The 103,489-nt window shown below is 32.3% G+C and overlaps 9 protein-coding genes, 1 non-coding gene and 2 pseudogenes across 18 annotated transcripts; 2 read left to right on the top strand and 10 right to left on the bottom strand.

Moving 5' to 3' along the window:
* Positions 1-24,380: 24,380 nt before the first annotated feature.
* LOC11429584 (60S ribosomal protein L22-3) lies at positions 24,381-26,550 on the bottom strand. The gene is made up of 3 exons (XM_003626172.4): positions 26,394-26,550; positions 26,025-26,275; positions 24,381-24,806 (listed from the first exon to the last, which is right to left on the bottom strand). Exons 2-3 carry the CDS (start codon positions 26,252-26,254, stop codon positions 24,662-24,664), a joined length of 375 nt encoding a protein of 124 aa, XP_003626220.1. The 5' UTR covers positions 26,255-26,275; positions 26,394-26,550; the 3' UTR covers positions 24,381-24,661.
* A 920-nt stretch (positions 26,551-27,470) lies between these two features.
* On the top strand, positions 27,471-34,181 carry LOC11424462 (serine/arginine-rich splicing factor SR30). Of its 6 annotated transcripts, none has more exons than XR_005643069.1 (14): positions 27,471-27,615; positions 28,455-28,547; positions 28,871-28,936; positions 29,040-29,114; positions 29,201-29,303; positions 29,463-29,509; positions 29,596-29,653; positions 30,051-30,100; positions 30,217-30,273; positions 30,357-30,505; positions 30,592-30,639; positions 32,849-32,914; positions 33,354-33,774; positions 33,857-34,181. XR_005643069.1 is itself a non-coding variant. In XM_003626170.4 (14 exons), the coding sequence occupies exons 2-14, from the start codon at positions 28,461-28,463 to the stop codon at positions 33,902-33,904; spliced, it is 879 nt and encodes a 292-aa protein (XP_003626218.2). In that variant the 5' UTR covers positions 27,471-27,615; positions 28,455-28,460; the 3' UTR covers positions 33,905-34,181. The 6 variants fall into 6 exon arrangements, 1 of the variants encoding a protein (XP_003626218.2); XR_005643068.1 differs by having other exon boundaries at positions 33,020-33,774; XR_005643067.1 differs by having other exon boundaries at positions 32,849-33,387; positions 33,718-33,774; positions 33,857-33,914.
* Positions 34,182-35,899: 1,718 nt separating this feature from the next.
* On the bottom strand, positions 35,900-37,245 carry LOC11434618 (60S acidic ribosomal protein P0-like; annotated as a pseudogene).
* A 629-nt stretch (positions 37,246-37,874) lies between these two features.
* On the bottom strand, positions 37,875-43,783 carry LOC11434170 (E3 ubiquitin-protein ligase RFI2). Of its 2 annotated transcripts, XM_013595027.3 has the most exons (7): positions 43,383-43,783; positions 42,907-43,076; positions 41,626-41,684; positions 39,753-39,778; positions 39,553-39,603; positions 39,228-39,474; positions 37,875-38,644 (listed from the first exon to the last, which is right to left on the bottom strand). In XM_013595027.3, the coding sequence occupies exons 1-7, from the start codon at positions 43,528-43,530 to the stop codon at positions 38,185-38,187; spliced, it is 1,161 nt and encodes a 386-aa protein (XP_013450481.1). In that variant the 5' UTR covers positions 43,531-43,783; the 3' UTR covers positions 37,875-38,184. The 2 variants fall into 2 exon arrangements, with proteins under 2 accessions (XP_013450481.1, XP_003626216.1); XM_003626168.4 differs by having other exon boundaries at positions 39,228-39,603; positions 43,383-43,782.
* Positions 43,784-49,463: 5,680 nt separating this feature from the next.
* Positions 49,464-49,984, top strand: LOC11432809 (uncharacterized; annotated as a pseudogene).
* A 100-nt stretch (positions 49,985-50,084) lies between these two features.
* On the bottom strand, positions 50,085-54,746 carry LOC11433300 (heparan-alpha-glucosaminide N-acetyltransferase). Its single transcript, XM_003626166.4, has 13 exons — positions 54,369-54,746; positions 53,096-53,233; positions 52,876-52,957; positions 52,681-52,757; positions 52,468-52,586; positions 52,271-52,388; positions 52,027-52,143; positions 51,822-51,913; positions 51,336-51,402; positions 51,177-51,258; positions 50,975-51,066; positions 50,742-50,885; positions 50,085-50,408 (listed from the first exon to the last, which is right to left on the bottom strand). The coding sequence occupies exons 1-13, from the start codon at positions 54,495-54,497 to the stop codon at positions 50,262-50,264; spliced, it is 1,404 nt and encodes a 467-aa protein (XP_003626214.2). The 5' UTR covers positions 54,498-54,746; the 3' UTR covers positions 50,085-50,261.
* Positions 54,747-55,175: 429 nt separating this feature from the next.
* On the bottom strand, positions 55,176-60,502 carry LOC11429768 (uncharacterized; the record flags this gene model as incomplete). Its single annotated transcript, XM_024771111.1, has 7 exons — positions 55,176-55,571; positions 55,687-55,780; positions 55,889-56,002; positions 56,091-56,252; positions 56,462-56,474; positions 56,562-56,620; positions 60,482-60,502. Coding segments are annotated over 7 exons (627 nt in total), but the record flags the coding sequence as incomplete, so codon positions are not given.
* Positions 56,739-56,890, bottom strand: LOC112416882 (small nucleolar RNA snoR127). The gene has a single exon (XR_003007395.1). It is a non-coding gene; the product is annotated as a small nucleolar RNA snoR127 (small nucleolar RNA).
* An 8,689-nt stretch (positions 60,503-69,191) lies between the features above and the next one.
* LOC11421362 (F-actin-capping protein subunit alpha) lies at positions 69,192-73,199 on the bottom strand. Its single transcript, XM_003626161.4, has 10 exons — positions 72,999-73,199; positions 72,792-72,907; positions 72,516-72,605; positions 71,722-71,786; positions 70,727-70,888; positions 70,534-70,612; positions 70,370-70,447; positions 70,102-70,176; positions 69,968-70,003; positions 69,192-69,881 (listed from the first exon to the last, which is right to left on the bottom strand). The coding sequence occupies exons 1-10, from the start codon at positions 73,105-73,107 to the stop codon at positions 69,774-69,776; spliced, it is 918 nt and encodes a 305-aa protein (XP_003626209.1). The 5' UTR covers positions 73,108-73,199; the 3' UTR covers positions 69,192-69,773.
* A 3,537-nt stretch (positions 73,200-76,736) lies between these two features.
* LOC11433299 (tafazzin) lies at positions 76,737-81,378 on the bottom strand. Its single transcript, XM_003626160.4, has 7 exons — positions 81,019-81,378; positions 80,700-80,818; positions 80,247-80,312; positions 79,946-80,143; positions 79,177-79,295; positions 77,774-77,879; positions 76,737-77,455 (listed from the first exon to the last, which is right to left on the bottom strand). Exons 1-7 carry the CDS (start codon positions 81,251-81,253, stop codon positions 76,907-76,909), a joined length of 1,392 nt encoding a protein of 463 aa, XP_003626208.1. The 5' UTR covers positions 81,254-81,378; the 3' UTR covers positions 76,737-76,906.
* A 7,041-nt stretch (positions 81,379-88,419) lies between these two features.
* On the bottom strand, positions 88,420-93,114 carry LOC11432974 (uncharacterized). Of its 2 annotated transcripts, XM_039827802.1 has the most exons (8): positions 92,526-93,114; positions 92,359-92,436; positions 92,142-92,284; positions 91,982-92,052; positions 90,645-90,740; positions 89,183-89,275; positions 89,020-89,079; positions 88,420-88,966 (listed from the first exon to the last, which is right to left on the bottom strand). In XM_039827802.1, exons 1-8 carry the CDS (start codon positions 92,955-92,957, stop codon positions 88,944-88,946), a joined length of 996 nt encoding a protein of 331 aa, XP_039683736.1. In that variant the 5' UTR covers positions 92,958-93,114; the 3' UTR covers positions 88,420-88,943. The 2 variants fall into 2 exon arrangements, with proteins under 2 accessions (XP_039683736.1, XP_003626205.2); XM_003626157.4 differs by having other exon boundaries at positions 88,420-89,079; positions 92,526-93,113.
* Positions 93,115-95,175: 2,061 nt separating this feature from the next.
* Positions 95,176-100,573, bottom strand: LOC11434169 (ATP-dependent Clp protease proteolytic subunit-related protein 3, chloroplastic). 2 transcript variants are annotated; one of them, XM_039827755.1, is made up of 10 exons: positions 100,165-100,573; positions 99,851-99,955; positions 99,357-99,479; positions 99,188-99,247; positions 98,605-98,704; positions 98,440-98,513; positions 96,957-97,010; positions 96,777-96,860; positions 96,251-96,378; positions 95,176-95,453 (listed from the first exon to the last, which is right to left on the bottom strand). In XM_039827755.1, the coding sequence occupies exons 1-9, from the start codon at positions 100,435-100,437 to the stop codon at positions 96,280-96,282; spliced, it is 972 nt and encodes a 323-aa protein (XP_039683689.1). In that variant the 5' UTR covers positions 100,438-100,573; the 3' UTR covers positions 95,176-95,453; positions 96,251-96,279. The 2 variants fall into 2 exon arrangements, with proteins under 2 accessions (XP_039683689.1, XP_003626204.1); XM_003626156.4 differs by having other exon boundaries at positions 98,605-98,701; positions 100,165-100,529.
* Between the last annotated feature and the right edge of the window lie 2,916 nt (positions 100,574-103,489).

Here is a 103,489-nt window from a genome sequence, read left to right as displayed (position 1 = left end):
TTATGAACATGGTAAGATACTTGCTTGCAGGAAGAGATGTACTAAAATTTTTTTGGCCTGAAGCTGTTAAATGAGCTATCTAAGTGTTAAATAGAAGTCCTACTATGTCAGTCAAAGATGTCACTCCTAAGGAAGCATGGAGTGATAAGAAAGCCTCAATAAAACACTTGTGCATATCCCAGATGTTCACATAATGAAGTTGGATGATAAGAGTAAAAAAATGTGTTCATATTGGTGCAAGTGAAGAATCTAAAGCTTACAAGCTTTATGATCCTATTGAAGAAAAAATATTTGTCAGCAAAGATGTTGTATTTGAAGAAAACAAAGGATGGAAATGGAATGAGAAATCCACTCCAGAAGCTATAACTATTGAAGGAGAAGATGGTAATAGTGTAAACAATGAAGATATTGGTGAAATAGCTGAAAATAGCAGCAGTGAGGCCTCAAGTAGTGAACATGAAGATGAGGACAATTATGAAACAGATAATAATGATGAAACACCTCCTGTAAGATTAAGAAATAAACTCAGCTATTTGAAGGATTATGTATCTGGCCAGGAATCAGAAGAAGAAGCTGAGCTACATAATTTTGTTATCTTCAGTACCAGCAGTGATCCAATCACATATGAAGAAGCCATCAAACATGAAGAATGGAGAAAGGCTATGGATCAAGAAATTGATGCAATTGAGAAAAACAATACCAGGGAACTCACCAGCTTACCTTCAAAAGCTAAGAAGATTGGTGTAAAATGGATTTACAAGACCAAACTTAATGAAAAGGGAGAAATAGAGAAATATAAAGCCAGGTTGTAGCTAAAGGATATTCTCAGCAATATGGTATTGACTATAATGAAGTCTTTGTACCAGTTGCAAGATGGGATACCATAAGAACCATTCTATCTCTTGCAGCTTGTAAAGAGTGGAATGTATATCAGTTAGATGTGAAGAGTGCTTTCTTGCATGGAGAACTGGTTGAAGATGTTTATGTTGAACAACCTATGGGATATCAAAAGGGAAATAACAATAGTGTCTACAAATTGAAGAAGACATTATATGGATTGAAACAGGCACCAAGAGCATGGTATAGTAAAATAGAAGCTTACTTCTGCAAAGAGAATTTTGAGAAATGCCCTCATTAACATACTTTATTTGTAAAGCATGCTGAAAACAAGATCTTAATTGTTAGTTTGTATGTGGATGATCTGATATATACTGGAAATTGTGAAGTATTAATTGATGACTTCAAGTGTTCTATGAAGAAAAACTTTGTCATGACTGATTTGGGAAAAATGAGATACTTTCTTGGTGTGGAAGTTACTCAAGACACTAGAGGAATCTTCATTCCTCAACAAAAATATGCTAAAGAAATACTTTCAAGGTTTGGTATGGAACAATGTAATATGGTCTGCAACCCTATTCTTCCTGGTAATAGGCTCTCTAAAGATGATAGTGGAAAGAGGGTTGATGCTACTAACTTCAAGCAAATGGTAGGCTGCTTGATGTATCTTCTTGCTACAAGACCTGACATTGCCTATGTTGTGTGCCTCATAGCCAGATACATGGAGAAACCAACATAAATACATTTTGCTCCAGCAAAACGCATTTTGAGATACCTGAAGGGTTCTTTGTAATATGGGATTTTGTATAAAAGAGGTGAATTGAACTGTGAATTAGAGGGATGGTCTGATTCTGACTATGCAGGAGATTTCGATAATAGGAAAAGCACATCATGTTATGTGTATAAACTTGGTTCTGGAGCAATATCTTGGAGTTCTAAAAAGCAAGCTATTGTTACACTCTCAACCACTGAAGCAAAATTTGTTGTAGCCTCTTCATGTGCCTGTCAAGGAATTTGGCTGAGAAAAATTCTACATCATCTCTGTCAAACTCAAAGGAACTGCACCAAAATCTTCTGTGACAACAGTTCATCCATTAAGCTGTCAAAGAATCCTATTTTGCATGGAAGGTGCAAACACATTGATGTTAGATTTCATTTTTTGAGGGATCTTACAAAAGCTGGAACAATTAAGTTGGTGCATTGTACTTCAGAAAACTAGATGGCTGACATCTTTACTAAACCTTTGAAGCTAGAGAGTTTCTGCAAATTGAGGGCTAAGCTTGGAGTTTGTGAAATGAATAAGACATACTTTTAATCTTTGTGATTTGTTTTCTTTGCTGTTTTTCATGTTTTTGTTTTGTTGTTAATATGAGCTTTTCTTGTTATATGCTCAAATTAAGGGAGTGTTTGTTAAGTGTTGTTACTTGCAACACAAGCTTGTATCCTTGCCTATATATAGGCTAAACTCTTACACTATGTTTGGTTGGCAACAATTAGAGGAGAGAGAAGTATTGAAGAGAGAAATAGGAAAGAGATGTCACACTTCTCCTGATTGGGAGGCAGAAGAAATAGGGGAGAGAGACCAATTTGGTGTGGGGCCCATGCTTTATCTCTTCTCCACAAAAATGTGAAGAAAGACAAGAGAAACATTGCTTTCCTTTGTTTTCTCTTTTTTATCCTTACTTTTTTATCAACAAAAATGAGTGGCAAAAATACCATTACAATTTATAATTGTAAACAAAGAAGACAACCCAACTTGATCACAATAACTATGTATTAAAGTTGAGGAAGTGGGTATTATATATATATATTTTTTTTATTAATTATATATTTGGAGGTGGAGAATGGGAATGGATAACTATAGGAGCTGATTTTTTTCTTATCAAAATCTTAAATAAGAGAATAGAAAGCACATGAGCTAAAAAAAAATGGATTTGGGGAAATGAAAGAACAAATAGGGCATCGAATGTGCTGGTAAGGGAAGTGCCGAAAGCTGTGATAAATGATATTATGGGTTAATACTTGAATTTGCTTAGAAATGAAAAATAAAAATAATTATTATTAGGGGTTGAAAGTTGAATTGTTCAGCCTGATGGTGGTGGAGATGCTGCATCATTGAATTAATTTAAAAAAAAAAAAAAGGATATTTTGGTACAATCAAAATAATTAACACTTCTTTTTTCTCTATCTCTTTCATATTTCTCTTATACCAAACAATACCTTAAATCTATTATATTTTCATCATTTTCTCTCTTCTCATACTCTCTCTTAGCAACTTCTCTTTTCACAATCTCTCTTCCAAACTAAATACACCCTTAGTGAAATAATAATGAGAGATTTACCACATTCTAAGAGTTTATATACAAGGAAATATAGCAGCTAAATATGAGATGAGTGTAACAAACTCATCCTTCATGGTAGTCCCTCAACTAATAACCCCCCTTGGAGAATGAAGGACATCAACCATTCCCAGCTTGACAACAACATCTTGTAATAAAATTAAAATTATTTTTTCTTTAGTAAAAAAATATTAAAATTATTTTTCTATATTTGCACCTCCCTGATCGATTTTTTAACAATTGTGTTTCTACATCTATGATAAGTAAATTTTCAGTTGAATTAGAATGATAGTTTCTTTCATATATTTTTAGCTTGTTTTCATCATTCTGATTTTTTAAGAGATTGTGTTTGCATAGATAACGGTATCGAAAATTCAGATAACGGTTGAAAATCTTATTTTGAATGGATATAAGTCTTAGAATTTGTTAACATCTATCTTAAGCTAGTGCAAACTGTCAAATGCCTTCATTTCAATTTATAAAGACCATTTCAATTTGTATTTGAAAGTCTTGACCATTTGAAAGTTTCTATTTTATTATACACTTGTCACTCGTCATCAAAAACTTAAAATACAAATTTCACAAGATAATGAGATATGCAAGTTAGAATTGTTATTAACGGCAAAACATATTGGGCGATATTATATATATATATATATATAGAGTCAGGATCCGTTGACACCAGGTGTCAACGAATTCGTTGACATCAAATCTCATCCATTAAATTGGTTTAATCTAAAGGCTATTAATTATTCACTTAAAAGTGCACCATGACATCAAATTTACTTTCACACCTTGGTACCTCTTTTTTTTCTTTTCATCATCCTTTCTCTCACTATATACCATTACTTTATAGATTGGAAATTTATACGATCAAAAATCTCATTGTTCTCATCCTTTTTCCAATCGATTAGATATCAATTTTATAGATTGAAAATCATTAATTTCAAGATTGGAGATCAATTTTATGAGCAATAACCTCTTGTTCTTCAATATATGGAAAATCTCTATGACTCATGAGCATGGATATGAAGAATTAATTTAATGGTTTCGATGAAATTGAAAAACCATGGAAGAGGATGACAATAAAACATAAGCTTTTCTAGATTTGCACAACATGGCTTCATTGCAATCTCATTCATCCCTCCTACTGATTTGATTGAAAAGTCGATGAAGATGACACAGGCTTCCACTGTTTCTGAAAACACACTCGGCGGCGAAACGTTGCGTACAGGAAAACCTCACGCCAGCTCACTACACCATTAATATGTGCCTTTGGATTAAATATATAGATGGTTGAGATTTGGTGTCAACGAATCCGTTGACACCTGGTGTCAACGGATCCTGACTCATATATATAGGGATAGGATCAAATGACACCATGGTGTCAAATTAAATTTGACACCAAATTATAACCATTAATTCAACTTTAATCCAACGTCTATCATCAATTCATTAAATGCTCACATGCTTGATCAAATGATCTAAATTTTAATTTTAGAAACAATTTTTCTTTCTTCTCTTGATTAATTATTTACCAAAAATTCTCTATGGTATTATTATGATTTATTTACACTATCCCCGTCATCCTTGTTTTTTTAGAAACCTTTTTTATTTTTATTTTTCTTAGATGAACCCAAAGAAATTGATTTATAAAGAGCACCACAGATAATTATTGAAAGACTGCACCAAAAAATTAAAAAGAACATATGCTATTAAGCGAAAGCAAAACACAAATGCTAGAACACCCGATACAAAGATTAGTAAAAAATAGAATCTCCAAAAAAAATTAGTAGGAGAAATCTAATGGCAATCATCTACATATTGAAATCAATCAAATGGCAAAATATAATGAAAACGGTAAGTAATTAATCAAGAAAAGAAGGAATAAATAAATTATTTCTAAAATTAAAATTTGGATTATTTGTTCAAGCATGTGAGCATTTAATGATTTGATGAGAGACATCATATTAAAGTGGATTAATAGTTAGAATTTGGTGTCAACGTGGTGTCATTTGATCCTATCCTATATATATATATATATATTGTCTTAGTTTAAGTGGTAAACACTGAAATTAAACTCACACACAACTGTGAGGTTCCGGATTCGAATCCGAGTCATGACGTCCAACCTTGCAATTTTGATATTTGTCAGTTGAGCTAGAACTTTTAGACGGATGACATTGTATATATTACACCTACTTGTTTGATTTGCACACATATACATTTTTTTTTTAACAACATCCAAAAACTCAATAATTATCTCAGCCAAGTCCTTTTCATTGCCATGTCCATCTTTCTTCAGCTACAGTGTACATAATTCACTAATATAATAAGTTACGTCAAACAGAGGCAACTGATTCAATCAATTTCCCGTTTTCTTTTTATAATTATTTTCTTCGTTAGCATTTCTCCTCTAATGCTCTCAGATATTGACATTAGACACGGACATCTACCAATAGAGAAAGAGCCTACTATCAAAGTTTCTTTAACCTGTCAACTACACAAGAGTTTCAACTTATAATTTCTATGATCTAGTTTGGATTATTTTTGATAAAATTACATTTTTAGTCCCTTAATTTAATTTTAACCTTCAGATAACAGTTTAGTCCTTTATCTTTTTTTCATTTCAATTTGGTTTTTTTTGTCCATTTTTATATACATTTTCAATCTTCAAATCTAATATTCTTATGCAAACATAGATGAGGATCATAGTTTTGAATATTGAAAGACCATAAGAAAATAAAACCATGAATATTAAGCTTAAAAATTCATATGAAAATGGACAAAAAGGACCAAATTGAAATGAAAAAAAGATAAAGGACCAAATTGTTACCTAAAATTAAGTTAAAGGATTAAAAGTGTAATTTTGTCATTATTTTTTGGAAAAGCATAGACGAGGAGTTTGGATTATCTAGAAATATAAAAAAAACTTCTCAATTTTTGTGTGTAGTTTCTACTTATGAACAAGTTTTATAAGTTTTGGACACTTTAAATGGGAAAGTAAGATACATAAGCCATTTTGAGCTCATACAAAGAGCTATTGTTTAAACAAATTATAACTTTTATAAGATTTTTGATAAGTAAATGTTTTAAAGGCTTCATGGCCTCTTTTCTTAAAGACTGAATGGTTGAGACAAAAAAAACTATAAAGCCTAAGGGTTCAAGCTCAACAATTTGAACAGAAAATTCTAGCAAAGTGCAACCTCTAGCCACTTTTTCGTTCCGTTAGATAAATAATAAATAATATAAGTTTTCTTTTTTTTGAAGGAAAATAATAATACAAGTTAGAAATATAACAATGGAACCCGTGCGCTATTTGTGCATGTTTTATAGGATCACTATGAATTGTCAACTACTACAAACTGAACTATTTCTACAACCTTATCGGGTTATTGATCTGTCATTTTATTTTCTATTTTTCGGTCAACTGACTGTAGTTCACAAAAAGGTTCAAAATAAGAGCATGGATTATATGCTATAGAAAAATGAAAATTAAAAATTGGTATATGTTATTGCAAATTGGGAATGTTAATGAATGTCCTAGATGTAACATTTCAGACGATTTTAAGTATTGCCGACTGACACTTACGAGGAAACTTCTCGTAGGTCACCCATCATAAGACTACTCCAAGTCAAGCACGCTTAACTGTGGAGTTCTTATGGAATAAGATACCGAAAAGAAGATGCATCTTGTTGATATAGGTAATACCAAACAATTCTTATAAGCCTTATTTCAACCATGTAGTCCCATACCTACATGGTCTCAGGATCCCTCTCATTCCGATGTGATTCGGCTTGTCTAGAAGCTGTCGGGAGCCGCTCTTTGTGCATCAGCGACCACTCCCCGCACTCGACGCCTTGGGTGTTACACTAAAAATATTAGTTAAGATCGAAATCAAAATTAAGGAAATAGTTTTATATAACAAGCTTTGTAACTTAATAAAAAAAATATAAAAAATTGTGAAAGTGCTACATTCTCAAACAAATCCCTTTGGACGTATAATAATTTCTTAAAGGCAAGAGAGAGAAATACAAATCAAAGTGTATCAGCAAAAGTAGGGTGCGAAAGCCGGGGTAGCACTTGGGTGCTATAGTTTTTTGGTGCCATTGATCCCTTAGGTAACTTTGTGTCTATCTCTCTCTTAACAACTCATTCTCTCTCATCTAAATAATTTATTTTAATCATTCTCTTTCATCTAAAATGAACCTATGTCACCAATGGCACCAAAAAACTATGGCACCCAAGTATTTCCCCGAAAGCCGTTCCTTACTGCTGGGCACAAGCCCAAACTCACCACTCGCTAAAAAGGTAAGGCAGCCTAATACATCCAGGCAGAAGAAAATTACTCTTCTCACTAGCAAAATTGCTCTTCCACGCCTCAAAATAGCCTCTCTAATACCTCAATGATAGTTAACTATCAATGGAGGAATTTTAATCATTTTGAAGTGTGTGAGAACATTTAGAATGATAGCTTATTGTTTTTATAGATTTTCGGTTTTCAATTTTACCTTGCCATCTCTTAATTAAAAAATCAAATATGAATTAAACACATTTTTGTTGTCATTTTATTTATACCTATATTACAATTAGGAAACATAATTTTGATGTATTACTTTTTCTTCAAAACACGTCCTTCATTTAAGCTATCATATCTACCGTTTTATCCTTTTATAATATTATTCAGAATCTTAATTAAAGCTATTGAAATGCGGCGTAAACCCACCTGCTATGCTCAAGTGCTAGTTCTAGATCGATTTAACAGAACAATTTCTCGTCCAACATGTCAGTAGTAAGGGCAATGCCTGCCCATCCCACAAGCCCAACAAAAGATCAAATGTATACAGTTCTCATACAAACATGCAGAGTACTGGATTGCGCGGGATGATTCTTCCATACACGCAAAAATCAAGATCTTATTGTATTTTTATTAAGTGATCTATTGGCCTGTTTCAAAGATACAAAGGCTATGTGAACATTCACATGAATGCTCCCATATACGGGAGGAAATAGACTGGACTGAACGGTTACTTATCTAATTTAAAAAATAAATAAAGTTTGACTTTGATCGATTATCTGTTCAAAGTGTTATTTTAAAAAGTTTAAAAATGGAATTTTATCTTGAAAATGGTGAATCTAACACTTTAAAACTTTTAAAATTGATTTTTATGCATATAATTTATCATTTATTTTCTTTTTTGAATTCTTAACGTTTATGCGTTAAAGCTTTTATAAAATATTTCAAACTATGTCGAAGTCCAATCCTCATAGCCAAAGTTCACCGACGAAGTTGAGGTCCAATAAGACACTCAAAGGCCTCTATAGATGACTTCTGCTAGCAAAGAGCCGTGAGGCACAAAGTAATATGCTCAAAGCCAATGTGAGCCTTCCAAACAATCAAAGAGACACCCGACCTTTGCGCTATGAAGGTACAATCGTCATAAGACATACACATACATACATGCCTCCTTGAAATATTCTTTAAAACACATTGAGACCTCGTCAACCTGAGTGTTAGAATGTCTTTGGATGATTGATGAGTTTTCACTATGTCAAGGCTATTTGTTATGTTGTGAACCCAATCATCCATATTCATATAATATTCCTTTTTAAGTGTCTGATTTTATGTGAGATAATTTGTTTTATATTTATTTTTTAAAAAATGTGACACTATTTAGATGTCATATTTAAAGTTAATCAGTATTAATTATGTTTTTATCAACAATGCCTCTAATAATTTATTTAGGGCAGAAAAAACGATATAATAAAATAATATTGAGTTAATAATATCAAATAAAAAAGATAGATAATTTTAGGTGAAAATAATAGCATCTTTGAAGTTTGGTTGAGTAAGAATAAAATAACATAAAATAAAATATATTTTTTTAGCAACCATCATTCAATTATTCAATAGTCACATTTTTGTGTTAATTTTATTTATTTAAAAATAAAATCAGATTTTAAAAAAGTTTTGACTAAAAATTTACCATAATTTTATCAAAACTAAAATATTTATTGTTTCCATTAGTCGGTAAATAAACTTAGAGAAATATTAAAGAGTGCCTTAAGACATTTGATAAGAGAATAAAAATAAAAATATTGTATTTAAAAATGGTAAAAAGTGATAAATTTAATTTCTTAAAAGTACAAATATTGTTAACATAACCCATAAACTTAAACTAATAACAGTATAACACTCTCAACAAGGTGCATTGCCTCGTTTCTCTATTTCCTCGACTGAAACCAAATCTATCGACCAAAACCTCAAATGCCAATTCGTCAGTGTTTATACTAATTTCGTCACTGTGCCTCTAATGCCGCTATCAATCAGTGCTATTATTTATGTAAGAAGAGTGAAAGGCTGCATCTTTTTAGATTTTATTACCACTACAATGTAAACTACTCCAAAATTTTCCAGAGTTGCCACCAGCCACATTCTTCTTAATTAAGTATGAAGTTTTGAATACATGTAGCTAACGATCGAATAAACGAATTGATTACTGGCTTTAGCCACTCCAAAACGTAACAATTTACTCAGATTATTAAACTGTGTACGCATAAATGAAAAATCAAGGATGTGAATTAAAGTATCAACGTAACATTGCAAGTTGAAATGTCTTACTTTAATTTCCCACTTTGCCCGCAGAGTGAATAAAAGTTTGATATATATTCATGGTGCTGGATTCAACATTCAATGATAAAGCTGTGGAGGAATAAAATCATGCGAACAATGATAAAGCTTCTAATGCTCAAAAGAAATTGAAAGTTGGAGAAAAACCTAAGAAGGTAACAAATCAATGATACTGAAGTTGGAGGTTCACGTATGAGTAGACCTAAATTGGGAATATTTTTTACTATAATCTCACTAAATCTAGAGCTAATCAATATAAGGTCTTGTTTGTTTAATTAATGTAAAGGATCCCAGCTGTAATTTAACTTAATTTTTTTCTCAAAGAGTCTTTTGATCCTACTCTACTGATTCTTACCCTTCAACAATTGAACAAAGAAGACAGGAAACGAACTCGTAGTGCTTTTTCCAGTGTCCATTTTGATGTTGGTGCATGTAGGAAATCTTTTGTTAGCATGATATTTGTGGAATTTTTTTTTTCTACCTTACTTTTTGCTAAAAAATCCAAAACTACCATACTTTTTGAAAAATTGCATAAATACCCTACTTGGTTTTGCGGATACTTTCCATTATTTTTTCGAAAATTTTAAATACAACTACATCTTGACTTGCGTGGTATTTTTTTTTTTTTTTTTAATTTTAAATACCCCACAACTTGAAGTAGAATGATATAATAAGGACAAAATTTTAGCTACATTGATTTCCGTTCTTACATGCATAAAATGAAAAAAATAATTAAAATAACTTATTTTTAATAAACTAATAAAAGTTATATAACAAATAAAATTACCATAAAATCTACAATTATTAAAAATGCCCTCCTATCCCACACCCTCGTCTTCGACGATTTCTTCCACGATTTACTTGAGAGTCGTGTTGGTCTTCGTCATTATTATATGTAGTTGATTGTATCTGACTACCATAATCCAACGACAACGACACATCGTGTTCTCTGGTTGGCCATCCCATATCTAGAAATTGTTCATTGGAGTTCAACGAGCCGGAGAGAAGTGAGATAGTAGGTTTGTTGGGGTTGGTGGGGGGTTGCAGTTTTGGTTGGTGTACATTGGGTATTGTGGGTTGTTGTAGGGGGTAATTGATGTTGGAGGGTCCAGCATGGTTTGGGTCACTATAAGAGAAGTAGTTGATGTTGGACGTTGACATTGTAACCAAAGTTTGACATTGAATTTTGCTGGTAAGTTGACTGATAATAGGGCTGATATGCATTCCTCGGGGAAGTATATGGTGGTGGTTGGATGATATTTTGTTGTGGGGTTTCGAGAAATTCATACATTACATAACCATGAATGTTTTGTGTTGTATGTGGATGGGGTTAAGGATCTTCTAGTTGAGCAAACACTACAAGAAACGTTACCTTTTGCCAGGGGAAAAACCCTTGTCAAAAGGACAGAATCCCTGGGAAAAGGGACGTTTGTGAGGGAATTTCCCAGGGGCAGAAGCAATGGCAAAAGCGCTCGTCGTAAACATTTTGCCAGGGGTTACACCCCTGAGATAAAAACGAGGGGCACAACCCCTGGTATATGGCCTGGCTTTTTCCCTATCATAACCCCTGGTAAAATCCCTTACTTTTTTCTGCAACTGACTGACGCACTGACTGACTGATGGAAGGTCAAATCAGATCCGCAAAAAACCAGGGACTAGTGAGGGGTTAAACCCCTGGCAAAGTGTATATATATATTTTTTTAAAAATGTTTTATTTATAAAACCAAATATTTATTTAATTAATTAAAAAATCGAATTTTTTTAAATTGTTTTTTAGCACAGTTTATTCCTTAAAGCCATCTTGATGAACCTTAAGCTACTGTAACTAAAAAAATACATCAGCTTCATAGATGGTTATTTTCAAGTCAAAATGGATTTGAACAATTTAAAAGCTATAAATAAGGCTTTCCTCATTTCAATCAATATGACTTTTTTTTAACAAGCATTTCAAGCAATATCAGTCGGCCCTTAATTAATACATTGATTTATGTATTATCAATAACAGTGGTAACAATCTCAAATAACAAACTTGGCCCTTTAAAACATCAGCAAAGTCACTTCACTCCATATCAAAAACATTAACAAGAGAAGATCAAAATGAGCAGTTGATTCAATGGTTTATTAATTTTCGGATTTGGAATAGAAGGAGAAATTAAGGATTAATGAAAATTTGGTCTTTTTGCTTTAGATTTACAAAATGAACATGATGATGAAATTAAACAAGGTAGCTAAATCTATATAAAAAAAAACAGATTTTTCATCTTAAACAAAAATATAAGTTTTGGTCTTCAACAACAAAATAGAAAAACTAAAGAACTAAACGAGTAAGCTAAATAATTGATGGCTTAACATGAACAAAGAGAACACAACAATGGAGCTGCAAACTCCGGCGCGGTGGCTATGTATGATTACACGGCGGCGGGGAAATGGGTCACGAAAAAAATTGTCCTTTGGTGAAACTAAAGGGACCAATAGAAAGCTCTTGTTGAGGGGATGAAGAAAACGATCTTATTTTCTTTGATCAGTGAAAATGGGGCTCAGATTCGCACCTAAAATGGTGGTTCGGTTATAAGAAGGAAGAAGGAAGAATGGTAAGCTTTATGAGTTTTGGACTTGTGTTCTTTGGACTTTGGAGAGATAACAAGTGATAAAATAAAATGTTGTAATGTGTGTGGTGGGTATTTGTTTCAATAAAAAAATAAAAATTAAGCAATAAAGGAGTGAAAAAGTAAACAAATGGTATGTACTCTGCCACTCCCATGTGCTCATGTCTCAATTTAAATTTCAATTTTTCCGCTTGCAATTTGCCAGGGTCAAACCCCTGTTTTACGTGAACAGTGTCCCACTTTTCCTGAAGTCATTTTCCCAGGGACGTCCCCTGACTTTGCTCTTGGGAAATTTGCCAGGGGTTTCAAGGCCTTGTCAAAATCCCTGACAAATGAACAGATTTCTTGTAGTGAAAAATGTCTGGATTCCAAAAATCATCATGAATTTCACCAATTACTCGCATTAGGACCGAGATGGACATGTGGAAACTCATAGAAGCTGCGGCGTTTGTAGGTTGTCAGGTCATTCCCGCAAAGATTGCATTAATATTAGACATCAGTAGCAATCTAGTCTTTATTTTATATTTATTGTATTTGGTATGTTTTTTATTTTATAAATATTATGATTATTAAAATTAGGTTTTTTTTTAAGGAAATATATTAAAAATAAGTTATTTTAATTATTTTTTTCATTTTATGCATGCAAGAACGGAAATCAATGTAGCTAAAATTTTGTCCTTATTATACCACTCTACTCCAAGTTGTGGGGTATTTAAATTTTAAAAATAAAAAACAGAAAAATACCACGCAAGTCAAGATGTAGTTGTATTTAAAATTTTCGAAAAAAAAAATAATGGAAAGTATCCCGCAAGACCAAGTGGAGTGGTATAATAAGGACAAAAATTTTGTCACTTTTGAGGGTACCCCACAAGACCAAGTAGAGTGATACCAAAAAATCTGAAAAAGTAGGGCATTTATGCAATTTTTTGAAAAAATAGGATAGTTTTAAAATTTTTGACAAAAAATAGGGTAGATTTTTTTTCTTCTTCCATATTTGTGAACCACAATTGCCTTTTAAGTTTATCATATAGAGTCATGTTGAAATAAACGACCAAAGTTTCTCCTTAAAATTAAAATATGATAAAGGGTCCCTCAATTATTTTCTCCATCCATCGATTCAGTCTCTCCGATAATATAACATATTTATATGTTTTTTTTTTTTGAGGGAATATTATTTAAATGTTTGTTTGTAGTCCCTTATTTATAAAATCACATCAATTTGCCCCTCATTGTTTAACTTTTTTGTTAAATACCTCAATTAAGTCATGCAAATATCTACTATAACTAGGCAAAACAAATCAATTTTGTTTCAATCATGACTTGTGAGTTATTCAATGAAACCGGTTCGAGCTTTACATTGGGGAGAAATTATGGATTAATGTTTGGACAAGCTTGACAATGATGGAAGAGTTATAAAGTTGGTTATATCAAATGTTTATATGGTGAAAATTTTTCTTATGTGGTAAACCAAGATGGAAATTTTACACACGCCACATGAGAATGAACCTTCAATGTAATTTTTTTTTAGATGATCAATATGAATGCTACGCGATAAATATGAGAATGTGGATGAACAAAAAAATAAAATTAAACGTTGAGGGGCTAAATTTTGTTTTTTCTTACAATAGTTTGGGGACTATATTATTGATTTTAATAGTTTAAAGATTATATGCAATGTGATATAGATAATTAATTATGTTCCCGTGAGCTTAACTCAGTTGGTAAGAACAATGTATAATAATATATGCAAAGTCCGGGGTTCAAACCCCGGACAAAAAAACAGTTTAAAGATTATCAATGATCATTAGTTCATAAACCAATTTGAAAGAAATAGTATAATGATAATTTCAAGAGCTTATTATTTATTGGGTCTTACTAACGACTGTCTTTAGGACACTCTTTAAACATTTTAAATTAAACAATTATTCTTTAAAAATGTAAGTTTTTATTTTTACTTTTAATGCACCGATTACACAAATTTTTATAAAGATTTAATACATTTAACGTCTTTAACTAGTGTTCGGAGACACTAACAAACACTAGTTAACATTTCCATTATTTATTTTATATCCATTAAAAAAAAAAAACATATCTATAAAGCCATAATTTTGGTTTTTCTATATAGATTCATCTATATGTATTCATTTAAATCTTTGCATATCATGTCACGTATCTTTATCTTTATCTTTTTCACATTTACTTTCATGTCTTCCTACACTCCCATTATAGTGTGTTGAATGAGTGTTAAAGTAATGATTTTTGAGATACGAGAGGGTCCCTGTTTTTACTCCAAGCAATACGCAATGTGAGTTCATGATTGCTTCTTTAGCTCAAATGAATCTTTAAAGAATACCCACTTCAAGACTCAATCTCTTAAATTCTCTTATACTCTCTCTCTTCTTCACAACCAGTATATAAATGCACCACCTTCTCATTTCTCTCTCACAACTCAACTGAAGCATTGCAACATTGGTTCACTCACTGTTGGGTAGGTCTTGTTGGAGAAGCAGGGCACGTGCAACCGTAGATCTCTCTCAAACTTCAATCTCATTTTGCACGTGCTCCACTTTTCCAACTTGATCTTCCCACCATCTTTTTATCTAATTGGCATAAACTGGTTTTGGTAAGATAAGGTTAATTTTATTGTATATCCTCTCCTTTTATTTCTAATGTATACACTTTGTTGTACTGATAATGGTCCTTTGGTTAAAATTAATTCTAATCAACAAGTACTTCAGGGTGAGGGTTGCATGCAATTTATTCACTTCATTACCTGTTTGATGTGACAGTGTCAACTTCAGAAACAGTGGTTTTTCTCGTTTCATACTTTCATAGCGGTTTTTACTATTTTACAGGATTAGAAGCAGAACTACAGATACAGAAGCTGAGCTCCGCTCTTATGAAGACACAAGCTACTATGCTATGTATAATACATTAGCGAAATGAAATGTAATATTAATTGACATGTACATTGCACACTAATAACACTACAAGTATATTATTATTTGCATTTCTAGATTTGTACTTTGATCTCTGCCCCCACCCTAAGTTACAATGTGGAAAGGATCCTATGTCTATCTCATTCTCAACTATGCACCTGTAACTGTTTTTAATAGTTTTAACAAACTCATTTGATTCATGTGATAATATGGTCACAAGTTATAAGAAATATATGAGGAGATGAGATAATCTCGTGTTAGTGTGTAAGTTACTGCATAATTATTATTAAATATTTTATTTTGAGGATTAGTTAATCATTACATGAAAAATAATAAGGACACCCACTTTCCAACATTATTCATTATTTATTTTTTATTCGATGAAATCAATGCATGATCAATTACTTTAAATAGAAATTATATTCAAAGTGTGAGACTCACCGTGATTTAAACTAATGAAAAAGTGAATGTTAAAGAGTGTTAAAAAATAAGTGTTGCTATCATCACCACTCTTCATTGCATATAAATAAATTCAAAAGGGGTCTAATTTGTGTCTAAACTCTAAACACGAAAGCAAAATTTAAAGTTATGATTTTGAAATGTTTAAATATATTTTAATCTCACTAAAATGAAGAAGTTGTAATTTTCTTCGTGAAATTTATTATTAATTTTTTTTTTGGTAGATAGACGAAATTGTAAAGCCATTATAAACTCACACACATAAGTGGAGGTATCGGAGTTCGAATTTCGGTCATGGCATCCGGCCTAACAATGTCGGCATTTTGCCAGTTGACCTAGGACTTCTGGATTCTTTGTGAAATTTCTTTTACCTTGATCTTTAAAATTTCAAAATAGGGAAATGTTAACAAGTGCCTCCGAGACACTCTTTAAGAACTTTAAAATGTAATTTTTTTTTAATCAATACATTAGAAATTGAAACATTTGAGTTTTTTTAGGAATAATTTCTTCTTTTAACTAGACCATTGAAAATATTGTTGTATGTACGTTAAGGAAAATGCTACATCTCCCGACAAAAACATCCCAATAGTATCACGAATTACGTGTAACCTTCAAATTGCCTATTTTATTCCAATTTGGTTTTCTTTAACAAGTTTGTGCTATTATCCCGTTTCTCTCTCCTGTTTGTTTTCTTCTTCCACATACCACAACTGCTTCACCTTCCCTGGTTCCATGGTGTGTAGTGTATCACTCGTCCAAAACAAATCATGGTCGTTGATTCTCCAACTCACCACCTCAGTCTCTTCGACTTGCTTCCTTTGCTGTCATCGTTTGTTATCGTTCATCGTTCGTCGTCGCCGTTCCTTTGTCCTTGTTCGCCGTTTGTCACCGCCGTTTCATCACAAAACCTCTCATGCTGTAGAGTGAGTTCTATCACAGAACCTCTGATTCACCATCGTGATAGACACTTGGTTCCATCGGTTGCACTATATGTATCTGAATTTGACCCAGTTGGCCATTGACTATAAATCTATAATATCCACAGCCAAATCCTTTGAGGTGTATTTGTTACCTTCATTTTAGATTTAATGGCAGGACATAGAGAAAAGCTGAGTGCATGGATATATTGATTGTGTGTTTTTTTTTCTTCTTTTCTTTTCAAAAATTGTTTGCTTCTTTATTTTTATTTTTTTTAATGTAAAATTGATATTATATTTGTCCCTAAATATTAGACCCTTTTGTCAAAATCATGGAAATTAAGAAAGTCGATAGTAGTATTAAGAAAAATGCTAGAAGGTACGACACATACTTTCATGGGCAACGCACGACTGCATTACTTCTTGCCATTAATAACTTTCTCTCTTCTTAACTTATTAAAAATACTATCAAATTTGCTTACATTAAAAAATTTAAATGATACCCATGACCTGACTTAAAAGCACCGACTCAAAGTGTGGATTGTAAAATTTTTACAAACTAAAAGTTGTAGCAACATTTTAGAGAGAGAAAAAAATGAAAAGTTAAAATATTTATAGGGATTAAAATCATATTTATTTATTGATTTTTATACTAACTTCGTTCCTAATTATACGACCCTTTTGAAAAAAAATATATCCCTTTTTATAAGTTACTTTGGTATTTCCAATTACTTCAATTATTTCTTTACCATCATACCCTTATTTATTTTGCATCTTTTTTTCAATCAACAATAAATATTATATTGAAAACATAAACTAACTCTCTCCCTTAAGAATAAAATTGTAAAAACAATAATAATTATATACAAATTTAATAATAGGAAAATGCTGTTTGGTACGGAAGTTTGTGGCACGAATTTTTACAGATGCGTGTATATACTACCTCCGTCCCTAATTATAAGACCATTTTGAGAATTATTTTTATCCTTTTTTATAAGACTCATTTTCTATTTCCAACTACATTAATTATTTCTTTACATACATGCTCCTATTTATTATACATCTTTTTTCTTCAATCAGCAAAAAATAGAATGTTGAAAACATAAGCCAACCCTCTTTCTTAAAGGATAAAATTGTAAAAACAAGTGTACATTTTTGCAACGCGTGAAAATAAAAAATATACACGCTCCCGTGAAAATTCGTAGCCAAAGTTCCGTACCAAATAGCACTGCTATCTCGGCTCGTGCGTAGAGGCATGCGCATTGGCCAAGCGTTATTCATCCTGAGAATCGAACTTGGTATTCCACGGGTACGTCCTTAAAAGGAGCTCCTTGCCACGGGAGCCCAAACAACTTAGTTACGGTGCTCTTTTTCTAATTGTTAATAGTTTAGAGTTGCTCTTTATTATTCCCTCTACACCTAACTGATTTAGATTCTACATAATAAAGGTGCAACAGAATTATCTAGATTGTCCGATTTCAAACAACGAAGTTAATTGTTTAATAATGATTTGATTAATGTAAAATGTGATGTGATCTATCTTAAATCTATGGCCGTGATCGATTAATGTGTAAATCGTTATTTATTTTTAAATTGGTTAAATATGTTTTTGGTCCCTATAAATATATCAACTTTTCATTTTAGTCCTTCTAAAATTTTCCTTCAACTTTTAGTCCCTCAAACTTTCCATCTTCACTTTTAGTCATTTCTTTAAAGTAAACTCATAGGTAGAATTCATATTTTTGAATAAAATTTTGCAGAAAAATTCATAATATTATAAAAATCACTCCCAAAAAAATTTAGAATTTTTTAACAAAACGTGAATTTAATATGAATTTTTATATTTTTATGGTTAAAAATTCATATTAGATTTATATTTTGTTAAAAAATTCTAATTTTTTTGGAAAGATTTTTACAATATTCTACACATTTCTACACAATTACATTAAAAAAAAAATACTAAAATTAACTTAAAAATAGGGACCAAAAGTAGTGATTGAAAATTTTATAGGGACTAAAAGTTGAAGGAAAATTTTAGAGGGACTAAAACGAAAAGTTAGTATATTTTATAGGGAACAAAAACATATTTAACCCTTTTTAAAATAAGCATTGCTATTTATCTATAGAGTTTTTATCAAGAAAATGTCTCAACCAATTAAATTTGTTATTTGGTGGCGGAAATCAAGGGAGGTAATGATGTGTAATTAAGGAAAGGTGTTAACAAATACACTGTCTTGAAATTTTTTTAATAAATTTTGTCAATGTATCTATCATTTCCCTTTTAAAATAGAGAATTTATATCCAAATCACATTGAGAACATCAATATATGGGGCAAAGAGTATGATAAATTTTTCTTCCTCATTCTAGTCCTATAATAATTCTCATAACCTCTAAAAAAAAAACATAACCCACAAGAATTTCCCCATAGATGAAAATGCAATTGCTAGGGTGAAAAAGCATTGATCTGCGGTGAACTAATGCTTGAAAATCTTTCAAAATTTTGACGTCTTCACCTATAAGTAGAAGTTCACGATCCTAATCAATTTGAAAGGTTTAAAGTCCTAATCAATTTTCAGTTATTCCCCTGATCAGATTATTTGGACACAGCCATTTGAAGTAGTTGACCATGTCAGACGAAAAAGATGATGTAATCAAGTGGTACTTGCCTTTCCAGCAGAGTAAATTCTTTGGCAAAGAGACAGGGTTGGACAAGAAAGGAAGGGATGGCAGTGGAGTAAGAGTTGTGTAAAAATGTGAAAGTAATAGGAGATAGCGTGAGGAGAATGGGAGGTTCTAAGCAGCAAGTAAGCAAAGGAAAACAGCACTTGAAGTGGAAGTTTTTTTGCCTTAGAAAGTGGGGGATTCTCTGCTCTGCTCTGCCTTTCTATGACTGATGTTGGTTCATTTTTAGTTCAACTCTCATTTGCCATGTGTGTTGGAAATTGAAGTGTAAGAGAGGGAGACAAGGAAATAAGGCCAACGTGGAATTTCCTTCAAATGCAAGCAATCGTAAGAAAGAGAGAACCATATCTTTGGAACACGCAATACTTAATTAAGTGACCAACATAACACAAATTTACTTGCAAACTCTTACTGGTCAAACACACATTTTGATAATTGGTCTACTATGGTATGGACCAATAAACTTAAAAGTTCAACGAGGATTCACGCTATTTTTAAAACAAAATGTTTATGATGTTATCAGTCTAACCAAGTGAATTTTTAACGGCTCGTTTTGTTGCAAATAACGGTAATTCTTTATTATATTGAACAATTTTTTTTGACATTGTTATTTTAAACCGCACCAAAAAATTAATCCTAAATTCACCCCAGTGTACCATCAATGTAATTCTTTTTACATGGAAATTTAATAATATGCTACCACATTAACCAATGAATTAAAATTATATGACTTATTATATTTCCGGACGTTTAGTATGAATTTCTTTTAAAAATGAGTTAACATATACTTATACAAAGTTGCAGCTTCATGAATGCACGGGAAGTACCATACAGTACTCGAGAGTCGAGAGACATTGCTTGAGGCAATAGACAAGGAAAAGCCCCCCTAAAGACATGGAATCAGAGATTGGGACCTGGTCATCATCAAGACATATGGTTTACGTATGCGTTTCACCTCACCTTTATTAAGCACAGATAAATTGGAACAAGTTACTTATTTCAAATTTCAACTATATTTTGGTAATTTCTTTTGCAGTTGAATTAATTTAATTTGCATGAAATAAAATTTGTTTAGAAACTGTTAAAAGGTTACTATTTTTTGTTGACAAAGAAAGGTTACTTTTTATGGTGAGTAGACTATGATTTGTTTTAGATATGTTTTCTTAAAAAATTGAGAAGGGGAAAAACTTATTAAAGCGACACTTATAACTATTTTACAAATGTTTAACAAGAAGTTTAAACTTTTTTGAAGTTACAAGTTTAGGTTTTTACTGCTCAACTAGCGGTTCAAGTGTAATTTATACATATATTCACATTTATGTTGTAGGGTAAACTATGAGTTAGAAGTCTCACATTGTTTGAAAAAGTGGAGATTGAACAATATACAAATAAGAAGACTCATATAAACATTGTTTTTGTTTTTGATAGAGATGTTATGACAAATTCTCTTCACGTTGTTGCTCTTGGTTGATATGGATGATCTCTTGGACTCCTCTCATGATACAACAAGGTTATCAGAGTCGTTGGTTACTGGAGGGATCGACTTTTTGTGTGGAAAGTCTTCTCGAGATTGGTGGTGAAGAGAGACTGTTGTGTAGCAAGTGAGTTTGAAGTTCCACATTGCTAGAAAAAGTGAAGGTTGAACAATGTGTAAGTGAGAGGACTTATAAACCAAATGCTTTAAGATTTTTGATAAAGATGTGCTGTAAAATTTTCTGTTATTGCTTTTTGTCTAATATGGATGATTTCCCAGACACTCCTCACGATCCAACAAATGTATCAGTGTCAAACATCTTCATTTTCATCGTCAGATCGACGGAACAAGGTATGAGCAAGAGAAAACGTGCCTACATTGAAGTAGCATATTATGGTCTTTTCTTCATCTTTTTGTTCTTACTCGTAGGCTTGTGTACTTTCTTGATTTAGTTGGTTGTTGACACTTTTTGTTCACCACATTTATTTGGATCATCTGCATTGAGTCGAACATTCATATAGATAAGTTTGACACATGTCTTGAGATTTTGAGTTAAGATGTAGTGTTTAATTTTTTTTTTTTTTTTGTGGTTGTTTATTATCCAATATGAATGATCCTCAGACTTCCCTCATAACCCAACAATGTATCAGAATTTATGACTACCAAATAGATCGACTCATTATGTCGAAAGTCTTCGTGACAATGGGGTCAAACACACGTTCTGCCTATTGTGGCTAACAAAGTTGTAAGTATATGTGGATGAAAACTGAATTTCTGCTTGACGGAAAGCACAATTAGATGAGTAAAAGAACTCACACTTAGGAAGAAGATTTTTATATATCAAGACATGTGTTATTCTTTTTTGAAGAAATAAACTCATAATTAGCAATAGCAGCGGTATATGCTATCACTCTTCCTAACTCACAAGCAACAACGTAGTTTACCTCAAAGTAAACTTTAAAATTGAGTTTGAACATAATTGTTTAAAACTAGAAATACAATTGTTAATAATAAAACCAAAATAAGACGAATTTCATGAAAAATTATTAAAATTATCCATGTGTAGTTTACCATCGAGCTCAAAAATGACATCATCTAAACTCAGCTCTACGACCCACGCCATGGCCTGCAAAAGATCATATGCCTCACCTTCCTTAACCGTTAAAATATGAGAATAATACATTGTCTTAACTCGAATCGAACAAGTATGTTATTATGATCTCGCATGCGCATACCAAAATATTTCGAGAAATGGCTTTCGACCTTGCATCAATAAAAATGGATTTCGAGAAATGAACCTTCCATCCTTACTGAAACTTTCCTCCTAGAATCAGCGCAAACAAAAATACAATACATAAAAAAAGCTTGTTAATTGGAATTTTGCTCCTACAGAAATGAGATTAAATGAAAGGATAACAAAATATTTCGAATAGAAAAAATGGATAAGCAATATCTAATGAAAAAACTTGTTTTGAGAGGGTTTTTTTCTAAACCATCATGTTAAATGAATGTATGAGATTCTTCCTCGTCTTCTCGCCACCAGATGCTGACATGCACATCGTATTAACGAACCTCCATCACACCACTATTGTGTCCCTCTCTTTTGCTTTTGCTGGGCATTTATGTACGTAATGGAATGAAAGTTATGAGTAAAATAATATTTTGTTTCGAATTACCGCCAAGAAAATCTAGTGCTCCTACATTCTTCTTCAGTGCACGGTTGCTAATAGTATTGCCTATTTTGGAGACAAACTTGGAGGGGATGAAACCAGTATAATTAACGTTGGGGACTGGGGTTGCTATTTTGAGTTCTTATTTTTATAAAATAATACAATACACGGTTGCTACCACATACAACGATTAGTTGTATTTTACACATGATCCACTCCAATTTATTAGAAATAAGACGGGGGTATGGAATCAATACAAATAGGATTGAGTAAATAGTTGAACTTGTATCTTTGATTTGAATTAAGGGTATTTGAAGGCAAGCCTTGATGTCACCGTAAATTTAAAAATCATGTGCTTACTGTGTTACCCCATTGAAAAAATGGAGTTGGTGCAGCCATTAAAGAACAAAATATTGAGGAGTAAATCTTATTCCAAATGCGACGGAGATAACTTATGTTCTAAAATTCCCCCCCAAAAAATAAAGATATACGTGTTGAGATTTAAAATAAAAAAACAAATATTTGTTTAATAAAAAAATAATAAAGATAATTTACTTTTCTTTCAATTATAAAGATAATTTAGTTATCTTTCAATTATACATTTCATTAAAATTATTCTAATTACAATTTTATCTTTTTAAAAAAGATATTAATTAAATAAATCTCATTGTAACAAGAACAAGTCAGCTACAATATAAGCTAAATTTTTATTTGAACGTAGATTTATCACAAATGTATAAATAGATCCACTTAAAAAAACATAAAATCTTGCGCTGGTATATGTATATGTTTGAGGCGCCGTTTATGGTAGGAGACTTGAATAGGTCTCTCACAGTAGGAGACATTAAAAAGACTGATTTTTTTTTATAACAAAAATGTCATGTGTTGCGGTTAGATTGACGAAGAACACTGATCTTACCATAATCCCTCCACACTAGATTTTTTTTTCATTTGGTAGATCTAAGAGAGAGAGAGAGACGTGTATTGTAGCAACTCCATTGTTGTTGCTGCACTTTCTGTTGATTGCTATACCTCCAACACAATAAATTCTCCTTCGTCGACCTTCAACAGCAAATCGTCGTTTTTTTTCAACACCAACACGTCCCTCACCAAACTGGAGACAAGAAAGGGACAGGACAAACTGGAGACAAGAAAGGGACAGGACAAAACTCATATTTTTGTCCCTCACCAAACCACAGCACAACTTTTTGTCCGACATACAAGTTGTCTAAAATATCAAAATAGCATATTGTCTCTCAAAAATCGTATAAAATAAAAAATTACTCAATGCCATAAAAAATGTGATGTTCTGCCTTGTGTTGTACTGTTCTATCTTGTACTGTTCTATCCAATACTTGCTGTTTTGCAAACCAAACACACCCAAAAGATTGCCTACTGTAGCCTTTGCCCTATGTTTGATGGAGAAGTTTTCAGAGCAAGGGGGCATAATAAACACCAAGATATAATGACGCATTTGATAAAATACAAGTTAAGCATACACAACTGAGATCCCGGTTGAAGTTTCTCAAGTTCACACATGAAGTTTGCAAATAATGACATCACATACACAGGACCTAAATCCTTTAAAGTGTAATTGCTCAACTATTGCCTTATATAATCCCAAATCTCAGCAAGTTATGCAAAGGAAAAAATTTCTTTCGTAAAAGCAAATGAGATTTCAAGATTCAAAATCTTCATATTCGAAAAGGAGTTGTTACTCTTACTATCATTGAATTTTTTTAAATGTTCATGTTCAAAATGGAGTTATTACGCCTAATATCATTGAATTTTTTAAAATAAAAAATATAAAGAAAAATACAAATGTTTGAAGCTAATGAACTTGAATACTTGATGCTGAATTTTGGTGGAAACAGCTCAATGCAACTGTTTAACAGCTGGAGGAAAAAACATAAGAGTAAATGAAAACTCAAAACTGTATTCTGAATTCATAAATGCCAATGCAACTATTAAATAATCAAAACTGTTAAATTGCAACACAGTCTAAACAACGCATCATTATCTCAAGCAATACTTGGCCAAAACGAAAGCTAGCTCTAGTGATAAAGGGCATACAAAGTTTTCAGGTAAATAAGATGACCATACAATCAATCTTCTTCCTCTCCCTCGTTCTCAGCAATGTTGAAGTACCTGAGCTCATAGATACTTCTATCTTTGTTTGAAGCAATCACTCTGAGCCAGTCTCTTACATTGTGTTTCTTCAAGTACTTCTTTGTCAAATACTTCAAGTATCTACAATCAGTGAAAAGTTAAACAAGTAGACCTTATGTTATTATTTGCGGTAAATCAAATTAAATAAGGCCAAAAACATCAAAATATCAGATTTGTCCAATTCTCTACAATCAATGAGATGTTAAACAAGTAGACCTTATGTTATTACTTGCGGAAATCAAATTAAATAAGCCCAAAAACATCAAAATATCAGATATTATCCAATTCCAACATGACATAAGACTGGTGCCGAGCTGTTACTATTATTAAACTTTACATACAGTGAAGCCAAGTTGTTATCATACTATACATCACATTCAGAAAAAATCAATTGTGCCATAAATTCTAGAGTACTCATTTTACAATAAGCACACACAAAATAACCTTCAACGAATTAGCTTTGCTGATAACCCAATACTATATTATGTAGATATAGGCCCTGTTAGGATAGACAGCTTATTTGCAGCTTATAGTGTAAGCACTTATCATGATAAGCACTACGTATAAGCTAGTAAAGATGAATAATAGAGTTATGGGACTGTTAGGATTGGCTTAATTGAGCTTATCTACTGCCATAAGTTTTGGGAAACTACTTGGGAGAACTTATGAAAACATCTCATAAGCTTTTTTAAACTTAATTTCAGATGTACTCCAGTATAGCTTATTCAGACAGCTAATAGCATAGCAAATACATAAACAATTTAATATTGATTTATCCTTTTTTTTTATTAAAAAATAGCTAAAGCAAGCTTAAACACAAGCTTATTCGTGATAAGGTAAGGGCTTATTCGTGATAAGCAAAGCACTTTAGCTATAAGCTACAAATAAGTTGTTTATCAAAACAGGCCCTATATTGTCGTTGTAGTATAAACACTTAAGTTGTTTTCATAACCTATCTTAGAGAACACTTATAAAGTAAAGTAAGCTAAAAGGTTCTTAAGAACGAGCCATAAGGTCTTTGTAAGTTCTCCCAGAAAGTCTCGCAAAACTTATGCCCTCAAATAAGCCAATCCAAACAGATCAATAAATTGAAACCAAAATGACTATCAACTATCTTAAAATACTCATCCACAAAGTAATCAACGAAAATGACTAGCAATGAACCATGATTACATGTCAATTACTTATCCTTGCTAAATATGACTAATCAACAAAGTAATGGCCAATAACTTATCAAATCAAAGCAACACGAGAGATAAAACCACAGAAGCAAACAATGATTTGTAAATGAATTATTACCGCTTGGAAAAGTTACTGTCAGAGGTAACAGTGATCTTGCTCTTCTCACGGGTAACGGAGACAGAATCACCGAGAGCACCAGCTTTTCCACCGACCTTGATCCTCTCTTGAAGAAACTTCTCAAGAGAAGCAATGTCCATGATCTTGTCTTCCACTGGCTTAGCACAGTCAATGGTGAAGGTTGCACCCTTCTTCTTTCCCTTGGCACCAGCTGCACTACCACGACTCATTTTTTCTTACCTTTTGTGAATCTGAGCATCATCGCATCCAAAACAACAAATAAACAAACGATTAATACAAAATTAATGGAGATTCATCCGAGATTATGAAAATGAATATATAATCTATTCGTACAAGAAAGTGAATTACCGTTCGAAGGTTTGAAGAGAGACCAGCGGCGAGGGTTGCAAGATATGGGAGCAGCTTTAGGTGTTTAGGGTTTTGATATGTGGTTTTATATGCTGGGTTTCGAGATTGGGTCGTATATTGGACTAACCTAGTGATGTATTTGGTGGAATTGTGATTTTCTTTTTGCACTCTTCACGTTTTTCTTACACGCACCCCTTTTTGTAAATTAAAACATGTTTTAAAATACTTTTTTTTTATTCAAAAAAAAAATACTTTTATATAAGTGCGATACATTTGAATATTCAACAATCAAAATTTATGTATTTACATTCCATAATTTAAATTTCGGAAGTCATTTGTATCACATTCTTCTTCATCTTTTGTGATTGTTAACAATATACTTTTTTTTTTTTGACAAATGATCCGTTGTTAGTTATTTTATCAATCAATTAATACAAGTGCAGTCAACTTGTAACAAAAAAAAATTGCAATACTGTTACTCTTTTTTTTAGGGATGCAATAAACTTACTCATGGATTATTAAATAGTTTATCAATATTTTTGCAAATTTTTTCAATAAAGTCTTAGGGGGATATATTGGATTAGGATTCTATGGAATTTTAAAAGACTTTTTAATTATGAAAAAGTCATGTGGTATTCAATCAAGACTTTTTGCAACTTAAAAAAAATCTTGCGGTATTCAATCAAGACTCTTTGTCGTTTTAAAAAAGTCTTGAGGTATTCAATCAAGACTTTTCATCACTTAAAAAAAGTCTTGTGGTATTCAAAATCATTCAAATTTCAAATGATTGTTTAATAAATTGGATTTTGATGGATTTTGTGGTGTAATTTTAACAAGAAAAAGTATTTAATAAAAAGATGAGATTTCTTGAGATTGTTTTTCTTTTAAAAGTTACTATCTCTTTTTTCTCCTCTCTCTCTGGCTCTCTCTCTCCCCCTCCCTATTCTCTCCTTTTAAAATTTTAAATTTTTTTTTTATTAAAATAGTCTTTTAAAATCCTAATCTAATACACCCTCCTAGAAAAAAGATATTAAAATTTTGGAGTACAATTTATAAAAACAAAAAAAGTAGCGCAACTTCGAGAAGTGTCCAAACTCTTCTTTGAGAAACAAGTGTCCAATTTCGAAACTCCTCACAGAATCTGTTATTGCGCTGCGTACTCCATTTCGCTTCTCAAGTTACACTATTCGGCCTTCTCTCCTTTGCTTGCTTCTAATCTCAGGTACAACTTCCTCTTAAGTAGATTTTTTTTTTCTTCAACCAATTCCTTTGTAGACATCATTTTTTGGCTTATGTCCACTAAAATGTGATTTGAATTGATATCGATGTATCATGATGTTAATAATTCACTCAACCAATTCCTGTTGATTTTACGTACAGCTTCATTTCACATTCCTTTTCCTGACATGCACTGCTGTTATTTACGATTAATTTTCTGTATTCAACTATAATTATTGTGTTTGATGCATTTTCTATCAAAAGAAAAATTATGCATGACATTTCGTTTTCTTTATTGATAGCCGCGTAAAATGGAAATATTAAATTGTTTTGCAAAAGTAAATCCTCTTGTTTAATTACCATCAGCTGACTATGTTAAACTAGTTTTGTTATATCGGATGCTATAACACTATAACCTATCAGAATTTGAACAAATATCTATTGTTCCACGATACACTATTTAGTATAAAATATTGTCGATTAGCAGCTGTAGTGTTGCGGAACTTGAACAAATCATTGTTTTCCATGATCCGCGAATGAGGAATGACAACTCTATGTTAAATTGTTTAGTTTAGTTATTAGAGGTAAATTGTCTATAAGTTTCAACTTAATGGTAAAAGTTTGAACTTATAATCCTCAAGGGACAGGGTTCGAATTCACTGAGACAGCTGTAAAATTGTTATTATTGTCAATTTTGACTAATAATAATTTACATCTTCCCCCATATTATTCTTTAAAAGTTACTAGATGTAATTAGTTGTGTATCTTGTGTAGCAAATGAAAAATCATATGATTTTTTATGTACTGCAAATGTTTAACAATATAATTTCAAACGTGCTTCAGGAGAAAATGAGTCGCCGGTCGAGTCGAACAATATATGTCGGCAATCTTCCTGGTGACATTCGTTTGAGAGAAGTAGAGGATCTTTTCTACAAAGTTCGTATGCGTATCTCTGGACTACCGACATCCCAACACATGGGTTATCATCGCGATAATTTTTTTTATGCAACTTTAGATATTTTTTTGGGTTGTAAGATATATTTCTTTTATGGTTTCTTAAACATCTAGCACTATTTTCTTCATGATTATTGAATATTGCATTAGAAGTTTTTGTCTCATTAGAAAAATTGATGGTCATTCTCTCTGGATAATAGTATACAGGTTTTTTTTTTTTTTTTTTGAAGCATCACTGTATATTAATATATCTAAGTTGATGTTGAATTGGTCTGCTAATTGCTTTTCCTGCCATATGATTGCAGTTTGGTCCTATCGTTGACATTGAATTGAAGATTCCTCCAAGACCACCGGGTTATGCTTTTGTGGAGGTGTGTCCAGGTTTCATGATGTAAATCATATAAAGGAGTATGTCTTTCATGTTTTTTAGGTCCCTTATCCCATCTTATAGCTATTGAATGTTATATATTGCAGTTTGAGGATGCTCGTGATGCTGAAGATGCAATTCGTTATCGAGATGGATACAAGTTTGATGGCTTTCGATTAAGAGTTAGTACATTTTCCCGCTCCTATGGGTTATGACTTATGACACTGGACTAGCTAATAATCTTGTGAACTTTTATTTCGGACTGTAGGTTGAACTTGCACATGGTGGGCGGGGATATTCATCATCTGTAGACCGATATAGTAGTTATAGTAGTGGTAGCCGTGGAGTTTCCAAGCATTCTGAGTATCGTGGTATATACTATGTATTACTTTTTAAAACAAGATTCGTAGTTTTAGTTTTTTGTTTTTGTAGTTCAGGCCAGCTATTTTTTTTCTTCTATTTCCCATTTGTAATAAAGTATAATGTTTTTGCTGACCCTTTTTTTTTTTTTTTTTTTTTTTTTTTTGTAGTTTTGGTCACTGGATTACCTCCTTCGGCTTCATGGCAAGACCTGAAAGTATGACTTGTTCATTTTTCTTATAATAGTTGTACATTTGTTTGCATGATAAAGGGTTAACTACTTCCTGTCACTGTCTTGATTAGGATCACATGCGCAGAGCTGGTGATGTATGTTTCTCTCAAGTTTTCCGTGACCGAGGTGGTAAGTAGCACAGTATCTAACTTGAATTAATTTATTTGATTGCAAGATTGGTTGACAGGAATGAGATGTTCCAGTTTGAGCAAAAATATCAAGAACTTGCATCATGGGGACTGGGAAAATACTCAACAGTTTAACGAACACATCAGCTCTATTATGGGCAAAATAATCATAATAACAGTCAATTAATTAGTCCAACCTAAAGCACTTATGATGGAAGCTTTCTTTTCTATAGTTTCAAATAATGGTTTTGATGTCAGTGCACTACTTGGGATTTTAAGTTTGAGATCAAGGATGTCTATGTTTCTGCATCCCTGGAATTTCATATATTTGATTCTTATCTGTTACCTTAATTCTTACAACAAAATTGTTCTCAAACTTCTCTTCAATTTGTATGCAGGCATGACTGGGATAGTGGAGTATACAAATTATGAAGATATGAAATATGCTGTAAGTTTTCTAAACATGTATCTACTAGTAGTTATCAGGTTCATCTGACTTGACCCCCTAACCTAGATTTATGGTGATTGTCATTGTCATAACTGATACACATTTTCTTGTTACAGATTAGAAAACTTGACGACTCAGAATTCCGAAATGCGTTCTCTTGGGCATACATACGAGTGTGTGAAGATTTATTTTGGTTGCATTCTTCTCTATGATTATTTTTTTATTGCCCATTCAAAAACTACTTTGGTTCTTTCAGGTGAGGGAATATGATCGACGGAGATATACTAGGAGTCCCAGTTGTGATACAAGGAGGAGTTATTCTAGAAGCCCAAGCCGCAGTCCATATATGTCACGAAGTCGTAACCGCAGTCAAAGTTATAGCTATAGTAGCAAGAGCAGCAGAAGGTTCACTACATTGCATTTTTTAATTATAATTTGGTACGCCTGTTTTGTAACTTTAAAGAGTTGACTAAATTTTTCATATTTTGCAGCTTGTCTCCAAAAGTGAAACGCACTCGACGGTCTTTATCCCGTTCAAGGTCAGTTTCTACTTTATAGTTGACATGTCTGAATTCTGTAACTCTTCTCTAATGGAAATAAGAATTTTTTAAAAGAGCAAAATATACAACTTGAGCGAGGATAAGACATCCTCCCGTGGCACAAAAGACTACAAACAACCAAAATATACAAACAATAAATTGTTCTTCTGTCTGCATTTAGTAAGAGTATAATCCCCATGAAGCAATCATGGTCAGTTTCAAAATTTTAGCTTTACATCTTGCTTTTTTGTGTTAAATGTTGCTTTTGCTTTGTTGGATCTGTCCGGTGGTAATCTTCGGTATCTTTTTGTCTAACGAAAGAACAACACTTGACCTTTGAGACAGAGAGTTCTCTATTTGGCAAAAATGGAAACTTAGCTTGTTAAGTATACAAGAAAAATATTTTGTTTCATATAATCTGGAAGTTCGGATAATGGAAAGGTTGTTTCATATATTTGACATCTATGATATCAGTTAGTTGGTTTATAGCAATGCATGCTACTTCCTCACTATTCTTTTCTTAATTGGAGCTTAATCCACACATCTGCATTTCTCTTGAGGACTTGGAATTTTTGTAAGCCAATTTTCAACGGTGTTTTCTGTGGCATTACTATTACATTCATATGCTCTTCTCTTTTTCCCTTTTTGTAGTAGTTGATGGAAAGGTTTATTTTCCTAAATTTCCTCATAAATTTCAATAAATTATCTGAAAGTGAACATTTCATTATGTTATCCACACTGTTGATCTCATGAAAGTTCTAGGGGTGGGCAAAAATAACCAAAACCCAATTTAAACCGGTTAACCGAACCGAACCATATCAAAATTAACTGAACCATTTAACCAATTCCCGAACCGAACCATTATTTTGATAACAATTCACTATCCGAACCGAACCAAACCGAACCATTAAGCATATCTATTTAAAAACAACTTATTTTAATAAACAACTTATTCAAAACAACTTATTTTAAAATCAACTTATTCAAAACAGCTTATTTATGCAAAACAGCTTATTAGGATCTCTTTTTTCAAAACAGCTTATTTATGCAAAACAGCTTATTAGGAACTCTTTTTTCAAAACAACTTATTCAAAACAACTTATTTATGCAAAACAGCTTATTAGGATCTCTTTTTTTCAAAATAACTTATTCAAAACAGCTTATTTATGCAAAACAACTTATTAGGATCTCTTTTTTCAAAATAACTTTTTCAAACCAGCTTATTTATGCAAAAAAAACTTATTAGGATCTCTTTTTTATATTCAAAATAGCTTATTTATGCAAAACAACTTACTAGGATCTCTTTTCAAAACAACTTATTCAAAACGGCTTATTTATGCAAAACAACTTATTAGGATCTCTTTTTTCAAAATAACTTATTCAAAACATCTTATTTATGCAAAAATGCTTATTAGGATCTCTTTTTTCAAAATAACTTATTCAAACCAGCTTATTTATGCAAAAAAAACTTATTGGGAACTCTTTTTTATATTCAAAACAGCTTATTTATGCAAAACAACTTATTAAGATCTCTTTTTTCAAAACAACTTAAGTTGTTTTGCATAAATAAGTTGTTTTAAAAGTTGTATTTTAAAATAGGTTAGTTTGCATAAAATAAGCTGTTTTGAATAAACCGTTTTTAAAAAGAGGTCGTAATAAGTTGTTTTTTAAAATAAGATGTTTTGGAAAAATAAGTTGTTTTGAATAAGGTGTTTTGCATAAAATAAGCTGTTTTGAATTATTTATTTATTTTTTTTTAAAAAAGAGATCGTAATAAGTTGTTTTGCAAAAGATAATTTGTTTTGAAGAAATAAATTATTCTAGCTTTTAATTTTAATGTTATTTTTTTTTAATAAAAGTGGTTTTATTCATTGGATAAAAAATATTTGTTTTGGTTCGGATCGGTTTGGTTAATAGGTAAGCAAATGGTTAACCGAACCATAACTTTGGTTCAGTTTGGTTACTTCCAAACTTTAAACGGTTCGGTTCAGTTTTTCCGAACCATTTCAACACTTTGGTTCGGTTCGGTTAATATGGTTAACCGAACCATGCCCACCCCTACATGAAACCTATTGACCATACGTTTGTCAGAGCAATACTTATACTAAATATATTGAAAGTTGGAGGGGGCAAGGGGGACACCATTGATGTTTGTCAAGTTGGCCACTAACTGCAATGTTCATTAGGGTTCTACTTGTTTGTTTTCTAGACAATGACTTTTTGCAGCGACCTTGGGGCACGTGGTGCTCAAATTCTTACTACTTTGTGGTCTAAGGTAATACCATTTTATCGATGAGCACCTGTGGGTCATCTTAATGCTGTGAAAATTGATACTTGTTATGTTAATATATGAATATAAGGCATGGTGTACCATTTGTAGACTGGAATGCAGTAGTGATGGATGAGTTGCAATCTAAAAGCTGGATCACCTTGATTAAGAACTAATGGCACCAGCTATTGCAATCCAATGCTGTTAAAATTCAAAATCTATTCAACATAATCTGTGTTCTAATTCTTGGGTTATACTTATACTCCTCTCCTCTTTAGGGTTTCTCTTATTGTTGTAGTGGCTTGTTAATTACATCTTCCCCTTAGTTTCTCCAAAGTATCAATAACTGCGAGCTTTAGATTCTGTAGCAGTTGTTCAGACTTGTGATATTTGCTTTTCACTATTCTGAATGCTAAATTGAGTTGTTGGTTGAAATATTTTGCAGGTCATTGTCAAGATCAGAATCTGCACGTTCATCTGTAAGTGTATTATATCTTGTCTTACATTTCAGTAATATCTAAATTAGGGAGGAATGAAGTGAAAATGCACAACCGTATTAAATTTCTTGACATTTGTAAGAAATTTGTTCACGTTTATAATGACCTTATGCCCTTCTATATCACCTATGCCAATAACTGCCATAGTAAAATTTCTTGACATTTATAATGACCTTATATACCCTTTTATATCACCTATGCCAAGTAATAACCATAGTAAAATTTCCTTTCTAGAGGATAGTTTACACGACTATCAAATTGTACTCTGATGTAATTTAATTTAATGGCTTTGCTTGTTTGTGTACTATGTAGCCTGAACCTCGCAGGAGCCGAAGTCCTAGGAGCTTATCACAATCTCGTTCACCTTCGGTATGTTTACTGCCTCTCAATCCTAATTCATATATGTGAATGCAAAATTCTTCATTCTACTTATGTTAAATCTGATTAACAGGTGAGATCTGAACACAGCCAATCTGTCAACTCTGGAGACCACGATTGAGCATGTAACATGATGCTTTTCTTATGTAGACCCATATGTAGCTTTATATTTATAAATAAACTTTGGCAGGGGCTATTGTAGTGTATTTAAAGTGACGATTAAAACTATAACTGAGTTGATCTGTATTGCCAACTCTGTAGATGTTAGAAACAGATTGCCATTGCATGGAAGCTACTCTTTAGTAGTCTTACCATTCTTTGAGCTTATATGATAATTGGATGGGTTTGTTATTGGGACTGATATTCTATTCAATTCACACATATTTTATCTCATTCTACTTTTGCGGATTACCACATATTTGAAAGCGTAATCAGTCGGGCTTTATGGTAGTTTGCATTACAATGAGTAGTTTCTCCCAAATTGTTTGGTGACGATGTGAATGGTGTTCTTTTAATCATTGACAAAAACAATTGAAGTGCTGCCATATTTTAATCATTAACAAAAACAATTGAAACACCAAGCACAGCCTTGCACGCTGCCATAACAAATGAAAAACGAAGTGCTGCCATATTTTTTAATCATTGACAAAAACAATTGTAATGAGTAGCTTCTCATTACAATGAGTAGTTTAATCCACCGCAATCAAACATTTGCAGTGCTGCCACGTGCACCGCCATGCACGACATCAGCTCATCAAGTTTCTACCGTTTCAACGGCAACATACGCATGTTGTGCCTATCGAACATCATCCCACCTCTTTGAATATCACAAACTACAATGTCTGACAACCTAAGATCACAACCGCCCTACCACAGAAAGATAACCATAGAATTTGTGATGGAATGTGAGGAATGAGACTGTTGGTGGCAACAAAGATACCAAGGACGGTGCATCAATAATACGATATAGAACCACTGTAATTCATCGTGGCCATTATAATAAATAAAATAGACTAACCGGTTAAATTAGTTAACAAGAAAAGGGGTGATATAAATTGATTATACCAACGTGTGTTGAGTTTGTATTTAGCATTTTATCAAGGGTACAAATTTGTTGACAATATCGTATAAAAAAATTAATGACTAATGTTATCTTAATGCAAATAAGCAGACAACTTGTCTCCACTGTGTGGCTAGTGCTTCTACGCCAAGTGCATTTCTGAGCTTTCCTTTCTGAAACAGAGTGAAGACTTACTGGAAACTTCATTATAGAAAACAGCTTATTCACATACTAATAAAACAATGACAGGGGCACATTGACAATGAATCAGTGGCATGCATTTACCACGTATGATGCTTATCAAACATTCCATCCATCCGTTCTTACATATAAACAAAAATATATCTATGTATTTATTTATTTTGCTTATGTTTGAGAGTAAGAGTACTTCGGTGGTATGACACCAGTGGAATGTAGAATCTGGATAGCATCAAATTTTGAAATGTAATGTAAAATGAACATATAGAAGTCCAGAAAGTAGGCCAATCAACTAAATAACAGGAACAACAAAACAGAAGCCGGTGAAACTATTATAGTATTCTACGGGCAACGCAAACTGCAAGCATAACAAATGTCGGGAGAGTTTAAAGATGAATGATTCTAAATGTCAGTGACGAAACAAATGTGACACAATGAAGTTCTCCTTGGGACCAAATCCAGTCTCTGGGAGAACCAGATTGTTGGCGGCCAAACATTTCTAGAGTAACCATACAAAGGGTCGAAGAAATTCTAATTCTAATTAATCTCTACCCCTCAAAATTGCAGGCTACGAAAGCCTCACACTCACAGTACCACGACAACATTTTCTTGGTAAACAACAACGGAAGGACGAGAATTCAGGGCTCATAGTGGTCAGCGGAAGGATGATCTATAAAATAATTCAAAGCGCTAAATTCAGGGTTAAACATGGAACCCAAGTCTCTACTGATGTACATCATTCCATTGGCTGCATCACAATTTAGAAATCTGAACTTAAAATTGCTTTTATCAAAACCAAGATTATTAACAATTTCAAGTTCAAGTGGCATACAAATAAACGGCTAAAGCCAAAGGCTATAACAAAACACATATTTCTTAGAAAAAATAAACATGAGGGGGTCTATTCCCACTGACATACATATCCCTATCATTATTTAAACTTAGGATAAAATTTCTAAGTAAATTAGAAGTCCTTATAATAGCATTCCAAAATAAATTTCCTAAACATCATCATTTCCTACAAAACAAGATGTTAACTTTAAAAAATTTGAAAGGAAAGACGGCCAGGGAAAAAGATCAATTTCTCTATGGCATCCCTAAATGAAATTATAAATCATATGTTCAAAATCATAATCCTCCATCTGCATCATAAATTACCAGCCAAAAGGAGAAAAGGAGACAATATACTTGTCAACAAGAACTGTCTTGATCTCATCATGTAACAATGCTGGGGCGGCGTGAATTTTGAGCATATGAGAAAAGGCTCAGAAGCTTGTGAAGATTGTTGGTTACAACAAGTGAGGCCCAATGGCAACTGTCCGGATTGCATAAAGGAACAAGTTTTATACGAGTCGTATGACATATACTTCGGACACATGAGAATAGGATTAACAACCTTGAGCTTAGCAATTCGTTCGCTAACATAAGTCACCTTTGGTAAAAATTAACGCAAAGTTCCCCACAAGGAGTGGACCGAGATTAAGGAAAGCATCGTTGTTTCCAGTTTTCTCCGCTGCTTGGTTTATAGAGTGTTTCATCAATGAATTTTTTCCCATTACCACCACTGAATCTTCGTGCAATGCCCTCCTTATACCTTGAAGCTGGTTCGATCCAACATTGTCTGATGAAACCACCAAAACTTGTGTGTACTCTCGAAGAAGCTTAGCCATTTTCGCATAGTAAGCTGACTTTGCCACTTTCCCAGCCATTGTTCCAAATCCAAATCTCTGAACCAATCGAAATAGTTAGTTACAGATTGAAACAATATCTGAATAAAAAGATATGCACAAACAAATAGAGAATGATGACATAAGAAATGAAACGAATAGAACAGGGACAGTGTATCACGTAAGAATAGAATACAATTATGGATTATGGATTAGAGAATCAGAGTCAGAAAGCTGCTGCTGCGATTGAGTTAATTAGGTTTTAGAGTTGTGAATTGGGTGAAGAATAAAGGGCCATCGATTCCCACATTCCCACATGTTTACAAGTTTTTATGTACAAGTTTTTTGTTAACGGATTTTCGTATTTCGGATGCCTTTTCTAACACGCGTTAGTGTTCTTTTTTTTAACGGATTTTTGTAATTTACAGTATTTTGGATGCCTTTTCTAACACGCATTAGTGTAATGAAGAATGTCGGTAACATTCACTTATTTATGATTAATTTTTTTTATTCAACTAAATATCCAATGTATAAACTACTCGTAATTATTTGTTTGATGCATTTTCTATCAAAAAAATAAGCTGCTTATTTTATACTTTTTCCCCCTAAAAATTTAGGGTGAAGAGGTGATGCCCGGGACAAAATCAAAAAAGACCTTTGAGTCAAAGATCATTTACAAAAGTATTTACAATTACCTTCCTTCCAAAACACCAACGTGAATTAAAAATATAGGAGATTTTAAACAAATCTCTATTGTTCCGAGATATGCTATTAGTACAAAATGTTGTCACTTTAATTAACAATTTATTTTTATCTTCACCTGGGATTGTTTTAAAAGCTATATTATTATATTTTTATTAGTGGTAGAACAATCACTAGACTAAAGTAGCTCAAGTGCAAAATACGTGTTCTCATTGTGATAATTACTCACTAGAGTTGTAGACCCTCATATCATTTCAGGGTCTTTTATAACAAAAAATCCTTTTCTTCGGGAAAAATATTGACTAGTTCAATATGGAAAGCAATCTAGTTGACTAGTTCTCAAGCGAATTTCAACCCGGTCCAGTTCATGCACAGCAACCTATAGCGGCATTTGCCACAGCAGTGGTGAGATAAAATTCTAGATACAAAGCATTTGCATTAGCATCAATATGGAAAGTAAATCGTTTATCGACTAAAAAAAAATTCCAATCACTGATTTATCACTTGAAAAGACAATGCCTCGGTGTTTCTTTACAAAACCTGATATTCGATAACATCTTATTTTATGCCCTCCAAAGCAACCAAACTAGAGGAAGCCAATGTCAATTCACAATGCCTCATAGCTGCCAGAAAGATCAATTCCAAGGCCAGCCAGAGTATATATATATAGTCTGAGAAAACATGCCAGCCAGGCCAAAGCATTATGTAACATTTTTTAAGCATAAATAAATTTTGATTTACCATAATAATGGTAGTTTGCTATAAACAAGTGTATCACCGATTTTGTGAAGGTGTTCTCTCTGAGTCACTCCTTAAACGAAAGCTAGAAGATCTGAAACCTGGGTCTGTCCCACTGGCAGTTTGGTGGTACGCTCTCCAACTTGATTCTCTACCAACTTGATTTAATGACGATGAAGGCAAGTGATCTCTTTCCCACGCATGGAAGTGACTTGGAAGACGGGTTTCTTCTTGAAAATTGCGTCCTGGGAGATAAATGTAGCTACCACTTTGGTCTGGCGGCGAGGACAACGATGCTAATGGAGCTGACCTACTGTGACCGCTGGATCTTCGAGCGCTAGAAGCGACAGGTGGCCGTACTGTGGTAGAATTTGGAGGTTGCTGTTGGTGATAGTATGCTTGAAGCGCCTCAACTCTATCACGGGCACGAGCATTGCTACCTGGATAAGGAGGAATCATGGATGATGCAGCAGAGTTCCCGGCTCTAGCAACAGAACTGCAAAATTACACACGTCAGGTATATCAACCTCACAGCCTTAGCAAATTTCGACCTACCAGAGACGTTAAATATGTTTTTAGTACTGCAAATATATCACTTTTTACTACTGCACCGTGTGAAATATTTTTTGCTTTCAATCATTGCAATTTTTTATTTTTTTTGCTTTTTGTCCTTATTGTTTCATTTTTATCTCTGTAACATGGAGAACATTTGATTTTAGTCCCTCCAATATTGACTAGATAAGGTCTTAGATGAATAATAGTACAACTTAGTACTGAGACTAATTCTAACATGAGCAAATTTTAGAGGGACTAAGAAAAAAAGCAAGGACTAAAATCAATTTTTTTATATATTTGCAAGGATTAAAAATAAAAATATTTTTTACAGACAAAAAGCAAAAAAAAGAAATGGTATATTTTCAGGGACCTAAAATATATTTAAACCATTATTAATCTATTAGTCGGATTTAACCCAATTTCACTATACGGATTTGTCTCATATGAAGTTACATTGAGGCTCAGGCAATATATAACTCAAACTCAAAAGCATCCTAACAAGGTATACCAACTTAAAGAAGTACCTGTGACCAACAGGGTACGGATGCATATAAGATCCAGATCTAGTGGCCTCTGAACCCCTTGTTGGCCTTTGATTACTTTGTGATACCGAGGGCTGATCAGCAGCACCGAGATGGCTACTGCCAGAGGAGAAATGGGAGGAATGGTGGTCCCAACTGTGATAATGAAGAACCACGGCAGGAACTGTGTACGAGGTTGACATGTCACCATGTATAGGTCGAGCATTCCAGTGATTGAAGTTAGAAACTTCTGAAACAGTTCCACCAGAGTTAGAGGTGGAGGGATGTACTGGACCAACATAAGCAATATATGGACAAGGATGACTACCGGAAGACACGGCTGAATGCTCGGTAAACATTGGTCCCGGTGCATCATGATCTGCATCTCAAATATCAGTCAAGATAGCATAATCAGTAAAATGCGAAGTTAACGAAAAGGAGGATGATAAAACTTCAGTCAAGATAGCATAGTAAGTCAATGCAAATTGACTAAAAGGAGGATGATATACAGGTAAAAAAGAATCTTACATGGAATTGGTGAATATTCCCGTTCTCTGTCAAATACAATAAAGGCATAACATGAGTTATCATTTCATCAAAAAACAAAAATTTAGTACGAGGGAGGGGATTTACTAGCATTAGAAAAACATCGCCAAACACCATCATTAAAAAAAAAAAGTGTTTTCCCCAATCATCTATACCATTAACATACAAATGAAAGGAAGACCAATCTTCAATTTCAACAAATCCAACAGAGGCCGTGATTTTGCTCCACATATTATATACTTCCTCCGTTCCTTTTTAATTTTCGCTTTTGTAGAACAATTTTGTTCCTATTTATTTGTCGTTTTCAAAGTTCAATGCAACATTAACTAGGATTTTGTCAACTATTAAGTAGAATGAAATAATAAATAGGTAACAGTATTATATTGTTCTGGTATATGTAAATAACCATAAAACGACAACTAAAAAGGAATGGAGGGAGTAATAGTTATATAACGGTTTTGAAACCACACAACATTATAAACAAAATTATAGCTTGAAAATGACTAGCAATGACATTTTATAATAGTTATAGCACTGGAACAGTTTTGAAACCCAGCATATCATTCTAACTCTAAACTAATCAACTTGGGAAATTACTAGCAATGAATAAAACGCAAGGGATACATAATATAACCAGTACCATTCAAACACAGCACTTAAACTCGGTTATTGTTTTACTATAGAACGAGATATTTCATTACAAGAAAGAATGGAAGCCTTGAGACAATAAATGGAGTTAATACGGCGTGAGTAGGAAGTTACGGGTTCATGCAAATATGCAAAGGTAAGGTTGGCTATAATAGATCCAAAATGGATCTGTCATTTCCTTGGCCCATCGCAATAGCGAGTGATTAATAGCACCAGGTTGCCCTTTATCTCATTATAAGGAGAATTACAAGCAATGAAGTTGAGATAAGTTGTTAAAAAACTTTATCTTATTTTATGTGCTAAATAGGATTTTCAAATTGCAAAACTCTACCCAAACCCAAAGCCATATCATCCATCTGTATTGAAAGTCTAGCGACCATCTTCCCCATACACCAAATAAGAAAGAATATTGCTGTTGGAATGAGCAACCATCTTCCTTCCAACATCTGCCTCGAGAGTTTGTGCCAAGGCAAAATGCTGGCTTACAACCAATGATTCACTTTCTAGCTCATGTGCATGCCTTTACAAGCATTGTACTCGAGTAAAGACCTCAGCTTGATTATCCTTGTTGGATCATGCGGTTACTACCAAGTTAACATAACCCTTCATACAGACATCCCATTAAATTTTGGAAGTTCCTAACCCAACTAAACTGGTCTATTATGTGTATAATTCTGAAGTGTGATAGCCAATACAGCCGAAGAAGGGAAAACTCTGTTTTGAATCAATTGGAAATAAAAAATAATTTTGTTAAAAGAGACTTCACGGAACAACATAGTAAATAAATGTTCCAGTTCTACTGATGTTGTTGTCTTCAAAGACTTGACACATTTGGCTTTCTTGCATTGTGCTCTTATTCCCAATTTTAACTTACTCTAAAATATAATCCGAATTCTAAATTTTATATGGTTTTAGTATCAGTGTCAACATTAGCTTTAACTGGGTTGGACATCATTAACCAGTTCCAAGTTAAGCACACCAACATTAAATTAGGTTAATAAATGTGAAGAGTGATTAAGTCACAAGTGGTATAACTACTACTGAAAATACCAATTGTATCTTAGAACTAGCCTTAGCGAAAATTCCCATGCATGTTATCTCATGAACCAGACACTTCAAGAAACAAAAGACTATCAGCAATAGGAATTTGAACAGAGATTAGTTTGCATGCATAATTTAGTATGTTAACTAAAAAGTACTAGCTTACTCGAATGAAGAAGGAAGTTGGGCAAAGTTACCAAAGGGGCACCAGTGAACTCCCAGGGACTGCATAAAGAATTCGGAAATAAAGTCTAGTTAAAATGGTATACGGATCATATTTACCTTCACACAAATGAAAATAAAAAAGAACAAGATGATTCCATTTGAAGCATGTAATGCAAACCTTGAAATTCCAAGTTCCAAATATCATACGTTACGACAAAAAAAAAAAGGATCTTCAAAAGATTTGAAAGCTAAATGGTAGTAAGAAAAAGAATGCACCAATAGGATTAGTTTACACATGTGTAACATTTAAATTTTGAAGGCAAAAGTATAAGAATGAATAAGGCGATGGAAGAGAGAGTTAAGCTTCACAAACAGGCCAAAGATGATGAAATCAAGCATAGACAGTTTTTCTTCAACTTAAACAGTGTTCCATCCTTTACTCCTCCATTATTTTTTTCATAAAATATGATGTATGTGCTGGAGAAGTCATAGCTAACTGCTTTCCTAAAATAACAATTTCTGTGTAAAACCTTATGAGAAATCAAGCAGTGTATGTTAAAAATTTCTTACCTGTACATCTAATTCTGTATAAAATAGGTGCCTAATTTTACATTAAAGTAGTTGAAAACTTAGAGTTATTCATCAGAAGGTCAAAATCTTTAATTTATACAACAATTCTAAATAACACTGATGACTAATACAAATGACATGTTGCCAATTCATAGACCACACAGTTTCATAAAGCTACCCGGCTACAGATTATGTGCAGGCCAAGTTCAGAAATAGTATCCCGCCTATGTTGCATAACTTAAATCGTAAGTTGGTTACTTTACCCTGTCGCTCTACCCTAACATTTTTTAGGGGACAAGATTGAGATTATGGCTCCCTTTCGAGTTCTTCCAATGGTTGTACTTCAACATTTGTTTTCAATATAATTTGGTTTTCTCTTACTACTTTTTCCAACTCAAGATAACTCTATATCCTCCTCACGAATGTGCACTCTCCTTTTTTCCAACAGTAATCTTTTTCAGATTAGATGTTATTTTATAAAAGTAAATGACGGAAAAATGCTATGCAACAACTTCTGAGACAATAACATACATTATGCAAGCAACAAATAACTTCATATCCTCCAAAATAACAAATAACAAAACAAAATAAACACTGTTTATCACAGGCTGGAGTCACATAAGAACATTGCAAAACCATGCTTATAATGTAATGCAATAAATAAAACAACACGAACAAGTATAACATTAACGACGCCTTCAGTTTCTATTACCATTTCAGAATAGCTAAGATCATATACATCATCATCGCGTGTCCAATCCTCCATATTGAATTCTGGATATGATCGGCTTCCATTAGCATAAAGCCACTGACCTTTCTCGATCTTCCGACAATTAGGGCATTGCATTGCGCCTTTTGCATTGAAGGCCGAGCCAATGCAATCTGAAATCATATAAAGAAGGAAATAATAAGCATAACAATATGACGTGGTTACATGCTTGTTAAAATTCGATTATAGTAACGGATGAAAACTTTGCAATTTTTATGCCAGCAAACTAAAACCAGCACAATTAATCAACTAACACGATCATCAACAGAATTATCTTCATAAAGTAAGCATTGATCAATCAATTATCTCGTTGATCGTGAGATTAAAATTAAAATTCAGATCTGGATTGATAAAAAAATATTGAAATCAATTAAGAGTTAACAGTAAAAATGCAGCATTGAATTGAAAGAGTTAGTTACCGAGATGAAATTGATGACCGCATTGAAGCTTAGCGAAGGATCGATCACCATTATCGGAAACAATTTCGAGACAAATTGAACAAGGAACGGAATCGGAGGACTTGCGGTGGCGTGTGTCACCGTCACCGTCATCGATATTAAGATCCATCGTTGAAATTATTCAAAAACCTAAAAAAATCAAAGGAGGGTTTGTGTAATTGTGAATTGTGATGCGTGCGAATTGCGAGATGGAAAAGAGAAAGTGTGTGTTATAACAGATGGATTAGATAGAGATCTAAACAGTTTCTTTCTGTTTTCTTTTCTCAATGAGTAGATAAAAGAGAGAAAGAGAGAGGACAAAGTTTGTTTTGTTTTGGCAATTTGGGATTGGGATTATTATGTTACCAAAATCTTCTCTCGTTGCGTTTATTTCAACTCTTTTTATTGGGTTTAATTGGATTCCAAGCCAATTAGATTAGTGCCCAAGCAACCCTATATTCACGCCCTAGATTAATTTCACATTTTCACTATATATTTGCTCTTTTTTATTTATTTTTTTTATTTTTAGGATATTTGCTCTCTTTTTTTTGACAAACAAAATATAAATATTTGCTTTGCTTTTATTTTAGTTTTTTTTTTTTTTGTTTGTTTTGGTTTTCTATTTTTTGACAAAGCTTTTGATTTTAGTTGAATCCATAGTGTTGCTTTTTACACAAGCCACACCTTAAAAAATAATTTTATATGGTTTTTACACCCTAAATTTATAAGTTAACTATTGTTTTTTAAAGAAGTTATTTAATGTTAAAATATATAAGAAAAATTATTGTAATCTTTAAAGGAATATCGAGAAAAAAATAAACACAAATACTAATGAATTGTGATAAAATGTTATAGGATAATAAATGCAAATTTTAATAGCATTCAAATCAATTACAAACCATCATAAAGAAAATGTCTAACATATAATTTCAAATGAAATTTAAAATGATTAAAGTTTGAATAAAAATTAAAAGAAATTAAAAATTCAAGTTGATATAATTAGTGTTGGGTCACGAGGGGAGTCTGGGATCATCCACGTTAGACTTAGAACGACCACACGTGAGAGAAGCGCTACACTTGAACCTAAAACCTTAAGCAATAAGTTTATGCGTTCTGTCACCTATAAAGTGTTTGACCTCCGTTTTTTTAGCAATGGAATTTTTTTAACTCACACTTGCTACATGACAATCACCAACTCAAGTATGATTCCACTTATCCATCATGTCCATTGTAACACCCCGTTTTCCCAACATAAAAAAAAATCATAAAAATAATCAGAGTTTTCCACATAAACGGAATGCTACACTTCTTTTCTTAAAAATCATAAACGGAATAATTAACTAATTATCCATCAAAAATTTAATAACAAAATATTCAATGCTTGGTAGCGGAATTTATTTCAACATCTAAATAGTCTTTGGCACAAAGGCCTCGTCATAAATATCTCATAGAAATCCAGTCTAAAAACATAGTCATAAACTTCATAAAGTAATACGTAAGGAATAGAAAAGCATGCAACAAAATTCTCATCCCGTTGCGTATCAGAGCAACTAAAGACACACGTGAGAGATAGTCCACTCACGACAGCAATCTAACAACAACTTAAACTCGATGACCTGCAAGTTACTCATACGAAGAACAACATTTTCAAGTAGAATGGGTGAGATTTCACATTCAATAATAACAAGCATATAATTCATCAAAAGCATTTAACAACTTGTACTTCATCAATTAATAACATTACTCTTCTTATAATACTTCATTAATAACTCAATCAACTTCTAATCATCATTAACTTCATATTCATTACATTATACACGATGTCATACATCAACATAAACATCACATCATAAACATCATTTTATAACATCATATACTTCACATCATAAACATCATCATATAACAACATAATCACATCATAAACACCATCATAAATAACATAACAACATCAAAATCAACATCATAAACACTTCATTAACGACACATGGGTAAATAACAACTTAACAACAACGACACGACTTCAACTCGACAATGCAACTTAGACATCTTACACATCTTGAACCATCTAGACAAAATGCAACTACGACCTCTTAATCATGCATGTGGTACCAACTAGGGCATCAAGCCCCCAACATATTGAGCGTAAATAGGTTCACAGGGCATCAAACCCTCAACATAATATGTATAAATATACATTACAGGGCATCAAGCCCTCAACTTAAATGAGTATGCATGGACTCAACGTCTTACAACTTAAACAACTTAGACATCTCATATGACTCCAATAATTTGGATCAACATCTTACAACTTTAACGACATTGACAACAACTTACAACTTTAACAACTTGACCAACATATGCAACTTAATGATTTAATAATTAATACAGCAGAGACAGCAACATACAACAACTTCACAACATAGCATCATTAATAATAACAACTTGAATGGTATAACAACATTATTTTCTATATCATACATTTTCCACATAAATATATGTAACTCAAATTATTCAACAACAACATTCGCATAATATATGTATTTCAAATTATCCAACAAAGATATTCACGTCAAACCAAATTAGATTCATCACAACATAGGTTAAATACTCTTAAACACCATAGTTGAACTCATAGTACTTCTAGTTTTGAGGTTTGGAATTATTCCTTAAGTTTTGGATTAACTTAGAAACGGTTATGCTGAATTTTCATAAGATTTCACTAAGACCTCCTTGGAATATTTTCATCATATCTCAAGAACCAAAAATCATTTTCACTTCAAACCAAAGCCACTGGAAAGCTAACTCAACTATCTACAACTTTCATGTTTAGACCAAAGGCCAATTCAAAACAGAAACGTGTGAAAAAGACGCAAGAACATGAAACATGATGTGCTGTCAGAGAGCAACTCGGGAAAAACCTACTTTTCACCTCAAAATCCCAATTTTAACTTCCCTATGCCTAAATTTGATCCAAAAACTTGTTTAACCATTATATACATGTTAAGGCAATCAAAACAATATAAAACATTGCACTAAAAATAACCAATGATCTGAACATCAATTCTACACAAATTCAACGGAATTTCTACTCTATTAACAACCAATTACAACTTCAAAACCTAATTCTCAAATTCCCATAACTACAACCTACAACATATTAAACTCAATTTCAGAATTATACAACTTAGAATTAGAGAAAGTTAGTCCTACCCTTATCTTAGATTGATCGAACACTACAAGATTGCTCATCTTCTCACAAGATTATTCTCTCTTCTCCTGGTTTTCTCCCTTTTTCTCCAAAAACAGGTTTCACGAAATCCTTATTTTCTAATTCTAACTCTCCCCTTTTATATAAATCCTTAACCTACTTATTTTCTCTTATTTCCAAATCTGCCCTCAAAGTCTCAATATTCTATCCTAATATATATATATATATAATATAAAATATTTCTATAACAAATAACAAATATATTTCTATAACATATATATTTCTTCACCAAATAACAAATATATTTATACACCATATAACATATATATTTCTATACCAAATAACAAATATATTTCTACACCAGATAACATATATATTTCTACACCAAATAACAAATATATTTCTACACCACATAACATATATATTTCCACACCAAATAACATAATATTTCAACACCAAATAACATAATATTTCTACACCAAATAACATTTATATTTCTACACCATATAACATATATATTTTACTAATAAATATCTACATATAACATAACAAAATATCACTCATCAAAATAAATCGACTAAATTATAAAAAGACATTTAAACTCAATAAAATAAATAAATAATAAAATAGGGCGTTACACCCACCCATCAAACATAAGCTCTTTCATACGCACATACTTGTTTGCATCGCGTTTGCATTGCCATTACCACTTCCCTTAATTGGATATGTCGCCTAAATATCTTGTCAGGAAGACTTTCGATACAAGGATCTTAATCGGACTTTTCGTCGAACCTCAAATAAAATACATTTTGATCAAAGGGGAGTCGAGGAATTGTCCAGACTGGACTCTGAATTTTTCACTTATAAAATGTTCAACTTTTATTTCATATGATTTCTAACGCTCGTTTGCTACACAATAATTAGAAGATCAAAAACATATTTATCTAAAAAAAAACATATAACTTAAACTTCAATGACGGTGTTGTCTCTACAAATATGATTAAAACGTATTATTTGACCCCAAAAAATTTATATAACTTAAACTTCAATGATGGTGAAAATATTGATTGTGCCTCAATCGTACGTAATTAAGGTTCCAACATGAGCCCTAATGCATTGGCACTTGATTTATTTTGTTAAGTGGCAGAGGGAAGCCTAGGGAAGAAGGCAAATCATTGAATCAAAAAGGTTCTCACCTGACAAATTTTATACTGTTTTCTTTAATTTTTAACCACACGATCTACAGAATTTAACAATCCAACAGCTTACACCTATGTCACCGGTTGATCCTCCATTGTCTTATTGGAAAATGTTAAGGTTTGTTCCCCGGCACATGAAAATGCATGTAATTAATGTTTTAAAAATTAAAATATTTAATTCTTTAAACTATCAAAAATAAACAATTATTCATTTAAAAAAAGAATTTTGGATAACTTAATGAATACACTAGGAGCACTCATTAAAAAGATCCTATATTCACATATCAATAAAAGATAATTTTGGAAAGCTAGTTATCATTCATTTTCTTATATATTTTTTTTTTTTGAGAAAATTTTCTTATGCCTTATAGTTAGTTATAATTCAGTTTTTTTTTTTATACAAAATTAACTAACCTCATTATTATAAGCAAAAATTCATATTTTAAATTCATTCATTAAATTATATATATGGTTTATATAGACCACACGCATCATTTAATGAATAAATCTAAAAAATATCTTTTGCTTATAATAGTGAGGATGTATATTTCTAAGTTGACGTGAAATACATTCATGCTAACCACTATTACCTGATTGACGTGACAACAGGTCATTTGATTCATCGGTAAAATAATTGTATCAAAGTATAGTAATTAAATTCCTAATCTTTAAAAGAAAGTAATTAAATTCATAAATTATTAATAAATCTTCTATTATTTATTATCTATCCAATTATCTTGTGTTGGTGTTAGCATGAATTACTTTTCGTCTTTTTTACATTGTTTTAGTGGTTTGTTTTGTTGGTTTTTACGATTTCCTGCATAAGTACTATGAATGTGTAAAATGAACTTTTTACACATTTTCGTATTTTAAAATCTAATCTAAATATGTAAACAGTCCATGAGTAAAAGTCCCAAAAAAGGGAGCTATTATAAACCAAACAGGTTCTACTGATCATGCTGATTTTGGGTTCGGAGTATATACTATATAATGATCATCATCATCATTTAGGATATTTTCTCTATGGAATTGCGTGCTTGCTAAGATTGATCTTTATACGCAGTGATTTGATCTGTATAAATTACATTCTTGGGCTGGTGGGCTAACTGAATTCACTGATTGAAGAAATCGAGAGAGTGCTAGTGAAGTTTTGAATGCATACAATTCTGCAGCCTTGATCAATATGGGATATGACAATGCAGAACTCGTGGCGACTGCATCGACACTTACACAGTTGGATATCCTTTCTGAAAATGTGGTGGCATGTGTAAAAAATGAAGTATTAGAGGAAGTTGATAGCTTATTTTGTCTCAATTAACAATTGTTAGGGTTATAAATAGACATAAACTAGTAAAATTTGCCCAAATAAAATAACTAAAACTGTTATTTTAAAAGAAATAGTACAATCTTTAATTTCATTGAGCAGTTTTTTTAACATTATTGTTTTAGCCACACTAAAAAATTAATCCTGCATCCGGCCCTGGTCCGGAGTTAAAAATGATCATCATTATCATTTAGGATATTCTCTCTATGGAATTACAGTGCTCGCCAAGATTGATCCTATTTGGGGTAGGAAGTATAAGTCTCAAAGCTTATTCACTCATGGAAGATATTATGAACTTGAGCATACGACCAAACTTGATATATACGCAATGATTTGATCTTTATAAGTTACATTCTTCTTGGGCTGGGGCTAACTGAATTCACTGATGGAAGAAATCAAAAGAGTACTAGTGAAACTTTGAATGCATACTATTCTGCAGCTTTGATCAGTATTGCATATGACGATGCAGAACTCGTAGCAACTGCTTCGACACTTACACCATTTGGAAATTCTTGCTGCTAAAATGTGGTGGCATGTGAAAGGAAAAGTGAATATGTATGATAAAGTGTTCAGTGAAGAGAATAAGGTAATTGGTATACTTTGGTCTAACAAAAGAGACAGTGGTCTATGGTTTGGTCCAGCTAAGTGGAAGGAACGTAGCCTTGGGATTCAGCTCTTACCATTGTTTCCTATTTCTGAAGTCTTGTTTTGTGATGTTACCTATGTGGAGTGGACATTACCTGCTTTAAAATGGTGTTGGGAGAAGTTTGTATATGCCTTAAGGGAAATTTATGATAACAAAGGTGCACTGAAAAAAATAAGAAAGTTAAAGGGTTTTGATGATGGAATTTAGTGGCTGAAGAAAATAAACCTTCAATACTGCAGCATCGGTGGTTCCATTTGAATTGAACGTTTCCCTTAAAAAAATCAGATTTGATTAAGCGTGGTGTATATTAAAAATGATTCGGTTATTACCAACACATAATTACATTAATACAATGTAAAATAACATATTACAAAATGAATAACGTCAATAGATATAACATGATTACATATTAATCAAATTGAAATTCAGCAACAAGGATATTCAATAAATGAAAATCACCTTGCACATTCATTAATTTTTAAATTCAAAGCTTCCAATATATGCCCAATTGGTGCAAAATGCCTGCTATGACAGCCCAGAATAGGATCTCGGCGAAGATCACATACAGTAGAATGCCTGCACTCCTTGAATGCCAAACTCTAATGAAGACATGCTCTTGGATCCAATAGGTCTGTTGACAAACAAATTAAACATGGATAGTGTGTTAGGAGTCATTTATATTACATGTCATTAAATTCAAACAATGATAATAACAGCAAAAATCATCTAAGAATAATAATTATGATTGAGTATCCAGATAGTAGCATCTGTTGATCAAGGAACTTGAAAAGTAGTAATTATATATACCATGGAAAAAAATGTATTTTAAAGATTTTAATTTAAATTATATGGAACAGTATAAGATATAAATTTCAAATTGTTTTATGGTGCTAAATGGTAATAAGGATACTGAGCAAGAGTTCAGGAACCAAAGTATACAGAAAATCAGTTAAGATGAATGTACCAATGTATTACGAGGGTCGTCATAATACCACCCGTTAATGAATCCTGCAAAGATTCCCTCAGCTGCCATGACATAGACAAGCATGGCGTTCATACCGATCCATTTAAAAGGGATGAACAATAATTTCAGTCCCCAAATATCAACCTGAATCACAGAGTTCCAATTTTATATCAACCGAAATGACAAATGTGAAAAACAACCATGCGGATAAAATAATTTTTACAGAGATATACCATTACATAGAAGGCTGAAAAAACTAATGCCGCAGCACCAGATGTTACGCAAACATAGCTCAGTGTGTACAACTGTTTATTCAGAGGAATGACTGTAGTAAATGGAAGAAAGAAAAGGGGAAGGGAACATAATCAGAATAAATTAGGATAAATGTCTGGTTACATAGTAAGTTCCAACCAACATTGAGGTAAGATTTTGTACCGTGAGAGAAGTGAAGAATAAATCCTAAAGTAAGGAGAGCTAAGCCAAGGAGAATCCATTGCTTTAATCTAGAAAGATGATCCTAAATTCAAAAAGTGAAGTAGTGAGCATAAGTTAAGGAGATTTCAAACACTGATTACTTTGAGTCATGAGTTTTACCTGCAAGTGTATGAGTACATGTCCATAATGCAATCCGATGATCGTTGATAGAATAGCAGATATTGAGCTGCAGTTGCATATGATATTAATCGAAGAAAATTTAAAATACCACCTAAAAAATAAGAATTTGAAATTTGTTCCTCACTCTATAAGATGTTAATCTCAAATTGATCCTTAAAAAAATTTCAATTCATGCAAGTTGGTTTGCATTTTCTTTCAAAATTTACATATTTCTCCCTATATTTTTGAACAAAAGAAGACTTAACATGAGAGTCCTCGACTCTTTTTCTTGGTAACAATGTAATAAACATTTTCAATGATTGGATCACATAAAATCACAGCATCTACCGTGAAGCAAACAAAGTTAGGTAATTAAGAACTAATTGAAATCTAGAAAATTGGGTCTGTAATTGAATGTTTGAGATTTCTGCTAACTCAAAAAAAGACAACAAAACTACTAAGAAGATTTGGAGACCATATACAGACCTTAAAATTCCTTCTGGTTCAAAAGGAGCATAACACCACGCAGGAGCAGTTTTTTTAAAAGGCCCTTCATATGGGGGTTTCACGGTACAAGCCTGCAGGACTTACATAAAAGGCAGTAAGTGTTTGAAATTACCACACACCATAAAAAAGTGATTCACTCAAATTTTGTAGTAGAACAAATAATGTAGGAGAAATAGCAACACACTTCAGATCTCCTCGAAGCTGGCTTCTTATACACATGATTAATTCCAAGCACCTCTCTGTCAATATATCCCACAGCATTGCAAGGAGGGTCAAGTTTCCCTCTGACACCACAGGTCACCTAAAATTGACCGAGCAAACAAATTAGTGAGAGTTGAAAAAAGAGGTGGGAAAATCCCACTTAATGTTTAAATATCCGTAGACAAAGAAGAAGAAAAAAAAAAGAGAGACGGGAACCCGAAGCTTACGGTGAAAGTGGTGCCATTATATATGCTGTCTGGATTATGGACAGTGAATTGCCAATCTGGAACATGTATTCCATACAGTAAAGGCATGTAAACAACGAGTATACATGCCGCTACCAGCCTGAAATTTTAATAGATTGAATGCTCAAAAAAGCAGATCATATTGGAAATCAACCAAAAACATGCAATTACAAACTAACCAATGCCAATAGTACAACGTGAAGATTGAGAGGTTTGTGGGTTCTGGATCATCTCTATCTTGTCTACTTCTTGAAATTATCTCCACCAGTGCCACAACCAAATATGCAAGAGCAATTCTCTAGGAGTATAAACACAAAATTTCTTTGTTTTAAGGATGTTATATTGAAAATCTTCCCTGCTAAAATAAGCACAAAAAAAGGGATTGAAATTACCTGAAGAATGCCACACCACCGTATGTGTTTCATGTCAACTCCGTAAGATAGATGGTCAGGAGCATGTGAGTAACCACCTTCATCATTATTATAGCTCAATTTAACAGAATAACTTGCACAAAGACCAGTATTAATGATTGTTAGAATATAAAATAATATCTCATAATAACTTCTCTTTACGTTAGAAAAACTAACCTTGTAAGAGCAGACCCCAGAAGAGGAGTTTGAGTGTTCTTACTATCACCTTTTTAACAGCTAGAAGTTTATTCGGTATTTTCTGGATATCAAATAGAAAACAACCAAATAAAGGACTGGTTTTAAGCTTTAACCAAAAAAGAAAGAAAAAAATAAACAGAGAATGCAAGTACTTAACAAATGCAATCTTAGCCACCGTATTTTCTCATTCACAACTAACCTTGAGAGAAAGTGGGATGGCCATGCCCACAATGAACAAAAAGAAAGGCATGACAAAATCAGCGAGATTGCAGCCATTCCATGGTGCATGACCAATCGCTGGCCATTCTCCTCCAGCATCATCAACCAAGATCATAAGCTGCAAAGTATGTTTACAAGTCCTAAAGAAGTCAAATGATGTTTTGTAGGTGGTTTAAAAATAATTTTTTTTATAAACGACATACGAGTTGGTTTAATTTCCTTTAACTAACACAATTAAAACAGCTATCTGGCATGATTGTTGATCACTTGATCTAAACTAATCATGCACACAAATTCAAGCTGATACCAGCTTTTTTATACCTGTTTGGCTCGGTACTTTACAGCCACAAACACTGTCAAATCTCCATCCTTAGATTCAATTCGTTGTCCAAATCAAAAGTTGTAAAGTTTTCTAAGCTTTTTCACTTGGTAAATGCAATTTTGTAGGGTGGGGAATATAATTTGGTCTTGAGCTTTTATTTTCTCATATGCTTACTATCAAAGCTTCTTAATAGAACATATTATTTCCGACTTGATGAGATTTGTTTTCATACACCGACAATACCACAAAAAAGTAAGAATGATCCTTACTCCTTAGTACTCGGAGAAGGTTTGAACCATTCACGATTAATTTCTCAGTAGCGGGTCATAATTATCAAACAAGAAATCTACAATTTTGAAGATTTTGCAAGTGTTTAGTATGTAATCTTCAGCCATTACAAGTACAAAAGACCCAATTGCTATATGATATGGTTTCTCGGTTAAGCATACATGATAGTACATACCACAATCGCCATTTAGCACTTTGTGAACACAAATATAGCGGCATGCAATATCATTAATATTGTCAACTAAAAACTAAGATAGAAATTTTATCAATATATTCTCAAATTCTAATTTTCAAAATATAAATAAATATTGAGAGACTGCAGGTGCTATATATGTAATATTAAACTGATTATATTTATATGATAAGCACTTATCGTATAAGCACTCAATTAAGGTGTTTATCCAAATGATTTAACAACTAGATTTGTTAAGTTAATATATTCTATAGAAACCATGCATAAATAAATACAACAAAAATGAAAAGAGTGAGTAGTGATTCCAGGTTTTCAGCTCATTTGTGTTGTTATACAGTCTCAACATTTGGAACATACAGGTAGGTACTAATCACTAATGTACTATATATTGTAGTAAACAAAAGAAGCAAGTTTGTGAAATTTGCAGAGGATTAAGAGAGGAAGATGTACCGCAACAGTAAGACCACGGAAGATATCAAGCGACGCTACACGCTTGACCTTTTTAGGCAGCTCTTTTGCAGAAACCGGCTCCACCTCCGAAACAACATGGACGCTGTGCTCACCTATGATTTCCTCCATACTGTCTTTTTTACTCTTTACTTATTATTCCCTAACCTCAACTTGATAGGAGTGAACACAAGTGTGAGTTCAAGAGTTACTTATAATATACAAACGAGTCCATCTTGTTCTTTTCTCCCCAAAATAACATTCTGATAATCTGATTCATTGGATATTTTAATGATAAAATCATTAGACAAATCAACGGGGTTGTGTGTTGATAATATATCTCCAAAATAAACAATAGATATCGATAACATGTTTCGAAGTTTTTTATCTATGAAAAAAAACTACTAAGTAGCTGTCATAGAAAAATGATATCTTGCACACGAATCTTGTCCACATGCTATAGAAAGGACAAAAATATTAAACTGCGTAATGGATGCTAGTTTGATAGAGACACATGAACGATTAGGATGTACACATATCCCATTGAGAAGAACAGTTATTTTAACTGTGTAAAAATACTTTATCTAGCTTAATATGTAAAAAATTACTGTATCTAGCTTAATAGTATGTAAACAATTACTTATAGCTTAATATGAGCTAGTCATTTATTTTAAAAAAAAAATTAAGTCAATTTTAAAGTTGAAGTTCTGGATTTTATCATAATTAAGTTGTAGCTTCTTAATATATTTGAGGTCATTTGTGTATTGAAATGTTTGTGACACGCTGTCGTTTTAATCATATACACCCAACTGAACACATCAAAACTCTTGTCCTTTCATTATTGTTAAAGTAACAGCATAAAGTTGCAATTATCATAAACAAAAATAGACTAGTAGTTCTGTTACATTATAACTGATGGAACAAGATAGAAAACTTGAAAAGTAAGTTATCAGAAGGTGAATTCCAAAATTCTATTTTCAATGACATGTAGTGTGCCTCAGCATTTGGATAGACAATGTACAATATCTTCCAGAGAAGCTTGTCAAGAAGTTTTTGAAACACGATCTGGTTGTAGCACTTGATTCTTTGGTAGCAAATACAATGGTAGAAAGGAAGGAACAACAAATGCAATTCCGAGACACAGAATTGCTAGTGCCACTACCCACCAAGCTTTGTAGGGTATGCCTAACAGTAGTTCATCACACACTGTTGGATCAACAGAAGAATAATAGAACAAGGAAAAATATTAGCGATGAAGCATGAGAAGCAAGCAACAATTACTAAATTTAACATTATTAATATATATTATGCATAATATTACCTATATTAAAAATAATGAATTGCCTCTCTGGTACATTCTGTTTTGCAGGAAACCCCTCTGGCTCCACAGCTACTAATACTAAATGAGCTTCATCCTGAATTAAGTCAAGGTTGTAGGAATAAAGCATAATAAAGTTAAGCCAGATACACACTATTCGGGAAATTTTGTAGCAAGAGTGTAAAACTTCATGCTAACATTGCACCTGATTGCTATCGGTCTTAAAAATTAGCTTTTCAGTGTTGAGCAATCTCCTGTTATTGTTCCGCACCACGTCTGATTTGTCTCTCTTCAATTGTAAGGAAAAGCTAGCAGGTATCTGGTATTTTTTGTAGGGCATATGTTAGTTTCTAGAGGAAAGATCTCCTGCAAAGAACTCAAAGAAGACATACTATACATATACATACAGATGCCGGATATGATATCTTCACTTCATACCACATATGAGGCTTTAGACCTTGTAATTGATAAAAGCAGGAGCCACCTCGTAATGGTAGAGTTTCTCTCCACAGCTCTTCTCCAACTTTCAAAATTTTGTCCTCGACCCTATAGTAATTATCAGTTGACCACTATAATAATCAAGTCAATAACAAAATTTTCTGATTAGTAGGTCCAAACTCCAAATCATTAAGATGAAGACATGATTGAGATGTTTTTATGCACTCACATATTTCCAAAGCAAAGGGTTGGACCCTTCATGATGGTGAGGAGAATGTAAAGCAGAATAATCATATTGAAAAGGTATAAAATGGATTGATAATGAAGACGTTGCCCTAACCTTCAACTCAAACCTGCATAAGTTCATCTATTTCAGTAACAGTGAACCATTTCAAATTGGATATAATTTAATATAGCAAGAGACTTGTTATGAACTACACCAGTGATGGAACACAGAATCTAGAGTAGAGGAATGAACAAGAGAATAGAGAGAAAAGGGCTGCATGTGAACCAAAAATGCTATCAGACATAAAATGAAGAAATTAGACTAAAACAGAACTTTTCAAGTAACTGAATAATGGTAACTTCTCTTCCTTTCTATATAGAGAGAAAAGGGTTCTGGTCAGGAAAAAGAAACCAATCTCTTTGTTGATCATCAGAGAAATGCGCTTCAACATGAGGGTCATCAACATGATCCAAGCAGATCGATCATGCCGGTTGCCTTATGGAGCACATTAATGTCTGATTTGGCTAATTCACATCATTCCAGAGCCAAATAGGAAAGGGAGCAAGGGTGTAGATCTAATTTACTCTTAGTTCAAAATGGTTACAGATTATTAGAGAATTAAATAAAGATTCACCATTCATTTAGACCTTCACTAGAAAAACTGTCTGCTGCTGCTAAATAAACATAGAGTTGGATCCAAGGCGAGAACGAAAAAGAGAAAGGGAGCTGCTTCTTCTCCGACGCGCAATGCCTTTAGCGGAGGCGGTGGCGGATCCAGACACGAAAAGTGACTTTGTAAGCACGATTGTAAAAGGAACCACAATGCAAAAAGAAAGAAAAAAAACAGAATTTTGAACCACTAAGCAATTTTGAACGATTTTCCAACATAAAAGCATTTGTGAAGAGGACGGATCCAGTGACAGTGTGAAGAGAAGACGAGAGCGAGGTGAAACAAGAGAGGAGAAGAGAGATGTAGTTTCTATGTTTATGGATCTGTGAAAGAAAGAAGAGAGAAGAAAATACTAAAAAGGAATATGTGTATGGACTTTCTCACTGTTTCTGATGGCCGACGACCAACTCCGCCTGCGTTTTCCGGCGAGTAGAGTTCAGTGCTGCAACTCCAGCTTGTTTCAGATACAGGGCCAAACAGCAGCGCCTGCGATTTCTTTTCTTTTATATTGACACAGCTGCTTATCTGCTGTTTTTAGGGTTTTAAATTTTTATTTTTATATTTTGAAGAATTACTGATCCTCAAACAAAAAAAGTGTTGAAAATTGCTAGTAAAATGTCTAGAGGTGTTCATTTTTGTCTTTAGTGAATTAGTGAAGGATGATGTGTCTTTTCATACAGTTTCTTTTTTATATTAACTCTTGGTATTTATGGGAAGAATTGTTATTTCACTAAGAAATCAACTTCAGATTCCTAAAAAATTTGCAGTTTATTAACCACTTTAATGACGAGTTATGATACATAGACATCCTTAGGTGGCAACACACCCTTTAACACCCACACAAAAATCTGACACGTGGCCACATGGACCCCGCACAAGCACATCTCTTCCTAATGTATGGGGTGTACAAGGGTGTATGGGAATAAATGGTGTCTATGTAACATTTTCCTAAACTCAATTATTTAGTTAAAATTTAAAAGGTGTAAGTGATTTGACATGCTCCTATCTCCGAGGGACGTAACCATTCCCTTGAGTGTTGTTAGGGGTGGGAACAGGCCAGGCCGTCCGACAGGGGCCTACTGTCTAGTCTATTTAAAGTCTAGCTCGGCCCAGCTAGTTTATTAACAAGGTCAGACTCAAGCTTTTTATTAGGCCTGTTTAGTTAAATAGGCTAGGCTAAGGCTTACACAAAAGCCTATTAAGCCCGTCAGGGCGGCCTATTAAGATTTTTATATATAATATATCTTCCATTATTGATATTGTTGAAGTTTCTTCCTCATAAACTTATGATTGGTTATTTAGTAGCAGGTATATTAGTGTGATTAGACCTTCTCAATAATTAGTAGCAAACATATTTGTGTGCTTTAGACCTTCATAAGTTTTGGCCTATTTAGTATTAGGCTTACATGTGTTGTTAGGCCTTAGTGTAAAATAGGCTTCTAAATAGGCTTTCAGACTTCATCAGACCTTTAAAAAGGCCAGGTCAGACCTCGAAAATAAGCCTATGACAGGTAATAGGCCAGGCTCAGCCGTATAATTTTTGAAGTAGGTCAGGCTTAGGCCTTACAAAGCTCAGCTCAGCCTAGCCTATTTCCACCCCTAAGTGTTGTGTCACCCTGTCTTTCGATTGATACATAATTAAATAGGCTTTTCACGAAAGCTACATGTGTGAGAATGATATTAGTCAGTGAAGGCTAATATAGAGTTCTCCATTTGGACAAAAACATTAAAAAGCAAACATTTAATTCATATAAGTGCATTGTCAAATGCAAAGGATGTTTATCGTATGAATCAAATATAACTAATTGGTCATTAAAACTGTTTGAATTTTATCATAATCACGTTTTTTTTTTGTAAATCGGGTATCTTCCGCGCGCGAAACTGCCAAGACTAATCTCTCGAGCATTGTGTGACCCAAATAGGCGGCAAGCTCTCCCTACGAGTTTTAACGATGTTGTATGCCCAAGACTGGATTCGAACCCAGGATCTTGCTTAAGCTAGAAGAGACCCGCGTCATCTCATCTAAGAGCTCTTGGGTTATCATAACCACGTTTAAGGTCACACAAATGGTTGATTGTAATGTATTGGTATTGTAAAGCTTTTTAATTCATATGTATAGTCAATGTACAAGATAATCTCTCTTAATATAAGAGAAGATGTTGTGGAAATCCTATTAATGCCCCAACCTGGTTAATTGACAAATCACCAAAGGGTAAAATCTGTCTTTAACTTACTTTATTCAAACAAATTACCACAATTAACTAAGATGATGTCATGTAACTACAAATAACTAATAGTTTAGTTCATTTGCTCTTCATAAAGTCATTTCCATTTGATGCCAACTAAATAAATCCGATTTTGGTTGACACGGAAAACGAAAAAAGTTTTCTTTTGTACAAAAAAGATACTCCCTCCGTCCCAAATTGTATGTCACTTTAGAAAAAATATTTGTCCCAAATTGTATGTCGCTTTACAATACCAATGAAAAATTAATGTTACTTTTTCTATTATATCCTTAACTATTTATTACTCTCTCTTCTTTCAATTCCTTCATTTATCTTTTCCATATCATTTATTGAGAACAATTTTGTAAAACAATTCATAATATCTTTTTCCCACACAATATTAATTACATTTCTTAATATGTGTGAAATGCCTAAAACGTCATACAATTTGGGACGGAGGGAGTATAATCTAATGTCAGATCTACAATCAATTGGTGGCAAATTTTCAATTTCAAATTTCAAATACTCCTATATTGTCATTCACTACTCTTTCATAATTTAATACTCTCTCATTCACTCTCTTTCAAAAAAAAAAATCTCTCTCTCATTCTCTCAACTGTCTCTCCTCTCTCATTTTCCTTTTCCTCTTCTCTCTTTGACAACAAGAAGAACACGGCAGGTATAAGAATTCATTTTCCTAATATCATTAATTATTTCATTTGTTGTTGACCTTCATATCATGTATATTTAACAAAAACAGTCCTAACACAATTTTATAATTATATCAACAACAAAAAAGCAAATATACAAAATATATTCATTTGTAAATATAAAAAAACTATGTTTTTAGTTAAACCACAACAAGTGAAGTAATAGCATAAAGTGAATTTTTTTTTAGAAAGAAATGAATATTATTTGAGTCATATTACAAGAAAATCTAAGTGAAATTTTTGTTAAATCATAACAAGTAATAACAGAAAGTGAATATTGAAAGTGAAAAAAAAAATTCTTTTGATTTGCAAATAAAATTTTTATTCATCTGTAAAAAAAATAAAAAAATCTGTTCTATCAAAGATTCATTGAAAAAACAGACTTTTTTATCAGTAGCATCGGAACTAAAAAAGATTCATCTACAAAAAAAAATTTACATCTCTAGAAATAAAACAAAATCACATCCAATTTCATATTTGTATTGTTGTTGTTGCATGTAATGGAAACAAAATATGTAAAGAACTTGACCTTGATGAAGACAACAGCCCAGGTTTAAGTGTTTGTGTAAAAATTCTGACCCAGATCGGGATGAAAACACGTAAGCTCTTTCCCGGCGCGGTGGTTGCAAGCTCCGGCGTGGTGGTCACCGGCGAAGGTTGTCCATTCCTGATATTTTTAAATGGGTTTTGTAGAGAAGATGGAGGGGACTCTTTTTATGGTGATGGATTTTCAAAAGCTTGTACGTGGATGTCAAGATCTAGCCGAAAAGATGGTCGTAGGGAAATTTAAAATCATCTTTGACTTGAAATAAATTTGATAGAGTATAATTACAGATGAAAAGGAGAGGATGAAGATGGTGGAGCAATGTAACGACCGCCGGGGACACACTGAAGGAGGGAGGAGGCGGCGGCTAGGGTTTGTTTGAGAATGAGAGAGTTTTCCAGATTTCTTTGGTGAAGATAGAGAAAATTAACTTTGAAATAAATATGGTGTGTGTGGAATAAAGTTAAATGACAAAAAATAAAATAAAAAGAAAATTATAAAAAAATACTCTAGGTTTGTACGAGATAGAAAGGGGTAAAGGGGTATAGACTTTTTTTATTGCAAAATTAGTGTAACATAATAAAAATAAAAATAAATAAATTCTTTAAAAAAATATATAAAAAATAATAATAATAATTTCATTATCAAATAATAAAAAAATAGTAGTAGTTTATTTAACCTCTAAAAATATAATTTAATAAATGTTATTTTACACACAAACACACACACACATATATATATATAACAACGTGTTTTTTTACAAGATCTAAAGACGTGTTGTTACATTAATTAATGAATATTAAAATTTAATTTTTTTTATATTCATAAAAACATAAGGTAAATATATTTCATTGTTACATAAAAATAACGGTAAAACATTGATTATTTGATACGTACAACATACCAAAGAGAGTAGTAGAAAAAGAGTGATGTGTATAGATTTGAAGTGAGGCAGTAATAGACGATGTATAAATAGTTTAAGAGACAAGTTTTAAAAAAGATTGACAAAATATATTATACAAGGGTTAACTCATCACTTCAGAATTTTAAAATAATTGTTGTAAACGAGACAAGTTGTCACTTCGCAAAATTTTTAAAAAATTATTATAAACAAGACATGCTGATATAAATTTTAAAATAAGTACTGACAATATTTTGGTGGTGGTCGGAGTTTGAACCCCGGACCTTGGATATATTATGCATTATCCAAATCAATTGAACTAAGCTCACGATGACATAAGTATTGAACATATGATTTGTCATCACTGATATATATAAAATAATTATTATACACGAGACAAGAGATACACTGATATATATTATTAAACATTATTCTCCTTCCTTCAAAAAAAAATTATTCTCCTTTTTTTTTTTCAAACCATAACGTAAGTGAAAAACTAACTTAAAAAAATAATAGAATTATACATAGCATTTGTTATCATTGAGTACAAATTCAAAATAATTATAACACAAATAGACAAGTTTTAGCCGATATATATATATATATTATAAAATATTTATTATACATGAAACAAGTTGTTATTGTTAACTTAAAAAAAAACTTTAATAATTATTATTATGGCGAAATTGTCACTGATACAAATCTACTAACATCTACTTCTTCTAACAATATCTAAAAAACGAAGTCCAGCAAAATAAATAAATTAGTCTACAGTTATCAGTGGAAATTAGTTATACATGACCATTATCTATAATTAATTTAAAAAAAAAATTAGAACATAATAAACAAGTTGTCGCTCATATAAATTTCAAAATAATTATTAACCATATGACATGTCATCACTTATATATATATATTTTTTTTGAAGAAAATCACTTATATATATTATAAAATATTTTTTTGAGGGATTATATTGTAAAATATTTATTATGCACGAAATAAGTTGTCATTGTTAACTTTAAAAATTATTATTATACATGGGCGAAGTCGTCACCAATATCTACTTTTTTTTAGGGGGACCGATACAAATTTACTAACATATACTTCTACTAACAATATATATATAAAATCGAAGTCCTTCAAAATTTCATAATCGTCCTTATTAAAATTCACTATCTTCTTAATTTCATGTGTTAAATTTAAAAGATTTATTATACACGAAACAAGTTGTCACTGTTAACTTTAAAAATTATTATTATACACGAGCGAAGTCGTTACTGATACAAATCTACTAACATCTACTTCTACTAATAATTATTTTTATACACGGATGAAGTAATCAGTGATACAAATCTACTAACATCTACTTCTTCTAACAACAATAACAATATATAAAAATCAAAGTCCACCAAAATTTCATAATAATCCTTATTAAAACTCATTATCTTCTTAATTTAATGTGCATAATTGCATTTTTCAAAGTTTAATTTATTTAAAAAAAAAAAAACTAATTACGGACAACGATCATCACAAGTGTAACTAATTTCCGCTAATAACTATGTAATTTATTTATTTATTTTGATGGACTTCGATTTTTATATATATCTCTCTTAATATAAGAAGAGAAGATGTTGTGGAAAATATATTTATGCCCTACAATGGTTGATTGCCACGTCGTAACAATGGGGTAAAACATGTCATAAATTTATTTTATTGAACTAAATTACCTCAAGTAACTTTAATGATGTCATGTAACTAATAAAAAGTACCGGTTTAAGTGATGACATTAGTAACTATGATGATATCATGCAAGTTGAACAAAGTCTTTAGTTTAGTTACTTTTGAATCTAAAATTTATCTTTTCTAACTGATGATGTCATCTAACTATTATTATTACTTTATGGTTTCAAACTTTTACACATTTTTCTCCAAATGACTTGACGAAATCTAACTGCCTTTCTCGTTCCCATAGTTCCATTACTTTTAAAAATTTCCCATTTTTCAATGAAAAAAAAAATGTCATTCATGACTTACATCATGTCATATCACATATTTCAAATTTCAAAACTCCCCCCTAAATTTTAAAACACAAAGATTTTGAAACCATATATTCAAAGTCACTTTCACTCATATTTGTCATTCTCAACTTCTTTCTCCCAAACTACAAATGTCAGTACCTTTTCTTCTTTTCAAACTTTCTAATCTCCAGCTACTATTTTAATTTTATTTTGCAGGAAACTTGAAAGCTGTTCATTTTACAACTAAACAAGTAGTTGAAAGTCCTGCAAAATAAAAAAAAAATTATCAGAGATCCACAAGGGTATTTGATGTATAAAATTTACTCTCTTCATTATCTAATATGTACCTCTTTTTTGTTTTTCTTATCTTCATTATTTGTCTTGATCTTCAACTATCTCTTCAGCAAACTACAAACAAAGAAAGGAGACACAAGTAAGTAATTTACTCTTTTCATAATCTATCATGTACCTCTTTGTTCAAAAAAATAAAATAAAATATGTACTTCTTCTTTGTTCTTCTGATCTTCATTATTTGTATTTATCTTTAACTACATATTTTGATCTAGATATGTTTTTGCATAAAGTTGAATAGAGTTTTTGTCCTTCAGCAAACTACAAACAAAGTAAGGAGACAACAGTGAGGAAATGAAAAGACAAATTAGTTAATTTAGTACATATTGTATAAATTTTTGCTGAAAATGATGAATTAGTGTCTTGTATGTTGCTAATAAAATTGAAAACTATTACATTTTGCAGGAAAGTTGAATGGTTTCTTATCACTTTAACAAACTACAAAGAAAGATATGCTTAAATACAAGATAAAGGAAAACCGTGAAGAGTTTGATCCGTATATTTTTTGTGTGATTAAATATTGTTTTGAAGAAATGAAGATAAATACATAAGAAAAAAGTTTAGTTGTAATCCGTATACATAATTTTGTTTAAGGAAGTGGCGTCTATGACTGTAATTATCTACTAATTATATTTATTGTACAAAAAACACTATTAGTTTTTAAGAACACTTCATAAAAAAAAAAATTATGGTTAATGAGGAACACGGTGTTTAGTTTAGTTACCATTATATATTAAATGTCTGGTTCATATGTTTATTCCACCGAAATGGTAACTTTTTGGCTTGAAAAAAGAAATATCGTATATAATTTGTTTTTAGATCCAAAAAAATTATTTATGTTATTTAAAGAAATTAATAAATTTTTCTCAGAACTAGAAACAAACAAATGATTTTTCAAACCATACAACTTAAAATAAATTGAGAAAGATGTATCTGTAAAAATACAAAACTATGTGGCTTGACGGATAAAAAATGGTTTAAATTATCAACAAAGTACAATTTCATTATATATATATATATATATATATATATATATATATATATATATATATATATATATAACAACTCGAACAAATAGACAGTTGAGAGAATATCTGAAATTGTAGATTAAAACTAAAATATTTGGAGAAATTTAAACATTTCAAAAATAAATGATTGATCTACAGTTTCAATACTTGTGAAACTTATTTATTAAAAAAATCTCAAATCCAAACCAAATCTGATACATATAGTCACTTATGGTGTTGTTTTTGTTGTTGCATGCATAAAGTTGAGAAGAAATTACACAAATCTGATACTTATCTTTTAGTGTCTCTTATGTTGTTTTTGTTTTTGTTGTTGCATGTATGAAGTTTGAGAAAAAATTGCACTGTAGTAGATGCAGAAGAAGAAGTATTGTGCATATATTTAGGTGCTATAGTGACAATTTCAGTTAATAGGCAGTCAAAAACATGATATGAACTCTAAAGCATCCTGAAACATTTGAGTTTTGTACTGAGTGATGGGGTCAAACGTGGTAAAAATTTACAAAAAAACAACGAAAGTGTTAGATAACACATATCTCAAAATTACTAATTTTCAAGATTTCTTCTTTTGCAAATATAATTTGATAGAAACATAGAGGAGAAAGAGAGCTTCAATGGTATGCATTTCGTTTGGAAAAAGAAGGCTGGTCAGAGTGGTTAGTCGCCAGAAATTGGGTGGCAGCGACTAGGGTTTCTAATGCGGGTGGAGAACACTTGAATGAGAGAGAGAGAGAGAGAGAGAGAGAGAGAGAGAGAGAGAGAGAGAGAGAGAATGAGAAGCTGAAATGAATATTTGGTTTATGATTTTCTTTGTTTTAGTGTTATAATTTGGGCTATTGGCTATTAATGGACCGAAATTTAAAGAAGCTCGTCCTATTTTCTTTTAACTCATTTAAAAACAAAACTTTTTTATCTCAATATTTTTTTTTGAAAGTTCCTTTTAAAATTTTGACAAAAAAATAAATAAAAATTCCCTTTCAAATATATGGTATACGGGGGAGAGAGAGAAGCCGTTATCTTCTCTTTCAAAATTAATACCACTCAATTAATTTTTATTATATATTTAACTATTTAAAAATATTAAAATTATAAAAATAATATATTTAACTATTTAAATTTCAAAATTATTTTTCTAAAAAAATAATAATATTAAAACTATGGTTATACATGCGACTATTCACCAATATTTTTGCTCATGTTAGTTATTGATAAAAAAATTAAAACTATGGTCATACATGTGACTATTCACCAATAATATAATTTTAAAATGATTATTATACATTGGACAAGTCGTCAGTCTCACAAATTTTTAAAACAAATATTATACATAGAAGAAGTTGTCATTGTTGAAAATTTAAAATAATTATTATATAATGGACAATTCGTCACAAATAAAAATATAGAAATAATTATCATCACCGTTAAACACATACACGGGATTGTATTGATTAAATGTCCAAAATAAATACTAAGCTACATATTATAAAATAATTATTATACATGAGTCAGGTTGTTTTTGATAAAATAAAATAAAATAGTTATAACACAAAAGACAAATCGACGTTGATATAAATTTTAAAATCTTTATTTCACACTTGATAAGTGTTCAATGTTCAAATTTAATAATTATTTGACACAGGTCAAATCGACACTGATAAATTTTTTAGCATAATTGTTATAGACGATATATGTTTTTTTTTAAGGATTATAGACAATGTCACTGTTGAAAATTTAAAAATCTATTATTATACACATGAGATGTTGTCAATAACATAAAATGAAAATAATTATAACGTACAATACAAGTCAACAATTATATAAATTTTAAACTAACTATTCTATATAGGACAAGTCGTTAGGGATACAAATTTTTAAATAAATATTATACATAGGTAGAATTGTCCTTGATAAAAATTAAAAATAATTATTATGCACAATACAAGTCGTAATATATATAGTCAAAATGTCATTGATATGTGAGACGTGTGAGGATTTCGGAAAGTGAATAATAGAAAGAGAGTGATAATGTGTATAGAGTTGAAGTGTGGTAGTAGTGCGTGTGGTGTGGCGGAAATTTTAAAAACTATCATAAAAAGAAATTTACAATTAATTAATAAATATACAGAATAAGTTGTCGTTGACTAACTAACTTTTATACACATAACCAGTTGTTATTTATAAAAGACTGGTCTTGCTAAAACGTTCATGCTATTTATAATATCACCTCACTTCAAATCTATAATGATATTGAACCCTCATAAACTAATATGCACGGGATAAATGAACATTGACTAAACTTTCAGAAAATAAAATAAAATACACGGGATAAATTATCATTGACTAAACTAACCTTGATTTACACAATAAGTTGTCCTTTATAAAAACTGTTCATGCTAAAACATTTAAACTATTTATAACATCATCATCTCAATTCAATTCTCCAACGATATTGAACACTTATCAACTAAAATGCACAGGATAAACAGAGATTGAATAAAATTTCGTAGAAAACTGAAATGCATCAGATAAGTGGTCATTGACTAAAATTTCAAAAGTAACATAAATGCACGAGAGAAGTTGTCGCTAACTAAACTAACTTTGATAAACAATATTTAGAAAAAATTGGTTTTGCTAAAATGTTCCTGTTGTTTATGATGTCACCTCACTTCAATTCTATAATGATATTGAACCCTCATAAACTAAAATGCACGGGAGAAACGAACATTTACTAAACTTTCAGAAAGAAAAAAAAATACACGGGATAAATTATCATTGACTAAGCTAACCTTTATTTACACGACAAGTTGTCCTGTATAAAAATTGTTCCTGTTAAAACGTTTAAACTATTTATAACATCATCACCTCAATTCAATTCTACAACGATATTGAACACTTATCAACTTAAATGCACAGGATAAACAGAGATTGAATAAAATTTTGTAGATAACTGAAATGCATCGGATAAGTGGTCATTGACTAAAATTTCAAAAGTAACATAAATGCACGAGATAAGCTGTCGCTAACTAAACAAACCATGATAAACGATATTTATAAAAAATTGGTCTTGCTAAAATGTTCCTGTTGTTTATAATGTCACCTCACTTCGATTCTATAATGATATTGACCCCTCATAAACTAAAATGCACGGGATAAATGAACATTGACTAAACTTTGAGAAAAATAAAATAAAATACACGGGATAAATTATCAATGACTAAACTAACCTTGATTTACACAATAAGTTGTCCTTTATAAAAATTGTTCCTGCTAAAACATTTAAACTATTTATAACATCATCACCTCAATTCAATTCTACAACGATATTGAACACTTATCAACTAAAATGCTCAGGATAAACATAGATTGAATAAAATTTCGTAGATAACTGAAATGCATCGGATAAGTGGTCATTGACTAAAATTTCAAAAGTAACATAAATGCACGAGACAAGTTGTCGCTAACTAAACTAACTTTGATAAACGATATTTATAAAAAATTGGTTTTGCTAAAATGTTTCATGTCACCTCGCTTCAATTCTATAATGATATTGAACCCTGATAAATTAAAATGCACGGGATAAATGAACATTGACTAATCTTTCAGAAGAAGAAAAAAATACACAAGATATATTATCATTGAGTAAACTAACTTTGGTTTACACAACAAGTTGTCCTTTATAAAAATTGTTCATGCTAAAACATTTAAACTATTTATAATATCATCACCTCAATTTAATTATAAAATGATGTTAAACTATTTATAATATTACATGACAAGTTGTAATTTTTTTTTTGAGCAAAAGTTGTAATATTATAATAAATATAGACTTAAAATATACACACAATATCTCATTATCCATTATATTCAAATATTATAACATTGTTTACGTTTCAAGTTTAACAAATTTAAATAAACTTATGTTATGTAAAAATTGTATTATATTTTAATGTGCATTATCATATTCTGCAAAATGTAACAATCATTATAGATAAATAACTACCCATCACATGTAAAGAAGTTATATTAACATTTTCAAAACCTAAAAAAAAATATTACATCAAATTTTTAAATAACAATATACAACAACCATTAAAAAGAAAATCATACACTTTTAAACAACAAACGGCGGTTACTGTACCCGTGTGTCAGTACGGGTATGTTACTAGTTACACAGTAAAACAATCACATTATTACTCTTTCGTTCATTTTTAAGTGTTGTTTGAATATGTATTTTGTTTTTATTTAAATGGAATTTGTTGAAGAGAAGGAGTGAGTAGATCATTAAAAAAAATTAAATTTTATCATAGTTGTTGGTTAAGTCACAAACCAATTGTAATGTACTGGAAGTATATTGTAACTCCTTGTTTATAGTTCTCATACTCTATATTGACAAAGACAACTTCTAAGTTTTTATGTGCTTGTATTTATGTATAAACAAAGCTTATCAAGGATTGCAAGAGCAATAACCATAAGCATCACATCGACCACACCAAATAAACGACAATAGAGGTGTTGCCTTCATTGTCATCATCCTCAACGACAATTGACAAGCATTCCACACTTGTTCAAATAGCTTGGTGAATATATATTTGCTCTCCACAATATCATGGTGATTGTCGGCCTCTCCCTCTCAAAACCAGCAGTGTCAAACCACCTCTAGATTTTCTTCTGAAAAACCATCTTTCTTGCTGCATTTTTAACTTTTAACTGTAGTCCCCAAACTTTTTAGGACAATGGCTTAAAACACACGTATCTCTTTACTGCTATACAAATAATGTCAAAAAAGAATTACAGTACAGTACACCGGCAGAAGGGACAGACAAAGGAGTGCGCTACAGAAAGCAAATGAAGGGAAATAAAGTAACCCTAAGAATGATTGATCATTGACTTGAACAATTACAGATGGTGAATAACTGAATATATAGGGAACTTGTCTCCATGTTCGACCAAACACAACTTTTATCTGTTGTGTATGTGTGTATTTACTTTCCAATGCCAAGTTCTTTTGAGATGTCTCTTGACAAGCTAAATTGCAAAGTGTTATGCCATGGAAATAAGGTGCGGGTGACTGGAAGCTTTCTCCGAAGATCCTGCAATAAATTATAATCAGAAGGCTTCAAAAATCAACGACTATCATAGGCTTAACATAAATATAGGATTATATAATAGAGGGTACCTTGAAAGTAGAATCGGGAAGGTTTAGATATGAAGCCTGTCAAGTTATGGTCATTAGCAACATTAACAAGAAGAAGAAAAAAAGAAGAAAAAAAAGAGAGAATGATCCTAGCTACAAGAAATCAAATTCAGAACCTCAAGAGAAGCAAGGTACTCTGTTTCATGGTGACGAATAATGCTTGATATGGCAATCGCACAATCATCAGGGGCCTGAACATAAATAAATCAAAAGATGAAACATGAATAATCTATACCTATATCTTATCATTTTCGAATATATATACAAAAAGAGGCAAGGATACATTAGATTGCCAAAAATAAGTGGATGGACATGTACAGGTAACTTGCTGATACATTCACACCTAATACACTGATAAGTCAAAGAATGCTGATTTATGGTAACCTGAAAAAGAGTTGCATCTTTGCATTCATGTTTTGCATCTAACTGCACATTTCCTTCCTCAAAATAATGAGCACCGACCTAAAAATAGGATAAAAATGATTATGTTAAAGTAGGGATGTAGAGTATCATTCAAATCAATGCATCAAATATCTACATAAAATCACCTGCAATTTCCCTTTTACTTCTACTGTTTGTTGGTCGTCTTTGAAATCAATATTCCAAATTGAGCACCAACTCCCATTGCTAAGCAAAAGCCAAAGAAAAAGGAGTACTAACTTTATTAATACATTTTTTTACTATATAACTAGTAAAGTAGTCATCTAACAGTTCGAATTTCATTCAACTAAATTCACACACCAGAAATTTTGTGGGCTATGCCTAGCAGCAGAAATCACAACAGCAAGCTCAAAATCAGAACCTGGGCCCTCTGTATCCTTCCCATTTACACAGTAGACAGAGCAGACACCTTTTGGATAAACTTCTTCAACATATTTAAGTATTTCAGCATCCAGGCTAAATCTGCAATAAACAAGTCCTGTGTTATGCAAGCAATAAAGCATGCAAAAGATACAGGCATGTGATACTCAAGCTACTTTATGCAAGCGGTCAATACAGTTTTTTAATGACAAGATATATACAGCCGAATGCTCCCTCCTTTTGTTTTAAAGTATCGATAAAAGAAAAGTTTATGTTCCAATTTATCAGTCGTTTTAAAAGTCCAAGATTTATTACTGTTTTGCTCATTTGTCAATTACAGTATATCCTTATTTTAACCAAAAGAATTAATACAACACAGAATTGTGGAGAAGTAAAATATCTAAGAAAGAAAGGACAGATTAAATAAAAAACAAAAATTATTCTTAATTTGTGTGTCATAACCTTAAAAGACGCTTAAAACGAACAAAGAGATTAATATCGATAACGTGTATGAGTCTCACTTCCTGACTACAATAGGGTTCACGTTCTCAATAGAATAGTTGCATGGAAGAACAAATCTATACTTGTCAAAAGGCATGATAGGACATTTTAACTAACCCCATCTAGTGGAAAGACTGAAAAGGCTTTGGTGATGGTGATGGTTGTATTAAAGAAGAAATCTATTTGGTCAATCTATTTTGAACTATTTAAAAAGTATGAGTTCACGCAGATAATTGAGGAATAATAAAGTACTAGCAATAGAGAATAAAAAGTTTATTTGAAAAGCAAATAAGTTCATTAAAATATAAAATGAAGCAGCATGTTCCACCCCTCAACATCAAAAACCGTTGTGCAGGTCACTTCAGTAAAAGATTAATGGAATATCAAATGGTAAGACATAAAACATTTCAATCATGGAAATTGGAGAGGATTACCGAAATTCTTCAATGTATGCAGATGGAAGTTCTTCATCCAGTGCAGGTCTCACCTCTGTACAGACCTGAAACATTTATCAAATTGTCATAAGAAAACATGCCAACGATACAGCTTAGCACAAATACAGCAACACAAGTCATATTTGGCTGCAATACCAAATTTTCCTGTTTTGCTTTATGCCCTAACCTCCAACTAAATATTTCTTCTAATTTCAATGTTTTCAAAGAAAATTTCAACAAGCAGAAAATTGGTCCTTATAATACTCTCCACATACAAATCCAAGAAGAAGCATATAACAAGTCATTATATATAACCTTTGATTTGCTCCGCCTTTATTTCACTAAATATAAATTGAAGGAAAAAAAAGGCAGTGAATATAATAAGGCTCTTGTATATTTAATTTTAACCCATTCCTCAAGAAAGAAAAGTTAAGTGGAACTATGGTTGGTATATTCAAAACTAAAACTAATAATTTAACCACATTTTTGTGTCCTAAAACAGTTTTTTGAGAAATTGACTTGGTATTTTGGCTGATAAACTAAGGCTGATATAGATCGATAAAAGTAACTTAGTGCATGTTTGGATTTAAAGATTTAAAATTGATTTTAGCATGTTTGCAGGTTTCCGAGTAGGATTGATTTTGGTAGGTTAGGAGGTTTTTGAGTACCATTAACTTGATTTCACACTCAAATTTTTTGTTCAACTCACTTTCCCGAGAACTTATCCAAACATAAATTATCTTTACCTAAAGCTAATTTTTAAGTAAAATAAATTCAATCAAACACACACTTACTTGTTTAACATGGTCAACTATTGCTACTTGAGCAGTTCTAGGATCAAGGTATGCATTGTCCTCAAGCTCGCCATATGAAGTAACCAGTACCTGCATGCAGCAGATTCCTAAGTCAGGGGATTTGTGTTTTACATAAGAAAATACAAATTGATTTATCAATCATATATTCATATAGCATGATACTGATCCGATTAATTGAAAAATTAAATAATTAAAAAAATATGAGACCCTAAGAATTAGAAAACAATTAAAAAAAATATATGAAAAGTTAGTTACATCTCCGCTTCGGTCAGGCATTGAAAGAACAATGAAGTGTGATTTGTTGTAAATTGGAAATGCTTCGGAAGCAGCTTCGTTGAACGAACCATCATCGTTGAGAATGGATTTCACATCTGAAGAAGAAGAAGAAGAAGAAGAAGAAGAAACGATTAAGCAAATTGAATTGTAGAAAATGAAATGCGAGGAAGAAAAATGGAAAAGAACCTTTTGCAACGTATTGAATTTCACCAGGAGGAGAATTGAGAAGGAACCACTTCGCGATTTCAACTTTCTGCTTCTCGCTAAGCTCTGATTCTTCTTCTTCTTCTGCCATTATCTCACTCACTCACAAAACTACACGGGATTTCTTTCTTTTTAATTCTTTTTTTTATGGAAATCAGTTATGAACGGGAGAATGAAGATCTGGCTTCGAAATCTTACATATATTTTTGAACGGTGGATTAGAGAAGGTTTTCATTTCGTTGTAAATCTGGACCGTTGAGGACGTGGACTCTCTTTAATGGGCCCAACTTGGTCTAATAATCATAGTACTTAATATTTAATTCTACTTCGTTTTTTTTTTTTTTGTTGTGTATTGAGTGTTTGGTATGTGATATTGTGATCTGTAAAGTTTGTCTTTGCCTGCCTGCCATGACACCCTACTTCTTTCTGCTAAACTATTTTGGTCGACAATCACGCTCAACATTCTACTTTACTGTTCAATGAATGAATTGCCTTACAAGGTTATTGATTATTAGATAGATTAGATGAGGCATAAAAGAGGGGAGGTATACATTTTTTTATTTATTTTTACAGAAGATGTGACATTGGTTAGAAAACATAGTTAGAGAATCCATTTTTTGACAGAAGATGTAACATTGGTTAGAAAACATAGTTAGAGAATCCAATAATACTTGGATGAAATTGTATAGATCTCTTTCGGTTTAACCTCTTTTGAGCGAGAGACAGACCGCTTCAGTTAAGCACATAATATCCGATTAAAAAAGTCAAGGCATTTTAAAGGGACTCTCCCAAACTCCAAGTTCATGAATGGAAGTCCTTAGCTTTTGTATGTTATTCACTAGACTTCTGAACTTACTTTATATATGTGTACTTCAAAATTCAATTCAAGTGGGTAACATGAAAATCAATCAAAAAGAAAGCTGAAAAATCAATCATAATAATGCAGAATATAAGGCTACATATACTCTATCTCTCACTTATTTTTTTGGGAGTGGTTATGGTGCATAAGGAAATCCTTATGCACCGTGCATAAATCCCAACATAATTGCTTCCTACACCCCCAAAGTGAGCCAAAACCATTTTTGTTCAAAATAAAAAAAATCTGATGGTTGTGATGTGTTTATGCACGGTGCATAAGGAAATAACTTATGCACCATAACTTTTGCCTATTTTTTATGTGTAGATATTTTTTTTTCTACCTTCTATAAAACAATAAAAATTGAGAAAATATATATTCACAAAATACGAATACTCAAAACACTCTTTAGTTTAATTTGTAACCATGATATTTTTATTTGTTTTTATAGACAACCATGATATTATGGATACAAAACATCCACCTTGTTTTAATGAATAATATTTGATTATTCGTCCAAAAATTTGTTAGGACATACAGCTAGATTTTTTCTTTCCAATCAGCTGTGTTTCATACATAAAGAGTAGCTGTTCGAACCTTACCACTTACTAATGGTGCATGCATATGACTCAAATCAACGTATTAATTCATTGTACTCACAATTTGGATGACTTAAAAAAAACGTATTTTTACAGTAATATAGAAAATAAAATAAAAGAGACCAGACCACCAACGTATTTTAATGTTGGTGGTGGTGGGGGTTAGTGACTGCATGGGCGGATCCAGTTTGAAACATGGTGTGGCAGTTGCCACACCAAAATATTCCCAATTTTTTTTCTTCATATATTTGACTTAAATAATTATATATAGTTTCAACTCCTGCCGAGTTGCGTGTTGTTGGGGATCGAACCTATTACACCATGTTAAAATGCTCTCATCCAAACCATTTTGCTATACTGTTTAAAGTGTCAATGGTCTACTTTGTTAATATATATAGTTTCTTTGAAAGTTTTGCCACACCAATATCAAATGTCTAGATCCGCCCATTAGTGAGGCATGAAGGAGAAAGAATGGTGTTGGAAGGTGGTGTATAAGAATAACATAGTCTTAAAGGACTATGATAAATGTGTGTACTTTATTTAATCTAATGGTTAAAATTGACTTTCACATGGTGTAAAGATTTTCAAGTGTCCCATATGCTAAATGCCACCTAGTTTTTTATTTCGATACAACCCTAAGCTAGTTTTGGAACATGCATAATAGCCGAAGTTCGGTTTGAAGAAGTACTGAACATGTTCCCAGGTTATAAGCAAATGACAGAATGAAATAACCCTTACACTGCATATCATTCAACTGCAACCTGCAAATCCACCGTCAACATTATGTTATAATAGATATTTTTTTGTTCGATTTTTGTAATATTTAGTAAAAGTTCGATAATTCTGATTGATCATTTTTAAAAAAACCAAGACACAAAAACGGCATTACAGAGACAAATAATCACGGTAACTAAACTAAAATAGCTAAGACCAAAATGAAACAAAATTTATAGTGACCAGAACAAAACCAAAAAACAAAATCAGAGATGAAAGTGAAAAACTGGATATATTAGGAACACCATAAATATATTACGCCTTAAATAAAATATCACTTATTTCCTAAGTCAATGACCAATGCAACTTTTTCATGGTTTCATTTCATTACATTAGGGGCCAAGTGCCACCATGTGATTCTATCCTGCCACTCAAGGTAATCACCCCAGTTATGGGAAAGGGTGATCGAAAGAAGACCAAAAAAGGAGACTCGAGTTACGGATAATCAATTTGGTTTTAGGCCTGGGAGCAATCTACTTACTTCGACGCGTGATGGAGCGATATCGGACGAATAAAAAAGACTTGCACTTAGTTTTCATTGATTTGGAAAAGGCGTATGATAGAGTACCGAGAGAGATTTTGTGGAAAGCCCTGGAGAAGAAAGGGGTTAGAATTGCCTATATTAGGGCTATCAAGGATATGTATGAGGGAGCTTCGACTAGTGTGAGGACGCAGGATGGGACTACCAAAGATTTTCCCATAACAATAGGATTGCACCAAGGGTCAACCCTAAGTCCTTATCTTTTTACTTTAGTTTTGGATGTATTGACGGAACACATCCAAGAGTTAGCACCGAGATGTATGCTTTTTGCAGATGATGTAGCCTTGGTGGGTGAGTCGAGGGAGGAAGTGAACGGGAAGCTAGAGACCTGGAGGCAAGCCTTAGAAGCGTATGGATACCGCTTGAGTAGAAGCAAGACGGAGTATATGGAATGTAACTTCAGCGGAAGGAGAAGTAGGTCTACCTTGGAGGTGAAAGTTGGAGATCATATCATACCCCAAGTTACACGGTTTAAATATCTTGGGTCCTTTGTACAAAATGACGGAGAAATAGAAGCAGATGTAAGCCATCGTATTCAAGTTGGGTGGTTGAAATGGAGAAGAGCCTCAGGTGTTTTGTGCGATAAGAAAGTACTACTTAAGTTGAAAGGAAAGTTCTATCGGACAGTAGTCAGACCGGCATTGTTGTATGGTACGGAGTGTTGGGCGGTTAAGAGTCAACATGAGAATCAAGTGTAGCAGAGATGGGATGTTGCGTTGAATGAGTGGTAAGACTAGACAGGATAGGATTAGGAATGACACCATCAGAGAGAGAATGGGGGTAGCACCTATAGTAGAAAAGTTGGTAGAAAATAGGTTTAGATGGTTTGGGCATGTAGAGAGAAGACACGTAGATGTTGTGGTAAGAAGAGTAGATCAAATGGAGGAGAGTCAAGTTAAAAGAGGTAGAGGAAAACCTAGGAAAACTATTAAAGAAACCATTAGAAAGGATTTAAAGGTCAATGAGTTGGATCCAAATCTGGTGTATGATAGAACACTATGCCATCATTTGATCCATGTAGCCGACCCCACTTAGTGAGATAAGGCTTGGTTGTTGTTTTTTAGTTACAAATTCTAATAAATTCCACTGCATTTAACCGTTCACTAACAAAATTTACACTCTACATGCTGTAATTCCACTGCTTCAAAACATGAGCATCAAAAAACTGTTTCCATGCCTTCAAAGGGCGTATCTCTCTACTAAAGCCAGAAGAGTCCTTAGTTTCATTGTTATTCATAAATAAGCCTCTGGCAGCAAATGACATTAGTTCCATCTGATCCATATAACCACGCATCCTGTATGAGAAACCCACTCTCTTACTATGTGATTGCTGATGCTGTTCAGAAACACTGGTATTTGGGAGGACAACTGTTTCTGGTGTCTGCATGGAATCGTCATCAGCAGAAGATAGGAAGTCATTCATTCCAAATAATTCCCAATCAACCTGCTGCAAGATTCCAGACACTCGTTCGGAGCTGTGTGGAGAGCGATCTTGTAACCGCGTTTCTTGTTCCATTGCTAAAGTGTCGACTTGGGCCTTCAGTTCATACAACCGATCACCAATTCTTGCCGCTACTGCATCATACAGTCTTTTTCTTGGCACGTCCGGGCCTTTCTCCATGTTTAGTATATCGTCAAAATTTATAGGATCGCCCACGATTACAGTAACCTAAACAATACAAACATGTAAAAACAATAAGATTTAAACTGAAAATACAATCAAAATTAATCACATAAATAATATATAAGCCACGCCCAGCAGAATCTGAATTCAATCAGGACTCAGGTGAACACTTTGTTCTTCGAGGAGGTGAAAAATAGACCCATAACCAAGTGACAGAGAGTGGCATTCCACTAAAAGCTAGCAATATAGCACCATCCCGTATTTTGAACCTTGGAAAGCTCATGGATTGACTAAGGGTTGATTATTTCACTGACTCCCTATGCGTTGATGAAATAATTTCGGAAATGGGTCAAAAGTGCGTACCATCTTTCCAATTCTGGGAATGCTGGCACCTATTGGCATAATCTCCTGCATCCCTGTATGTACAAATGGGATAACAACAGGCATGCTATCTCCATCCAAGACAAACCTGATGGGGAAATTTACATCAGGAAATTTGTATTGCTCTATCGTGAAATGGTAGAAACAAGAAGCAAAGAGTGAAACATAAGATATATTTTAGAAATTAATTAATCTTCAGGTATTATGTATCATGTCATAAATTAGTATTAGTGGTAAATTAGCATTGCATTATGCCTACAGCACATCACATATACATAATAACATCCTATCCAAATCCAATATGCTGACAACAACGCAATTTAAAAAATATGATATAAAATAGTATAAATATACCACTAATATTTTTATCTCACAGGCATAGCTCCCATAATTTTTATGATATAGAATCCAAATTTAAAACATCATAAATTGGCAATAAAACATAAATCCAAAAACTAAATTAAAATTTTAAACAAGAAAACGAACAAACTGTGCATATGAGGATCCATTCAACTTGATCCCTGAGCTAATGTTATTTAAGAAAATAACAAATTTATCAGCAAGTTTTTATAGTACAAATACAATCCACTTCCATACAGAATTTATCAGCATATGCGGGGTCCGGGAAGGGGTCCCACCATTATTGGTGTATTGTACGCAGCCTTACCCTGTTTTTTACACAAGAGGTTGTTTCCAGGACTTGAACCCGTGACCTTCCAATCACATGACAACAACTTTACCAGTTGCGCCAAGGTTACCCCTCTAATTTATCAGCACTGTAACAACAGAAAATATATTTGCATTTAAATATATGGTAAAAATAAGGGATATAAGGGTTGGCTTGGTGGTTCGTGCGGGAGTAAGAAGTGAAGTGATAAGGAGATCGAAGGTTCAATTCCCACCCCCAACATAAAAACTAACAATACTAGCATTAGTTGTTTCATATATATGTGGGTGGGTGGGTGGGGTGTGGGTGTGGGGGTAAAAATAATTAGAGACAGTGTATAAAAAAATCGATTAATGAATAATTTCAGAAATTTGCCGTTTAAATATTGATTTGATTTAAATACAAACATAAGGACCTAAGTGGGAAAAGGCTTGGTTACTGTTGTTTAAAAACAAATAAAAGGTGTACCAGAACAAACAATTAGGCCAAAACATCTAAATTTTGCAATTATGAATTTACCAATGGAACAATTTCAATACTTTGTAGAGAACAAACTATGTCTGTAGTCGGCAATTTAATTATAATACACTAAAGAATAAGGAAATAACCTTGTTATGAAACACGGAAATTTTAAATAACCAACTACCATGACATAAAATGGGCAAATTTTTTGTTAGTATTCTATTTCAAAATACTGCATAATATTGTTAGTCGTTACCTGGCAACACCTCTCTTGCAAGAGCCCATGGTTTTTCCACCATCCCGGGAGCGACTACCTTCTGGGAATATGTGGACCCAACCACCATTGTTCAATTTAGAAAGAGCCAAATCCATTCCCTGCAGAAGAGATGGATTAGTTGAAATTTAAAGTAACATATATCATATATGTAGACAAATTCCAATTTCGAGGGATTGAAACCATGTCTCTTTTCATATCCATTCACTAAAAAATTACTTCCTTTGCTCACACTTCAAAATTACATTCTCACTTATTTGATAATTTTCTATTTTTCCGAGTTAAATTTTCATTGGAAGGATTGCTAACATATTTAACTATGTTGAGGAGCCGTGTTCGTAAGAGGGGAAAAAACAGAATAGAAAAAGAAACAGGTGACTTCCGTCCAGTTTGGAGAGGTCAGGGGAAAGCAAGAGGCAAAGAGAATTATTCAACTGATACAAAATAAGACAGAGGCCTTCGTTTGATGCCGCTGCAAAAGTAAGCACCCCAGGGATAGTTGGAGCATGAAGGAATTAAAAAAATCATTTCCAGGATAGAACAGGAAGATAAATTGAATAATTTAAGTCATGGCATAGTAATAAAAGCGAAGAATTGCGAGGTTTTCACCAAAAGCCACATCATTGACAAAAGTTAACTTTTATAATAAATTCTAAAGCCTAATTTTGGATAATAAGTTTGTTTTAGAACGATTCACCAAATATAAACAAATATTATCCACAGTTATCAGTTCTGTGCATTAGATCCATACCTCCTGATAAATTCCATCACCCCGTGCGACTGGCAAGACTTTAACAGATCGAAAGAATGCAGAAGTTACAGGGTTTTTAAAACATCTATCAGTTGCACAAAGTGTCCATCTGAGGTTTCTAGCATTCAAAAGAACTTGTGGAGGAAGCAGCGAAGCAATGACAAGTGGATCATCCATGGAAGCAACATGGTTGCTGACCTGAAAATTTAAAATTAAAAGCAAGCAAGCCCCGTTAAAAAAATAAACCCATAAAGATTCCTTTTGCACAGTGCAGGGCATTAGTGTTTGGTAAATCACATACCGTAAGAAGAGGCTTGCCTTTGGGTCTTTCCAGCAATGCAGTGTGTAGTTTTTCCAATCCATACACCTGTTATTCCCGTACATATAGCATTCAGATCAAATAAGACAATTGTTTGATACATTTAGTTGTATTTTACATTTCTTTATAAATAAAGCCTTAAACTTTTATACCAACGTTCATAAGAAACTCACAAATATAAGATAAATGCCTGCATTTTATTTTTATTTTTTATTTTTGGTTTGTAGTCAAAGTGGCAAGCGCCACAAACACACAAATGCAAGGTCCCGTGTTTGAACACATAAGGTGTTAAGCCTAGTAATATCGGCATTGACGATTCAACTAGGCCTCAAGGACGTTGCATTTTATTTCATTATCTCTACAAAAACTTGTGCTAACAACAATTATTTTGACCAAATATGAGAGAAGCATATAGTTGGATAATCATATTCATACCTGAACACGGTTTAATCCGTTCATGAAAACGTGACATACATTTCCAAGTATAGGAACAGCAACAGCTTGCATCATACGAAGAATTGTTGATTCTTCTTCAGAACTAAAATCCCTCATCACTGTATATACACATACACATACGCAAAAATTAATAGAATGAATAACCAAATCAATGTAGTGTTACCGTGAATTTTGTGAAGCTGAAAATCTCAGCTTTAAGCTAGACGGGCTTTTTTTCTCCCCCCACCGCTATTCCAAACACAGCATCCACACAATATTTGAATTTCAAGAAAATATATAATTAAATTGAATCGAATACCTCGTTTGCGATAGAAAGAGGTGGAAGAAGGCAACGAGTCTCTACGAAAATCGCGAATTCGGTTAAGCCAACGCTGAAGAGTGGAGGAGAAGTAACCGTCGGCATCAGGGGAAATTGTACGGTTATGGCGGCGGCGCCAATGTCGGTCGACGGCGACTCTAAATCGATCCCTGAGCTGCAATTGAAGGGATCGAGCTTTGTTCTTCCAAACATCACCGCGATCAAGACGGTGCATCGGTGGAAAAGAGAGAAATCGCGAATTGTTGGTTGCAAAGTTGAAGAAGTAGCAAGGCGCGAGTGTAGGGTACGTAGCAAAATCCACAATGCTTTATTAACTTGGAGTTTTTAGGGTACACCTTAGTTTAAGGCATTACCACCGTTTTTCTAGGACCAAAATTACTCCCACGTTGTTTTAGATTACTTAATTACGTTTCATTAAGATTAGATTAGATTAGATTTAGTTATTCAAGTAGGTTTTTTAAGTCCTTTAACAAAAAAGTCATTTCTTTTTCTCGAAATTGTTACGTCGGATAATATGGCGGTCAAATTTCAACTTCTCAAATAATTTTAATGATTGCTTCATTTTGTTTATCTAAAAAATAAGAGTTATTTTTTGTAAACAAAATCCTTTAGAATAAGTTATTTGTTCTAATAAAATTCATAACATCTAATTTAACTTTAAGAGTTTTTTTTTTTTAAATGATTTAAGGAATGTTTCGAAGTTGAGAATAACATCTACTTTTAGACTGTGTTTGGTAACACAAAAAAGTTAGCTTATAGCTTGTTGGATTAGTTTATAAGCTCGTTAGATGAAAACATGACGTGTTTGGTAACAAACTTTTTTCATGAGCTTATAGCGTTTTTTGAAAAACTATTTCAAGTAGCTTTTTAGCTTATAGCTGGTAGCTTTTTATATTTTCTTCCAACTTTAACCCTATTAATTTAAATTAATTATTTTTTTAATTAAACAACTACCCATGTTCATCTTTATAACCACCCCATTTTTTCCCTTAAAAAAAATGTCAAGTAGTTTTTTTTTTTAAGGAGCACTTTATATATATATATATATATATATATATATATATATATATATATATATTAAGGAAATGCTTTATACTTTGCCATAACTAATCTGCCGTACACCACACAAAAAATAACTAGCCTATTTTTTTTAAAGAAAAAATAACTAGTCTTTTTGTACGTTATAAAATTTTATATATTCTAGCTCACTTTTTGTTTCCACCTTTCTCTTAATTTTGGGATACATAAAGTAGAGATCAAAATTGTCGGTGATTTTTTTTTTAGGATTAAAGGTCGAAGAATTTTTTTATGGAGACTAAGACCAAAAGTTTGAATATTTATAGGGACCAAAAACATATTTAACTATAATTAAAAATATTAAAAAATAAATACATTACAAAAAAAATGTGTGTGTCTATATGTATATTAAAAAAAAAGCATGTCTTTTATGTCATTTTATACTTATCAGCCACTTCAACAGCTAATTTTATCAAACACATTATTTTTAATAAGCAGGCTTTTCAGCTATAAGCTATCAGTCATCAGCTAGCTAGCTTTTCAACTATCAGTTAGCTTATCAGCTATCAGCTAGCTTATAGCTTATTTTTACCAAACAGAGCCTTAAAGAGAGATTTTTTTAAGATTTCGTCTATATTTTAATTTTAATACATATAGGCTGTGTTTGGTAACACAAAAAAGCTAGCTTATAGCTTCTTGGATTAACTTATAAGCTTGTTGGATGAAAACATAATATGTTTGGTAATGAGCTTTTCTCATGAGCTTATAGCGTTTTTTGAAAAGCTATTTCAAGTAGCTTTTGAGCTTATAGCTGGTAGCTTTTTATATTTTCTTCCAATTTTAACCTTTTATTAATATAGTTTAATTTAATTTTAATTAAAAAATCTACCCACATTCTTATTCAATTGCCCACGTTTAAAAAAAAAATTACCCACAATCTTTTTCATATTTTCTTGTTCACTTTCTTTTTTACATACACTTAATTCAATAATAAATAATTTTATATAAAATTTACAATAAAGAGTGAAGAAAGTTTAGTTGAGTAAAATTCATTAAAAGAAAGTTTTGTTAAATAAAAAATGTTAATTGAATTCATAAATACATTTATTGTAACACCCCGTTACCCAAAAACAGTTAAATAATAATTAAACATACATCAGAGTAAATCCCAAACGGGCATGTCACACTACATTTTCAAAATTTCTTAAATAGAATATAAAAACTATTTAATAAACATCTTTCAAAATCATCATTAATTTGCAGCGGAATATTTGCATCAAAAGCAACAACGACAATTGTTTAATTCTCCATAAATAAATCTTGGCATAAAAGCCTCATCAACATAAATTCAACAACCAATAAAGGGCTACATCATTAAGTTTCAAAATTTGATACATAGGAATGAAAATAAGCAGTTAAATCTCATCCCGTACGTATCAGAGCCCTAGACACTTGAGCCACCACCTACTACTCAGGATCACCTGCAAGTTACCCATAGGAAGGGCAACATTTTCAAGCAGAAGGGGTGAGATTCACAACAATAAATATAGATAATAATTCATCAAATGAATCTAACACCCTAACATAATTATAATTCATCAATATATAAATATATCATCATTAACAACATCAACAACAAATGGTATTTATAACCAACAACATCGACTCATGCAACTACTCAACAACTCCACTAAGACCCCTCAACAATGCACATGCATGTGGTACCAATTTACAGGGCAGTAGCCCTCACTGGATATTGAATGGTTAAAGCATTCATTCATGGCATAAGCCCTCACCGCTTTGAACAATAAGTGTTCGTGGACATGAGTCCTCCCGCTTTGAACGAAAAGGCGTTCCAGGGTCAGAACCCTCCCGCTTTTATGCTTATGCAACTGACTCCACTTGTGTATATCTACGTACAACTTCAACAAATGCATATATGTATATATGACTCACAACCCACAATCCAAGAACATGTATGATTTAATTAAATAAGCATACATCACAGTCAACAACATGTCATCATAATCAATCCAACAGTCCAGAAAAATACATAATTAAGCATAACTATGCTCATACATTCAAGTTCATTCAACATTATTCAATTAACTAATAAACAGCTTCAGAACTTGGCAACTCGCCTCGCGAGTACATCTACTCGCTATGGCGAGCACAAGAAAATGGGCTGCTCGCCACGGTGAACTCAAGGCGAACGAAAAACAGGTGCTCTCGGGAGTTTTGACATTTTTCTCACTAAATCTTCATTTTTAAGTTCCCTATTCATCTTTTTAATCTGAAAATTGTCCCAGGCCTCTCTAAAATCATCTAGGCACTTAAAACTATCCATATTACAGCTTATAACAACAATTCAAAAATCATGTTTTTCTCACGGGTACTCGCCATGGCGAGTTGGCTTGCTCGTGGGGCGAGCTATAAACATTGCTCACTCGCGAGGCGGGAAAGTCCACTCGCCTAGGTGAGCGATGAATGTCAGCACGACCAGAATGCAGGTTTTTCCCCAAAAATCCAATTTTCTCACTTTCACTCCCCAAATTGGTTTACAGATGTGAAATAACTTGCAGTATGCACTCAGAACCTATTTCTAACATCAGAACAACAATTCCTACACCCAAAATCCAATAATTCCCCATAAACCTAAAATTCCAAATTCTAACACAAACCTGTTAAAATCAAAATCAAAATTAATCATCTACACTATTGAAGTAAACCTCACCCTTACCTTAGTTTTGCAGAAAAAATGCACAGCAATTGATTCTCTTGGCTCTACTTGCTCTTCTCTCCCTTTTCTCCCAAAAGCTTGGTTGTACGTAAAAACGTTTCTCTGACTTCTCTTTTCTTAACTCCCAAAATAATAATTCCCCTTTATTTCATTTACTCCCCCCTTAATTCTATTAATTCTAATTAACTCCCCAAACTCCAAAATAATATTATTTTCCCACTTATTCAAATTATTATTAAAATAAACTATATAATAAATAATTCACACCACATAAATCACAAATATTATTTAAAATCATTTAAAAGACTCTAAATAAATCAAAAATAAATAAAATAACAATTAGGACGTTACATCTATCATTTGGGAGATGAAAATATTTTGAAATAAATTTAAACAATTAAAAAGAAATACAATAATTAATAAAAATTGTATATATGATTTATAAAAAAAGATTGTCCTTTTACGTCATTTTATATTTATCAGCCACTTGAACAACTAATTTTACCAAACACTTTTTATTTTAATAATAAGCTAACTTTTCAACTATCAGCCATGAGCTACCAGTTAGCTTTGCAGCTATCAGCTAACTTATCAACTATCAACTATCAGCTAGCTTATAGCTTCTTTTTATCAAACACACCTATAATATCATAAAAAATCAACAACATGCTAAATTATCGTGCAATACTTCAAAAAACTTAGATCGTGACATAATAAAAAATAGTACTAATATTTATTTGGCTATATTAACAAGTGTCTTAAAGACATTGTTTAAGAAACCCATAAAAAAATTATCTAAAAAATATAAGTCAAACATATTATAAGTAATAATTACACAACTTTTTCTGAAAAAAAAATCATTTTTAGTTGTTTAAATATTGTTTAAGGTACTTATTAATATTTCCTATTTTTATTAAACACGCAACTAAAGAAGGCCCTGAAGAGCATTTCTCCAATCTCACACAGCTAAAGACACGGTGCCTAGGTTACCAAGCTTTTAAGCGTGCACACGAACCAAACTTAATTCCTAATTAAAAGTATGACTATTACATCCTAAAGTTAAAAGGTAAGTCTTAAGCTAATTCATAGTAAGAATTAGTATGATATGGATCATTATAAGGACAAAAGTTATTATGCATAAGTCATTTTCTTATGCATCCTGTATAAACACTTCACAACCATCATATCTAGACTTATCATTTACAGCACTAACCAGTGGAACCTCGTGGCCTGATTTAGTAGTGAGCAAGATTGCTGCTGAACGTCAAAAAACAGCAGATTCTGCAATTGTAAACATCACTTGCAGGTCTTCATCTCAATAAACTTATCATTCTTGCTTTTGGATACAATCACATGTCATCATTACATCATGATTTCGCTTAAATCTTCTATTGAAAGATATTAGTAATTAACGAAATTCATGGAGTGCAGCTTGAGTTTTTTGTATTTTTTAGTTTACCCTTAAGGTTCTGAAAGGAAGTTATACATTTCTAGTGGTTCAACCCCTTATGGACCTGATTACCTGTTTCTAATATCTCATACTAATTTAAAACAAAATTTGATCAATTTTATCAAATTCTACAGTCCTAAATATAACTATTAGAGTTTGCTTATGTATGATTTTATTAAATTCTAATAGTTTTGGAGTACAACTAAATATAACTATTAGAGAGTTTGCTTATGTATGATTTTATCAAATTCTAATGGTTTTGGAGTACAACTCACAGAAACCATTTTCACAGCAAAATAGTTTTGGAGTCCAACCCACAGAAACCATTTCCACTGCAAAATGGTTTTGACATAATTTTATACAAAACATACTATAATAAGGACATTTGTGACTATTGAACCAGATCAACACTCTCAAACTATTTCCAACTAACATATACAATTTTTAAACTATTTATTTGAGTTAATTTCGGTGAATGGTGATGATGATGATTCTAGTTTATTTCGTTTGGTTTCCTTTGAGGGTGTAGGAAGCAATTATGTTGGGCTACCGGTTAATAAGCTGAGACTTATGCAGCGTGCATAAGGATTTCTTATGTATGATAACCGCACCCCATTACGAGTATCTCATTTTTATTTATTTATACACGTATCTATATTTTTTACACATATAAGGTAGGTTTAATTATAATCTTGGTCTTTTATTTTCACCATTTTATGGATTTGGTTCCTCTATTTTAAAATATGAAACTTTAGTCTTTCTATCATATTTTAAAACTAAAAATATGTGATGTAATATGTTTTAAATGACGAGATACACGATCTAATGGTGTCGAAAAATATCAAAGCAAATAAAATTGTAATAAATAGTCAATAGAAGAATAATCATCTCCTTTTATGCTTCTTCGTATTGCAGGTCTTGTAAAAATCAACAATTTTGTTAGAGGTAAAAATCAACAATCTTCTCGTCTTCTGCATGTGTGCGCGCGTGCGTGTGTCGGGGGCTGCTAATTTTCACTTAGCTAAAATCATCAAGGTATAAGTTAGCAAACTACACTTACTTGATTATTTATATCTTTTCAACTCGTATAAGATGAAAAACTATGTTCAACTCGTGAAGGTCAAGGATGATATGTTGCTTCGTCTTTACCGTCAGAGAGAGAGGTATAAATGAATGCCTATGATTAATTAATTTTTAAAATTGTCAGGTGTCCTAAAGTGTCAAAATAAAATAGAATCACACATACTACCAAAAAAAAAATAGAATCATATAAATATCTCAAATTTCAATTTTAATCCGTCGAAATTCCAGCAAATTATAATCATGTTTTTTGTTTTTTTGAAGGAATCTATGTTTTGTAATCAACTCACATTTATATTTTCGAATAAATTTTTATAGACGTTTAGGATGTTAAAAAAATCTCACAAAAATTTAGATTTAAAAAAAAAAAATTACATATGATTTTTAGGTGTTCAAAACATAAAATTCATCCCTTTTTAATAAAAAAATTAAACTTTTACAAAAGAGATTTTTATAATTTACTAAACGTGAAATTAAAATGTATGAAGATCTAATAACGAAGTTTGAAATATTTTTAGGGGCTAAATACTTATTTAACTCATTTGATTTTGAGAAAAATTGATTTTTTTATATGGTTTCTATTTTTATGTCTGGTTACTTGGTGAGAAAAATTAATTTTGAATTAATCAATTCTATAAAATTGATTATGGTTAATATTAAGTTGAAAATCAAGTGATTGTATTTGAATACATTTATGCAAAAGTGAATTAAACAATAAATTTAAGTGTCAAAATAAAATTGAGTTGAATGTTAAGTGATTTATGTTTAGATATATTTATGCAAAAGTGGATTAAACAATAAACTTGCGCGTCAAAATCATTTCTAGAACGAGAAGCCACAATTTTCAGCTGCTACTAAAATTGATTCTAGAGGCAAATTCAATTATATTATAAAGAAATTAAACATGTCAAAATCAATTTAGTAAACTTTTTGCTCCTTCAAAAAATGAAACCACACACTCAAGCCAGTGATCCCAAGTCTTGTAATTTTATTAGACTGATATTGGAAAAAAATAAAAAAAGAGTAAATTACACTTTGTTTCATTGAAAAAAGTTTGGATTGCATTTTCCTCTAGTCATATTAAAATATAGACTTTCATCTCTGAAAAGTAATTACATATTTAAAAATAAATAAAAATTGACAAGGTCAAACTTGGGATGGTTGTTCATTAAGCCCCTCAAATTGCGTAGGTTTTCCGGTAAAAGTCGATCAAGAGTTACGACCCGACCGAAGTTTACACACAAAAAAAGCCAATCGGGAGTTACAACCTAATCGGTCGAGCAATTTGAGGGTATATTGAGCAACATCCAGACTTGGACCTTAAAAATATACCTCAGCTCAATCTATTCCCATCCCTAGTTCGGACAAGTCCTTGCATTGGTACAATGACATTGAATTGCATAAAGTTCTTTTTTTAACAAATTGAAATGCATAAAATTGAAGGGTCAATTTGAATACAATACACAAGCATACAAAGTAATAATGGAACACAGCAATCAATAGACCTCTCAAATTGGAGGAAATCCACTGTGCAATCTTTCTGGTAATCGAGCTTTCCATTATTAGTGAAGCCTTTGGACAATCTTCATTTATATAAGCTGGGTGTCAAGCATAGCATCAGCATATGAATATTTGATAATTTTGATATAAGCTGGGTGTCAAGCATAGCATCAGCATATGAATATTTGATAATTTTGACTTTGAGAACCCACGTTCAAGATGTTTACATCAACAGCAACCTCCCCTAAATCATCTACGAGGAAGAAAACATTGATAACACACAATAAAGTCATCCTTTCTGAAATAAATTTGAAGCTAAAAAGACAAGTTTCAGTCATTCAAAAACCAAAACAAACCTTCATATATAGTCCTCGCGATTTTTACATAATCTGGTATTAGATCTCTGTATATGATTCCATCAGGTCTAGCATCCAGCACTACCAGAACCCCTGCATCCAATTTATATTTTTAAATTCGTAACTCAGCTTACAGTTTGAGTGCAATTAAACAGAAAAATAAATTAATGAGCAGAAAATTTTAATTTTTAATTTAAATTTATATTAAAGGGAACACAGATCTCAATGACTATCAATATATAGCCATCTAACACTACAAATAACATGACATAAAGAATACCCCCTTCATCTAATAAGCAAGAAAATAGAGTTAGACTACAAGCTGTAATTGCAGAAAAATAAAAATGAGTCGCAGAAAAGAGACTTCTCCGTCCAATGGCAATAGCCAGACCCCTGATATCCCAAAGTGAAAAATTCTCCCACCTGAGGCCCGCCAGGGCCGGTCCGTTTAGAGCTGGGTAACCTGTTTTGACAGCTCCGTAGCTAAGCTTAATTTATACTTCCTCCATCCCAAATTATATGACGTTTTGGGCATTTCACACGTATTAAGAAATGTAATTAATTTTGTACGGGAAAGAGATATATTATACTTGTTTTAAAAAATTGTCCTTAATAAATGTTGTGGAAAAGATAAATTAAAGAATTGAAAGAAAATAGAACAATAAATAGTCAAGGTTATAATAGAAAAAGTAACATTACTGTTTCAATGGTATTGTAAAGCGACTTATAATTTGTGACAATTTTTTTTCTTTCTAAAGTGACTTGTAATTTGGGACAGAGGGAGTGCAAGCCTAGCAAAAATCAAAGAGGCAAAAGAAAAAGAAAAAAAACGAAAAGCGAGTCTGTAGAGTCAACATGATGTGAGCCAATGAATTAGAGAATGAGCTGGATATTCTCTTCAATGATGTCCCCAACATCAATGCTCTTCTCCTTCATGATGGCATTAATCATCGTTGCTCGGTCAAATCCTCCATCCAAAAGTTAAGGGGTCTTAAATCTAGTTTGTTCAATGTGGTTAGCCTTAAGAGAACACTTTGCAGGTAATCACAATTACAAAAGTAGGATATTAAAGATGATACAATATGGTAATAGAACTCCACAAAGAATCACATTCTTCTTTTATAGTAAAAACTGAAAAAATTAGGCTCCATAAGCCAACTACTCAATGAGTTTAACAAATGCCACAATATCTAATCCAAAACGGAAAGGAAAAATCAACATCAGAAAACATTGCTTACCACCATATTTGAGGCTCTCGTATATCTGAGGTATCAGTTTAAAATTTTCAAAAGGAAATCATAATACTAAAAAAATTCTTGCAAAGATTATCAACTCTTTGCATGATGAATAGGTTGATCCAATTAGTATTCATAAAATTTAGTGTGAAACTCAAGAGTGTGTTTATGTATCATGTGAAAAGCGTTCAAACTATATGCAATTATGATAACTTTACTGAGGGTACCTGGTGCCACCCAAGATTTGGTGGAATTGTCGGGCAAAGGAGCCAGCCAGAGAATATTTCGCAAGTTCATTGAATCATCATATGTCACATTGGACCCTGAAAGGATTCATAAAACCAAACACCACTTTAAAAGTTGAGACTCAAAAGAAAAGAGAATCAAACATTTATGTTTTTGACATTTACAAGAACATCTAAACATTATAAACAGAAAGTTATGTTCTCTCTCATATCAGGGACTCTTATATGTTAGTTGAGGGATTTAAAGTTTGTTGGTTAATAATTACTCCCTCCGGTCCTTATTATAAGAAGAAAAACCAAAAAACATCAAAACCAATGCAATCATTACTTAATGAGTTAGTGTAACTTTTTTTTGAATATTTTTACCAATATACCCTCGTAAAAAGTTTTTTTTTTGAAGAAACCAATATACCCTCGTAAAAAGTTGTGAAGCATTAAATACACCCACTATTATCAAAAACAAAAACAATAAATAAGTGGTAGAGAAGTCTTTTAAGCAATAACTACACCTTAAAAGTTGTGATATTTTCTTATAGTTAGGATTGGTTTTGACTGAGACAGTTAGAAGAGGTAACACAGGTACTCTTTTTTTAAGAGAATCAGGGCTTATGGCACGGGGTTTGTGATCGGAACTTGGATATTATGAGGTATGGGGTGCTAGCTAGGTGCAATATTTAAGTGACTTGATTATTCCCTCTTGACACCTAGCTTTTTGGAGGGTTTCACTGGTTCTAGCATGCTTATGATATTGGTTAGGATTAGTTATGACTGACATAGTTAGAGGTAGATTATTTCTTACATAAATAACAGGAAGGGAAGATAGGGTGCGATGAAAATCGAATCCTTGTGGCAGGGAGGTTGCTGGCCCTCAAAGATTTGTGAGTTGCATTCATCATTGAGGAATCCACTCCTCCTCTTTCTAGTTATAAAAAACCAGGCCTCCATCACTCCCCGGTCTCATGTCCACTCACAAACAAGTGAGATACGATCCTCTAATTTTAAGGTAAAGACACCCACACACTGTGTCTGTGACTCTCTTTATCTCTCTTATAGGACTCACTCGCATCTACTCTCACCTTTCTCTCTAATGAGACTTACTATAGTCACGGTAAATTCCCCCCACTTAAGGCAGAGGATAAATTTCTCACATCAAGTGCCTACAAAAGTCATAAAGCAATATCACAAAATCAAGATCCAGAGAAATAACAGTACATAATTTCCAAAGCATGACCTACAACTTGAAAACTGAACAGAGATGATAGAAAATCGAACTATACATAACAGAACATCTAAAGATGTGGTGATATATAGCAATGTACCTCTCTGACAAAAACCCATGTTGTACGGGAACACTTTTTTATCATATGCCGGATATTCCCTTGCATGGAATCTGCCAAATGTAGAACAGTTGCATTCTTAACTCAAAAAAGATAGACATTTCAACAAAGATAGACATTTCACTAACTATCAACAACATACAAGACACCAAGTCTTCCAGAGTGTATGGATAGAAAGAGATGGCCATGGAATAAATCATATCGGTTCAAGGCAACATCAAACCCAATAGAAGGACCTCGATCAACAATGAGTTCAAACAAAAATTGCATATACATGTTCAATTCCTGCAATTACAAAAGGAACAATTCAGACTCTCTCTTTCATCCTTGGGATTCAATATCGACTGTTGAGAACAAACCTCAGAAATGAAACGTCTTCCATAGGGAGTTCTGGTGAGATGGCATCGGTCTTCGTTTGATCCTTCCACATCAGGTACCTGCCACATTGTAATTTCTAACTGTCATAATGAGCAGAATAAATTCTCAAAAGTTGAAATTGTAACTGTCAAGCAATTTTGTAACTAACTGGGATGACGGTGGGGTCAAGAGCGCGGTGAACGGCGGCAGGGTCACCACTGGAATCGACGGCGAGGCGAGCAAGTTCCAAAACGGGCTCTGGCGGCCACCAAATCATATCGTTATCATTTCTCCGGTTCGAACCGGTGAGTTCGGACCGGCCCAATTTCCGGTGACGAGGAGGAGAATCGGTAACCGTTGGAGAAAAGGGGACAAGGAATTTGAGGCATGATTTGAGTTGGCGTGCTACGACGGGATTGACGAGTTTGGAGTGAGGTGTGGGACCCAAAAGAGATAATAAGTCGGAGGGAGTGGCTTTTGGGATTGAGATGATGGAGGAAGATGGAAGACGAAAGAATGGTGTTCGTGGAAAAGATGAAGATGATGATGTAACGGAAAATGAGAGGAATAGTGCCAATCCGAAGACTGAAGGGTATCTCATTGGGATCAACCCACCCTGTAAAAGGGCAGCACTTTACATGACATGACTGTCATCTAAAAATATGACGATGATGGATTATTTACAGGTAGGGGTTGCAAATTGCAATCAATCCTCTATTCAATGATTCTTCTTCTTCTTTTCTCTTCTACAATTTTTTTGTTACCCCGGAGTATAATTTTTTTATTAAAACAATGTAATAAAAAACAATTTAGTCACTTGACAAAACAAGTTTTTTTTTGGAAAACAAAACAAGTTTTCGTTTACATCAGGAAAAATATCCATTAAAGAATAATAGTTTTACCCGCATCCAATAAAAAACTATTTGTTAAAAATAACAATCAAATGCATCATTCTCATTGAATGTTAATATCAAATTAGTTTACACCAACGATGTAAATGATATTCTTTCATTCAAATCAAGAGATTACATCATTCAACACTGTTAAAAACGTAAAGGATGAATCTGTGAACAAACTCACATCATCCAAGTTAATAACATATAACGACATAATGCATGCAAAAATATATGATGAAATTAAAGTGACCGGAATATCCATTGCCTTCGAATCTGCAACGTTGACGCCCAAATCTTTGATTGAACAATAGATCTTTCAATATGAATCAAATGAACACCGTACGAAGACGGAAAATCAAACAACGCCGCACAAGACGACGAACAACAAATCACCACACTTAAATGATGAAATTACAAAGAAAAAAAAGCTAGATCTATGTGAAAATCACTTATTTACATTGAAATAAAGAGAAAAAGATGAAGAGGGATAATTTCAGGTCAAGAATTGACCCAAAACTACCCCTCAATGAAGAAATTGTAAGAGAAAACTCGGAGAGAGAAATCTAGTGAAAGAATCCCCATTTCTCTTTTCTCTTTTAATAATCTTATAATTGATTAGCGGTACATACCAATTAAATTCGTAAAATAATTAACATAGCGGTTTATTATTTGACTTTTAAAAATGTTTTCATAGGACATTTGAATGACGGGTTGGACAGTGAACTACATTGATTGCGGTGTGTGTATATTGATTTAGTATTTGCAAATTACACAAAATATGAACAATGAATTGATTATTTCTTACAGAAGTAGAAGCTAGTATGATGACTTGATCTGTGACAATTCGATAAAAACCAAGAGAATATGACAATTCGATAAAAACAAATAGAATAAGAATATATGAAGGGATGTGCTAACCAGTTCCTAGAGCATTAGTTAAGCAATTAAAAATAAAAAGAAAAAACATTTAGCATTGAAAAAACACTTTTTCAAATTTCAAAAAGTAAAGTACACAATTTTAAGGTAAATATTTCCCTCTATATAAGTAAATATTTTCCATATATATGAAATGAACTTCGAGGCATGAATAACCATCTTCACTTGTTTTTGTTGAAGATTCGCCTATCAAGTTGTGCTCTCAATTGTAAGAACAACTTACAAAAGAAACTAATATTACGACATGATCTGTGACGATTCGATAAAAACAAAGAGAAGAAGAATATATGAAATTGAACTTAGAGGCATGAATAACCATCTTCACTTGTTTTGGTTGAACATTCACCTATCAAGTCGTGCCCTCAATTGTAAGCACAAAAAAACAGCATAAAATTCTACTTTCATAAGATAATGTCGTTGCTTGTTCAAAAAGACAATGTTTATAATTGCTGAAGTTCCTACAAATGTGCTTTGTTTAAGATCTCCTTCCCTTTAATAAGTGATATTCCAAGATTTGTTTGGGGTTAAGTAATAGATATATAGTCCCGTGAACATAGTTCAGTTGGTAGGACAATGCATTATTATATGCAGGGATCGGGGTTCGAACCCTGGACACCCCCACTTATTCACCTTATAAATTGAATTCTAGCCACTAGGCTACCTGACAAAAAAAAACAAGATATATAGAATAGAATAATCAACCATATCGTGTCTTAATTGACTGTTTAGTGAACTAGCAAGATAAGAGAAGTCAGTTAGCATCTCATCTCCCTTAATTGGATTAAAAGTTTTGCAGTTCAATGAACTGATTGCCTCATTAATTGGATAATTGAGCATCTCAAACCTTTTGAATGAAAAAGGAGAAGAAAATACGTCCGTTTGCATATGCTTGGATTATAAGTCAAGAAAGTTACCATGGGAGGAAGCTAGTAAAATTTTCAATACAAAATAAAGAAAAGCTGAAAATGAGAAAGAAACACACAGAACTCTCCTGCTAAGAAAAGAATATAATTGACAACACAACAAGAATATGATCATAAACAAACCAAACACTATATGACCGCATAGAGGAACGAGCACATTGTTTTTTTGTTCAATCATCCATGCCTTCTATGCACTACAGCTTTCATAATAACTACAGTTTTCACTTTTCAGTGAATAGCTGCGGAAAATTCCTATGAGCCCTTGATTTTTAAAAATGTTTAAAAAGTAAAAGATAAACAGAAACCTCCAACACTGGTATTAGGGCCCAGAACGTCTGTAACCTGCAATGCAGCAATACAACTACAGATTAGAACCAACTGCACTCGACATTCTTTAGAAAAAACAAAAAAAATGTAAGAAAACAATTGCATGTCAGAGGAAATTAAAAGCTATAGCAAGTCTGTTAACCAAGTAGACAAGGATATCAAGTTGTGACTAGGGTGTTCCAAGAAAAGGTCTAGATACAGTAGAGTAGATACACATCACATTGCAATAATACTATTGACTAGATGTGCCAAAATGGGTTATCTTAAACTTGACAGATTATTTAAAGCGGGAAGGTTTAAGAAGTTCAACACAGGAGTTGGCTTTAAACAAACCAGTTCCTGTATGTACCAAATGTTGCTTATTATGTCTCCCCCTATCCCTATTTTACACTTTATCTATAATTCAAACAAATATTCAATAATAGAAACCAAAAAGTACATTTAAAGGTACTTCAAAAACATGTTTTAGGCAAAAGTTATCCAAAAATAATAATAAGACAATAACTATAATATTTTGAAATTGGTTCAAATTTATACAGGTTTAAATTATTCAGAATTGGTTTTCTAATTTTCCAAACACTGCAGCATATACTGCAATCTCCAGAATTTATTCCCAGAGGAGCATAGGAGCTTTTATGAGGGACACATCATCTATGTAGTTCATGGCTTCATGCAATCAAATTTCATGCAGCAGGCCCCTTTACACTCCATCCATCAAAACAGAGGCAGGCAGCATCATTCATAAAAAACAAGTGAAATAAATACATTCCACATTTTGCAGTAACATATTTAGAGGAAGATAATTGACTTACATTCGCATGATGTGTATCCAAAAGAGAAACTAAAATCTATTTTCAACTTTAGCACCAGCAGTGCCGTTTTCCCGATCATCCCGAGAAGGAACGTCTGCCATAATCTTCTCCTGACCGCGCCAAAGAATCTGAGAACAGTGTTCCAACATTGGTTTGGTCAGCAAAGCATGAGAGCATAGACTGAAGAATCTTTTAAAAACGTGATTTTAATAGTTTGTCAAAGTAATTTACTCTACAAATTTTGAAAACTGAATCTTTTAAAATAACTGATTTTTTAATTAAAAAATCAAACAAGAGTAATGCCAGCAACATTTATTTTAACATTGTTCCCAACACTCGCTCTCTTATTGGGTGAAATACATTTGGGTCCCACAACTTTGAAAATGGGTTCCACATAAAGTGGTGGAACCTATATGTATTTCAACCAATAAGAGAGTGAGTGTTAGAAATAGTATGTTAAAATGAGTGTTACTAGCATCATTCATGAAACAAACAGACTCTTAACCCGATGTAAATAAGCACTTACTTTGTCAATGACCCCAAATTCCTTAGCCAATAATGCGTCCATGTAATATGACCTCTTCATCACATTGGAAACTGTCTCCTCGGACTAGTAGTTGTAAAAGAAGCAAATAACAAAATATTAGATTTCCCCTCGTGTTCATTGAACAAATATGATATCCAATATCTAATGCAAGATACTCACATTTTCTGTATGTTTGGCCAATAGTTTAACTAGAGTGTCCCTGTTTACCATCACCTGAAAATTTTGGAGTACAGGCAAAGATTTAGAGACATAGTTGGACATTTAGGTTTAAATAAAAGAACATCAAGAGTGAAGATAAATAGATAGATGTACAGTACAGGTTTATGAAAAATGTTCAGGTTCACATTTAAGCTCAGTTTGGTTAAACTAAGTCATAAGCTAGCTGATGGCTTAAAAGCTAGCTTATAACTGATAATTGATAGCTTATAGCTGAAGAGCTAGTCAATTGACGTTAAAGTGCTGGGTAAATTTAGCTCTCATAAATATAAAAGTACATAATTTAATTTTAAATGTATAAAAAAACATTTAATAAAACAAACAAGAAAAAATATGATTTGAATTTTGTTCCCATCCCCTCCTTTTCTTTGTCACTTCTTTCTTGTAATGGTTTAAGCCTTCAAGGACAAATTGTGCAGTATACATCAAAGTCACTCATTTCTAAACCTGTAGTGGTTTTATGTGTAATTAGTTGTTTGTGTAACTTTTATGTAAAATTCACTCGCAAAACATATTAACATTAGAGTGAGGCTATATATATTGCTGTTGATGCTTCTAACTTTCTATTGTCTAGATCCAACTACATGTAATGTTTATTGACTTAAGAAATAAACAATGATGATTACCGATTGTACATAGATGGGGTTTCAAATTTCAATCCAATAATTTAGCTGAAATACGAAGTTGGACTTCGCCAAACATTGCATCATGGCTTTTTTTTCTATTCGTGATATTTAAAAACAAATAAGTGGTAACAGAACACTAGAAGAATGCAATGGATGGAGCACGGGTGCACTTTTTAATTTGAGATAGTGGGTAATTATTATTTTTTGGCAAAAGGTTAAAGAAATAATATAATTAAGATAACAATGTGAGAAGCTATAAGCTATAAACTCGAATGCTACTTGAAATAGCATCTCAAAAAAGCTATAAGCTGGTGAGAGAAGCTTGTTTACCAAACACGTCTCATTTGATCAAACAAGCTTATAAGCTATTCCAATACTCTATAAGCTAGATTATTGACATTACCAAACATAGCCTTAGAGTCAAATTAGAGAGAAAAAACTACACATGGAAGTGAGAAAGAACTATCCATTCCAAATATATGGAGGATAATTGTAACTGGAACATTTGAGTGAATATAAATCACAAGTCTTGGACTAGAAAGATGCTCACAGTCAAATTTACCAGCTGATTATGGACACTAGGTTTGGATAATAAGAAATAAATTGAAAATGTGCTCAGATATAGTAAGGAAATACATTAAGATATTATATTTTAAAATAGTGTGGCAGACGGAAGTTCTACATGAACATGCCAATTGTCAGACATCGACAACATGAGAAGGAAAAAATCAAACAAAAACACAACAAACTTCGTCATTCCCAATATAAAAACACGGTGTAGCAAAATAAATTTGACTAACCTCCTTGGCATGAATAAGAACATCACTTGCAGGTCTCAACCCAGATGATGGAACACGAGGCTGCTGAATCATGGCTGAAACAATAACCAATAGAAAAGTATCAAATCTGTGAGGAATTAAAGGACTATAAACAAAAACATAGAAACAATTGGGTCCACGCTGTACCTTTTGCATGTGGCGTCATATAGCGTCTACCTTTAGTCCCTGCTGAAAGTAATAGACAGGCTTGACCTACAGCAGCTCCAAGAGCAACTGTGTTTATCTGCTCAGGACACAAAAGCCAAATACGCGGGACAGGATATTTTCAAATGCTATTTAAAGAGATGAACAAATCGCTTAAAAAGGATGCATGATTACACATAATCCTGAGCGCACAAATAATTAACCTATTATACATCACAATTCTTTAAAAGTACATTACTCAGATTAAATCAAAAACAAATTCCAGGTCATATGAAGTAAAATTTAACTGTGGCACTAAAAAGAATGCGTGCAGTTATTATAAACTCAAGTTACTACTGTGACACCATGCTGCCAGCAGTATGAATCGTTTACACCACAGCCCAATAGTTGATATGGTAATGTTAAAATCATCATAATTACATTATGCTTCACAATTTCCATAAATCAAAGCAACCCAAAATAATTGTGTCATCATATTACTGTCAAGTACAATCATCAACAAAAGTCAACAAGAAAAACAAGTAAAAAATTATTTGAAGTGCATTGTCAGTGAGAAGAAACAAACCTCAGTTTTCATCTGCATCATTGCATCATAAATGGCAAAACCTTCTGACTCCATCGCCACCTAAAGTCAAAAACAATAAATGCATGAGTTGAACCATACAAAGCACGTGTCCAAGTGTGGACAGAACATCAAACATTTCAATATAACAAGCAAGGTGTCAGCCAATTACCGTTTCTCCATCCGCCCGCGTAGTCCCGGTGGAATTGATGTAAATATATATTGGTTCTTTAGGAGCCATCCACTGCAGGAACATAAGCTCTGCAATAACAAGCTCCGTGACAGCCGGCACCAACTGATAGGTAGAAACTAGAAACAGTCATAACAATTTGTACAAATTGCAATTCCCATTAAAAAAAATGGATTAATCAATTCAGAGCATTAAGAGGGATAATAGGTATAAGTTTGAAACTCAAGCCTCTCAGTAATAATACAACTACAAGCACTACAGTCGCAAACATGATAATCTCTGAAGCACCACACTTGGAAGGCATGTCTGGTGTCTGACACATGCCAGTGTCCGACACCAAAACATTTAATTACATTCAATTGTGTCATTTTCTCAAACTATTACCACTGTCAACATGTCAGTGTCTAAGCTTCATAGATCATAATTTGTACCAATATACAAGAAAACATAAAATCAATGCAGAATTGAACACTTACAGGCATGCCAATGTAAACAATTCGACCGTTAAGCAGAAGTGATGGCAAGTCAGGAGGTGGTCTTTTGGGTCGTCGTTGTTGGCTGTATGAAGCAGACCTTTCAAGCTATTTCAACCACAGAAGATAATAATAATTAAAATTAATGCAAAGTGTGTATCATATTTAACCAAAGATATTACTCAATTTGAAATCATCATCATTAAAACCATCTAACTTTAATCGCAACTACTTGTAAAATCACACATAACAAGCAACAATAATCTCTAATTTTCTTCAATTTGTAGAAAATGAAATGAAAAATTGGAATTACTTACTTGAGCGGGAGTGGCCATTAGTTGAGGGGAATCGAAAATATCCAAAAAAGGAAGATTATCAGGAGAAGAAGAAGGGTTAAAAAGTGTTTCGGGGGAAGATTCAGCGACAGAAGCGAGTTTGGAGAGAAATGGGTCGTTAGGGTTGAAAGGAATCTTGGATTTGGATATTGCGTTAACGGTTCTGAGAGTTCTCAATCTTGTTGGAGTGAAACGAGTAGATGAAGCGGGCATGGAAGTTGGCATGGATATGGGTACTCGGAAGCATGTAGCCATGGTGCTGATTTTGTTGCACTTTCACACACGACACTTCTACTGAAATGAAAACTGCTGGGGATATTGCGGGTGTTTAGAGTGATGCCACCTATGTGATGTGAATTACAAATCTCACCTAAAACAAATGAGAATTGTTCTTACCACATATGCATTGGCCGAGAAACACAATCAATTTATTCAAATGTTCATCGGCAGTTAACTGTCGAATTATCAAATCGATTGCAGTTAACTATTGAGAAAAACTTCGGCATTAAACTACCGAAGAAAATTGAAAACTTCGGCAGTTATCATATTTTTTTGGGTTAATTATATTTTAGGTCCTGTAAATAGGCGCGTTTCCAACATTAGTCCCTACTTAAATTTTATTAAATTTTTGGTCTCAAACGTTTTTTTCAGTTAGCAAAATAGGTCCTCGCTGTTAATTGTTACTGATTGAGCAAACGGTGAAGCACACATGGATGCCACATCTGACTTTTTTTTTTTGTTAAATATGTTTTTAGTCCCTGTAAAATTGAGGCATTTTAAGTTTAGTCTTTACTTAATTTTAATAGTTATTTTAGTCCTTACAAAAATACTATGCACTCAGTATTAGTCCCTGCTCAATTCAAATTTGTTCAAGTTATGCTTAAACTCTTGTATAATGCCACTAGTTTTGCATGAAATAGTAGCATGTGGGTTGGTTCGAATTAATATGGAATTATTTTCCCACATCATTCAATATTTTGCCCCTGATTAATGATATTAGGTTCTATTCAAATAATCTATGCCGATTTAACATCTTTTGATCAACGTAATTTAAAAAAAAAATAGCTTATTCTTTGGTATCTCATATGAGTTTCATAATTATAGGAATTGGTTCTATAAGTGATATTGGGCTCAACGAGGCCGTTTTACAAATAATATCTCATGGATTTATTGGCGCTACCCTTTTTTTCTCGGCAGGAACTAGTTATGATAAAATAAGTCTTCTTTATCTTGACGAAATGGGCGGAATGACTATCCCAATGTCAAAAATATTCATGATTTTCACTATCTTATCGATGACTTCTCTTGCATTTTCGGGCATGAGTGGTTTGGTTGCCGAATTGATAGTTTTTTCTTTTTGGAATAATTACTAGTCAAAAATATCTTTCATGATGAAAATACTATCATAACTAATTTTCCCTGCTAAAACAAAGTTTGTTAAATTATCCTTAAATTTTTGAACGATTTTTTTGAGACAAGTTTAGAACACTATGAAAGGTTCAATTACTAAAATTTAGAATTTTTTAACATGTAACGAATTAAATATGAATTTTTGAAAACGATAAAAGTTAAAGATAAAAGTAATAAAATCTCGACATATAAATCAAATTTTGCGATAATTTTTTGCGGATGAACTTTTAGTAATGTTCTTAACGCGTCTACAAAAAATTGTTAAAAAACTTGAGAGTTTAAGCATAAATTAAACATATTTGAATTGAGTAGAGACTAATATTGAGTGCATAGTATTTTTATAAGGACTAAAACAACTATTAAAATTAAGTAAGGACTAAACTTAAAATGCCTCAATTTTATAGGGACTAAAAACATATTTAACCCAACAAAAAAAAGTCAGATGTGGCATCCATGTGTGCTTCACCATTTGCTCATTCAGCAACAATTAACAGCGAGGACCTATTTTGCCAACGGAAAAAAAACGTTGGGGATAAAAAATTTAATAAAATTTAAGTAGGGACTAATGTTGGAAACACGCCTATTCATATGGAACTAAATCATAATTAACCCTGTTTTTTTAAGGAAGCTATAAGCTAGCTTATAGCTGAAAAGCTAACTTATAGCTGATGATTGATAGCTGAAAAGCTTGCTTATTAAAATTAATGTGTTTGGTAAAATTAACTGTTAAAGTGGCTGATAAGTATAAAATGACATAAAAGTACATGTATGTTTGCTCTCTGTATAAATTATGTTTATAAATATATTTTTTTTCCTTACAATGCTTTATGTGATATATAAAAGTACACGTATGTTTGCTCCAAAATGGGGAAAAATATGTATTTTTTAAAGTGACAATAATGGGATGATTTGTGGATTAATATTGGGGGGGGGGTTGTGTAGTTTAAATGATTCGAGCAAATTGTTGAAGGAGTTGGAGGAGTTAAAAGACTAAGATGGTGAAGGAGAAAATATAAATTTAAATCTGATTATTAATTTGTTTATAAACCTCTAAAAATAATAATTTGTCTATTAGAAATAACCATTATTGTCACGTTAAAAATACACATTTTTTTTTCTTCAAAAAAAAAAACACATTTTTCCCTATTTTGATGTATATATGTATGTAGTTTTTCCAAACTCCAAAATTAATAGTTAGCTTTAATATTTAACTATTAATTGTTTGTTTTTAAGAAAAAATAATATAAATTTTTAAGTTTGGGGGGCATTTTGCAAAACGTCATGTTCACTAACAGAAAAATTTGACGGAGGGGGTAAATTGACTAACGTTGTGAAATTTCAGGGGGGCAATTGAAGTTTTGTTAATTTCAGGGGGTAATTGATGAAACTTACAATTTCAGGGGTGAAATTGACTATTTACTCGTTGTTTAATTAACTTCATTATAGTATTTTTTTTAGGAGATAATCGTATCTTTTTAGTTTACAATTTTTTATGGAAAATTATACTTTTTTTCTTTAAACTAGCACTAATAAATATGATATATGTGTGCAATATAAAGAACAGTATACTTTATACTCTCAATTTATAAAAAATAAAATAAAAAATGGTTTATAGATTGAAAGAGAGATGAGATGAACCTACATAAAAGAAAAGATAAAGAAAAGATATAAGAAGAGGCATTGGCCAAACGTGGGCAGTTTTTTCTTGCTAGTGGGTAGTTTTTTCTTTTATAAAAAATAATAAAATAAAATTAAAGGTTAAAAATGGTAAAATGTATAAAAAGCTATAAGCTATAAACTCAAAAGCTGATTAAAATAGCTTTTTTAAAAAAGCTATAAGCTCATGAGAAAAACTTGTTACCAAACACATCATGTATGAGATGATTGTTAATCATGT

Source organism: Medicago truncatula, chromosome 7 (assembly GCF_003473485.1).
Source record: "Medicago truncatula cultivar Jemalong A17 chromosome 7, MtrunA17r5.0-ANR, whole genome shotgun sequence".
NCBI classification, from domain to species: domain Eukaryota; kingdom Viridiplantae; phylum Streptophyta; class Magnoliopsida; order Fabales; family Fabaceae; genus Medicago; species Medicago truncatula.
Note: the sequence above shows the minus strand (reverse complement) of the source record. Positions and strands in the feature narration are given on the sequence as shown.

Coding starts and splice junctions, on each gene's coding strand:
- LOC11434169 (XM_039827755.1), bottom strand. CDS start 100,437: ATGGCTACATGCTTCCGAGTACCCATATCCATGCCAACTTCCATGCCC. Junction 99,480..99,850: donor TTGTTTACATTGGCATGCCT/GTAAGTGTTCAA, acceptor TCTACCTATCAG/TTGGTGCCGGCTGTCACGGA. Junction 96,379..96,776: donor AATTTGGGGTCATTGACAAA/GTAAGTGCTTAT, acceptor CACTGTTCTCAG/ATTCTTTGGCGCGGTCAGGA.
- LOC11424462 (XM_003626170.4), top strand. CDS start 28,461: ATGAGTCGCCGGTCGAGTCGAACAATATATGTCGGCAATCTTCCTGGT. Junction 28,548..28,870: donor TAGAGGATCTTTTCTACAAA/GTTCGTATGCGT, acceptor ATATGATTGCAG/TTTGGTCCTATCGTTGACAT. Junction 29,510..29,595: donor CTTCATGGCAAGACCTGAAA/GTATGACTTGTT, acceptor TGTCTTGATTAG/GATCACATGCGCAGAGCTGG.
- LOC11421362 (XM_003626161.4), bottom strand. CDS start 73,107: ATGGCAGAAGAAGAAGAAGAATCAGAGCTTAGCGAGAAGCAGAAAGTT. Junction 70,448..70,533: donor AAGTAAAAGGGAAATTGCAG/GTGATTTTATGT, acceptor TCCTATTTTTAG/GTCGGTGCTCATTATTTTGA. Junction 70,177..70,369: donor AAGATGCAACTCTTTTTCAG/GTTACCATAAAT, acceptor ATTTATGTTCAG/GCCCCTGATGATTGTGCGAT.
- LOC11433299 (XM_003626160.4), bottom strand. CDS start 81,253: ATGCACCGTCTTGATCGCGGTGATGTTTGGAAGAACAAAGCTCGATCC. Junction 77,880..79,176: donor TGCAAGAGAGGTGTTGCCAG/GTAACGACTAAC, acceptor TTTCCCCATCAG/GTTTGTCTTGGATGGAGATA. Junction 77,456..77,773: donor TTCCCAGAATTGGAAAGATG/GTACGCACTTTT, acceptor TGTATTGTTTAG/GTTACTGTAATCGTGGGCGA.
- LOC11434170 (XM_003626168.4), bottom strand. CDS start 43,530: ATGGATCTTAATATCGATGACGGTGACGGTGACACACGCCACCGCAAG. Junction 43,077..43,382: donor CGGTCATCAATTTCATCTCG/GTAACTAACTCT, acceptor ATATGATTTCAG/ATTGCATTGGCTCGGCCTTC. Junction 39,779..41,625: donor CAACTTCCTTCTTCATTCGA/GTAAGCTAGTAC, acceptor TGTATTTGACAG/AGAACGGGAATATTCACCAA.
- LOC11429584 (XM_003626172.4), bottom strand. CDS start 26,254: ATGAGTCGTGGTAGTGCAGCTGGTGCCAAGGGAAAGAAGAAGGGTGCA. Junction 24,807..26,024: donor GACAGTAACTTTTCCAAGCG/GTAATAATTCAT, acceptor CACTGATTGTAG/ATACTTGAAGTATTTGACAA.
- LOC11432974 (XM_039827802.1), bottom strand. CDS start 92,957: ATGAGATACCCTTCAGTCTTCGGATTGGCACTATTCCTCTCATTTTCC. Junction 92,053..92,141: donor TCTGGAAGACTTGGTGTCTT/GTATGTTGTTGA, acceptor TACATTTGGCAG/ATTCCATGCAAGGGAATATC. Junction 89,080..89,182: donor CGCGAGGACTATATATGAAG/GTTTGTTTTGGT, acceptor TCTTCCTCGTAG/ATGATTTAGGGGAGGTTGCT.
- LOC11433300 (XM_003626166.4), bottom strand. CDS start 54,497: ATGGAGGAAATCATAGGTGAGCACAGCGTCCATGTTGTTTCGGAGGTG. Junction 52,958..53,095: donor CCATCCCACTTTCTCTCAAG/GTTAGTTGTGAA, acceptor TTTGATATCCAG/AAAATACCGAATAAACTTCT. Junction 51,067..51,176: donor TATTCTTCACTTCTCTCACG/GTACAAAATCTT, acceptor CATTTACTACAG/TCATTCCTCTGAATAAACAG.